Source organism: Mus musculus, chromosome 14 (assembly GCF_000001635.26).
Source record: "Mus musculus strain C57BL/6J chromosome 14, GRCm38.p6 C57BL/6J".
Taxonomy (NCBI): domain Eukaryota; kingdom Metazoa; phylum Chordata; class Mammalia; order Rodentia; family Muridae; genus Mus; species Mus musculus.
In genome coordinates, this window is record NC_000080.6 from 79,328,795 (window position 1) to 79,472,973 (window position 144,179).

General features: G+C 40.7%; 5 protein-coding genes across 12 annotated transcripts in view; 3 read left to right on the forward strand and 2 right to left on the reverse strand.

Moving 5' to 3' along the window:
* Positions 1-5,712: 5,712 nt before the first annotated feature.
* Naa16 (N(alpha)-acetyltransferase 16, NatA auxiliary subunit) lies at positions 5,713-61,994 on the reverse strand. 6 transcript variants are annotated; one of them, XR_001781144.2, is made up of 21 exons: positions 61,768-61,994; positions 58,228-58,312; positions 55,860-55,964; positions 54,442-54,599; positions 52,701-52,835; positions 48,574-48,727; positions 45,942-46,061; positions 41,208-41,303; positions 40,284-40,390; positions 30,662-30,734; positions 27,573-27,742; positions 26,927-27,079; positions 22,579-22,707; positions 21,895-22,036; positions 16,101-16,314; positions 14,332-14,525; positions 12,193-12,301; positions 11,244-11,342; positions 10,740-10,883; positions 7,594-7,691; positions 5,713-7,137 (listed from the first exon to the last, which is right to left on the reverse strand). XR_001781144.2 is itself a non-coding variant. In NM_025832.2 (20 exons), exons 1-20 carry the CDS (start codon positions 61,819-61,821, stop codon positions 6,940-6,942), a joined length of 2,595 nt encoding a protein of 864 aa, NP_080108.1. In that variant the 5' UTR covers positions 61,822-61,874; the 3' UTR covers positions 5,713-6,939. The 6 variants fall into 6 exon arrangements, 3 of the variants coding, with proteins under 3 accessions (NP_080108.1, XP_030103818.1, XP_006519462.1); NM_025832.2 differs by lacking the exon at positions 21,895-22,036 and having other exon boundaries at positions 61,768-61,874; XR_001781145.2 differs by lacking the exon at positions 30,662-30,734 and having other exon boundaries at positions 6,835-7,137.
* A 6,976-nt stretch (positions 61,995-68,970) lies between these two features.
* Positions 68,971-94,856, forward strand: Mtrf1 (mitochondrial translational release factor 1). 3 transcript variants are annotated; one of them, XR_003950832.1, is made up of 11 exons: positions 68,971-69,242; positions 70,898-71,005; positions 72,628-73,053; positions 74,031-74,122; positions 77,783-77,864; positions 78,052-78,159; positions 82,848-83,020; positions 84,197-84,310; positions 87,084-87,220; positions 90,394-90,492; positions 94,603-94,752. XR_003950832.1 is itself a non-coding variant. In XM_017315939.2 (11 exons), the coding sequence occupies exons 2-11, from the start codon at positions 70,981-70,983 to the stop codon at positions 94,714-94,716; spliced, it is 1,389 nt and encodes a 462-aa protein (XP_017171428.1). In that variant the 5' UTR covers positions 68,971-69,242; positions 70,898-70,980; the 3' UTR covers positions 94,717-94,797. The 3 variants fall into 3 exon arrangements, 2 of the variants coding, with proteins under 2 accessions (XP_017171428.1, NP_666072.3); XM_017315939.2 differs by having other exon boundaries at positions 82,848-83,039; positions 94,603-94,797; NM_145960.4 differs by having other exon boundaries at positions 68,978-69,242; positions 84,193-84,310; positions 94,603-94,856.
* Positions 94,857-97,716: 2,860 nt separating this feature from the next.
* Kbtbd7 (kelch repeat and BTB (POZ) domain containing 7) lies at positions 97,717-102,245 on the forward strand. The gene has a single exon (NM_001024135.2). The coding sequence runs from the start codon at positions 97,936-97,938 to the stop codon at positions 100,006-100,008; it is 2,073 nt and encodes a 690-aa protein (NP_001019306.2). The 5' UTR covers positions 97,717-97,935; the 3' UTR covers positions 100,009-102,245.
* A 20,795-nt stretch (positions 102,246-123,040) lies between these two features.
* Positions 123,041-126,022, forward strand: Kbtbd6 (kelch repeat and BTB (POZ) domain containing 6). Its single transcript, NM_001034882.3, has one exon. The coding sequence runs from the start codon at positions 123,262-123,264 to the stop codon at positions 124,720-124,722; it is 1,461 nt and encodes a 486-aa protein (NP_001030054.3). The 5' UTR covers positions 123,041-123,261; the 3' UTR covers positions 124,723-126,022.
* A 5,120-nt stretch (positions 126,023-131,142) lies between these two features.
* Positions 131,143-144,179, reverse strand: part of Wbp4 (WW domain binding protein 4) — a 21,332-nt gene continuing 8,295 nt past the window's right edge. Inside the window, exons 5-10 of the mRNA NM_018765.3 lie at positions 143,558-143,731; positions 141,893-141,939; positions 141,311-141,386; positions 138,479-138,669; positions 137,389-137,555; positions 131,143-133,335 (exon numbers count right to left, since the gene is read on the reverse strand). Coding sequence (NP_061235.2) covers positions 133,128-133,335; positions 137,389-137,555; positions 138,479-138,669; positions 141,311-141,386; positions 141,893-141,939; positions 143,558-143,731 — 863 coding nt within the window. The 3' untranslated portion in view covers positions 131,143-133,127. The remainder of the gene's footprint in view (positions 133,336-137,388; positions 137,556-138,478; positions 138,670-141,310; positions 141,387-141,892; positions 141,940-143,557; positions 143,732-144,179) is intronic.

Consider the following 144,179-nt stretch of genomic DNA (forward strand, 5'->3'; position numbering starts at 1 on the left):
AGTGAGCTGGGTGTGGTGGCGCACGCCTTTAATCCAGCACTCGGGAGGCAGAGGCAGGTGGATTTCTGAGTTCGAGGGCAGCCTGGTCTACAAAGTGAGTTCCAGGACAGCCAGGACTACACAGAGAAACCCTGTCTCGAAAAACCAAAACAACAAAAAAAGAATGCCTAACAGCTGTAGTAAGATAGACCTACTAAGGAGCAAGGCAGACTTGTTTGGTTAAACCTTGACCTCTCCACATCTGAAGGATACTTTTGCTGGACACAAAATTTTAGACTGTTTTCCCTCTCAGATCCTTTAGAATTCTATCTCACCCACTCTCTTTTCTGTTTGGTTCCTGGAAAGAACGTAGGTGCTGATTGCTATCTTTCTATAAGAAATGTGGGTTTTGTTTATGTAGGATTTTCTCTGTCTTTGACTTCCTATGGTGGGGATAACTTGATACACTTTGCAACAGGGAGCACATGAAAGTTAACTGGGGCGCATCATCTTGTCTTTTTAAACTAGTCACGTTTGGCATACCTTTTGGTGTGGATCTCTTTTTTCTGGTTCATCTTTAGCATGCTTCATCTATTTCTTTTACTTTTAACTTTAGCTTCCATTGTGCTTCTTATAAGCAATTAATATAATAAGAATCTCGAGTCTTCTGGTTGGTTAAACCATGAGTCTTAACCAGTAAACTACTAACAATTGTAATTAGTGTCACATCAGAATCTCTTTAGTCTTTAACTGAGTTGACTTCGGAACTTTTCTTCTTGGGTTGCCACAGGTTGTACAATCAAATTTGTCCTTCTCTATTTATTTTGTATTTTTTTCAATCTTTATAATTACTAATTTTCTTTAAAGAAAAAACCCTACACTCTGCATAAAGAATTACATGCAACTAAAGAATGCTGAAAGTCGGAGAAACAGTTTTCCTCCGGGAGGGGCACAGCAATTGGTTATCTGATACCAAATGGTACACACATAAGTAACATTCTACAGACCAAGAACATTGTATTTAAGATATAATATAGGTATGAGACAATGTGGTGACCTTCGCTGAGCCACCTAACAGTGGGGTTATGGAACCTGAAGACGTCACCTCCTATAGCCAAACAGCACCCCTCAGTAGAAGGATAAGGACACCGGCTCACCCACAAAACTTTTGACCCAAAATTTGTCCTGTCTAAAAGAAATAAAGGGGCAAACATGGAGCCAAGGCTGGAGGAATGGCCAACCAATAACCAGACCCATCTCATGGGCAAGCACTAATCCCTGACACTATTAATAATACTCTGTTACGCTTGCAGACAGGAGCTTAGCATAACTGTCCTCTGAGAGGCTCTACCCAGCAGCGGACTGAAACAAATGCAGATACCCACAGCCAAACATTGGACAGAGGTCAGGGACTCTTATGGAAGAGCTGAGGAAAGGACTGAAGGCCCTGAAGGGGGTAGGAACTCCCCAGCATCAACTAACCTGTTGGTCTTCCCTGTCAGTCATCTTAACCTGTTGGTAAATACTGAGAGCTCTCAGAGACTGACCCACCAACCAAAGAGCTATATGGGGTGGTCTGAGGCTCCCCACATTAATGTACCAATTAAATGCTGCTCAGTTTCCATGTGGGTTCCCCCAAAACTGGAGCTGGGCTGTCCGTAAAGCTGTTGTCTAACTGTGGAATCTGTTCCCCAACAGGGCTGCCCTGGCTAGCCTCAGTGGCTAAGCCTAATTTTGCAGAGCCTTGATGTGCCAGGGTTGGAGGGATACCCACGGGGCTCCACTCTCTCAGAGGAAAAGGGGATGGGATATAGGGAGAGACTTTGTGAGGGAAGACTGGAAGGGGACAGCATTTGGGATATAAATAAATAAATAATGTTTTAAAAAAGAATATAGGTATGTACATATACACATATACATATAACAACAGTTAATACCTTTGGCTATGGATTTGAAAGACAGCAAGAAGAGTTATATGGGAGGGTTTGGAAGAAAGAAATGGAAGAGGGAAATGATGTAATAATTTCAAAAAATAAGAATAACTAGATAAAACCTACAAAATAGAAGAAAAGCAATGGCACAATAAAAAAGAAAATATCTGCCAGTGGGTGATGCAGATACTATTAATAACTTTTATTTAGCTTTGTTTCTTTTACTTGAAACAAAATTCTTTATATCTATTTTCCTAACTATCAAAAATAATTTCAACCCACTTCAGTTAGGATGGAAGAAGAGGAAGAAATACAGCATTTACTCATTCAACAAGCATTTTCACACTACATATAGGGACGTACCAGGAGTGTAAAAATGAATGCTAGAGTTCACAGCCACAAAGATCTCACTGTGCTACACTGACTTACTTTATCGATGACATGCAATTAACATACAGCCCGATCCTCGACTGCTGTGACATAGGACTGTTGTGAAAATGTGCACAAAGGACTGGCCGCTGTACTAGCTGCACAAAAGATACCTGATGAATGCTGGGTATTATTTTTGTGACGGGTGGTAAAACAGTAAATAGATATAAAAACTGCATGTTACTAGAATACAACAGGCAATGTTTCTGGGAGGAGGAAATGCCTGCGGATGCACCGCAGACAGGAAGCGCGCGCGGGGGTAGGGGTGGGGCGGGGCGGGGGGTGGGGCGGGGAGCACAGCAGAAGGAAAGCATGCCCTGCGTAGAGATAAAGAGATTCTGACTGACAGTCTCCATCAGGAGAGTGGAGCTGGTACTTAGAACTGGCAAGGTGGCTCAGCAGGTACAAGCACTTGGTACACAAACCTGACAACATGACCTTGATCCCTGGAACCCACGGTGGGAGGAGAGAAACAGTACCCAAAAGTCCTCTGACTTCCACACAAGCACTGTGGCACGAGTGTGCCTGCTTTCTCCTCCCTCCCTCCCTGGCCCCCGAGTCTCTCTGCTTCTTTGTCTCGGTCCTTGTTTGTCTCTCACACACATAAATAAAAATCGTAAGGTATTAGTATTTATTCATCAGTTATGTGTTAGTCACTACATTCATGTACACACTCATGTACACACACACACACACACACACAGATCTGAGGTAGAAATTATAACTCCCATTTGACAGGATAACTAAGTCTTAGCAAGGCTAAGCAAATTATTCAGCACTGGGTGCTGCATGGGACAACTATGAGACCAGGAAAGGAAAGTGACGGGACAGGCCAACGATCTGAAAAACCCAAGCTATTGAAGTCTCAAACACTTGGCACTGAGTTGTTCTGTCAGAAGTGGCCCTGCGGGGCACAGGCAGGGAGACCCGGAACCTGCAGCATCAGTAAGCAGCTAACCCTCCTGCAATTGCTCTGGCTACCCATGCGGGTCTGGGCCAGAGCGGTAGCACCAGGAAGGAAGCATGCAGGCAGGAATGCCACACACCCTGGTTTCTGGTCTGGCTTTGCCATTAGCAGGCTTGGGTGAAATCCCAATTTCATGAATAGAACTGATTAGCTACTCTCTTATCAGAGTGACACAAATATATCCCAAAAACATGAGGGAGGAGAGGTTTGCTGTGGATCATGGTTTCACGGCCCTCAGTCCATCAAAGCAGAGAATATGGGTGGAGGAGCTCATGATGACAGACAGGCAGCAGAGGGGGTATTGTCTTCAAAGGGCCTACTGACTTAACTTCTGCCAACTCCTAAAGGCTCCTCGGCTTTTAAAATAGCACAAGCTGGGACCAGAACGCATACACATAAGCCTGTGGGGGACACTTCTGATTCAAACCATAGCACGCAATCCACAGCTCTCATTTCATACTGCAAATTCCATAATTTAGGATATATTCAGGGGCTGGAGATGGCTCAGCGGTTAAGAACACTGACTGCTCTTCCAGAGGTCCTCAGTTCAAATCCCAGCAACCACATGAAGGCTCACAACCACCTGTACAGCTACAGTGTACTCATATACATAAAATAAATAAATCTTTCTTTTAAAAAGATATATTCAGTCCAACTTCAAGTCCCTATGGTCTTAATAAGGTCTCAGTATTGCTCAAAAGTCTAAAATACCTTCTGACATTCAAAACCATTCTCTTAGTTGGAAATTTTGTAAAATCGAAAACCAAGTTATGCATACTCCCTATTAATTCATTCCTGGTCAACATTCCTAGTCCGAGAGGAAAGAATGAGACACAGCAAGGGAACAGTGAGTCAAAGCAAGATGAACACTCGCAGAGAAAACATGAAACCCTGAAGCTCCATGTGCCATCAGGGTCACATAGTGTCATGATCTGAGTTTTGAAGAGCTATGTGCCCAGACCTACCATTCACAGCACAAGCTACCTTGGGGGTAGCTTCACAGAGCCCACAGCTTTTTTCCAGCACCAAACATCTTTCTGGCATCTCCAGCATCCTAGAATCACCTGCTCAGGGATTCCCTGCAGGGAACTTAGCCCTGGCTCTTCTGCTTTCTCGAACTTTGGTGAAACCTCTGTGACCCTGTAACTCTTTAAGATGCTGGCAAAACACTCCTCCTTCAAACCAAAGGTCTCTGAGCCACCCGGCAGGGTTAAACCATAGCATGCCCACTTCTCTGGCACCAGCTTTCTATGTAACTTTATTGCTGAGAAACAGCTTAAGGACCTGACCTGACCTTTGATGATGTCTGTATAGATGAGTTACCTAGTTATCTATGACCAAAGCACAAGAAGTAAATCAGGAGGGAGATCTGCGATTTAAAACTACCAGAACTTGAGAATAGATGTGTTCAGGGAGACTGGAAGAGTTAGAAGAGGCAAGCCAGAAAACAAGTGCACATATACAGAAATCTTCCAATACTGGCTTTTTCTTTTAAATTGGATTACGTTTCTGTCATAGACCTGGTTAACCATGATCTTGGCAAGGCAGTTCTGGGGATATCAATGCCAAGCAACTCCCCTCCCCATTCTACCCACACATCAGCTCTGGCTGAGGTAAGGGAAGTTTAGGAAGTACCACGGGCCTACATCTGACCACTCACATCTCAACTGCACATACACTGAATTCTCAGAAACACTAAATTATCCAAGAAAATAGTTAAAAATAATAAACTTTTAAAATAATTTTATTATCCACGTGTATAGTTTTGTGCATGAGTACAAGTGCTTACAGGGGCCAGAAGAGGATGTGAGATCCTCAGGCTGTGAGCCACTGACTGTTATAAACCACCCAGAGTGGGTGCAAGGAGCGAACTTGGGCCAGTGTGTACTCCTGAGCCATCTCTTCTGCACCACCCTCCACACCAATGCCTTTGAAAGGCTGCTGTTGAAAGCAGTTTCCAGTGTATTCAACCAGCATCCTGTTGGCATTAAGAGGAATGACTTACTTGCCAGGACAGATAGTCCATGACCAATATCCTTTTCTTACTTGCCAGGACAGTTCATGACAAATAGCCATTAGTTTTTCTTTTTTTTTTTTTTAAATCAGTGTCTCAACACGTATCCCTGGCTGGACTGGAATTCCATCTATAGAGCAGACTGGCCTCCTATTCAGAGATCTTCTGAAGTGCTGGGATAAAAGAAGTGTACCACCATGCCTGGCCCCATTTTATACTTTTAAAACACCAAAGAATCCTATTTACTGTGGCACCAAAGCATATCTGGAAGTTGGTTATTGACAGTCACATTTTCTATAAACTTGAAAAGATTGAGATGATTAAGTTTCTACTTTCCCAAAAAATATTTTTCTAGTATGGATACAAAATAATAAAAGATATAAACAAGCAACTCTGCATGAAATAATTTATTGTAGCATTGTCTAGGTTGGCATTATTTTACAGTGATCTTTTTTCCTCTTCAATAGCTATGAATCTAAGAAATAAAGGAAAACCACTTTAATTAGAACTGTCTAAATAAAATCATCTCTCTGGGTTTATATCAGGTAGATTTACAGACATATTGACACTGAGAAATGGAGTGATTCCATGATGTAGATATGGCAAAAAGGGCTCCCCTCAAATACTGTCCAACAGCACTATGAGTTAATAGTTTAATTGTAGTTTAAGGTCTCATCTGAGAGATCTAAAACTTCACTGAAGGGCTGTGAGGGAGGTAGTGCTGTGTTCTAGTGTGTACTCTGCCAAGTCCTCCTCCCTTGAAGAAAACCTCTCAGAGTAGCTGCTTGCTAAGTCTCCAAGCAGCTCAACCACGAAAACACAATTCCTACCCAATCGCCTGTAAGACTAGACTACATACACAACAAATTTAACTGTTAAATTTACATGACTAAGAGGCAAACCAGTCTTCACATTCGGAATCATCAACATAACACTGGTGTATCCTTATTCAACCATAAAGTATCACTTTTATGGCTATGACAAAGGAAATAATCATACAAGTTAAGGTAAAAAGGGGACAAATCACATTATCGACCAAAATGAGAAATATGGCTATTTCTTAACATTCAGTTAACCCTTCAAAATAATCAAATAAACCAGAGGTCAAAACAGATTCTGAAACTAGGACCTAAAGAAAATAGTGTCAGAAAGCTGTCTATACCTTAATCAGCAACTGAAGCATATAATACAGAAGCAACAACACTCATAATTCAGAAGTATAAGACTGTACAAGTATAAACAAGTACCTGTAACAGATGTCCATGTAAATTGAAGGCCAGACACAGCATAAAATAAGTTTACACAATATTCCATTTAAAACTTCTATCCAGAGCCGGGCGTGGTAGCTCACACCTTTAATCCCAGCACTCGGGAGGCAGAGGCAGGTGGATTTCTGTAGGCCAGCCTGGTCTATAGTGAGTTCCAGGACAGCTAGAGCTACACAGAGAGACCCTGTCTCGAAAAAACCAAACCAAACCAAACAAAACAAAACAAAAAACAAACAAACAAAAAACCCCTTCTATCCAAATATTTTATTTTACGCCAGTTTAAAATGTACAGTGAAAAAGAAACCTGATGTGAATTCAGCTTTGAGTCTTAGGAGCAACTTCCCACAAGATTCAAATTTCATTCATTAAGAGCTTGTGGTCAGCTGTGTGGTTCAGCTCAGCACTGAGACCGAGGGCTTCCCTCGCAGCAGGCAGGAAAGCAGGTGTGAGTGGGAGCAGGCTATGGCAGGTCTTCCTATACTCTTCATATTGGGAGCTACAGTTCCCAAAGCTGCCATCCAGGAGGGCCTCAGACACCTTTATTAGAGTCTATTGACACAAGGAGAAAAGACCAATTGTAAAAAAATAAAGTAGCTCAGCTAATAATTTTAATCAACAGAGACAACTTATCCCACAGAGAGACTGCAGTTGCTTCTTCCTATCTACAGTAAGTAATTATTTCAAATAAAGAAGGCTAAACTCTAGCTCTGAGCTGGTTATGGAGGCCCAGCGCTCAGGAGGGTGACGCAGGATTCCAATTTCAAGTGCTGTGTAAAAGGGCACTCAAGTGTCTCTCCGGATGAGCTAGGAAGAGGTGTTTACTTCGTGCTTTGCTATTTCAGTTAACTATACAACAGGTATCACTTCCACACCCATAACTGGCCTCAAGTCACACGCAATAATGGATAGAGGCTGAGCGCTTTGACCCACTTAAAACTATGTTGTAGAGATATATGTTTTGTTAGATCTTGCAAGACCTATAAATCAAGCTCTGAAGAATCTTACCTTCACATTTTTATTTTTTATAGTTTCATCCAACCTAGTGGCTGTAGCAATTGCTTTTTCTTGCCTTGACTTGTCCAGAAAATACATCATTTTAGCACCTGAAATTCCAAGACATTATAAGGATGAGTAACTCCTAAGGCTTACATTTCATCTGACTTATCCTGACCACTCGCATGTGGCTACAGTGTTTAGTCACTCAGTGGTGGGCTAGAGCTGGCAGCCCCCAGCTTTAGGCAGCCAACTGTGACATTTCTTCCTATTCAGAAACATCTCATTGAACCTTTCAGCTACACTGAGACGAATTACCATGGCAAATATCAGAAGAGAAGGTAAGAGCCTTTGCTGTTCTTACAGAGGATTCAGGTTCCGTTCCCAGCACCTATGTAGCAGCTCGGAATCTGTAACTCCAGTTCCAGGGAATCTGACCCCCTCTTCTGGTCTCCACAGACATTGCACGCGTGTGCATCAACATACATACATGTAAACACTCATTTCACATAACATTTTAAAAATACATTTTAAAACAAAACACGTTATCAAAGTTTTTCCTTCACAGTTATTAAACACTTACTGAAAAAGCCTAATTTGACAATTTCTGTGCTTAGAAACAGTATAATTCAAAACATAAACTCACAGGGCTAGCCTCTATCGTCAATCATTTCAGGTAGAAACACTTAAACAGCATAGCACCTTAAGTAAGGCATCTACAGAACAAATTATTGTCATGAAGGTATACATGCTCACAGAAAGACCTCGCCACACGCATAGAGAAGGGGATTTAAAATAAAACTAAGCCCGGTTCCAGCATGTCTTACAGATATGGCCTAGATTCACAGTCCCACTGTAGTCTTATTAATGTACATTAATTGGCAGTAATTTGTTGAGAATGCTATATAATATTAACTTACAGTTACAAAATGGTCTTTTGACTTTGTTTTATTCTTATATGGTAGACATTTTCCTTTTCCTTAGAATTACATTTAATATTTCAAAATCAATTTCTCACAATTATTAAAATGCTTTTTATTATCCTGGTTTTCTAAAAATTACTACTTTCACCTATTACTTTAATTTTTTTTATTATTTTTAAGATATGTGTGTGTGTCTCTGTGTGGGGGTTTATGCATGTGAGTAGAAGTAGCCAGAGGCCGGCCGGAGGTGTTCAATTCTCCCTGGAGCTGGAGTGAACAGGTGGCTGTGAGCTGCTGAGGAGATGCTGAGAATCTAACTCAGATCATCTGGAAGAGCAGCGCATATATGCTCTTAACAGCCGTGCCATCTCTCCAGCCGGTCCTCTGTTCTTAAAGAGAAATTCTTCTCTGCTCTTTCTGCCTAGAAATGTAATTTTTATTAATGTAAGTATTTCTTCCAAACATGTCAGAATGGAGACTTCTCCTCTAACAACAAAATTCAGATTAAAATCCCGCCCCCCCCCCCGCCCCCCGCCCCAGTGGTACACCCTTCGTTTGTCTTCAACTCCTCTTCCATCAGCTTTCAACAATGTTGCCTTTGATACTTTAGGCCCTCGTGTAAGCTGCCTAAAATCCTTTCCATAACAAGACAGGATACAAAGAACTTTTCAAGACAAAAAGTACATAAAGCAAGGCTAGGAATGCAGCCCAGCTCATAGGATGCTTGCCTAACTTAGCGCAGTCTCCAGCACTGCACACAACTGGATGTAGTGGCACCGGCTACAATCTCAGTACTCAGGATGTACAAGCAGTGAGACGTTCTAAGAAGTTCTAGGTTATCTGTGGCTTAAGATATTTAAGACACTGAAATGATATTAAACAATCCATAAAAATACAAAACAAAACAAACCCTAAGAGCAATAAAAATTTGAGGAAAAAAATTTACTCATAATCCAAAGTCAATGTAAAGTTTTGGTATAAACTTCCTTTCAGACTTTTTCCCAGGCATATTTTTACACAGTTGAGATTTATTGTTTGCTAATTTCTACATATGTAGTCTAAGAGTTATTTGTAACCAGGTAGGAGTAATCCACCACTTAGGTCAAAGCAGGAAGACTAAGTGCAAACTCAGCTGCTTACTAGGTTCAAAGCCAGGCTGGGCTACACGAGACCTTATCTCAAAACAAAAGAAACAAACAAAAAAAACGAAAGCAATTTCTAGGGCTGGAGAGATGGCTCAGTGGGTAAGAGCACCCGACTGCTCTTCCGAAGGTCCTGAGTTCAAATCCCAGCAACCACATGGTGGCTCACAACCATCTGTAACAAGATCTGACTCCCTCTTCTGGAGTGTCTGAAGACAGCTACGGTGTACTTACATATAATAAATAAATAAATCTTTAAAAAAAAAAAGATATAATTAAAAAAAAAAAAAAACGAAAGCAAAAAAGGCTGTTACTCACTGGTATTATAAATTGTTTGAATAAATACTGCTTTAAATGACCACTTGGCATTCCATTCTACCATTGACTACTGGTTCCCATATCTCTGAACATATTTTAGTTCATTCTCTTTCCCCCAAATTTACATACATTTCAGTAGATATCTTTGCACTGAAAGCTTTCTTTGCTTGGAATAATTTGGTTTGAGCCAGGGTCTGTGTATATAACTGACAAAGGCTGGCCTCAAACTTATCATCCTCCTGCATCAGCATGTGGAGTCCCAGAGATTACAGGTGAAAATTACTACCCCTCAGTAGTAGTTGGATTAAGTTACTTACAAAAGTACAACTAAAGAATCAAAAGACATGGGTAATGTGCAACTTTTAAAAAAATATATTTTTATTTGTATTTGTGTGTGTGTGTGTGTGTGTGTGTGAGAGAGAGAGAGAGAGCACAGAGAGAGAGAGAGAGAGAGAGAGAGCACTGGAATCCCTGGTGGAATTGGAGTTAAGGATGGTTGTAAGCTACCATGTGGGGCTCTGAAAACTAAATTGGGGTCCTCTGCAAGAGCAGCAGTACTCTTAACTGCTGAGCCATCTCTCCTGCCCCTAATGTGTACCTTTTAATAAAATAGACCAATTGCTTTCCTAAGTGACTGTGCGAACCATATCCAAGAGTGCTCTGTTCTCCATTTTAACAAGGACTCTCTGGTTGATTAAAACCTACGACTGGAACTGTGCTATTTTCCTTTTTCTTTTGGAAGTTAATTAGACTGAGTACTTTTCCAAATACAAACCTGCAAGTAGATGCTGAAGAGAGGTAGCATTGTGTCTGAGGAAATCCTCATTAAAGCTGTGCAAATCTTTGTTGACAAATATCTTCTTCATTTCTTGAGCTAGAACTTTGCTCACAATGTCTGGAAGATTACTGTGATTAGAGACTACAAAAACAAAAACATTGGGATTTGTTTTTAATCTGAACCTGGAGGAGGTACCAACTGAAAGATTTTTATACTTAGGATGTTAAGCTTAATGTATGTGTAATATTAATATATATTTATATAATGTTGATATATACATATATATTAAAATTATTACTCCTTTGGAACATTAATAGTCTAGTAAAAAATGCACTAATTATGTACCTCATTGTTTAATTACAGGTATAGCACCATTTAAGTATCAGGCAAACGTTTGGTTTGGCTAGATCTCTGCAGTTTCCTCCCTGTCCAGCTAAATGGAAGATGGCTTATATTTGCTTCTCATAGTTGCATGCACATAAATATCTTTCTTATACTTACCAGATTTAGAAAACTTAATCAAGCATTCATGTAACCAAGGATTATTACTTTCAATGGCAAAGGCTCGTTTAACAGACTGCAACATTAGCAAAAACTTCCCTGTGCCAGAAAAACAAAATGCAGTGTGAGTATTTGTGTTATCTTCACTTAAATTCAATTTAAGAACTTAATTTTAAAAAAACACATGAGAAGAATTTTAAACTAATTTGCATTATCTAAGACAATTTTCTGCTTTCTGAAGAAAAATTTTAAAAATTGTTTCACATAAATGTCTTAATTGGGTTTCTTTCTATTGCTGTGATAGAACTCACGACTAAATGCAACGTGGGGAGGAAAGGGTTTATTTCATCTCATAGCTGGAAATTCATCATCCTGGGAAGCCGGGGTAAGATCTCAAAGTCAGGAATCCTGAGGCTGAAATTGAGGCAGAAGCCATGGAGGACCTTTACTTACTGGGTTGCTCCTCATGGTTTGCTCAGCCTGCTTTCTTATACCTCAAGGAACCACCAGTCTTTGCCCACAGTGAGCTGGACTCTTCCAGATCAATCAAGAAAATGCCAAAAGGCCAATCTGGTGGGAGCATTTCTCATGTGGGACTCCCTCCTCCCAATGACGTCAGTCTATGCTGACACACAATTGTTCACAATATTCTCACACTAAATTTTATTGTAATATTTTAATATGTACCCCTGCAAATTTTTGAGCAGGAATATGAAAGGGAATTGAACCTTTGTGGAAGGCTGAAATAAAGCTCTAAAAACCAAAAATGGATCTAAATCACAAAACTGGTATCTAATAGTCAACATTATAACTCACGCCTAGGCCTGTGCAGCTCAGTGACAAAGGAGCACGGGCCCAGCCATGTGAGGCCAGGCTTCAGTCCCTCTACTGTGAAAAACAAAACAAGTAACAGTCATATAACAAACCTCAATTCAAAGCAATGTGTTACCTTTTCTAAAATATATTTCAAAGGCCAGCAGGTGGGTATCAATGCTCTCAGCAGCAAGGGTTTTCAGAGGAGTGAGGAACTTGATGGCTTCTTCTAATGGATTGTCAACCTATTTAGAAGCAGAAAGGAAAACTTCTGTTTTTGAAAAGCAAGTAACACAAGCCAAATCAAATCTACATATACAGATATATAACTATGTGTACACTTTCTTATATAGCCAAACAAGCATGAAACATTTTAAAATTATCACCTATAAACCAATTCAAAGTACATGGCCAGGGGATGGAGAGATAGCTCAGCTGTTATGAGGACCCAGCTCCCAGCACCATGGTAGGCAGCTCACAACCACCTGTAACTCCAGCTCCAGGAGATCCAAATGCCCTTTACCAGCCTCTATAAGCCACCTCATTCCATACATACATAAATACATAAATAATAAAATGCATCTTTTTCTTAAAGGTACATGACTAATAGTTTTCAAAATAGAAATAGCTACATTATTTTTATAACTATAAAGTCAGGGTAGTTTTATACAAATCAAAAACTATTTGAAATTATTCCACAGAATTTATGAAATTATACACCAAAAACTGGTAATGCCTTATATATTACAAATGTCAAAAATCATAACTGGAAAAAATGTAATGAAAAATCTTAAATATTTATTAATTTATGAGTGAATCAAAGTTAAAAATTCCTCTAAATCTGGTCCTAAAATAACTACTAACATCTCGACAAGATCTTGGGGATGAGGTACTGTTTTTAGACTAGATCATCGTCTTAGTTTGGGTTTTACTGCTGGAAAGAGACCAAGGCAACTCTTACACATAAAACTTTTAACTGGGGCTGGCTTATAGCTTCAGAAGTTCAGTCCATTATCATCATGGTGGTAAGCATGGCAGTGTCCAGGCAGACACGGTGCTGGAGGAGCCAAGATTTCTGCATCTTTATCAAAAGGCAGCCAGGAGAAGAATCTCATTCCACATTGGGTGGAGCCTAAGCATTAGAGCCACAAGGCCCACCCTCTCAGTGACACAATTCCTTCAACAAGGCCTCCTAATAGCGCCATTCCCTGGGCCAAGCATATTCAAACCATCACAACCATTTATAGAGTAAGACAGATTAAACCCATGATTATAGACTTCATAGACTATTATACTGCTGCTACAAATTCCAAAAACTGGGTGTCTTTTTAAAAACTCCTTTCAGTTTTATAGATTATAAGACCACACTGGTCAAAGTGTCAGGAAGACTGCATTCCCATTCATGGGTTCTAGGAAAGAATCCAAATCCACGCTTTTTTTTCTACTTCTACAGGTGGCCCATGCTCCTTGGCCATGGCCCTCTCTTTCTACTTTAAAAGCCAGCAACAACACATTAAGTCATTCTCACAGCACATCACCCTATCCCTGTATGATTTTCTCCACTTATGACAGGTCGTGTCTGACCAGGCTGCGATATATGGACATTTCAGACCAATCTCAACTGTCCCCTCTCCTTTTTATTGAAAAGACTCAGCCCACCTCACATAATATATCCTGATTACAGATACCCCCACCCTCTCTCCTCCCAGTTCCTCTTCATCTCCACTCTATCTAGATCCACTCCCTTTCTGTCTCTCATTAGAAAATAAACAGGCTTCTAAGAGATAATAATAAAATAGAATATAGTAAGATTAAACAGAAATAACACACTGGAATTGGACAAAACAAACAGAAGGAAAAGAGCACAAAAAACAAACCCATTCATTCACTCAGTCAGGAAGCCATAATACATACAAGCAAAAAGCCTGCTTCAATGGCTGGAGTCTTAAGCTAATCTCTTCATTGTAAAATCAGCTTATTACAACTTTAAATTTCACTTGATGTCCTAATTTCCCTTTGCCATGTACACACATTCTAGGAATTAGAACATACCTTTAAATGAGCCCCTACTCTGGCCTATAATATTTCGATATATAATTAGCATTTGTCAAATTTTTGCATATTTTGGACATTGCATATTACCACAGTGGCTCTTATATGACTTGAAATATTGCAAGTAGCTTCTCTTTTATTTAAGCATTTAAATATATTATGGCCAGAACAGAATCAAATAGCATAAATTTTACCATAAAAAATAGTTATAGACTCAACTTACCCTTTCTAGTTTTTCAGGAATAAGTTCTTCCTTATGACCACTGGTAACTTCTTCTTCTTCTTCTCTTTTTTTCTTTTGGTTTTTCTGTTGGCGTTCCCTTTCTGTGTGCTTTCTCTCTTCTTCTACCTTAGCCTTTTTCTGAGCTCTTCTTTGCTTGCTAAGCATTTTCTTCATTTCTTTGGCTGACAGGTTTTCTATAAACATTCAAATGTGCAAAACGTGTGACTGTCAGTTTTCATTTTTTGTCTTTCTTATACAATACACTATATAGCTTTCTTTCGGGAAGAAATGGGAAATCTAAAACCTATGTAAAAGGTTTTAGTATGTTTGTGACTAGCCAAAACATGGCACACAAAAGGCAGTCAATAAAAGTTGGTTGCATTAATAACTAAAAGTAATTTCAACTAAGCTCTGCCTCTGTGATAATTCTGTGTCAGCTTGAAACAATCGGCAATCACAAGACTGTCTAGCTTCGGTTGGCTTGTGGGAATATCTGTGGGTGACTGTCTTTCCTGGGTTTGTATCCCACACTGCTTACAGAGGACAGAGAACCAAGTACCATGTGTACCAGTGTATGCACTCGCTCTGTTCTTGACTGTGGCTATGACCAGCTGTTTTAAGTTCCTGCTGTCTTTGTCTTCCCTGCTATTATCCTAAGCTGGAATTGTGAGTTAAAATAAGCCCTTTATCCATTAGCTGCCTTTGCCAGCATAGTTTATGACAACAATAGGAAACAAATACAGTCTCCCACACAATAGATGACAGGAAAATCACTTTGTCCCCCTCAGTTTCAAGTTGCAAAACATGTACCGACTATGCTTTGGGATGGTCCAAGGGTGAGAGAGGATGTATGTAATGAAACTGGAACTTCCTATCTACTATCTACTGGGCCTCTGTGTGGACAGTGGTACTGACTGACTGATAAGCAACAAAGGCAATCTTACTTTCAGTAAAACAGATACCAGAATCTGTAAGAACGTGTATTTTTTTCTGAGGTACTCAAAGCTTTAAAAATTATATAATTATCTAATTATATAAAGATTTAATTACATGTAATTTATTAGTGTGCTTGTAGGAGTAGTGGTAGAGAGGAGGTTGAGAATGGGGGTGCATGCCCTCCTGCGTGTGTGAAGGTCGGAGGAATGGAATTGGTTCTTTCCTTTACAGGGGTTTCAGGAATCAAACTCAAATCATGAGGCTTGTATGGTAAGAGTTGATCTGCTGAGTCATCTCACCAGCCCTCAAAAGCCTTTTTCTCACTTACCATTTAATGAAAATAAATAGCACACATTTATACTCTTTCTTAACTGATGTTATTAAAAACAAAACCACAAAGACAGGGCTTGATGCTGTGACTTATACCTCTACGGAGGCTGAGGCAGAAACATCAAGACTCTGAGGGCAGCTGGGCGTTAAGACTGGGGTGGGAGGGCGCAGTAAGTCCTCCCATGCAGCTGACGGAGATGTAACAGCTAAAGAACATCAGCCTCCTCAGATAAAGAGGAGCTTTACTTCAAGTTTCTCTGGCTTTTTCCTAATGTATCAATGCTGTCTTCACATGCACCTGACAACATGTCTTTTATTGATATTTCAGTTATTCAAACATTTGGAGTGAGGCAAGACAATTTGATCTAGTAGACAGTATATGACTGATCAGGGTAGATAACATTTTTATTTCCTTAAACATGTGTTGATATACTTTTCTATTTAATACGTTAATATCTGATAATATTCTCAAGTTTAGTATTCTTTTTAAATCTTTTCATTACCTGAATCTATGTCTTGTTGTTTGCTGTCATTGGTTAAAGGGTTATCATGTAATTTCAAATATATTTCAATTGCTGATCTAGCAGCCTTGAAATAAAAAGTATGTCTTCTGAGAGCATCTTCTAATCTCAAGAGGCCAACATAAGCACGGAGGGTCATCTTTCTCATGCAGTATGTATGGAAGTCAAACTGATCATCGGTTATCTCAAGAAAATGCTTAAAAACAAAACCACAAGATTATCCCTTACATTTATGTCAATACCTTTTACCTTTTAAAAGAAAACTATATAAAAAAGAAAAACTATAAAAGCTTCCAGAACAATACAGTCAATTTCACTTGGTTGCGTTCAACTTATAGTATCATTTTTTTTACAGCCACAAAACTCTGGACATCTCAACTTAACAGACTTTTTTTTATAATTCATCCTACTTCCTGATAATACAAGAGAAGTATCAGGTTATCTTTAAACCCTGGAAATTGGTTATGTTGATGTAGTTTACCTCTCTACTCAAATAAAAAACAGCAAGTCAGACCTAAACAACCCTGAAACTCACTGCATGCAGGTTCACACTACATGTTTACACATCAGATTCATCTCATCCTCCCTGAGCTCCTGTGAGGGCAACACTCACCCTCCTTCCCACGGAGTGTAACACAGCACAGTACCTACCAACTGGAAGAAAAGAGCTTCTCAGGCGCAAGCCTTTGATTTCTTTGTGCCTTAATTATTTAATCTAAGGTAGGAATAAATCTGTAGAGCAGTTTCTTAAGGTGACTGACAAAGCAACACATTTTAAAGTTTATTCTCATTAGTAAAGTGCTATTACAAAGACAGCATTATAACTTTTTCTTAGTGAAGAAGCTCTCATTAACATACACACATACAATAAATTCTTTTATCTTAAGTCTTTGTTATAACAAAAATAGTAACTCCTTCCTAAGAAGTAAGTTCAACACTTTCGTCTAATTTCCAAAGGACTCACCACCCCAACCCCAAAGCTTAAGTAGTAATTGCTTTCATGAAAAGAAAATTCACCTCCAAAATGCACACAAAACAATTTTATGATTTAGTTTTTTTTCTCCCCTACATGTATTTGTACCTCTGCTGCCCCACTCCACTTTGGTTTCTCCAAACTCATACAGAAAAATGACGTGCTCCATAGTCCCTCGGGGGAGGAGGGGTACTGAGGTGACGGTCTAGTAACTATGCAGAGGACACATTATATCAATTATTCCTAGCCACTTGATATTTTTAGCTATCTTGGTAATTAGAAACATGCTATATATACAGAATCACACTAAATACCTAAGAGTTTAAGAAAAGAATTCTATAAAGAACAAAAGTATAACACGGAGGACAAGCAACAGGAAAAAAATTCATATTAGTTACTTTTTAGAAAATCATGTTTTAATGACATACTTGAATATTAAATTTTCAGAGATAAATTAGTAAGTAATGACATCAATTTATTTTTTTAAAAATCAAAGGCTAACATATTTCATAATGGTGTTAGTGCTTTTTCTTAATGTAAACCAGGCTTCCATAAGAGTAACACACTGAAATCCAGCACAGCTGGCTAAGGGAAAGAGCAATGCTCCATCATGACACACGGTAAGATGAAAACATCTAAGGCACTGCACGACATTCTTTAGGCTGAGACACACATGAGGGAGGGATGACAAGCTTCACAAGGTATTTCTGGAAACAGCAGTAGACATGGATTTTAATTCACACTTCAGAAGGAATCTGGAACCACAAACGCTTAATCCACCTCTTCATCACTAACAGCCCACAGGCTGCCTCTCTCCAGTTGATGTCTTCCATAAACTGGGTGACCAACTTAGCCCAGTTTACCAGAAGTCTTCCCAGTTTTTCCAGTTAATACACTGTGTCTAGGAACCACTCAACCACAGGCAAACCTGGGTGTTTATTTACTCCATATAGCTTCTGGTTGTTTAAAAAAATTTAAAAGCTAGATAAAATCAGAAAAAGTAGACTACTACAGCTATAGCGTTTGATATTTTGCTTTGGAATAAACGGGGGTACTACAGAATACTACATACGCAATAAATAAACAATCTTATCCCCTTTCTCCCACTGCCTGGCAGCCACTGTTGGCAGATGGTCAAATTAGGCTTGACTGTGAACTTTGAAGCTAGCACTGACTACATAGCAAGACCCTCTCTCAATAAAAAAAAAAAAAAAAAAAGAGAGAGAGAGAGAGAGAAACATGGGCTTGATTTAAGACTAGTTGTCAAGAAATTAGGAAAAGCTCCATCAAAACTTTAGAATATGACTTTATTCAGGAACTGTGTGATGCCCTCTTCTAGCCACTCCCCTGTCTAGAATGTCTCTGAATCCTTGGCTGAGACAGTTAAGAACTTAAAACAGTGAAAACAACAAAATGTTTGTTCCTAAAAATTGTGAAATGGGGAGGGGACACAACTGGGAGGAGTGGAGGCAGGGAAACAGTTGGGATGAAATGAACTGCATGGAAGGGAGGGTGGATGGGTGGGTAGATGGATAGATAGATGGATAGGATAAGATAGATAGGAAGGAAAAACCCTTTTCCTCTAAAGAATTTGTGCTTATAAAGCCTGTGAAAACTTAAAAAAGATGCAACATGTCTTATTCTGCCAGAAACCCTCAAGTGAATAAACAGTAAGAAATAATATATTATATGCAATATATACTGCCCTGACCTGAATATAAGCCAGTACACTAAAAAGAGATCCCAGTCAGTATTTAGAAAAAGAAAAATAATTTAGAATGTTGCTGTGAACACAAGTTTATAGTCAGTATTTTGAAGACAGCTGTTTTGTTTAAAAAAAACAACAACAACAACAACAAAAAACCTTAAACATCGGATTGGACTGGGCCACATGACCTTTACAGATAATCTTAAAATCCACTGAGAGGGCCGAAATGAAGACAGAAAAGGTATTATGGACCATTCCAGAATGCTAAAATTTCAACTCCAATTTCTAAGAAGCCACAAAAGCATGTGAAAACTGAAACTGCTTTTAATCAGAGTTCTTGATTGAAATTATCTATTTAAAACTTCTATTTAAAAGATAAAATGCAAAATTTTGTGTTCAGTATTTATTTCCTTATTAAAATATAAGAAAGCCGGGTGTGGCGGCACACGCCTTTTAATCCCAGCACTTGGGAGGCAGAGGCAGGCGGATTTCTGAGTTCGAGGCCAGCCTGGTCTACAAAGTGAGTTCCAGGACAGCCAGGACTATACAGAGAAACCCTGTCTCCAAAAAAAAAAAAAAGAAGCCAGGTATAAATTAACTTATGAAGTAGTTATAAATCATGTCTGAAAGATGGGTGTGGTGGTGCATGCCTTTAACCTCAGCACTCCAGAGGCAGAGGCAGTGGGATTTCTCAGTTTAAGGCCAACATGGTCTACACATGGTCTACATGAAAGTCAGGAATACATGCATAGTGAGACCCTATCTCCAGGAAAAAAAAATCATCTTTGAATTTTATACTTTTGTATGTGCACATGTGGGCATACAGGCATTCTTGAAGATGCAGGAGGTCAGAGAACAACCTTAGATGTCTGTTGTCAGGTGCCTTTGATTCACACAGGGTTTCTCACTGGCCAGAAATGTGATCATGTTGGTCAGGCTAGCAGATCCCGTAGCTTTTGTGGATCCACCTGTCTCTACAATCCATTCTGTCACTGCTGGGATTATAGAAGTACATCATTCTACCATACTTTTTCCATGGATTAAGAGGATCCAAACTCATGACCTTACACTAGCAAGACAAGTGCTGTGGTGTGTGTGTGTGTGTATACACTTTTTTCTCTGTGGGTTCATGTAGAGATATGGAAGACAGGATCTTCCTCAACTGTCCCCCTCCTTTAGGTCATCGGGACAAGGTGACCCTGACCCTGGAGCTCACTATTTCAGCTAGGAAGCCCCAGGGGTCCGTCTGTCTCATCCCCTCAGATGTGTGCCTCTATGCCTGGTGTTTGCTGTTTGTTTGTTTCTGTATTAGTGCTGGATATTTCAACTCAGACCTCATGCATGTACAACAGGTATCTTAACCACTGAGCCATCTCCTTAGCACCCAAGCCTGGAAATCTTTCCAATGACATTCATAATTTTCTTTCAATGTATTAACTTTATTAGAAATCAGTCAGTAAGTATTTAATGTACTTATTTAAACTAAATACATTTCTACATATATGCAAAATATACGTATTGTTCATGAGTAAAGCCTTTTTATTTTTAGTATTAATATAATCATTACAAGTACCATGAGAAGTGGCACTTTTCTCATGTTTCAGATTCTTCATAGAGTGAAATGCCAATAGCAAACTCTGAATAAAGATAGTTATATTTTTAAATAAAAATAATAATGCCACATGACCAGAGGGTGTTGATTTCTATATTTTAATCTCTGGTAATTAATGTAACTCTCTCCTTCAAATATACTTCCTTCCAATTAAATTATTTTTCAAACTAAAAGTCATTTAAGAATTTCATTCATGTTACTCAGCCAAAGTCACTATAAACTTAATGATACACAGTTACAGAAGATATATTTAACATAATCTGGCAATTTATGAAATACTGAAAATTCATAAAGTGACACAGGAATTAATATTAAGAAAAGTGGGACTTAAGTCACAAAGGTTCCAACTGTAACGATCCTACTAACATTTAAATTAAACCTCTACAGAAAAATAAGTAGGTCCCACTGACAATGGGGCACATGAAATAAATGTCTTTAAGAGGCAGTTTAACTGGAAGACATTAGGGAGCACTGACACAACCTACTAATATTCAGTATTTTTCCCTGCTAGCTTTTGTTCTTTTTTTGTGTTATGATTTGTGTTCACATTTGTATATGATGGCATGTATGTGGAAATCAGAGGGTAAGCTGGGTTCTCACATTCCACTTCGTTTTGTTTTGTTGGTTCTTTCCCATTTATGCATTTTATGTGTATGTGTGTTCTGCCTGCTTGTATGCCTGTGCCGCATGTGCATGTATGGTGTTCATGAGGTGTGGTCAGAAGATGGCACCAGATGCCCTGGAATTAGAGTTAGGAATAGTTTCAAACCACCATGTGGGTGCTGGGAACCAAACACCAGTCCTCTGCTGAGCCAGAAATCTCTCTTTATTTAAGGGTCTCTTTTGCTGTCTGTGTACTCCAGGCTAGCCTGGTCCCACAAGTTCCACAGGATTTTCCTGTCTCCACCTCATCTCCACTTCCCAACTCACCGCAGTTATCCTGGGCTTACAGACACACCACCATGTTCTGGTGCTAGGGACCCCAGGGATCTGTGTTCCAGTCTCCAGGCTTGTACAACAAGCACATTTATACGCCAACCATCTCCTGTCCCTTTTTTGCTGTGACATGGTCTTACTATGTCACTCAGGTTGACCTTGAATACCACTTGCAACTCAGGCTAGCTTCAAACTTATGATCCTCCTGATTTTGGCCTGCACCACCAGCCCTAACTCTGTCCTACAATTTCACCATACAAACAGGTACCCGATTTAAACTATAATGTTTGGATATTTAACATATAATCCAAGAGGCTTATCGTTCTCAAATAGGAAATGACAAATCTTTCTCCTATAAATACAAATTTAAAGGACAAGAAAAAAAAAACAAAGCAAACTTTGGTGATTTTTATAAAGGTTCTGTATAATTCTAAGTCCAGTTCCCATGGAAAGCCACCCCCTAGGACAGAGCCTTCTTCTGGGTAACCTCAGGAGTTTCACATGGGAAGAAGGCCAAAGTGACTGCCACGGCAGACATCAGGCTCACCTGACTACGACGCCTGTGGGTTTATACTGCGTCAGCAGGGGAAGAGTGGTGCCGAGTGCCCCACAACTGAGGGCTGCTGAGGACTGCCTCAGGGGTGCATTTGCGGCTCCTTTCCTCCTGTGGTCCATGTAGAAGGAGAGTGCTTCAGAGATGACAAAGAACAGGAAAACAAAAATTCACACAAAGGAAAAGAAAAGTGCCCTCACTAAGGCATATCACACACACAATTCTAAAAGCAAGTAATGAAATAAGCCTGTGAACTGGCCATTTGATGTACAGGGTACCAAACTGAAAAACAACACCCTGGGAAGACGAACTGGAGAGAGGCTGACTGTGGACCAGATCCTGGAGCTTAAGGGGAAAGAGGCTGCCTGCCACCAGCTCTGCGTCCTCTTAGGCTGCTGATGAAAAATTAAGTAATGGCCGGATCGGGGAAGAGAAACTGTGAATATATGTCAATGATAGCACAAACTGCTTTTACTAAATTAATTGTTTTCTTTTTCTCTTCAGAAAACACCTCAAAAGTATCAAGAAAGTAACCATTTACTCCATGTTGTACACAGTACTAAATATCAAACGAAGCTGTCAGAGTCAGTCAGGAGAGGCAGACGATCCAGTGTGGCCTTGTTCCCGCTTTCCTTGTCACTCACAGAAGAAAGCAGAACCCACACCCTAACAACTCACCCTCTCTACTTCATGGCACTTTTTCAAGGCATCCCCATATCTCCCCAGGCGCTGATAGGCAGAAATGCACTCCGTCTCAAACCACATACACTGCATTTCATTCAGATTCTCCATGGCAGATGTTCCTTCCTAAAATGGAAATGTGCATTTAATAAATATAAAGCAGCAAGCAATAAAACTACTCCCCAAGTTACATTTATAAAAAAAACAAACAAACAAACAAAAAAAAAAAATTTAAATTTAAAGCCTTGGGTTCAAATCCTGACAAGAAAAAGTCACTTTTTCTTTTCCAACTCTGACCACAAGTATTATCCCAATAAATAGCAATGGGCATAAGTGACATTAAAGCTTGTGATATTTTAAAAAATGTATTAATTTATTTTGTATGTTTGTATATGTGTATACATACAAGGCACAACACTTTTGGAGGTCAGAGGACAATTTGAAGGAGTCAATGCTTTTCTTTCACCTTTGAGTCTTAAAGATCTACTTGCAGGTCCTGGCAGCAAGCACCTTCCTCACTGAGCCCTCTCTGCAGCCCTTCACAGTGGTCTCACTTACTCGGCTCCACGAGTGTTCATGACTCTTACAGAACGGACTCCAGATTACTAAGACTATTTTTAAGCATCAAAGCTCTTATTTTAACTACTTTCACCCTCGTTTTCTTTCTGCTACTTCACATTTTCTTGCTGACTCGAGGTCACTACTGCAAAGGCCTACTACTGTTGCCATGCTTCTCAGTCCACTTTTAGGTTCCCGCCCTGCCGCTGTGGGCTAAGCTGTTCCTCTGCTCATGCCCCTGCAGTTTCATAACAAGTCTCTTACTTCTCTACCGCCCCTCTGCCGCATACTATTAAAAGCAAGCAACACTGGACATGGTGCATGCCTATCAGTCCAGCACCTAGGAGACTAAGGCAGGAGGATTTTGAGTTTAAAACCAGCCTGAGGCATAGTAAGACAGAAAGACAGAGACAGAGAGACATACACAGAGCGAGGTATCCCTGGATTTGTTACAAATATTTGTTAGTTCAGGTAAGTGTAAGAACTTTATAAAAAATATATATAACTTCCTAGCTTCAATGTAGGGCATTATATTTTTGTCATTGGTTGGAATATTTACTTTAAACATTTGTTTGATTATTTATGAAAACATTTTCAGTCTTTGGTCCCGTTTTAGCCCACTTTCTATTATCAGTTCAATTCTTGGAATTCATTGAAAGTCTAAAACTTCCCTATGCTTAGGAGGTGAAGGCAAGAACATGTCAGTGTAAGGCTACCATGAGCTTATACAGCAAGAGCCTGTCTCTTAAAATGTATTATCTTCAGATTTAAAAGACCTTAGCTCTCCTTTATAGAACTATATATATTTCCCATTTTCTGATGACTCTACCTTCACAAAAAATTTTTTTCATGGTAAAGGTTTACCATAAAGAACTACTAAATAAGGCTTTGTAATTCTCTATAATTCTAAGCTGTACATAAACTGTAAATGTGAGCATTTCACTCACTCACTTACAGGCTGATCTGTTTCTCATTCTCCTATGCCCCTGAAGATACATACTAGTTGTCTGTTTAAATTGCTGGACTGAAATTTAACTTACATTTTATAAATTAATTTTTCATTGGTTATTTTATTTATTAATTTCAAATGTTATCCTCCTTCCTAGTTTCTCCTCCACAAACCCCTTCTCCCCTCTCCCCCCTCCCTCTATGAGGGTGCTCCTTCACCCGCCCACCCATTCTTGCCTCAGTGCCCTAGCACTTCCCTACCCTGGGTCATTGGGCCTCCACAGGACCAAGGGGCTCCCCTCCCATTGATGCCCTACAAGGCCATCCTCTGCTACATATGCAGCTAGAGTCATGGGTCCCTCCATGGGGACCTTGGTTGGTGGTTCAGTCCCCGGGAGCTTGGAGGGGTGTGGCTGGTTGATTCTGTTGCTCTTCCTATGGGTTTACAGACTATTTCAGCTCCTTCAGTCCTTGTCTCTTTCATTGGGGTCCCAGTGCTTAGTCCAATGTCTGGCTTTGTGCATCTGCATCTGTAAACTTCTAATCCCTGGGGCCTTCACCTTCCAGATAGGGTTTTCTCTAAAAGCCTAATGATGTTTATGCCTGTTTGCTTTAGTCTCTTCTAACCTCGACATCTGCGATGATGTAGGAGAAAGGACACTGAACCACAGCGCTGCTCAGTATGACCAGGGATGGTCTGCGTGTCCTCGCCAGCTTCAATGTCTGCTCTGTACAACAGCGGACACCTGAATATGTGCTATGTGAACAGAAGCAATGTTACTATTCTTTATTTATTTTCCTCCTAATATCCATTAATAACCTTCTCCCAATACTGCTTGTACCATTTAGTTATGCTATTGAGTCTATGACATCTCAGCTTCAGAAACACTACTTACTATAGTTTCGGCTATGATTATATAATTTAGCACAAAAAAATCCCATGGGCTTAGAATCAAAGATTTCCAATGCAGAGTACTGGCTCCAAATGACAACTAGCAAGGTAGTTTGTCCAAGGAAATTTTTGACTTCTACACATTTTAATTGTATCATTTAATTGACAATACACAAAAAGTATTGATTAAATGAAATAATGTATATAAAGTTCTTAGCTTAGTACTCAGCATTAAAGTTATTTTTCTATTTCCCTTTATAAATAAGTAAATTATTAGCACTGCTGCAAATACTGTATATCAGGGCAATTCATCTAAAAAAAGAAAAGGTTATTTTTATAGCAAACAAGTTTTCTTTAATCAAGTTGAGAGTGAAAAAGTGAAACAGAACAGTGTGTGTGTGTATGCATGTTTGTGTGTGTGTGTGTGTGTGTGTGTGTGTATAAAAATCATCAAATCGTCTGCCAATAATTAGTCATGTTAGACTTTAAAATTCAGTCTATTTTTATGAGCACAAAATGCCTAGTGCTTTAATCGTACTTTGCTGGTTACTAGAGAAGACAAGTGTTAGCTATTCACGACCAGCCTGGGCTACGGGAGTCTGTCTCATAGAGTTAAATAACTAAAAAAGATGATAAAGTATAAAGCGGAGAAAGTTAGGAAAACAGTATATTAACAACATAGAAATATAAATAGATAGATAGAAAACATTGGTGGTTGAATAAAAATGGCCCGATAAGCTCATAGTAAGTGGTACTATTAGGAGGTGTGGCCTAGTTGGAAAAAGTATGTCACTGTGGGTGAGCTTTTGAGGTCTCCTATGCTCAAGCCAGCCTAGCATCACTCTCTCTTCCTGCTATCTGCTGATCTGGATACAAAAGGCCAACATCATGTCTGCCTGTGTCCTGCCATGCTCCCCACCATGATGACAATGTACTACACCTCTGAACTGTAAGCCAGCTCCAATTAAATGCTTTCCTTTAATAACAGCTGCCGTCATCATGGTGCTTCTTCACAGCAATATAAATCCTAAGACAAAAACCTAAAATGAATGAAAAAACCTTTTCCCCTCATCTATGCTGTCTTGCTCCTTTGGAAAATAAAGAATGCTTCCCCTTCAAGCATGAAGACTACTCTGTAGCCTGAACAGACTTCTGCTGTATCTTTCCAAATATCTAAGAGTTTGCTTTCTATACTTAGCTCTCTGGTCCATCTGAAGCTGGTGTGTGTACAGTCTAAGCTATGGATGCCATTTAATATGTTTCAACACAAATGACTATCTCTGCAATTTCATCTTTATTTTTAAAAGTATAATAGAAGGGATAATAAAGGAGGAAAATATAGGACAAATATTTAGCTAAACAGTTAGACAACTTAAATTGAAAACTGTCACAGAAAACACACAGGAAGAAATCTGAGCAATTCTGAAGATGACTTAATAGAAAATGAAAGAGATATCATACATTATAGAGGAGACAGATTTGAGATACGATCTTTTTTGTTTTGTTTTTTTCCGAGACAGGGTTTCTCTGGGTAGCCTTTGCTGGCCTCGAACTCAGAAATCCACATGGCTCTGCTCCCAAGTGCTAGGATTAAAGGCGTGTGCTACCCCTGGCTTATGAACTAAATTTTTAAAGTTTATTTTAAGGCATGGTGTCATTATCCAACCCTAGATCTCACTATGAAAACCAGCGTGGCCTTGAATTCACAAAGATCAGCCTGCTTCTGCCTCCTGCGTGCTGGGATTAAAGGTATGCACTACCATACCCAACACAAACTGAATTTTGCAGCCAGGAGCACAAAAACATCATGGCAAGAAGCCATAGTTAGAACACAGATTAATGGGATTTTAAAAATAGGTTATTCTTATGAATTTAACGACAAACTTATATCAGAGAACTTCGATTTTCCTAACTCAGGCAATCACATACTTATAAGTTATTTCCTACCCTTGTGAACCTGGAGCACATTTCCTCTGCTTCTTTTATCATATTTGCTCGAAGCATGTATTTGGCACATTTGGAATTGATGAACCTGTCAGCCGTGTCCAAAGACTGTGCCTCATCCATCCACTGTGCGGCTTCTTTGAGATTACCCATATGCTGCAGGAGGAGGAAAACCACTTATGAGCAAGTAAAAAGGAGTGTCACAGAAATGGAAAACAATGTATAAAAATGGGTTCCAGTTTGACATGATTGTATCAGTTTACCTAAAAACTAGTTAATTATGATTTTACTAAGAACTGAACCAAATGGCTAACACTGATTACACAATAAAGAATTCTTTAGGATTATTAGAATATAGAAAAAACTGCATGAGAATTCTAGGAGTTACTGCTACTTCAAGTCTTTTTTAAAATGACCCAGTTCCTGCTACCCAAAAATCAAGGGGGGCTGGAGAAATGGCTCAGTGTAAGAGCTCCGACTGCTCTTCCAGAGGTCCTGAGTTCAAATCCCAACAACCACATGGTGGCTCACAACCATCTGTAATTAAATCAGACGCCCTCTTCTGGGGCATCTGAAGACAGCTACAGTGTACTTACATATAATAAATAAATAGATTTTTTTTTTTTAAAAATCAAGATTAAAAACTTACCTTGTAAATTTTTGCTTTCATGTAGAATAGTTCTATTAGAGTTGGAGTACTAGCAATTACAGCATTAATATATTCCAAAGCCAGAAAATACTGCCCAAGTTTATCATAATGCTGTGCCAGGAAATACTGGACCCAGATTAGAGTTGTTGGGGGTTCCTTCTCCCCGTTCTCTGCAATCAAACAAATATTAAACTGTTATAGGAAGAATGCTAAGTAAGTGTTCTCTCCCCAGTTCAAAATGAAATCAATTGCTATTATTAAGAGCAAAAGCTTAGCAAAAATGATCAGTCTCAACAGGAAGAGGTATGACTGTGACATCAAGTTCAAAGGTAAATAAAGTCGTAGTTTAAGAGACTTCTAACCCCTAACTACTTCCAAATAAACAGTGCTAGAGAGAAACTATCTATCTAATTCTGGCCGAAAAAAAATGCAGCGAACCAGAAAAATAATAAAGAAAAAGTAACTTGGAGAAGAAACTACCTATCACTGCATGACTTCAGCAGAAGCAAGAACTGCCATATCACACACTGCCCACATGTACAAAACATGCTTCTCGCAAGTAGACAACAGAAGCAGATGAAGGTGTTCCAAGTTTACAAGGGTTACCTTGTCTAGTTGTCTCAATTAGCATAGTGTGATGGTTTGTATATGCTTGGCTCAGGGAGTGGCACTATTAGGAAGTGTGACCTTGTTAGAGTAGGTGTGTCACCATGGGCGGGGGCTTTAAGATCTTCATCCTAGCTGCCTGGAAGCTGGTCTTCTAGCAACCTTTGGATGAAGATGTAAGACACTCAGCTCCTCCTGCACCATGCCTGCCTGGATGCTGCCATGCTCCTTCCTGTCTTGATGATAATGGACTAAACCTCTGAACTTGGAAGCCAGGCCCAATTAAATGTCCTTTTAAGAGTTGTCTTGGTCGTGGTGCCTGTTCACAGCAGTTAAACCCTAAGACACATATATAAGCTTTAACACAGCCAGAGCATCCTGGCTCTGGTGAAGAATATGGTGAAGTGAAGAAGAATATACACCATGAGATTAAAAAAATAAATAAATAAAAACCCCTGATATGCCAGAAATCCAAAATTAGGGCACAAAGCCCAAAGTCAGCTAACAAAAGCAGCCACATAGCATACATTATTTGAGCTCTATTCTGCTCCCCATCCTGTACTAAAGAAGCCATCAAAATGGCCTGCACAGAATGGCAGATATGTCTACAGTGAGGCAGAGTGAATTTACCTGTGTTATCTCAACAGAAGTATATGTAGCCAACTAATCAAATGACAAGATAATAATGCCAACACATTAAAACATAAATCAGAAAGCTGTGGTGGTTTGAATGAGAATGGGTCCCAATACACTCATATATTTGAATGCTTGATCTTCAGTTGCTAAAACTATTTGAAAGAATTAGGAGGTATGACCTTGTTAGAGGACCTGGCTTAAAGGTTTCAAAGCCCATGCCATTCCCAGTTAGCTCTCTCTGCCTAGTGCTCTTAGCTACTACTCCAGCTCCATGTCTTTCTGCCTGTCTGCCATGCCTGTTTACCATGTTTCTTGTCTTAATGGTCATGGATTATAACCTTCTGGAACCTTAAACCCATCCATAAACCCATATTAAATGTTTGTTGTCTTTGTATTGTTTTAGAAGTTGCCTTGGTCATGGTGTTTTGTCATGGCAATAGAAAAGTAAGTAGGAAAATGCAAATAAGAACAAAAAAAAAATCAAATATTTATCTTCCACATAATTCAGGAGACCAAAATATATAAAGGAAGGTTTCTTAAAATAAACTCAGAACTGGGGTTGTAAGTCAGTGGCATAGATAAGGCCCTTGGTTCAACCATAACCTGCCCTGCCCAGCTGATAGGTGGGGAATAAGGTCAGAGGAACTTTATAACGGGCACATAGCCTGATAAGAAACCCAGCTTTAGAGATAATCAGAACGCCTCAAGCCTTCTGATATGATGTAACCTCAAACACAAAGCACCATCTATGAAGTATTCAAACAACTGAAGTCTATTAATCTCATTGCCAGTGTTACATGAAGTAGAAACAGAAAAACACAGTGATACCAAGAGAAAGAAATCAGCCAAATCCCTAAGAAAGAAAACAAGGAGAGTCTACAAAACAAATGAACTTTCAACAAAAAGCATTTTATCTTAAAGGAAGGAGAGATCATAAAATATATTAAAAGTACTCAAAACCCATCAAATGTAAACCATGGGCCTTAACTAGATCTAGATTAAAATAACCCAACTAAGCATCAATTTTGGACAGCAGGAGAAAAATATAAGTGTGGGCAGGTATTGGATATGAGATTAATTTTGTGTGTTTTAAAGAAAGATGCACACTAAGGTCTTTACAGGTAAAATAACATCTGGACTTTGCCTTAAAATACCTGAAGGTGTTAGATTGGAGTTAGGAGAAATAGCTCAGCAGTTTAGAGTACTGGCTGCTCTTCCAAAGGACCCAGGTCCAAGTCCCAGCATCCACATGGCAGCTCACAACTGTCTGAAACTCCAGTTTCAAAGGATTTCATGTTCCTTTCTGGCCTCCATGGAGCACCTCGCATGCAGGCAAAACATTCATATTTTTTTAAATTCAGAAATCAATAAACAAGAAACTCCAAACTCCAAGTGGAATGTGAAAAAGACACATGAAGAACCTAAAGAAATTGCCCCATACCTTAAGCATTCTACAGGATTTTCTAAATTGTCTTTGTTTACATATGTCTCCACAGAAAATCAAAGGGCCAAATCAGGCATGACTAAAATTAATAAAAGAACAGAAGAACTTAAGGATTCAGTGAAAAAGATTCTAATTCAATTTAATACTCAATCTTGGACAAGCCATTCAACCTCTTAAGTTGACCAAGTTAACTAACTAAGGCTAATTAACTCCCAGCCAAAAAAAAAAAAGACTATGGAAATTTTAAATGAAATAACACTAAAAATACTTTCATTCACTAATTCAAAACTAGTAAGTAGTCATTTGTGTAGCACACACATAATAAATGTAAAATAGTATTTCTGTGATTAAAATTAGATTGAAATGAGCAATAAAATTCCAATTTAGTCTAGGTTAAACTTACCATAAGGGCTAAAATAGCCATTCATTTTAAGAGAGGCTTCATAATTAGTAACAAGTTCCTGGATTATTGAAACCTGTTAAAGAAACATATTTTTTAAATTTTAAAAACGCTTCACTGAAGGCATTTTTATTTGTGGACTAATCTGACTGGAACAACAATTTACATTTTACTTTTATTGATATGTGTGTGTCTATTTGTGTATATGAGATCTGTGTGCGGATGCTTGGAAAGACTGAAAGAGGCACCCAACCCCCTGAAACTGGAGTTAAGACAGATTCACAGGAACATGTACAAACACTACATATACAAACAATACATACTTTTCAATGACTATATTTTGTTTACTATTGTTAACCCCAGTAAAGAACAGAAAGTAGAAACTGTGCCTCTTTTGAACATGTATGCTGGGAACCAAACTCAGGTCCTTAGACCAAACAAGTGTTCTTAATCACTAAACCATTTCTACAGCCCCAAAACAATACATTTCAAAACCACGAGTTAACTAAACTAGAGGTATCAAAATACTATTTTCTCTAATCTCCCAATCAGAACATTTAGAAAACTGAGAAAAAAAATGCATTGCTGTCTTTACTTATGTTTTTAGAGAGAAAAAAAAAGCAAAAACAACTCCATAAATTCTCATCTCAAGAAAAAGCCTGAGGTTTTTCTAGTTTGTTTGGTTGGTTTTGGTGTCATTCCCTTGCCCCAGCACCAGAACTGAGAATCAAACCTACCTTGGGCCTTCAAAGTGAACCTAGGGTCTTCAAAGCATCTACATGTGAACTAGGTCCCAATTCCAGAATCCTGACATTCTTTAAGGACAAATTACCACAGTTAGGGGAGTGGGGGTGGGTGGGTATGGGGGACTTTTGGTATAGCATTGGAAATGTAAATGAGCTAAATACCTAATAAAAAATGGAAAAAAAAATTACCACAGTTACATGATAATTAAATTGTCTTTGTTTCCCTGTTTTGGCCTGTAAACTTAGAAACCACTATAAAAATGATTAGATTTGCCGGGCATGGTGGCGCACGCCTTTTAATCCCAGCACTTGGGAGGCAGAGGCAGGTGGATTTCTGAGGTCGAGGCCAGCCTGGTCTACAAAGTGAGTTCCAGGACAGCCAGGGCTATACAGAGAAACCCTGTCTCAAAAAACCAAACCAAACTAAAACAAAACAAACCAAAACAAAAGTTTAAATTTTATAAAATGTCACTACTTATAAAAAAGTGAAATGATCCAAAGTTTACAAGTTTACACATTAAAAATGACAGCTTGGTCAGTAGAATGCTTGTCACATTTAAGCATGAAGAGCTGAGTTCAAACCCCAGCACTCACAGAGAAGCTGGCAAGAGCATCACAGCTGGCATCTGTAACCACCAAGTTGCTGAGGTGGAGACAGGAGGATTCATGGAACTCACTGGCAAGCAGTCTAGCCAAATCAATGAGCTTCAGGTTCAACTAGAGTCCCTGTCTCAAAAATAAAATGATAGCTGGGCGGTGGTGGCACACGCCTTTAATCCCAGTACTTGGGGGCAGAGGCAGGAGGATTTCTGAGTTCGAAGCCAGTCTGATCTACAGAGAGTTCCAGGACAGTCAGGGCTACACAGAGAAACCCTGTCTTGAAAAACAAAACAAAACAAAACAAAACAAAACAAAACAAAACAAAAAATAAAATGGAGAGCAAGTGAGGAAAAGACATGTACACACACTCATGCTCCTGTATGCACAAACACACAGGAGCATGTACACACAGGAGCATGTACACACAGGAGCATGTACACACATGTTCACAGGAACATGTACAAACTTCATATACAAACAACAAACAAAACATAGTTTTAAATGACGGTACTCTTTTGTTTACTACGGTTACCTCTGGCAAGAACAGAAAGTAGAATCTGTGCTTACTACAATTAGAGGGCTTTTCTTCTCATTTCCTTATCTAAATGCTGCTAAACCAAGGTCTAAGACAGTTTACTATTTTATGAAAATTGGAACTTTAAAATATTTGGATTTTCAAAACAATTAAATTTGTTTTCTTTCCCCATGCCTCTCTTATTAACTAATAAAAATGTACTATTTACACATTTCCTGCCAGTGAAGAATAGACCATGCATCATAAAATCCTGAGTAGGTTTTGGTAGATATGGCTGTGAGGAACCTTCTACATGCATGCCACTAAGATAGAATAATTTAATTGTCTTCATTTTGAATCCAATTAATCTGCATCATACAAAGTCACAGAATAGCATCCATGAAGCCATGAATCATATCACTGGTTAAAAATTCCACTGTCCAACCCTTTACCAAAAATGGGTGAGAGGGAAGCCAAAATAAAACACTTCTCATGTTACTATACACCTGTCCATGACTCTAGTTCCAGGAGATCTGGTTTCCTTTTGCAGGCCTCTAAGAGCACTACGTATGCATAGTACACATACATGCATGCAAGCAAAACATCCAGCGCACATAATAATAAAATAAAATGAAACAAAAGCAAACAAAACACACAGTCAAGCATACCTAGTGAAAATGTGGTATTAGTACAAACTAGCTAAAATGATTCTTTAAAGACAAAGAGTGTTTAGTTTAAATAACTTTGTTTTGGTTTGTTTTTAATAGAGTCTAGGTATATAGGACTAACAGGTCTGGAACTCACTACATAGCCCTGGCCTCAAAAATCAAGGCAATCTTTCCTTCTCATCCTTCTAACTGCTGGGATTACAAGCAAGTGGCAATAGTCCCACTGAACCACTATTTGAAAGAGCCTTTGAAGCTGGGGAGTGTGTGTGCATGTAAGCCTAATCTAGGTCCTCAGGAGGGTGGCAAGCTTGAGACCCACATAGACTACACAGTAAATGCATGCCTTGAAAGAGGTGTCTCTCTGATGTGAAATCCAAAAAGTTGACTTCGTGGGAGTAGAATTATTTTCACGAGAGGTCCAGAGGAGTAAGGAAGGGTAGGTTGCTATAACAGGTACTGGATACAGACAGGAAGATGTGGCAGTTACTGGAACAGAGGAGAAGAGTAAGTCTACTGCTCTAACACTTACTAAACTGTGTATTGTAGCCTCTGGGGTCACGAATGTGGAAGACTCAAAGTGTTTGGTAATATTTAAAGGTTGTTGAATGTGCAATGATAAGAAAGAAAGAAAGAAAGAAAGAAAGAAAGAAAGAAAGAAAGAAAGAGAGAGAGAGAGAGAGAGGGAGGGAGGGAGGGAGGGAGGGAGGGAGGGAGGGAGGAAGGAAGGGGAAAGGGAAAGGGAAAGGGAAAGGGAAAGGGAAAGGGAAAGGGAAAGGGAAAGGGAAAGGGAAAGGGAAAGGGAAAGGGAAAGGGAAAGGGAAAGGGAAAGGGAAAGGGAAAGGGAAAGGGAAAGGGAAAGGGAAAGGGAAAGGGAAAGGGAAAGGGAAAGGGAAAGGGAAGACAGACATACGGTGAATACTAGGTAATTGTTACCATACAACAAGAACACTTTGCACTGCTAACTTCATCACACTACACAACGGCAACAAATGCTATCTAAAACACCTTGGCTCAAATTCAAGACAACTATACTATAAATTACAGTATTTTTTATACATAAAAAATTTCTGTTCTTATAGCAACATTATGACTTAAATGCAAAAAGTCATTCAATATTTCGCCTACCATCATCCTTCGGCCTCTAGGGATGGAATGTTAGTATGTCTTTGGAGTCTATTATAAGAATAAATTTTAAATTGCTATGTAAGCTACTGGCATGATTTTCCCTAAAATAATAATAATAATAATAATCCTCCTCCTCCTCCTCTGGCTGCTTTTCCAAAAGTCTGAGTTCAGTCCAAGCATTGGTTCAGGCAGCTCGCAACCCTCTAAGCCAGTTTCAGGGATCTGATGTTCTCTTCTGGCTTCTCTGAGAACTATGTATGCACGTGTTTCACAGATAGACATTCAGGCAAAGCACCCACATATATAAAAATAAACACATCTTAAAAAATAATTCAATGAATTTTGGCTTGAGATTAGGACAAAATTTCCAAATATTTCTGAAAAGCCATAAATATGCTTCTGCCATTTTGCCTTTTACATTTATGTAGAACAGTATTCACAACATTGACAAATATAAAGCCAAACTACCAATCAACTGTGAAACATGGCAGAAGGTAAGCTAAGGAGATGGCTCAGTAGGCAACCCCCTTCGCCACTCAATCCTTAGGACTCACACACAAGCCAGGCCGGGGAGCCTGTGCCTGTGATCTAAACGCCCCATGATGAGATGGGCGGCAGAAGCATCACAGTGTCTCATTGGCCAGCCAGCATGGTATACACAGCTAGCATGGTATACACAGCTAGCATGGTATACACAGCTAGCATGGTATACACAGCTAGCAATGACAACGATAAGACACTTCTCAAACAAGGGAAAGGGCAGAGACTAACACAAAAGCTACGCTCCAACCTCCATACGCATGCCATGGGATGTACACACTCACACACATCACAAACTAACAATAAGTTTAAAAGAATTGTGTTCTATGTCCTCCAGTATGAAATATGTACTGAAGATTTAATCCTTTAGGTAAAAACAGAGAAACACACCCATCATTAGCATGCAAATTTGCTCTCATTTTAAATAAACAATATAACTATATATGGACAAAGAGGTGTTGTTTTAAAATAAATGTCAACATGGCTTATTATCAGTAAATGTTTGATCTACATACTTATTTTATATACTTATAAACACAAAGGTCAGTAAAAACTTCTCAGGCAAAAGGGGGTCACAAGTGAAAAAATTCACGGATCCCTGCTTTACAGGTCCTAACAATTTACTATATTCCTTCTAAAACTACAAGACAGGAGTTCCACATTCCCTAACACACATGGTTCACTTAGGGAGCCAGAGATATTAATTACCCTATCCAGTCACTAGATATTGTATGTATATACAGAACTGCACACTGTACTTCATATATATGATAGAAAATATCCGTATTTTCTATCAGTAAAATAAATAAAAGCTAACTCTCAATTTTATCACTATTTATTTTTCAGAAAAATGTTGAAAATCAAATAAGCTCACGATGCTGGGTATAGTGGCATATGCTTTTAATTTCAGCACTGAACAAATAGGAGCAGGTAGATTTCTGTGTCTTTCAGGGCTACTTAGTGAGATCCTATCTTGGATGGATGGATGGATGGATGGATGGATGGATGGATGGATGGGCAAACAAGTAAACAAATTCATGATCTGAAAATTAATAGAATTATTTTGTTTTCAAAGGAACAGTTCGGAAGGTGGAATCCAGGGATCATTATCATCAAGACTGGCCCTAGGGATGTACATTTTTAAAAAATATTTATTTGTTTAATGTATATGAATGTATATCTGCATGTACTTCTGCATGTTAGAAGAAGGTATCAGAACTCATTATAGAAGGTCATAAGCCACCATGTGGCTGGGAATTGAACTCATGACCTGGAAGAGCAGACAGTGCTCTTAACTGCTAAGCCATCTCTCCAGTCCAAGATGTACATTTTAAAAAATATTTATTTTGGGGGCTGGTGAGATGGCTCAGTGGGTAAGAGCACCCGACTGCTCTTCTGAAGGTCAGGAGTTCAAATCCTAGCAACCACATGGTGGCTCACAACCATCCGAAACAAGATCTGACTCCCTCTTCTGGAGTGTCTAAGGACAGCTACAGTGTACTTACATATAATAAATCTTTAAAAAAAATATTTATTTTATGTAAAAGTATTTTGTCTGAGCCAGGCATTGTGGCCTATGCTTTAATCCCAGCACCCAGGAAGCAGAGGCAGGTGGATCTCAGAGTTTGAGGCCAACCTGAGCTATAGAGCTAATTCCAGGACAGCCAGGGCTTTGTCCTGACAAAGAAACCCTGCCTCAAAACCAAAACAACAACAACAAAAAAAAGGGGGGAAGGGTTGGCTGTATGTATGTATGTATGTATGTATGTATGTATGTATGTATGTATGTATGTATGTATTACAGGGACCAGAAGTAGGTATTGGTTCCCTTGAAACTGGAGTTACAGATAGTTTTATGCTACTACATAGGTACTGAAACCAAACCCAGGTCTTCTACAAGAACAGTCAATACTCTTAGGCACTGAGCCATCTCTCCAACCCCCAGATGTACATTTTTAGACAATCCATACAGAATCAAAAAACAGAGAAATTCGGTTCTCTCTGTTTAACAAGTCTTCTAGTTAAAACATACACAAGAGTTTGAGAACCACTGATACAACAAATTTAAAGGTAGCAGACATCTTTTAAGTAGCATAACCATCCCACCCATCTTTCTTAGAATACTTGCAACTTAAAATATCTTTCAGGCTTAGAAATTTAGTGTTCAAATTGTTTTAAGTATGTGGAAATTATTTTTGTTTTCAATTAACTTACACTGTCATCTAGTGACTGGTTAAACACAGTAGCTAGCATAGATTTTTTAAAAAACAATTTTTCATATTTATTTTGTGTGTGTGTGTGTGTGTGTGCACACTAGTATTCCTTTCCCCAGTCAAGAATAACATAGCACACGTGGAGGCTATCTGAAAAGCCTCCAAGCGTCTCCTCTTATTCCATCACATGTGTCCCAGGAATCTAACTCTGGTTATTAGGGTTGTTGGCAAAAACCATTAACCTGCTGAACCATCTTGCCAGCCCCCAAACACGGATTTCAAATAGAATTTACCATACGGTTCTGGACTAAAGCACACTTTCTGAACCAATTTTAAATAACTTAAGTACAACTAACTAAGGGATGTGGTGAACAGGCCTTTAATCCCAGCACTCAGGAGGCAGAGGCAGGTCTCTGTGAGTTCAAAGTCAATATGGTCTACACAGTCAGTTCCAGGACAGCCAGAACTACATAGTAAAGAATGCATCAGAAAATTTTTTTATCAAAAAGACAATTTGGGACTAGCAAGACAGCTCAGTGGGTCTGGACTTGCCTCACAAGTTCAATGTCCCAAGTCAACCCCTTGAACCTATGATAAAAAGATAATCAACTTCCAAAAGTTGTCCTTTGACTTTCACAAGGGTGTCTTGGCATGTGCACACCTGTACTCATACTTTATACACACAAAAATAATTTAAAATTTAAATTTTTCTCATAGGAGCCCACTTCATTTCACTATTTCGATATCAAGTAGGTAATATGTAAAAATCAGCCCATTCATTTGTCATAGACTGAAAGCTGCCTTTGTGTGTGAGGTGTGTGCTGTGTGGCATATGCACCTGTGTGAAGGTGCACATGAACAGAGCCAGAACAAGGCATCTGGTGTCTTCCTTTGTCACTCTGCCGTATTACCTTTAGACAGGGTCTTTCCCAGTAAACCAGCTCACCTACTGTGCTAGACTGTGGGACACTGAGAATTTGAGAACTGTGGGAAAGCACAGCCATACTTAGGTTTTTAATTAGGTGCTGGAATTCAAACTCAGGTCCTTCACTTTAATTCCTAACTGATGTCACTCCTGGAAGACAACAGCAATTTTAGGAAGGAGCTATGTGGGAGGAAAGGTCTCTGGCAATGTATGTCTTTCATAGTCTACTGAGATTCCAGCCCTTTCCTTCCCCTTTTCCGTTCCTGCTGGCCTACAACTCTGCTTCCTTACACACTCCCTTCACCAAGATGTTCAGTTTTGCCAGAGCCAAGAAACCACAGACCAAACCTTAAAACTGAACCCAAATAAGCCTTTCCTTATCTGAAGCTATTTATCACTGGTATTTTCTCAGTGATGGAAACCAACACAATGTTTCAAACTTTTCACAAACTTTAAACCTTCTAATTCTAACCATCCTCTCCTGTTAAGTATTTTCTCCAAGCAGTTATATTTGATTAGGACTAAAGAAGCTCTATTAAATTTATTATTATTAAATTAAAAGAAACTCTACTAAAGCTTCATTAAAATCCAGCCTGGGAAAGTATGTGTGCCTGTTGCAGAGATAACTTCCTAAAGCATGGCCTTTGACCTATGGTCTTTATGACTTAAGCTCAAACAGATGAGTGACAGAGTCAGAATTCCCAACAAGCTATAATTCCACTAAACCAGAACCTGCCTACAAATGGAACTTGAGACGACTGTTGTTCAGTGGGGACCTCAAGGCTTCATGAGCCAATCAGATGTTCTAATCACTGATCTTATTTGCAACATTTTATTACTCACAAGTATTACTTTTAAAAATACGGGTGAAACCTAAATAACCTGATAGAGGTTTGATGAAAACCTCAATGTCCAACAGTGCCTTTTAAAATGTTTGACTATAAAAAAGACCAGCCACAAGATTTCAGACCTTAGTAAGTAAGAAACAATGCTTAGGAATAAAGTCTAACTTTCTTCCTATTAGTCCTTTCCCCTTTTCAGTGGGGAGGGTCTATGTTCCATGAGTTAAGTCTCAGATCCTGAGCTAAAGTGATCCTCCTGCTTTGTCTCCCAAGCAACAGGAACTGCAAGTGTGTGCTTGCACCCGGCTTTCCTATCAGAGTCTAAGTATCCATTTATCTTTCAAATTGACAGCTCAGACTTAGGTGCAGAGGCAGTTTCTTTACCATACTTACTGTATGCAGAGGTACACAAGGGGAGGGGAGAGAGAATGAATGAGTGTGTGTGTGAGTGTGATGTCTGTGCATGTACCCTGTTGTTTGAAACCTGGGACTAGTTACTTATGCGAGGCCACTTGGCACACGAGCCCCAGGAATCCCCACCTCCCCAGTACTAGACTGTGCGACCACGTCCACCTTTGCACGTACGCTACATAGCAAGCTCTACAGTGCTGAATGAGCGAGCCTCCCAACGCCTAACACTACTGCACCTATTAGGACTCAACCTATTAACTAAAACTAGCTGTTCCCATTCCACTGACCTAATGGTATTTCACTGTGAAATTCAGCGATCCATGCCAACTTTGATATGATTACAAACTGGGGAAAATTAAAAAAAAAAAAAAACCAAAACAACCCTATACTGTGAAATATATGACTTATGAATAGCTAAATATAAAGTTCTAATAATATGTTTGTTTTGTTTTGTTTTTTTTTTGGGGGGGGGGGGAGCAGGTCTCACTATGTAGCCCAGACAGACCTGGAATTAACTGTGAAAGTCGAGCTAGCTTCATAGTCTTGCCAGTTCTTCTGCCTCAGCCTTTCAAGGACTAGGATTACAAACGTGGTCCATCACATCCAGCTGTGTATCACTTTTCTTTTTTTTGGTTTTTCGGGACAGGATTTCTTTCTGCAGTAGTACTGGCTGACCCAAAGCTTGCTCTATAGACCAGGATGGCCCTGAACTCAAGAAATCTGCCTACCTCTGCCTCCCTAGTGCTGGGGTTAAAGGTGTGCTCAGCCTATCTCAGTCTTTTGAAAATACTTTACTTTTCTCTACACTTTACAGCACCATGCGCAATTCCTTTGTTATCACTTATACCATATGCATATACTTTCGGTATACTTATACCATATGCATATACTTTCGGTATACAGAACTGATATGTCAGGTACAACTATTTAGTATAGAAGATAAAAAGGGAAATGGCACAATAGAGAAAATAATTAAATCATAACATAGTTTATAAAAATCTTGCTATAATAATAGCAAATCTGCATAAAAACCAAACTTACCTTTTCTGTATCACAATACAAGGATTTCAAAGTAGTGAACAGAGGTGGACACCCTTTGCTAAAGTTTGGTCTCAGGAACTTATCCATGAGTTCTCGAAACTTCTTACCTAGAGATAAAAGCAAACTGTGGTTGATTGAGTCAACTCTTCAAGATCTGAACAGAAAGCCCCTCAGAGCAATGACTCTGCAAGCAGACGTAACCCAAGTCAGCGCCACCTTGTCACATAGAAAGCAATGTTCCAGGTGACATGTCCCCTAATGTCCATAAGGAATTCTTCAGAAACAGGGAAATGAAATGAGTCTTAAGTCTAATTTACTGACTACTTGACTATAACCACAACTAGTCTTCCTAGTCTCCCCGAGTATAAACTTGGTCCGAATTCCTAAAGACAACTGATATGGTGTTTGCACATACTCTATGTCAGTACTACAGTCAAGAAATAACCGAATTATCTTCTGAAACACTAAAGTGGTATCACCAATTTCACTGTCTGTTCACTTCCCAGGCATGTATCAGGCCTCCTACTACACCCTTAGCATTATTCAGGTACTGGTAATACAGCAATCATTATTACAAAAATCTAAAAATATTTACCACAGAGAACATCTTCTAGAGACTAAGAATGACACTGAAAGAATGTTACAGATTATACTGAAATGAGGCACTTAGCTATGAAATAATAAGCACCCTATTTACAACATCAAAGAAGTACATTCCCTATTATTGCTACCTGTAACAAAAATGTCTAGAATCTTTGGTTGTTTTATGAGACAGAAGCGTGCTGTATCTCAATCAGGAGAATAGAAGTTACTTTTACAGACAGACAGACATAAAACTCTAGAAGAAAAAGAAAACTTAAAACACTAATGGTATCTATTAATTTCAAAAGTACTATTAGCATTACAAAGATATCCTAGTATTACCTGGGGCGAAACTCAGCGGCAGCCTCCTGGGTGAAACTGCTCTGGGGTGCTGCTTGCTGACTTCCTCATAAAGCTGAAGCCTCTCGTCTAGAGAACCTAGTATCGGTAAAAAGGTGAGGTCATAGCGTCGTAACTTTTATGTAAAATAGCAATGAACTTTAAGACAAAAATTGCATTGTCAGTATCAAAGCTGCTCACAATTTTGTACAAAATTACATTTAAAACTGTGGTGGTAAAAATACTGTAATCAGGAAATCATCACCCTGGATATGTATATGTGTGTAGGGTGGGTGTTGTTTCCTGGTTTGTTTGGTTTTTGTTTTTTTTTTTAGACAGGGTCTTACTACATAACCCTGATTGACTAAAAGCTCCCTACTGAACTGCTCCCAAATACAAATAATAGGATTAAATGCACGTGCCACTTCTTAAAATGATCCTTTGAAATCAAATCTCCAGGAAACCCATCTCTTCTCGACTGCAGACTACACACCACTCAACTAAACCACTTACATCAAGTCAGAGAGAGGCTGCATTTCTCTTCTCCTTAACTTCCAAACCGTAAAAAAGAAAATCACTTTATAACATACTGTCTGTAATATACCTTATATAAATCCTCTAAACTAATCCTCTAAACTAACGGGGCCTCCCCTAAAAGTCTACAATACCTATTAAGCTTAAGTAACAGTTTTAAGAAATATAGTTTAAAAATGAACTATATTTCTCAATTTCTTTGACACTTAAAATCTTTAATGAAATTCTATATGAAACAAAACAAAACAAAAACCTTATTAAAAGAGATTCTTTATAGAGGTAACAGAGATGGCTCAGTCACTAACAGTTCTTGTTTCTCTTGCAAAGTACCTGGGTTTAATTCCCAGTACCCACATGGTATCTGTAATTCCAACCCAGAGGACCTAGCACCCTCTTCTGGCATCTTTGAGCACCAGGTACACACATATATGCTGACATTCATGCACATAAAATATAAATCAGTTTAAAACAACAACAAAAAAAGAATAGATTCTTTAAAGTGGAAACTATTTCTCCCAAATAACACAACAGATGTGATAAGTTCCATCCAAGAATCATTTAATTTTTAGTGCCATAAAGAAAATCCATACAAGAATAACATACTATATCCAGAATAGTAACTGTGTGAAATTCCTGCGTAATTTATAGAGATACTATCATGTATCAATCAGACTACCTATAGTAATGTTTTAAGGAAAAAATAAACAAATCTATTGAAGCTATAAGGTTTTAAGTATATTATAATTCAGATAAAAAAATGTATTTTTAAGAATAACCCATAGTCCCAGGCATGGTGGCACATTCCTTTAATCCCAGTACTAGGAAGGCAGGAGCAGGTGGGTATCTCTGATTTCAAGGCTAGCCTTGGTCTACACAGGAGTTCCAATACAGCTAAGGTTGTACTGGAGATACTGTTTCTGAACAAACAAACAAATAATCTTTGGTAAATTGCAAACAAGTTATCTTCACAGTAAATGAGCTATTTGTATCAAAATTATAAAAGATTGTATTTGGCTGAGCGTGGTGATGCATGCCTTTAATCCCAGCACTTGGGAGGCAGAGGCAGGTGAATTTCTGAGTTTGAGGCCAGCCTGGTCTACAGAGTGAGTTCCAGGACAGCGAGGGCTATACAGAGAAACCCTGTCTCGGGGAAAAAAAAAAAAAAAAAAAAAAAAAAGATTGTATTTGAAGAGGCAATCTGGTAAGCTTTGAATAATTTGAAGAGGTAATTTGTGTAGACTCATGACTTCTCCCTATACTATGTTTTAGAGTGCCAATATGGTTAGACTATTTTTTTTAAGATTTATTTATTATATGTAAGTACACTGTAGCTATCTTCAGACACTCCAGAAGAGGGCTTCAGATTTCGTTATGGATGGTTGTGAGCCACCATGTGGTTGCTGGGATTTGAACTCGGGACCTTCGGAAGAGCAGTCGGCGCTCTTAACCACTGAGCCATCTCGCCAGCCCCCTGGTTAGACTTTTTAAAATGGGGATCTCTGCCAAATTTTTTTTGCATATTCTGTTAACAATTTAGAGACTTCATAGAACATTAAGGACCTTTTTCTAAAATATATAATGAAGGTTACTAAGTATATTAAGAAAAAAAAAAGATATCTCTGTATTGCATTCCAGGTAAAACAAGTCTTACATATGTAGCTAAATTAGTATTAAGATATTACTACTCTAGCGCCCTACTTGAAGTAACAAGTTGGAACTACAGAAGTTACCATGGGAGTGGGGGAACATCTGAAAGAATCTAAAAACATAGGTAGTATAAGTAGCTTTAAAAGCAATAGTTTGGGGCCGGGCGTGGTGGTGCACGCCTTTAGTCCCAGCACTCGGGAGGCAGAGGCAGATGGATTTCTGAGTTCTAGGCCAGCCTGGTCTACAGAGTGAGTTCCAGGACAGCCAGGGCTACACAGAGAAACCCTGTCTCAGAAAAACCAAAAAAAAAAAAAAAAAAAAAAAAAAAAAAAGCAATAGTTAATACTATCAAATATCTTAAGATGTGAACTATGGCACACTCATTTTACTAAAACATTTAAGGACTTCATTATCAATTGCTATGTCAGTATGGTAGTTAACCTTCACTGTCAACTTGAATGGGTTTGGAACCAAATAAAACAAACCTCTGGGAGGTTAAACAGACAAGGGAAAATCCAGAGAATATGAATAGCACCACCCCGTGGGTTGGAAACCAAGGGTAAAAAGAGAGAGAGAAGGGGAAAGCTAGCTGAGTACTTATAAATCACCTGTTTCCTGTCACTAGCCACCTTACTGTCCCACCCCCATGCCTACAATGGGCCAAAATAAGCCTTTCTTGTTTTTATCTAGTGACTAAGCATTTGTTAATAACTAGGCGTTTAAAGACAAAAGCCATAGCTATTTTAGATTTCCAACCTGAATACATGTAATTTTTTTATAAATCTTTTTTTTTAATTTATTTATTATTATACAGAAGTACTTATGTAGCTGTCTTCAGATGCACTGGACGTCAGATCTTGTTACGGGTGGCTGTGAGCCACCATGTGGTTGCTAGGATTTGAACTCAGGGCTTTTGGAAGAGCAGTCAGTGCTCTTACCCACTGAGCCATCTCACGAGCCCATACATGTAATTTTTGCCTTGTTTTTTTTTCAAACAATATTCAATTAATATTTTAATTTTAATAATTTTCCTAAAAAGATCTATTTAAAGAAAAAATTTAAAATGTTGTAGCTATTTCAGACATACTTTCTGTACATAAATAGCATTTTAAATTGGGCCTGGTGGTATGTGCCTATAATCCTAGAACCTGGAATAGAAGAATAGAGCCCAAGGTCAATCCAGTTATATATCAAGTTCAAAGACAACCTAAGCTACAACACCTTGTCTCAATGAAATAAAATGAAATAAAATAAAATTATATCTATGATTTTAGGAATAGTAACTGCTACTATCAACATTTAACTCTACAAATGTTAAATAAAATTAGAAATAACAATCTCAGGAGTTCTTAAAATTGTCACAGCTATCTAATTTCAAGATACATATTTTTCATTCTCTACAAACTGACTTGGCTTGAAAGAGAATGATTTTTATATTGCCTTTCTATACTATAGAACCTCAGTGAGTATTCTTTCACTCAATCATATTTAAAGTCTAAGATAACAAATCTTTAGTGATATAATAATATTAATTATAATAATATTAATTATGCCATTTTCCAGAAAGGAAATGCTCATTTTCCTCATTTCTCTAGTTAGCTTTTCTCTCTCTCTGTGTGTGTGTGTGTGTGTGTGTGTGTGTGTGTGTGTGTGCGTGCGTTTCTGCATGTTTATATGTGTAAGTGCAGGCATGTACATGGCATGGTATCTATAAGAGGCGAGGGGACAATCTCTGTGTCAGTCCTCACCTTCTACCTTGTTTGAGACAGGGTCTACTGTTTACTGCTGCATACACCAGACTATCTGGCCCACAAGCTTCCAGAGAGAACAAAGGTTACCAAGTCCAGATTTACATGCGTTCTGGATATCTGACCTCAGGCCCTCACACTTTCTCAGCAAACACTTTATACACAGAGACCTCTTTTGAGGCCTGTATTTGTTTCTGAAACAGGGTCTTAATGCGTAGCTCAGGCTGCCCTTGCGCTAGTAAGTCTCCCACCTTAGCTTCCTAGGAGTACAGACATGTATCACCATGCTTGATTCTTGTTTGTTAAAATATTAAATGACCCTTACTCTCACTGGCAAGTTCAGAGTTTATTTCTTCAGGATTCCAATGTATACTGAAGAAGATCAGCTGAGACATCCAGCCTCATGGAATGAACTATTATTGAATTCCTGGACTTTCTATCAGGAGAACATTGAACAACCATTGTTCAATAGTTGGACCACAGCCTGGAAGGCGCTCTAATAAATCCAATTTTACATAAATACATATTCATTCTATCAGCCTGGTTCCTCTAGAGACCCTGAGTAATATAAACCCTAATATGAATTAAAAACAAAAATTTAAAATGAGTAAAGGAATCTAAAAGCATCTATTAGTATTGTTATTTAAGTATGAACATTTTAGTTAATTTTCATGCCCCCATGTTATCTGTAACCTTACTACATGGAAAAACAACTGTTAATGCTAAAATCATCTATTCTTAAAGATTAGTGTAACTTTCACTATGCTTCAGAAGCTGGCTAAGGAAGTGGAGGAGAATCATTACATACGAAGTTGCAATGCCTTTTCCAAGCCTTCATAATAACACCAATTTTCAGCATTCCAATCAATCAAGTTTCTGAATACTTCACTGGCTTCTTTTAGTCTTCCCAATTTCAACAGCATTTCCCCTAAAATTAAGTTTAAAATTAAAATTAAGTTTACTTAAACATGACTTTTCTGACCCAAGAGAATTCTCTCAGCATTATAGTAAACAGGTATTTTAGGCAAACCTCAATTCTGTGTGCTTCCCTTAGGGCATGTTATATATTAATTAGTGTATAGTTTGTCTTCAGAAATGAACCACTTTCATTTCTGACTCCTTCCCATCCCCTAAATATACATACAGATACTAACTTCTTAGTTAAAAAATAAAAAGTATCTTTTCATTATACATATTCTTCTGTCCTCCTGGCGATAGCTAAAGCAAACAGTAAAATCCAACTGGCAAATCATCCAAATGAAACAGGCCAGCCTTAGTACTGTAAAATCTAAATGTGTCTCCCTTGATCAGTTCCTGTATTAAGTAACTGTCCATTGTCTTGGTTTCTTTTCTAGATCATTAAAATTGCTTAAGTTAACTTAGCACAATTATCTAACTAAACATTATTTCACAACAAGAAACCACATAAGCCATGCTGACAAGTGCGTTGTCTTTTAGGTTCAAACCTTTTTACTAATTTACAAAACTCACAAGTAGATCTGGAAAATAAGGCTCTAAAAGCCTCAGACACAATGGGAAGTACATTTAAACTAAGGTAAAGAGGCTTTTCTTAAATAAATGTACCACACATTCCTATTCCCCAAGGAACCGATTTCAAAGGAAAAAAAAAGGCTTTGGAATATCTGTGATATTATTTAACATTCATCATACTGTGGTCGATGGCATATAATTTATTCATATTATTTTCCATGTTACATAATCAATTTCCAAAATAAAATTAAACTAGGTATAATTACATCACACATAGCAACTTTGTGAACTTGGGCAAGTAGTTAGGCCTGATACAAAATGGGCAGACGTGGGCTGGTGAGATGGCTCAGTGGGTAAGAGCACCCGACTGCTCTTCCGAAGGTCAGGAGTTCAAATCCCAGCAACCACATGGTGTCTCACAACCATCCGTAACGAGATCTGACTCCCTCTTCTGGAGTGTCTGAGGACAGCTACAGTGTACTTACATATAATAAATAAATAAATAAATAAACAAAATGGGCAGACGTAACTGTTGGGTGAGAGAAACAGTAAACGTGCCCTAACTCCCGCACAACTGTCCTGCTTACCCCATATATAACTGGCAGCAGCACATTTTCACTCCCATAAACATCTGTTATTTGCTACCACCATGAAGCAAATAGTGTAAGTGTATACTGAACAAAAAAGTGCCCATATACACCAATTGAGTGAAAATCTACTAACACTTACAATTTTTGAAAGCTTCTTAGTAAGTTAATGATTACAAATGACATAAATATTGGAATATTAAATGGGCCTACAAAGTCCACTGAAAAAAAAAATCACATAGCCCACTACCTCTAAGCCATATTGAGAACTGGCTATTTTATTCAAGATTAGAGCTCCCCAAAACTTTGTTACTATCCTATGAGTGAATGTGGTAATGAAGCTATTTACATGATTTTTTTAAATGACACAAATGTCACTGTATCATACTTATTTTGTAATAACTACATTCTTTCTTAATGCTATGAGACAAAGAAAGCCACGGAGAAACAGCTGCCTGAGAATATTAAGATTTAATCATAAAATAGCAATAACACACCAAGAAGGAAAAATAATTGCCTTTTTCTTTGTTTCCATCAATTACAGGCAGTAGGATAAGAAAACAAAATAATTATATTTTACTGATAATTTGAAAAAGTATTGTCACTAATACTGATACTAATATTAATTAGGTATATTAAATCCTAATAATTATATTAATACCTAATATTAAGTTAGGTATTAGAAAGCTGGCTAGGTGCTTAAGAGCATGGATTGCTCTCATGTACTGGAGAGAATTTGGGTTTAGTACCAGCACTCAAACTGAGCCGCTTACAACCACCTATAACTGCAGCTTCAGGGGAGCCAACGCCTCGCGCATCCCTGACAGCTGCACTCACCTATTATACCCACAGAGACAGACAGACAGACACACACACACACACACACACCCCTACACAGTAAAAAATAATAAAAAACAAACCTTAAACAAGCGAAGAAAAAAACAACTAGAGGCTAGAGAGATGGGCTCACTGGTTAAGAACATAGGTCCTCTTGGAGAGGACCTGGGACACAGCAACTTACAACCTGATTCCAGAGGATCAAACACATTCTTCTAGTCTCTGAAGGCACCAGGCATGTACATGGTACACAAATATACATGCAAGGCAAAGCATTCATACACATAAAATAACTGAAAACCAAAGTGAGAAAATGTTACATACCAGCAAGAGGACAGCAGCTCCTCAGTTAACCTATGTCCTCACCTCAAAAGAATGTCATGGTGATTAAATTAATAATGGTTTAGTAACCAAACACTTAGCCAGCCACCAAATACACAGGGTTACTTAAGTGTTAGAACAAAAATTAAAGGGCCATTAAATAAAACAAAAAACAAAACAATAACAACAACTAAATCAACTTACCCTTAATTTCTTCCACCAAAAGTTTATCACATATCAACTTCTCATATGTTTCTATATGTTCCAAAGATTCCTGAAATAAATTTGCCTCTCTCATCACTTGATTCTGATATAGTAACAGTTCACTATATTCATAAGCTATTTTGTTGGGAGGAACCTAGAAGAAAACAACCAAATCATCTTATATAAATGATGCAACTACATAAGTTAGTTACAGATCTTTAATTTTTTTACTCAGGATTCATTTGCAGATTTAATGCAGAAGCAGTTAAAAATAGGTCAGCAAATGATTAATTCCATCTTTAAAATAAAACAGGTTTATAAGGCAAAGTGAAGAGGAACAGATTTCAGATTTTTTTTGGGGGGGGGGGTGCGTCGAGACAGGGTTTCTCTGTATAGCCCTGGCTATCCTGGAACTCACTCTGTAGACCAGGCTGGCCCTGAACTCTGAAATCTGCATGCCTGTCTCCCAAGTGCTGGGATTAAAGGCATGGGCCACCATTCCCAATAAGGAACAGATCTTAAATCCAGATATAAAAGTAGATGACAGACATCGTAAGGAATCTACCACAAATTATTAAAGAAAAAATAGGACCAATAATGGAATTTAGCAAAATTTTATACAAAGTTTCTTCAAGAAAATACTGTGAGGGCCTGGAGAGATGGCTCTCAGGGTTAAGAGCACTGACTGCTCTTCCAGAGGTTCAAATCCCAGCAACCACATGATGGCTTACAACCATCTGTAATGAGAGCTTCTGGGGTGCCTAAAGATAGCTACAGTGTACTTATAATTAATAAATAAATAAATAAACAAGCAAGCAAGCCGGAGCCAGTGGGGCCAACAGAAAGAAAGAAAGAAAGAAAGAAAGAAAGAAAGAAAGAAAGAAAGAGAGAGAGAGAAGGACAGGCAGACACAGAGACAGAGAGGACAGGACAGACAGACAAGACTGTGAAGCAGGGCAGAGTGGAGTAATGTCAGCACACACAACTGTAACGCAATGCTCAAAAGAAGCAGATGCAAGGGAGTCCAGAGTTTACGGCAGCCTCCGAGGCAGGAAGGAGGGAGGGAAAGCCTCCTTGGACACCTATTTCTAAATTACATGGTAAGGTCTAAGGAGAGCCAAGGAGGTTACTCTCTTCCTGGCCTTTCTACTACACATGGGGACAGGAAGAACTGAGGCGGTAGTATAAAACCGTAGGCATGCTCCAACACATCCATACAGAAAAAGGAAAAAATTGTAAGCTGGTTTTGGATCAGATCAACAAAATCACTAACTTAACCTGGAATGACTAAAGGGAAAAACAGATAGTATTAAAATCAGAAATTAAAGAAACATCACCACAGGCCTGAGATGATGATGATGAAGAAACAAAAAAAAAGAGAAAAAGAAAAACAAAGCAAAGAAGATTAAGAGAATAACAGAGAAAATTACATGAGAAGAAAACTAATATAAAATGAACTAAATAAAAGCTTTTATAAAAACTGACTGAAGGGGCTGGAGAGATGGCTCAGTGGTTAAGAGCACTGACTGCTCTTCCCAAAGTCTTGAGTTCAATTCCCAGCAACCACATGGTGGCTCACAACCATCTGTAATGAGATCTGATGTCCTCTTCTGGTGTGTCTAAAGACAGCTACAGTGTGCTCATATACATAAAATAAATCTTAAAAAAAAAACTGACTGAAGATATAAAAAAATCTGAATAGCAATAGAACATAATAAACATCCCACAAAGACCAGGACTAGATGGCAGCACAAGCGCAGTCTACCAAATGTTTACAGAATTGGTGCCAATCCTTCAGTGTTTCAAAACAGAACAGGAGGAAACACTTCAAAACTCATACGGAAGCCAGTATTACCATGATACCATAAAGTAGGCATACACATCAAAAACAAACCAAACCAACAAAGCCTCTATAGACCAATATCCCTTTGCCCAGGGTTGGTGTGTGCATGTGGGTGTCTTCTGTTGGTGGTCATTTTGTTTTGTTTTGAGACAGGGTCTCACTATGTAGGCCAAGCTAGTCTGGAACTCACAGAGATCTGCTTGCTTCTGCCTTGCTGGAATTAAAAGCATATGCCTCCATACCCTGAGATGGTCGGTCAACTTGACACATTCTAGGATCATCTGGGAAGAGAGTCTCAATGAAGGACTGTCTATCGCATTACCCTGCGGGCCTTTCTGTGGGAGCTCATCTCAACTGAGGTGAGAGAGATGACTCCTTTCCCTGGGCTTGGGGACCTGCACTGTCTGAGAGAAGAAAACAAGCCAACGACATCAATGCCTGCATTCATTCTCTTGGCTCTTGACTATGGATGCCACTGGATATTCAAGATCTTGCTGCCTTGACTTCCCTGATATGACTGCAACCTGGAATTATGAGCTTAAAATAAAACCCTTTCTCCCCTAAGTTACTTTGTTTAGGATGTTTTATCAGAGCAACAGGAAAGGAAAAAAAGACAGCTAGTATCCCTATGCTACATTAATAATCAGTAAGACACAACTGGGCCAGGGAGATGGCTAAGCAGGCAGGGAGTGCTTTACAACCTAAACTCAGTTCCCGGGAACTCTATGGTAGACGGGGAGAACCAACTTCTCCAAGTTACCTTCTAACCTAACTCCATATGCTGCACAAATACAAAAAAAAATGTTTTAAAAGAAAAGAAAATCAAGAGAGGTTAGTAAAGCCTTTTATTCGCAAATATACAAATCAATAAATAACTGGCACAAGGTGTCAGCATAATACAGAGAAACGAAATTCATCTAACAGTGCTGGTGAATGTTCATAGCTACTTCACAGTGGGGACACCAGATCTAGCCCATACTTAATCACAGAACTGTCACACTTTTGTAATTCCAGTTTTAGATTTACACTGAAGACAAACACAAATGTAGTCAAATCAGCAGCAAACAAGGTTATTTATAATAGCACTGTTTTCAATAGAGACAAAGTAGACAAACTCTTCATTTATACAACAGAACAAGACACAGTATTTAAAAAATGGATCAGCTGGGCATGGTGGCGCACGCCTTTAATCCCAGCACTCGGGAGGCAGAGGCAGGCAGATTTCTGAGTTCGAGGCCAGCCTGGTCTATCACTGGAACCCACGTTAAAAGCCTAAAGTGGTAGAATTGCATCAGCTGCAATCCCAACACAATTACAAGGAGATATGTGGCACAATCAGAACTGTTCAGCAAGCCACCTAGAATGCAAAACACCGCACACACACACACACAAAAAGGCCAAGGTGGAAGGCAAGAACTGACCTCTGGGGGTTTTCTTCTGACTACACACACATAGAGCCACCCCCTCACAACACACATTTATACACACGAATAAAATAGAAACTATCAGGCTAGAAACAGTGATACATGCCTATAACCCCAATACCAAGAAAGGTAAGCTTGGAGGATCTTGAGTTCAGGGCCAGCCAGGACTACACTATGAAACCCTGACTTAAAAACAAAAACTACCATGTAAATTCTAAAAACATAGACACAAGTCGGTATCTTTGGTAGATTTATGCACGGCATACATATGAAAAGTTATCTCTGTACTAATTTCAGATTAGTGCTTACATCTGGAAAGGTGCAGAAAAAACTTAAGCTACTTCTACATATTTTATTTTTTAAGTAAAACCTTTAACAATTATAGAAAATGTTAACATATGTAAATGAGTTAACATGCTTTGTATTTTTATAAAACAGGTTAAGTATTCTAGATATTCCAAATACATTAACATAAAACAAAAACACACATACCATTTCCATATCCACAACTAAAGTAATATATATCACAGAAATAATCCTCTAGCTTCCAAATTCTTTATATTTTACTATTTTTTTCTAGTTAGAGCTATGTGCCCATAACACAACCTACGAGACAAGCCCTCTTCCCAAGCTCCACTACAGTCATCATATTTATTTCTGTATCTATCAGAGTATTGAGATTACTGCTCATAAAACTTAAGAATTAGTTTATTTTATACTGGGAATTCTACACTTTAAACTTTCCTATTTTGAAATATTTTTCAATTTTTTTCAGTTTCCTAAGAAAATTTTAAAGGTAAAACTCAAAAGGTAAAACTATTTTAGTCTGCAATATTAGGAAAAAATGTTAAAGTTCTTACTTGCTGCGTTTGTCTAAATTCTTCTAATAGCTTTAGCGCTGTATCATAATCTTTCAGCAAATGATAAGCGATGGCATATCCAATCCAGGAAGCACGCTGTGTTGGGCGCAACTGAAGAAGTTGGTATCTCGTCTCCTAAAAAAGAATTTTTTTTTCTCTTTTTAAGTTCTTTATTTATCTAATATGTTTATACTTCATCTGAATTTTAATACTCTTTAATAACACATCAATAAGTATCAGTTCTAAAATACGATAAAAATGTGTTTCACATTTCTAATCTAAATTAAGTCTCTGTGCCTTATAGTCCTTGCTGTAAGGCTGTTATAAAATTAGGATAGCTTTTGATTATATCAGATTTTCAAAAAATATTATATGAAATTTGCTCGTTTACATTGTTGTAAGTGGCCTCGTATACAGGATGGAAACGGAGGAAACAGTATGAGGCTCTACCAGTGGAAATGCCCACTGCCAATAGGAAGCAGCTGAATTTCTATAATATTATAGACAAAATATCAGAAATTCTCCCATGGATACCCTAGAAAAACCAAGGCGAGCAGAAAACGCAACTTCTCCACAGAGACCCTACCTCCCAAGAGTAAGTCAGCTCTTTCTCAGTGTTTGCAGCAGACTGAGTCTAGAAAATGTCTATATCTCACTTCGCTGACTGGTCCATGGTAGTAAGTGGTGCCAAAGGAGGCCATCCTTTTCAGGTACTCTTGGCCATCCATGTCTGGCTCCTTTTCACAGAACATCAAGTTAACAGCACTTTATCTTACTTTCACGCCTGCTTCTCGGTCACCCCCTCCTTCATTAAATTTTCTCTGGCAAATACAAGACTAAAGTAGGCACAAGTTCAGTTTCCAGGATCCACACTGGGAAACTCACAACTGCCTACAATGTTAGTTCCATGGAATCCAATGCCCTCTTGTAGCCTCCATAGGTACCTAAACACCTATGGACAGACAGACGCAATACCATGCACATAACTAAAGAGAAAAATGGATCTTCATGGCAATCCTTTCCGTATTATTTTACGCTTACTAACTTAATATAAAAAAGCTAAGCAGTCTTCAGATTTCAGTAACAGCTGAATGTCAAATCCATTTTCAGTTTAGCAAAAATGTTAAAACAAATGATATTAGAATAATATTTTTACACCAAAGACAATCATTTTTTTAAAAATTGTGTGTGTGTGCATGCATGAGTGAATGTATATGTGCCACAGTACACACGCGGAAGCCTGAAGACAACTTTCAGAAATCTGTTTTCTCCTTCCACAGTTTAAGTCCCAGGGATGCCAGGCAAGCATCTTCACTCATTGAGCCATCTCAATTTACCCTTATTTAATGCTCAAGTATGAAACTTTGCAACTATTATCATAGGACAGTCCAAGTGGGTATAACATCTTGCTTTAGGCTTACTTCATTCTGAATTCATGTGCTATTAAAAATTTAATCTTTACACCAAGTGTTGTGGCACACACCTTCAATCCCATTACTTAAATAAATACCCTGTATTTATTTATTTATTTATTTTTAAAGATTTATTTATTTTATGTATAGGAGTACTCTGTAGGTGTATTCAGACACACCAGATCACATTGCAGATGGTCGTGAGCCACCATGTGGATTTTGGGAATTGAACTCAGGACCTTTGGAAGAGCAGTCAGTGCTCTTAACCGCTGAGCCATCTCTCCAGCCCCAATACCGTGTATTTAAAAAGTACATTTAAGACTACTTACTCGATAACCTTCAAGGTCTCTCATCTGAATCTGCAATAGAGAGAGATCCCTCAAGATTTGCAAATTATCTTTATCTAATTTGAGGGCATTTCGGTAGCATTTAATAGCTTCATCATACTTCTTATCAGAACGTTGCAGGAGGCCGTATACATGCCAACCTATCAAGTTAAGGAAATAAAGACATCCACAGACACTACGATATACTATGCAATAGCCTCAAAAGTATTTATTTCATCTGGAGTTTGTTTCACAATGATCTGGGATCAGAGGGAAAGGGCAATTAGAAATAGGCAAGTATAAAAACAGCCAACCCTTGACTAGTCAGCTGGGTGATGGGATCGAAATGATTCAAATTTCAATTTCTCCCATTTTGTACATGCTTGGAAATTTCCATAATATTTGTAGAAACTTTTAGAAAATTCTTGACAAATTTTGTAACATTTTTCTACATTCAATTCCCTTGCTTTTGTAACCAAACAATCTCAAAATTCACTTATATAAAGATTGTCATTATTTTCTAAAATAAGTTTAGTTATCCAATTCGTTTAATTCACTAGTGATATTAAAAGACATAAAATTAAGATTTATTCTCTTAGCTTATCTTATGCCAAACCCCCAAAACTACCATACTTACATGGCCTTTCTCTACACTATAGGGTAAAGTCTGAGATAAGAAAATAATCATTTAGTATTCTGAGAGACCCCTAAGTTAAATATGTGAAAATATGGAGACTACACATGGCAAACACTAACCATCTGCTAAACGAATTAAATGCCAAATATACAAGGGTACATGTTATAAGACCAAACACAAACATGGGAAATGAAAAAATTTCAACAATCCTTCTTTAAAGGTTTTTAAAATTGGTTTACATGTTGAAATACTAGCAAAAGAAAAGAACTGTAAAGATTCAGTAAAGTAAGTGTTATGTCTCTGTTAATAGAATTCAAGCTAAAGAAGCAGTTTTTCCTGACACAAAATAAAACCTGGTTTCCATTTGCTAGTTCTGCAGTGCCAGGGGTTATACCCAGGACGCCCTGCACACACTGGGCTACTGAGCTACAGATCCAGCTAAACTTGTTTTTAAAAGGTTTCTTCTAAATTGAAAATTTCCTGTAAAACTTCTAAAAGAAAATTCAAGAAACACAAATATTTATATAGATTAAGAAACTAAAATTCATTTTCTGAAGTAGGAAAATATCAGTTCATGGATGTTTAAGGAAAGAGCTGATCTCTGTTTCTCTATGAATATTTTCTTTAAAGTACTCCAAAAAGGATTAAGGAACAAAATATTGCTAATTACTGATACTGAGATACATAGACTTCATTAAAATTCCTAAGATTTCACTGTTTCACAGATAAGTTGTAAAATTTGAATTAGAAAAGACAAAACCACGAAACTATGGCAAAAGGATACAGACATGACTCCTGACGTCACTGCGAAGTCCTTTACGAACAAATTCATATGCTTCTTCTCTTTTTCCTAAACAGTTCAGTATTAATCCTTTCATAGCCAAAGTCTCTGAAATCAAAGATTCGAGTTACTCTCCTAGGACTTTGTTTGTGCCTGAGATCCTAAGTACTAACTATTCTTACCCCAGGGCTTTTATCTTTTATCTTCATCACAAAGGTACAAATATTGTCTTGAAGTGTCTCCCACCCCACTGAAACCAATTTTAACCAATCATAACCTAATTTATACCCCACAAAAAGATTGACTACCTAAATATATACATTGCAATCATTATCATCATATTCAATAATAAACACATTTTCTTTAACCTAAGTCCTATTCTAAAATGCCTTAGACTGGAATAGAGTTCTACCCTTTCGAAGACTCTATATGGAGGGATTTATATTATCCTCTGAAAAATTTAACAAAGCAGGCATCCCAGTCCTTTTGAATTAAATTTACAGTAATTCTATACTTTCTCAAGGCCAGTTCCTTTCTTTGTGTGTCTGTATATATTTATGTGTGTGAGTGCAGGTGAATACATCAGGCACATATGTGGAAATCAGAGGACAACCTCAGACGTTATTCCTCAATTGCTCAGAAGCACACTGCCCACCAAGAATTGCCCCACCCCACTGAGACCAATTCTAACCAATCATAATCTAATTTTTGTTTATTTGTTTATTTAAGACAGAGTTTCTTTGTGTAGCCCTGGCTATCTTTGAACTCACTCTGCAGATGAGGCTCACCTTGATTAAAGAAATACACCACCATGCATCATGGCTCATAATCTAATTTGTACCTCACAGAAAGAGTGACTCTAGCTACTTAATTAAAAAATATATGTTGTAATCATTATCACCATTTTCAAAATTGAACAGATTCTCTGTTGTCAACAAACGTATTTTAATAATTCTATGTAAGCTAATTAACACTAGTTTGCATTTGGAGAGCATAACATTGTACTACTGATGAGCAACCCAAGAAAATGTTAGGAAGTTAATGAAAGATGAAGATGATTTATAATAAAGTATTTCTCTGAAAAATCCACAAGGACTTAGATAGCAGTAGTGATTTTCAAACTGATCTCTGGAAACTGTATAGTTTTCAGAACACTGTCCCATTTTACAAAGAAATCCTGTCTTTAAAAAAATAAAATAAAATAAAATAAAATAATAAAAACTTTAGATAGTGATTGGTTAGAATTTGTCTCAGTGGGGTGGGGCAATACTTAGTAGGCTGAGCAATTGCAAAGACTTGAATTCACATATCCAGAACCCATGTAAAGTTCCATTTTCTAAAACTTCATAAAATGAAAACTTGCATTTCCTTCAAAAGATTATCTCATAGTTTTATAAAGGTGAACAGTATCAGCCTATTTTCCTAATTAAATGGTCTTAAAAGTTGTCCAAGTCTAGTGTTCTAAGAGAACTTAGTTAGCTATGTTATGTTATGGACCATAATTTTCCAAGACCAATCTGATCTTCTCAACGAACAATCCCAACTAGTAAATATGATGAAAAAAAATAAATGTAGACTTTATTAGGAACAATTTTAAAAAATCTTAACAACCTAGTTATGAATGGATGGTAACGTATTTATATACAGACGAGGCAAATAGAAGGAGCCAGCTATGTGGCTTAGTGAGTAATCACTTGACACCAAGCCTGAAAACCGGAGTTCAACCCATGGGACCCACATGGTAGAAGAAAACCAATTGTTCTTGGACCTCCTCACATGTACTGTGGAATGCATGCAACCAGTACATATACTCACACATGATAAACAAACATAGAAATAATAAAAACAACAAAGAATAAAATGTGTGTTTTTATCTTCGCACTATTCTATACTGCAAACAAGATCCTACTTTTATATACAAGAAACTGAAGTAGGAAATTAGAGTCTAGTCAGAGGGACAGATGAAAGAAATCTAACCTATAAACTGAGCATCCCCGTGCAGAAGTCCCAAATTCTAAAGGATCTAAGAGTTGAAACTAGAGTTTCAAGATTTTTTGAATTGGTGTGTATAACTGGTAATCTAAACAATTATTCCAAAGTCTGAGCTCATCGGGTATCTGAAGCACTTCTGAGAGGGATGTTAACATGCACACTACCTCATCCAATTGTCTCTCACCGACTTCCTCATTAAAAGTCAAGGCACTGCACATACTAGAGCATGAAACTAGCTCAACCTAAGATTCACTCGAAACATAACCAAGAAATGCTAAACATTCATGCCGAGAATGTGAGTCCTCCTGCACTTTCAGAAGTCCTGCCTGGCTTTAGAATTGTGTTCCCCCAAAGCACAGTGCAACAGATGGGACAGTACCTCCATGTTCAGCAAACTTCGGGTTAGAAAGAATCATCTTGCAAAACTTGAGGCCATTTTTGTACTGCTTCTGTTCATAACATTTCTAAAAGGAAACAGCAGGTTATTTTATAAAATAATGAACCAAGTTTTATTATATCTTATCAATTCAAGATCCAAAGTTTAAAATGTGATGACATGCTCTTCTGTCTATATTAATTTCAGCATTAAGTGCGGTTATATATGCCTTGACATGTAGCATCTCCACTATTGTAAGAGATAGAGACATAAATGAAGAATAAACTCAATAAATGCATAATCATCAACCAACACTGACACAGAATAAAGACTTTTAAAGCCATATGACTGTGACTTAGTTACCACTGACCGGCTTTCCCCAGTGCCTTCCTCCACTCACTCTCATCCACCTCTGGTAACTTCTGTTCAACTTTTCTTTGTTACACATGAGCCCTCGAATCTCTGAAGTCTCTGTCTATGCCTGGCTTATTTCACTTAACATGATGTCTAATTTCTTCCAAGTTGCTGAAAACATATTTTCATTCTTTCTAGCTGATTACCATTCCATTGTATGTGCTGCACTGTTTTATCCATTGATCAGCTGACAGGTATTCGGATCGTTCCCATTTATTGGCTTTCATGCATGATGTTGAACAATGCTATAATGAACACTACAGATGGCTCTTCAACATACGGATCTCAACTCCTTTGGATATCCCCAGCAGTGGGATAGCAGGATCATATGGTAATTCTATAGGTATTCTCATTTTAGTTTGACTTTGTTTGTTTTTAGAAACTCCCCCCATACAGTTTTTTAAGTGTGTGTGTATGTGTGTGTACAGATCAGAAAACAATTTACAGAGTTGGTCCTCTTTTTCTACCTTTCCACGGGCTTCAGGGAATGAACTCTGGTGCAAGCACTTTACCTGCTAAGCCATCTCACTGGCCTACCACTGTTTTCTATATTGGTGGTACTGACTTCCATTACCAAAAACCATGTGCAAGGGTTCCATTTTCTCGACAATCTTGCCAACAACACTTCTCTTTTGTCTTTTTAATAATGTTTAGTTCTTATAAAAATTCCTTTAAAGTGGTGCTATCATCTCGCTTTACTAATGTGGAAAGTAAAGCGAGACACTAGCACACAGATACAAGCCTCCTACCCTCTGCCTATCCAATCCTATCTACTACTCACTTTCATCTGCTACCCACTGCTATCACTCTGTTGTCTCTGACATTCTAGTTATTTACTATCTATCTTCAGAACCATCCTGTGAATTCTAGGAGAATGAATGCTTTTTTAAAGATTTATTTTATTTTTATGAGTTCACTGTAGCTGTTTTCAGACACACACCAGAAGAGGGCATTGGGTTCTATTACACATGGTTGTGAGCCACCATGTGCTTGATGGGAATTGAACTCAGGACCTCTGGAAGAGTAGTCAATGCTCTTAACCACTGGGCCATCTCTCCAGCCCGAGAATGAATTCTTGTTTAGGCTTCTTTACACTAGACAAGTAATCAAGAGCTGTCCAATAAAATCATCCTCCTAGATTCACAGCAACACGGCGCCAAGGGCACAGCTAATTCTTGCAGGAGATTTTGGATGTGGAGGTGATAATTTCAAAGCATTCATTAAAATATATTTAAAATGAATTTTCTTGATTGGCTCTGGGAAGATTACCAAATGGTTAGAAGATAAAAGTAACAGAAAAAATATTGAACCATATGAATAAATTAAATAGCTATGTGGCCAAACCTGGTGGCTCGTTCCCTATAATCAATCAATCAACGCCAGTCCTTAGGAAGTTAGATGAGGCAAAAGGCTGCCATGAGTTCTAGGCTAGCCTAGATTATACAACCTACTGTGGGCTGGAGTGAAACTCTGAAACTCCTCAAAGTAAGCAAAATAAAATAGGAAATAGGGCCAAGGAAATGGGTCAGTTAGGAAAGATGCTTGCACCAAGCCTGATTACCTGAGTTTGACTATGGGAGGAGACAACTGACTCCTGGAAGGTGTCCTCTAATCTCTGCACAAACGCCATGGTGTGCACACATGCACATAAATAAATGTAGTAAAAAAATTTTTTAAAGGTCCAGCTTTGACTATTGAGGTTCACTTGATAATTAACAAAGACAGTGGGCTATAAGCAGAAGAAACTACTGAGGAAGAGTACAAGTGTTCTTTAACTAATCCTGATCTTTGTCAGCTACCAAAGGAGTGAACACTTCTGACATTTATTTGCCACACACGCTTCTCTACTAACTGTACCAAACTGAGATTTGAAACATTATCATCCCAAGGCTAGATGTGGTATCCAGAACTGTAATCCCATCACCCTCCAGGCAAAAGCAGATGAGTTCAAGGTTATTTTTGGCCAACCTGAAATATATGGCCATCTCAAAAAAAAAAAAAAAAAAAGAAAGAAAGAAAAAGAAAAAAAAAGAAAAAAAAAAAAGAAAAAAAGTAGTCCCCTAGTCCACTTGTATCATTGTTAACATTCTCAATGCTACATGTCAAGCTTCTGTTGGCTTGAGCCAGTACTAAGTGTAACATTTTGTCAGGTGATGGCAACAAAGTATTAAGATCAGTGTTTCCTTACTCAACAGCTAACGCTATTCAGCCACGTGCTCTCAATACAAATTCACCCTGAAATCTAAAAGCTTGCCCAGCAAGTAGCACATTCTCAAATTAAAAGGGCAGCTTAGAACATACCGCTATTAACTCATTTTCTTTTCTAAATCTTTAAGAGCCCCGCAACATACAGAGAAGAAGCGTGTCACCTCTCTCCTCCCTGAAAGGATATAACCTGGTCAAGGTGCCAAGGTGGCAGATATGCTGGCACACTCCCCAGAGAAAACTTCTTGTCTGGGCACAGTGGCAAATGCCTTGAATCCCAGCACTCGAGAGGCAAAAAAAAAAAAAGCAGCTCTAAAATCTAGGCTAGCTTTGTCTGCATAGAGAGATCCAGGCCAGCCAGGGCTACAGAGTGAGCATGTCTTAAGTAAACTTTAAAAACGTAAAACCGAACCTCGTTTAGCTGGGCATGGGTCTAACATGACCAAGGCAACTTGTTATTAATCATCATTATTACTATTCTTATTCAGGCTTCAAAGCCACGTAAAGGGTCTCAAGCACAAAGCCCTTCTCCGCAGCTTTCATCACGAGGACGAGTTAGAAGCAAGTTTCTGGCAAATCACTTCCAAAACCGGGCCCGCACAAACATGCAAACTCTCCCGCACAGAGGCATGGGCTCCCGAGGATCGCGGGCTCCATGTTCCCGTACCCCGCAAGCAGCGGTGCTTGGCCCAGCCTGGACCCGAAGCAGCTCGGACTACTCCGAGGGGAGGACTGCAGGGACCCGCTGAGCCCGGCGCCGGGGTTCCGGCGACTCGGCCGGGGAACTTTCTGGAAAGCTCCCGCAGTGGGGAGCTCCAGAGTCAGGGAGGGAGCGCCGCGGGGGAACGGAAGGAGAAGCGGCCGGAGGAGAGCCCGGCTCGGTGGGAAAGAAAGCGCGCAGGGGTCGGGCGGGCCACCGCTCACCAGCACGCGCTTGAAGAGGGCGCTCTCCTTGGCGGGCAGCTGCACGCAGGGCATCGTGGCGGCGATGGGGAGGCCTGCTCGAGCGACCAGCCAGGACCCGGGCCGCGGGTTACCTCGGCGGGATGCCACGGGAAGCGGAACACAGCGCACTCCAGTGGGCGGCCCGGGAGGGAAGCCCGCGCGCGCCAAGATGGCGACCAGGGCTCGCCCCGCCCCCCCGCGGGGTGCGCATGCGCAGTCTCGCGGCCAAGAGAAAGACTAGACTCTTCTCACCCGGGAGGTCTCCGGGTCGGTGCAGGGCTGTGGCTCCTGTCACGTCTTAAGCGCCTAGTCATTTACTCGCCCTAATCTCTGGACTGTTCGTCTCACGCTGGTTATTAGGCTTCTGTCCTAGATGATGTAAAACTGTTTTCCGAGTTAACTTTTATTCTTTTGTGCAGTGGAAACCCTGCTTAATACCACGAACACTCTTGGTTTAGAATCCATTTGTCCTTCCTTTTCTTGCTGTTTTTAAAAGGACTCTTAAAAAGAAGCCTTAAACCGGGCGGTGGTGGCGCACGCCTTTAATCGCCTTTAATCCCAGCACTAGTTCTGAGTTCGAGGCCAGCCTGGTCTACAGAGTGAGTTCCAGGACAGTCAGGGCTATACAGAGAAACCCTGTTTCGAAAAACAAAAAACAACAACAAAAAAAGAAGCCTTATCTTTTCATTGCATATGAAAGTAGTGATCAGACCTTGAAATGATGGAACTGGCGAGACAGCCCCTTTAGGCAAAGGATAGGAAGGAGAAAAAAAAAAAAAAGTCTCAGCCGCGAGGGAACCCAACATTTTCAGTAATAATTGCAGAATTTTTACAGATCTACTGATCCTCGAGTCTACTGCCTCTTTCACCACATAGACTACCCAATAATGGGAAAAACAGGATACAATCCTAGAATGTTTCAGGGATGACTTCTCCAAAAAAATGAAACATACTAACAACACGCAAGAACATACAGATAGACATCTGTGACAAGAAGGATCACATACCAGATGTTGGTGTAGTATTAAAAGGTGTGTGTAAACATATGTATATAAACATATAAATTCTGAATCCTAATTTCTGCACGTGCCTGTAGTAATAGTACTGGAAAATCAAGGGCAAGAGGATTACAAGTTCAAAGCCAGGCTAGGCTATGTAGTGAGAGCCTTTTTTTTTTTTTTTTTTTTAAGGGGACGGAAGAAGCTACAGGAATCGGGAAATGGCACATCCTATAAAGTTCATTCTCCAGAACCCTTTTGCTTGTTTTGTTTTTCAGAGACAGGGTTTCTCTGTGTACCCTTCGCTGTCCTGGAACTCACTCTGTAGACCAGGCTAACCTCAAACTCAGAAATCTGCCTACCTCTGCCTCCCTAAAGCTGGGATCAAAGGCGTGCGCCACCACTGTCTAACATGGAAGGTGACTCAAGATAGGGTTGCCCGTGTCAATCACTTGCCAGAGATAACTATAGGTAATAATTCTACATAAGACACCACATTGACAGATGCAATGTTTGCTTTCAGGTGAACTTCATCCTATGCCCCCCACTCCGTCCCCTATGTTTGAGAGGGTTTGATCTTCTTTTGTTTTGTTTTGTTTTGTTTTGTCTTGAGAGAGGGTTTCTCTGTCTAGCCTTGGCTGTCCTGAAAATTGCTCTGTAGACCAGGCTGGACCCAAACTTTTAGAGATCTGCCTGCCTCTGCCTCCCAAGTGCTGGGATTAAAGGCATGTGCCACGGATGCTTGGCCTGAAACAACATTTTTGTTTCTTGAGTTTTTTTTTTGTTCATTTGTTTGGGTTGTTTGTTTGTTTGTTTGTTTGTTTGTTTTTAAAGAAGAAAAAGAAGCCAGCAGTGCTGAAGAGTAGACTCAGTCAAATATTCTAGCTCTTCCAGAGTTCCCAGCACTTGACAACCCCCTCTATACCCAGAGGACCTAATGATTACTCCTAGCCTCTGTGCATTCTCTCTCTCTCTCCTCTCTCCTCTCTCTCTCTCTCTCTCTCTCTCTCTCTCTCTCTCCCCACACACACTACAATTAAAAATAAAATAAATCTTTTTTAAAAAGAAAAAAAAAATACATGGTGGCACACACTTGTAGTTTCAGTCTGGAAAGTTGAGAACAAATCCTCCAGGCTATCTGGTGAGCTCTGTCCTAGTAAAAGACCCTGTCTCAAAAACCAAGGTGGACAGCTCCTGACTTATTTACACTTAAGGTTGCTCTCTGACCTCCACACACATGTACACACAGGTACACCCACTTGTACACATGTACATATATACGCATACCTTAGTTGTCTAGGCTATGGTGGGGTAAAACAGGAGAGCAAGAATTCAAAACAAAACAAAATAAAAAACCTCCACAGGGCTGGAGAGATGGCTCAGTGGTTAAAAGCACTGGCTCCTCTTCCAGGGGACCTGAGTTCAAATTCCAGCAACCACATGGTGGCTCATAAATGTCTGTAATGAGCCGGGCGTGGTGACACATGCCTTTAATCCCAGCACTTGGGAGGCAGAGGCAGGCGAATTTCTGAGTTCGAGGCCAGCCTGGTCTACAAAGTGAGTTCCAGGACAGCCAGAGCTATACAGAGAAACCCTGTCTCAAAAAAAAACAAACAAACAAAAAAATGTCTGTATTGGGGTCTGGTGCCCTCTTTCTGGTGTGTCTGAAAAGAGCAATGGTGGTGTACTCACATGCATAAAATAAATAAATAAATCTTAAAACAAAACAAAACCTCCACTATCTGTGCTGTGGCAATTCCAAGCCCAAACCTTAGACTGTATAACAGATATAATGTCTGCACAAACAGAAAGCCTAAATGAGCCAGCAGCTGTCATTTTATTACTGCCTTCCTGTTTTGTCTGGAACAAAAGTTATTTCTACCTTTCAACAGGAAATGGAGTTATAACATCGTTGTGATCTGCTGTACAGCAGGGTTATATGAATGTAATGCTTAGTCATTTCAAAGCCAAAGCTAAAAGAGAAGTGCTATGCAAATCAAAATGCAGTGTTTCTCAGAAAGAAAGCCAAATTCTGATTGGAAGCACCTGGGATTTCTAGCTAAACATCCCTTCCTGGCACTTTAGACAGGCTGTGCCTCCTTTAGAATCATGCATTAAGTAAAATAACAGTACAACCACATACCTCTTTTATATAACTAGCTGACACAGTAAAATCTAGGAGTTTGCTGTTATTCCCACAACCCATATAACCATGCGATTGAAGGCTGTGGTGGTTTGAATGAAACTACTTCTGTGAACTCACGTATTGGAATGCTTGGTCCCAGCTGATGGAACTGTTGGGGAAGGATTAGGAGATGTGGTCTTGTTGGAGGAGGTGTGTTACTGTCGCTGGGGGTAAGGGGAAGAGGCTTTGAGGTTTCAAAATACCACATCATTCCCAGTTAGCTCCCACTCCATCTCTAATTATTGTCTCAACATGTAAGTAAACTCTCAGCTACTGCTCCATCCCTGTGCCTGCCTATCTGCATCCATCCTCCCCAACATAGACTCACCCTCAGAGGGGTATATTCTAGAAGGAGAGATACTAGAATGCTGGCACCTCCCCTCACCACTTTGTTTCCCAGTTCTTATAAGGTAAACAGACTTAACACCGTGTTCTGCCTTGCCAAAGGTCCCAACGCAAGATGTCCAGGAACTGAAACTTTGACAACTATGAAGAAATTATTTCCTTTTTTGTTTTGTTTGAAGTTTTGGGTTATTTGTTTGTTTGAGGGTTTTGTTGTGGTTATTGGTGGTAGTGGTTTGGTATTTTTGTTTTTGTTTTTGTTTGTTTGTTTGTTTTTAGAGACAGGGTTTCTCCATATAGCCCTAGCTGTCCTGGAACTCACTCTGTAGACTAGGCTGCCCTCAAACTCACTGAGATCCACCTGCCTCTGCCTCCCAGGTGCTGGGATAAAAGGCATGTACCACCACACCTTGTAACACATTTAAAAAAAAAAAAGATTTATTTTATTTATATGAGTACATTGCAGCTGTCTTCAGACATACCAGAAGAGGGTATCAGATCCTATTACAGATGGTTGTGAGCCACCATGTGATTGCCAGAAATTGAACTCAGGACCTTTGGAAGTGCTCTTAACCTCTGAGTCATCTCTAACCTAACACATTTTTTAAAAAGTATGTGCAGTGCCCATGGAAGACAGAAGAGGGCACCAGATTCCCTGGAACTGGGGTTATAGATGATGTGAGGCATCATATAGGTGCTAGGGCTGCAGTCCATTTTCTGTAAGAGCATCAAGTGCTCAAAAGTACTGATCCATCCCTCCAGCCCCAACATAGTTGATAGAGAATGGTTTGCTAAGCTTTAAACATCCTCTTTCAAGCTGAGTTGGGATGCTTGTTTGTAAACCCAGATCTTTGGTGGATAAATGCAGGAGGAACAGAAGTTCAAGGCCATTCTTGACTATACTAGCAAGTTTAGGGACAGCATGGGCTACGTGAGACTCTATCTCAAATATCAACTAAATAAATATGCCTTTTCAATTACATTGTGTTAAGATCTCTTTCTGGGGCTGGCGAGATGGCTTAGTGGGTAAGAGCACTGACTGCTCTTCCAAAGGTCCTGAGTTCAAATCCCAGCAACCACATGATGGCTCACAACCACCCATAATAAGATCTGACACCCTCTTCTGGTGTGTCTGAAGACAGCTACAGTGTACTTATTTATAACAATAAAGAAATCTTTTTTAAAAAGTCTCTTTCTGCATTAATTATCATGCACATGCTACATTGTTTTCTTTGTTTAAAATGTTGGCAAATAAAGCACCGTACTTAAAACTAAATATAACTTAGCTTCAGAATTCTTTTTATATTGAGAGATAGCACAAAGTACATAAAGATTAATTTATATTTTAAAAATGTTCTACATAGGGCTGGAGAGATGGCTCAGTGGTTAAGAGCACTGACTGCTCTTCCAGAGGTCCTGAGTTCAAATCCCAGCAACCACATGGTGGCTCACAAACATCTGTAATGGGATCTGATGCCCTCTTTTGGAGTGTCTGAAGACAGTGACAATGTAGGTACATCTAATAAATAAATCTTAAAAAAAAAGTTGTTCTACATATTCATCAGTCTAGTCAAGCTTTCATAACAAAATACCATAGGCTGGTGGTTCAAATTCCTCGTGGTTTGGAGACCAGGAAGTCCTCATCTTAAACAACAAGGTGAGTTTTGCCTGTTAGCTTATAGGTGGCTACTTTCTGCTTACATGTCTGTTTTGTATGGCAATTTTTCTAACTGACTCTCACAGGTTTTTCTCTGACTTCCATTTGAGTGTGCAAACACACTAAAATTAATATTTTTATTATTTTTGAATTGTGTGTGTGTGTCTGTGTGGATGTGTGCATGTGTGTATGGATGCTTATGGAGGCACAAGACATTGGATCCTCTGGAGCTGGGCTTAGATGCCGTTGTAAACGACCTACTGCGGGTCCTGGGAACTGAACTCAGGTCCCCTGGAAGACCAGTAAGTGCTCTCAACATGTGAGCCATGTCTCCAGCCCCTAATTTTGTTTTTTTGAGAGACACATTTTGTAGTGGCCTTAAGCTAACTATATAGACTTCTGAGTCTCCTGCCTCTACTTCTCAAATGTGACCTGCCTCACAATTCCTGGCAGGAATTCTTAAGTTTTTTATGTATTCAAGTGGGCTTGAGTCTTTAGAGACAGGAACTCACCATTGCCCAGGTAGGTCTGGTACTCTGTAGCCCAAGATGGCCACTAGCCTCCTATCTCAGCTCCTGTGTGGTCGGATTTCAGGTGTGAGCCATCATGCTTGCCTCCTTAGATGCATTATGCTTTAGTTTTCTCTTCTGCAAATGGGTTTTTAAGATCATTATAGAGCCGGGCGTGGTGGTACATGCCTTTAATCCCAGCACTTGGGAGGCAGGGACAGGCAGATTTCTGCGTTTGAGGTCAGCCTGGTCTACAAAGTGAGTTCCAGGACAGCCAGGGCTACACAGAGAAACCCTGTCTCGAAAAAAGAAAAAGAGTATTATGGAACTATATGAACTAATAGGTTTAAAGCATTCAAACTAGTGACTAGTATATAGTAGGCAGAAGTAACTACCTTGAAGTGCATACTAGTAAATGTTAAATATTATTTTGTTGTATGTTGGTTTCTATCTTTTTCTCTCTTTCCACCATTTTTACTCACCCCTCCCTATTTGTGTTTGTTTTTGAGATAGGGTCTTGTGTCTCTAAACACACACGTAAACAACACTATCTTTAAAAATTCTAATTCATAGATATAGTTATCTATTTTGGGGTCCTGTTATGATTTTTTTTTAAATACAAATTTATAGCTCTCTTTGTCATTGTTCTTTTTTTTTTTCTTTTTAAAGTTTTATTTATTTATTATATGTAAGTACACTGTAGCCGTCTTCAGACACTCCAGAAGAGGGCATCAGATTTCCTTACGGATGGTTGTGAACCACCATGTGGTTGCTGGGACTTGAACTCCGGACCTTCGGAAGAGCAGTCGGCGCTCTTAACCACTGAGCCATTTCGCGAGCCCCTATAGTTTTTTTCAGTCAATGTTTTAAACAATACTGGCTAAAAGTGTAACAATTAACAATTCAGAATCTCCTAAAATTGTTTTTGTTTGTTTGGGTTTTTGTTTTGTTTTGTTTTGTTTGTTTTTGTTTGTTTTTTTTTGGGACAGGGTTTCTCTGTATAGCCCTGGCTGTCCTGGAACTCACTTTGTAGACCAGGCTGGCCTCGAACTCTGAAATTCGCCTGCCTCTGCCTCCCAAGTGCTGGGATTAAAGGTGTGTGCCCCCACGCCCCGCTAAAATTGTTAATGATTGGGGGGAGGGAGGTTCCATTTAAAAAACAAACCCCCAAGTCTGTGGATATAGCTCAATGATAGAGCTCTTGTCTTAGCGTGCATGAGTCTCTAGCCTTAACCTCCTGCACTCTGAAACAAAACAAATCAGTAACTTAGAAACTACTGCTTCAAGGGTTGGTAACACGTAAAGAAATTCTTGAGATTTCGCCTATCACATACTGTAGAATTTGATGTGTAAATTAGGGAAAAGGTTCGCTTCTAGGTTTATAAGTATCTGAAAACCCTAAATTTAGGGAGAAAGATGGAGTAAAGGGTCTTAGGGTGGGAAACAAGAAAGCCTGGGGAAGGGTAAACTACAACTCCCAGGATTCCTTGGTTAGGGCACTAGGAGAGGGCGATCCACTTTGGACGTCGCAGCTTCCAGGAGTCAGCTCCAAATCCGTTCCACGCGTGGTCCTTCCAGAGCAGTATCCTACCCGCTTCGTCATTTCATTCTTGTTTACCGTTACGGACACCTAAGGACCATTTCTCTGCAAAGTGGAGGAGGAGCCAGGAACAAACCGTAACCCGGAAGCAGTAGCCTGGGACTGATCATGCTTGCAGTACCTTGAGCTGAAATGTTGCGGTGCACAGGAGGCTCAGTTATCAGTAAGAAACGAGAACGTCAATTTTCTTCTTTTACTTAGATATTCACAATTCTTTCTTGGCCGTAAGAGGGCTTTAAAAAAAATTCCTACTGCCCACTGGTGTTACTTCCGTATAGAATCCATAATACTGACTTACACAACATGATTTTCACATTCTACGCCTGGTGCCCGTTTACTGTCACTTTTAACACACCAGAAACCGAGAATTGCTTTTAAAATGTCGAGTAATACCGGGTTGTGGGGGTGATGTTGAAGCCTTGCTCTTTCTAGGTTTAGGTAGTTACTCATTCCACAGCTACTCCTAAACTGGAAATTTTAGCCAGAGCATTACTAAAATCTTCCATCCTTTTCTTCTTTCCACCGTCAAACGAATACTCCTGATGTACTCAAGGTTAGATATAAAGATGCACTTCTGGAGTATTAAATCTGTGGCTGCTGGGCATTCGTGAATTCTTTCACAGTCCAAATTTCAGCTGTTGATTTTTGTGAAATTTATTAATAGAACCCAGTATATGCTGAATCTCCTGAATATTTAGTTTTTAAAATGGTAATGCTAAGTTGGATTTAGCAAGACCAAAGGAGCTTATATATGAATGTGTTGCCAGGCACAGCAACAAACAGCAGTTATAATAAAGGCTGCTTCTGGTAATTTGTTGTGCTAAGGATCAAACCACAGATAGGCCTTGAGCATGTTGGGCCACTGAACTACATCCCCAAGCCATTCTGCTAAATTTTGACCCTTATTTCCAGTTTTAATATCAGGAGGAAAAACATTTTCCCTATCTTGCCCTTATCTGAAGGAAGAACAGATAATTATTGTGCATACCCAATTTCACCTAATCTGTCATTTTTTAAAAAAATATTTTTGTATGTGTGTGGGTAACTAACTGCATGTATGTATGTATGTATGTGTGTGTGTATGTATATCATATGTATGCTTGATGCCCAGGAAGCAAGGAGAGGGTGTGTCAGATCAGTCTCCTGGAACTGGAGTTAGGGACAATTTGTGACCCACTGTGCAGGTGTTGGCCTTGGTCCTCTGCAAGAGCAGCAAGTGCCATTTGGATGGATTTCTTTTGTCTTCTTTTAAAATATGTGTGATGGTTTGAATGAGACCATAGGCTCGTATATTTGAGTGTTTAGTTCCCAGTTAGTGGAACTGTTTGGGGAGGATTAGGAGATGTGGCCTTGTTGGAGGACATGTACCACAAGAGTGGCTTTGAGGTTTCAAGAGCACATGCCAGGCCAGGTCTCTGCCTGCAACTTAGAGATCAGAGGTGAGCTCTCAGCTACTGTTCCCAGCACCAAGCCTGTCTGCCTGTTACCACACTCACCACCATGATGTCCACGGACAAACCTAAAACTGAGAGCAAGCCCTCAGTTAACTGCTTCTTTTTGTAAGTTGCCTTGGTCATGGTGTCTCCTCATAGCAATAGAATAGTAACTAAGACAGCATATTTATCTGCTTTTTCCCATACAGCATAGTTTTTAAACAACAACAACAACAACAACAACAGAGATTATACTGTTTTGTAATCTGTTTGGTTTTTTTTTTTCCAGTTTTAAAATATCATCATTGACCTTTTTATTTTCTCACTACCAGATCCTCCTGGTGTGTTAAGTTGGTCTTTTAATATCTGAGATCTCTTCCTTTAGATTCGGCTAAAAGAGAAGCATCCTCAAGAAGTGATCCCAAGGTGGAGAATGAGAAGTGCTGATCTTGGAACAGACAAGCTGTTATGATACAAACTCTGCCTGCAGCCAGTGAGTGAATACTTATGATGAAGTTACCTAACTGTTTGTGGCTTCTGAATGCCCTGAAATAAACAAAACAAAGTGCTTGCTTAGCATATGTAAGGCCAGGTGACAATCCCTAATCAATCTCTCTCTCTCTCTCTCCTCTCTCTCTCTCTCTCTCTCTCTCTTCTCTCTTCTCTCTCTCTCTTCTCTCTTTCTCTCTCTCTCACTCTCTCTCTCATGCACACACAGAGACACACAATATACACCGTGTTTCTCACACTCTCTATAATAATAGTAATAATAATAATAATTTAAAAAATAAGTTAATAAATACAATAAAATTGCTGATTTAAATTTATCCAGACATGTTGATGTACATTTGTGATTCAGCATTTGGAAGGCTGAAGCAGGAGGCCTCCAGTTTGAAGTCAGCCTGAGCTACATAGGAAGACACTTTTGTCAATTAAACTAGATAGCAGATGAAATGTTAATATTTTCCTTGGACTTCATAAATATATGACTATGAACCACCTAAAGATACATTATTATTTTATTGCTGTTTGCTTGCTTGTTTGTTTGTTTTCCGAGACAGGTTTCGCTGTCTAAGCTCTGGCTGCCCTGAACTTGCTTTGTAGACCAGGGTGGCCTTCAACTCACAGATATCTGCCTGCCTCTACCTCCCAAGTGCTGGGATTAGAGTTTTTAAGCTTTTAAGTGTATATTTGTATACTCAAAGTTAGAACTGCCTTAACCCATTCTACTGTTGTATTTGTTAGTTATACTCCTACACACTTGTCTTAGTTGTATATATAAAGTGCTTTTTTACGACAAAATTATTTTGTGTGCATGTGGGGGTGTGCAGGTAGACAGCTTTCAAGGATCAGTTTTCTTTATATCAATTGTATTAGCCAGGCGGTGGTGCTCACCTTTAATCCCAGCACGTGTAAGGAGAGACAGGAGGATCTCTTTGAGTTTGAGGCTAGCCTGATCTACAGAGTGAGTTCCAGGATACCCAGGGCTACACAGTGAAATCCTGTCTCAAAAATAAAGGAAGGAAGGAAGGAAGAGAAAGGGAGAAAGAAGCAAACAAACAAACAGGATGATGACAGCAACAAATCCCAGGGATTGAGCTTCATGATGTCAGAATTACCTGTAGGTAATTTGATTCTCTGGGCTATTTTGCCAGTCCCTTACTTGTTTTAATATACTATTATTTAGAGGTTTTGAGGATTTTCTGGTGGCACTACCCCTTAATTCCACCATTTGGGAAGCAGAAGCAGATCTGTGTGTTCATGGCCATCTTGGTCTACAGAGTGAGTTCTAGGGTAGCCAGAGATAAATAATGGGACTCTGTCTCTAAGTCAATAAATTATATATAGATATATATATAAATATGTGTGTGTATGTATGTATGTATGTATATATGTATATGTATATATACATACACACACATATATATACACACATATATATGCACATATATGTATATCTCTCACTCTGTGTGTGTGTGTGTGTGTGTGTGTGTGTGTGTATCTCTGAGTTATTGACCATCATTGGAGCTAAATGAGGCTGTGAACTAAAGGTTTCTCTGAAACTCCATATATCTTTAGAATTGCTTTTCTCAACTGTTTTATCTTACATTACAGCTACTGAGATGAGTCATCACCTGTGTATTTGGCTTTTTCGGAATCCATTTCTCCGTGCGTGCCCCCAGAGACATGTCTTCCTTTCTTGTCAGCAGTTCCGACAGATAAGCCTTGATACAAGGCCGTGGAATTTTAGACAAAAGAAGACTCATGTTCTCTATCAGCTCTTAAACAAGAGTTGGTCCAGGGGCTGCTGTCATCAAGGCACAAGGAAGCTTTGGAAACACAAAGCCCTACAGAAGTATATGGAAGACCTGAATAAAGAGTACCAAACCCTTGACCAGTGTCTGCAGGGTATCTCTGAGAATGAAGGAGACCGAAGGGCCTTACACAGAAGGCATGCTCAGTTGGCACCACTTGCGGCTGTTTACCAAGAAATTCAGGAGGCCGAACAAGCCATTGAAGAATTAGAGTCATTGTGTAAAAGTAGGTAAAGGGTGTGTGTGTGTATATAAGTGTGGAATTGATTAAACTTTGAACTCTGTCTTTTTGTTTGTTTGTTTTGTTTTTTTCGAGACAAGGTTTTTCTGTATAGCCCTGGCTGAACTCACTTTGTAGACCAGGTTGGCCTCGAACTCAAAAATTCGCTTGCCTCTGCCTCCCAAGTGCTGGGATTAAAGGCGTGCACCACCACCACCCGGTGAACTCTTGTCTTTTTAAAAAGCCTACAGATAATAAGCTGGTAAGAAGAGGACTATACATTCACTCGAGTTTCAGTTACTAAGGGTCTGCTAAGAGTCCAGGCTCTTCATGGTCCTTACCTAGAGGTTTAGAGTCTAGGAGACTTGATATTATCCTAGGTTTTAATTTACTGAGTGCTGTTGTTCTGCATACAGGAAAACAGAAATGATGGTTCCTCTTCCATCCAAGGGAGAGAGTATATGTGTCACCTGCACTTTACAGCCTGGTGACCTCCATGCTATCTCAGTCAGAGACCACACCAGATCCTAGACCCTTAAGCAATAGAACCCATCTTCCTGGTAGAGACCACATCAATGTAGTCACACCTGAAGCTTTATTGTGTACATAGGATGGGGATAACTGTAGCCAGGAAACTTTTTTCCAGAGTGGTACTGTACTTAATTATGTCTAAAATACACTGGCCTGGTGGTGGACTCCAGGAGTTGGAGCCATCCTGGCTAAATTGGAGAAGGAAGCCTGAACAGGGCTTCCTTCTCACCTCTCACCACTTGTTTCTCCACCAACTACAGCATTCTCAGGTCCCCCCACTGACAGGGCCTTAGGAGATGGAGACCGGAAGGCAAGGAGGTCAAGGCTAGCCTGGACTGCACAGTGAGACTGTCTTAAACTAAAAACTTTGTAGACATCAATGAGGTAGTTACTTAATACTTTGTCTGTAAGAATTTTAAAGAATTAACTATTATCCCTGTTGCTGATTTTAGGTCTAAATAAACAAGATGAAAAGCAGTTGCAAGAACTTGTGTCAGAAGAAAGGCAAATCATTGATCAGAAGATCCACAGACTGTATAGTGAGGTATGTTCCAGGCAGGAGACTGATCTCAATAGTGCTAACATGAAGGACTAGGATTCTTCCTAGAATATGCTTTGATGTTCAAGATAACTGCCCCGACAGTTCTTTTATCACAACAAGTAATTAAGCTATCCTTAGTACACTTTGTTGAAGGATAATTGGAAGAGAAATTGAGATGTCAACGAGTGGGACTCCAGAGGAAGGAAAAACCATAGCTGAATCTATTGACTTGGTAGACAAGCAGACATGACCCTGTAGTAAGGAAAGTTAGGGGACCAGGGAGATGGCTCCCTGATAGAGGTGATGCTATACACGCCTGTCCTACAACCTGAGTTCTGATGCATCACTCGAGGCGACAGGAGAGAACTAGTTCCTTTCAGTTGTCCTCTGACCTCCCCATGGTGTGTGTGTGTGTGTGTGTGTGTGTGTGTGTGTGTATGCAGTGAGGACCACCACACACAAATAAAAATAAATGAGTAAAAGTTTAGCGGGGCACTGGTGGCGCACGCCTTTAATCCCAGTACTTGCAGTACTTGGAGGGCAGAGGCAGGCAGATTTCTGAGTTCGAGGCCAGCCTGGTCTACAGAGTGAGTTCCAGGACAACCAGGGCTACACAGAGAAACCCTGTCTCAAAAAAAGAGTAAAACTTTAAAAGAAAATATAGTCACCATGAGGACAAGTCAGATGATTTTAAGAGTGAGAAGGGACTGGTAGTTCATGGTGATTGTATTAGATTGAAAGCGTGCGTGCTGAATATGATGGGATGAATCCCGAGGGTTGAGGCAGCTGGTCCCTGCAGGTCTTTAATTAGAACTAAAGAGTCTTCGGCATGCTGGGGACTCTCGGGCTTCATGGTAGGATGTCAGCTTTAGCTGGCAATCTGGGTATGGAAGGGCAATTCCACACTAACCATCTCTTTTAGTTCAGTAGGTGGCTTCTTTTTAAAGACGCTGAAGACCATAGCACTCACTGTGTACCATGTTTCTTTCTGTTGTGACCATCACTGTCTCTTCAGCTTTCTTACTGTGGGATTTAAGGAGGAGCTTTTGAGGACTTAGAAGGATGAATAGAGATGTCACCTAGCGCACCAAAGGCAAAACCTACACGACACTTACTCCAGCTTTCTCTCCCGCCTCCTGCCAACTGCAGTGTTTCAGAGAAGTGGCAGGAGAGAGGAGGGTCGGCGGAACATGTCTGTATTTAGTTTGATTTGGAAGACCTTTTAGTGATCGGGAGGTTGTTTCCTATTCTTCCTAAGAGGAAAACTTTATTAGGAACCTAGAAACCACCCACCCTTTTTTTTTCTGCACATGAGAGAAGCTATTTGAATCTTACTTTGAGTCCCCTTGACATAGTCTTTAGACAGAATGACCCCACCAAGAATGCAACGTATGGTATAAGTGCTAACCATCATTTTTTTTTCATGGTCTTTTTTTTTTAATTTTTTTTTTTTGGGTATTTTCCTCATTTACATTTCCAATGCTATCCCAAAAGTCCCCCATACCCTCCCCCCCCCACTCCCCTACCCACCCACTCCCACTTCTTGGCCCTGGTGTTCCCCTGTACTGAGGCATATAAAGTTTGCACGACCAATGGGCCTCTCTTTCCACTGATGGCCGACTAGGCCATCTTCTGATACATATGCAGCTAGAGACACAAGCTCTGGGGTACTGGTTAGTTAATATTGTTGTTCCACCTATAGGGTTGCAGATCCCTTTAGCTCCTTGGATACTTTCTCTAGATCCTCCATGGGCGCCCTGTGATCCATCCAATAGCTGACTATGAGCATCCACTTCTGTGTTTGCCAGGCCCCGGCATAGTCTCACAAGAGACAACTATATCTGGGTCCTTTCAGCAAAATCTTGCTAGTGTATACAATGGTGTCTGCGTTTGGCGGCTGATTATGGGATGGATCCCCGGATATGGTAGTCCCTAGATGGTCCATCCTTTTGTCTCAGCTCCAAACTTTGTCTCTGTAACTCCTTCCATGGGTGTTTTGTTCCCAATTCTAAGAAGGGGCAAAGTATCCACACTTTGGTCTTCATCCTTCTTGAGTTTCATGTGCTTTGTATCTTGTATCTTGGGTATTCTAAGTTTCTGGGCTACTATCCACTTATCAGTGAGTACATATCATGTGAGTTCTTTTGTGATTGGGTTACCTCACTCAGGATGATGCCCTCCAGGTCAATCCATTTGCCTAGGAATTTCATAAATTCATTCTTTTTAATAGCTGAGTAGTACTCCATTGTGTAAATGTACCACATTTTTTTGTATCAATTCCTCTGTTGAGGGACATCTGGGTTCTTTCCAGCTTCTGGCTATTATAAATAAGGCTGCTATGAACATAGTGGAGCATGTGCCTTTCTTACCAGTTGGAACATCTTCTGGATATATGCCCAGGAGAGGTATTGCGGGATCCTCCGGTAGTACTATGTCCAATTTTCTGAGGAACCGCCAGACTGATTTCCAGAGTGGTTGTACAAGCTTGCAATCCCACCAGCAATGGGGGAGTGTTCCTCTTTCTTCACATCCTCACCAGCATCTGCTGTCACCTGAATTTTTGATCTTAGCCATTCTGACTGGTGTGAGGAGGAATCTCAGGGTTGTTTTGATTTGCATTTCCCTGAAGATTAAGGATGCTGAACATTTTTTCAGGTGCTTCTCAGCCATTTGGTATTCCTCAGGTGAGAATTCTTTGTTTAGCTCTGAGCCCCATTTTTTAATGGGGTTATCTGATTTTCTGGAGTCCACCTTCTTCAGTTCTTTATATATATTAGATACTAGTCCCCTATCTGATTTAGGATAGGTAAAGATCCTTTCCTAGTCTGTTGGTGGCCTTTTTGTCTTATTGATGGTGTCCTTTGCCTTACAGAAGCTTTGCAGTTTCATGAGGTCCCATTTGTCAATTCTCGATCTTACAGCACAAGCCATTGCTGTTCTATTCAGGAATTTTTTCCCTGTGCCCATATCTTCGAGGCTTTTCCCCACTTTCTCCTCTATAAGTTTCACTGTCTCTGGTTTTATGTGGAGTTCCTTGATCCACTTAGATTTGACCTTAGTACAAGGAGATAGGAATTGATCAATTCGCATTCTTCTACATGATAACAACCGGTTTTGCCAGCACCATTTGTTGAAAATGCTGTCTTTCTTCCACTAGATGGTTTTAGCTCCCTTGTCAAAGATCAAGTGACCATAGGTGTGTGGGTTCATTTCTGGGGCTGACCATCATTTATAGCAATGAAGGGTCTATAATTATATGTCAAAAGTCATTTGGAGCAAATGAAGAATTTCAAAGACTTGCTTCATTCATCAGATGAAAGATGCCACTGTGTAGAGCTGATCTTATTTAAGAGGCAAAATCTGAACAAAGTTGAATGGAAGTCAGGACTTTGATCATAATTAACTTCATTTTAGAAAATTAAGATAATGTGATAATATTGCAGAAAATGCTCAGATAAATAACTTCCTTGTCATGTGAACTGACCATCTAATTAGATTTCTTAGGACATGGTTTTAAGGCTTACCTCTTTGGGGGATATTACATGGTTTTCTTAATTACTGACTTTAAAAAAAAAACTGTTTTAAGGGTTTTGGTTTAATTTCAAGTAATAATATACCAAGGAAAATAAACACACCAGCAACTGTATTTTCCTTCTCTTCCAGCTTTTGGAGCGTTTAGTGCCTAAGGAGAAGTATGATTGGAGTGACGTTATTCTAGAAGTGACATCTGGAAGAACTACTGGAGGTCAGAGAGCCATGTACTGTAAAAGAGTTTTGGAAACTGAGTTTTACCCTGAGTTGACGTCGCTGTCCCTTGAGAAGCCCGCTGCGTGTGTTTATTTTAGGACATGCCCATTTCCTGGGTGCTCACGCCTAAGGATGGTGCTCATTAACATTTGTGCTTACTGAATAGTTTGTGTATTCTCTTATAGGTGATATCTGCCAACAGTTTACCCGGGAAATATTTGATATGTACCAGAATTATTCATACTATAAGCACTGGAAATTTGAGCTGCTGAATTATACACCAGCCGATTATGGTAAGCATATGGAGGCAGAGGCAGACAAAGCTCTGAGTTTGAGGCTAGTCTGGTCTCTGTAGATTCAATTCTAGCTTAGGCAGAGCTACAAAGTGAGATCCTGTCTCAATAAATAGAGGATAAATAATAAAAAAAATTAAAACCTGAAAAGTGTACAAAAACCAAAACAAAAACCCAATCTTATAGCAGGGGCTGGCGAGATGGGTCACTGGTTAAGGGCAATAGTCACTCTTCTGGAGGATCAGGCTCAACTGTCAGCACCTAATGGAGAGTCACACCTCAAAGCCATCTGTAACTCCAGTCCCAGGCCTCTTCTGGCCTCTGAGGGCACCAGGCATGCATGCAGTGTACAGACAGACATACAAGCAAAACACCCATACATGTAAGCTTTTTAAATTTTAAAAGTAATAGTACTAGTAAAATACAATCAGAAGATGACCTATAAGTTCTGTCTGCTGGGTAACACAGTCCTACACTGTGATAGACAGAGGGGCAATTAATGATAAACTAGAAAATCAAAGTGGGGTAAAAGGATTAGTTAGGTAGACCGCAGAGGGAACCCAGCATGTGGCATTAGTAAACTGTGGTTGGTACCGACTGGCCAGGACAGCGGTAGACCTTTACTACCTTTCCCTAGGGGATATCAGCTCTTCAGCCATCTTTTGAAATGTAGGTAGCAGGGATCTTTGTTAGCCTTTCCTTCCAGTTGCTGGCACATTGGTCCAGGTGGCCAGTGGATGATCTCAGTTTCTCAGCTCAGTGTCAACATTGTATTTATTGCTCTAAGTATGCTTCTGTTTCCCCCTGCAAAAGTCTCTTGATAAGTGGACAAACTGAAAAACGTGCCATACTTCTTTATATGCACTGGTCAGATAATCAGAATGAAAAGCTCCTCTTTTATCTGTGTAGTGCCATAGACAAAGATGGTGGTGGTAGGGATAGTGGTGGTTTACAAATAAAGGAACCAAAGCATGGGCGAGTTATGTAAGCTAGCTAACTGCTTATTATAGCTAGGAAGAAAGGGATTTGATTGAAACTCAGTCAGCCTGATACTGCCTCTATTAATTTATACAGGAAAGTTGTAGGATTCTCCAGTTTATATAAATTCAAATGTTTGAATTTTCTTTCTTTCTCTCTTTCTTTCTTTCTTTCTTTCTTTCTTTCTTTCTTTCTTTCTTTCTTTCTTTCCTTCTTTCTTTCTTCCTTCCTTCCTTCCTTCCTTCCTTCCTTCCTTCCTTCCTTCCTTCCTTCCTACCTACCTTCCTTCCTTCCTTCCTTCCCCCCCTCTTTCTTTCTTTCTTTCTTTCTTTCTTTCTTTCTTTCTTTCTTTCTTTCTTTCCTTCCTTCCTTCCTTCCTTCCGTCCATCCTTCCTTCCTTCTTTCTTTTATTTTTATTTTTTAAGTTCTCACTATATAGCCCTGCCTATCCTAGAACTCACTATGTAGACCAGGCTGGCCTCAAATTCACAAAGATTGAATTGTCTGTGCCTCTGGAGTGCTGGGATTAAACGTGTGTGCTACCACTCCTGGCAAGGGGAATAATTTTAAAAAGTGTAAAGTTGAGATAGGAAATTTAAATGTCGTGGCTTCACTCTGTTTTAGTTCCTGGGTATTTTTTATAGTATGACGTTAATGCATGAAATGCAAACATTTCATTTTTTAGATCTGTCTACTAATGCAAAACAGCTTCTTCATCTGGTTAAGTCCATGGCTGCACAGGCCTGGAGGCCTGAGGTAGTTAGAGAGAACCTACTGCAGGAAGGGGTCCTCTGACCTCTACATCAGTCTCTTTGCATGATCACTCTCTATACATACATTATTGATTGTTTAAAAATAATTGATTACTTTCAGATGGTTAAAGGGACCTAATTCATTGTAATTTTTTATAAGATTTATTCATTTTATATATATGAATGCTAGAGCACCTGCACACCAGAAGAGGGCATCAGATCCCATTACAGATGGTTGTGAGCCACCATGTGGTTGCTGGGAATTGAACTCAGGACCTCTGGGAGAACAGGCAGTGCTCTTAACCACTGAACCATCTCTCCAGCCCTCATTGTAATTTTTTAAAGTACTCTTATCTTGGCAAGACTAGTAAAGGAGCCAATCAAGCACTTAGCCTTTCCTGTGTGACTGTGCCAGTGACTAATCAAGGTGTAGACAGGGAAAGATAGATGTATCTTTTGTTTATGTTTTTGTTATTGTTGTTATTCTTTATTTTTTAAAATAAGGTCATACTATGTAGCTTTGGCTGGCCTGGAACTCCCTATATAGACTAGGTTGACCTTTGACTCAGAAATCCACCTGCCTCTGCCTCCCAAGTGTTGGGGTTAAAGGCATGTGCCACCAGACCTGTCAGATGTATCTTTATAAATAATCTATTTTAATTGATGAGTTTAAAAAAAGGAATCAATAAGACTGTTTTATAACCCTTACTAATGCATTGAACTTAATAAGAAGCTGTCAGGACCTTGTGTTTGCAGAGGGGGTGGATGTGTGCTGTACTGAGCATGTGCGGGCCAGAGGACAACGTGCAAGTCAGTTCTCTCCTTATACCATGTGGGTCCCAGGGACTCAACTCAGATCTTCGGGCTTGACAGCAAGTGCATATACCAACTGGGTCAGACCAGTGACCCCGTCTTACTATTAAGAGAGAGATATCAGACATCACATGTTTCCTGTAATCTTGCCAAGGGCTCAGGCTGATGTTTGATCTAGTCTCTGGAACCCACTGCCAAATCTCAGCACCAAACAGGTTGGCTTGCAGCAAGAGTATGCAGTCGGGCTGGAAAGATAGCGTAGCAGTTAAGGGCACTGGCTGTTCTTCCAGAAGACCTGGGTTCAATTCCTAACACCCACATAGCAGCTCACAACTGTCTGTAACTGGATCCAGTTCCAGGGGATCTGACACACAAAAATACATGCAGACAAAATACCACTGTACATACAATTCAAAAAATAAAAATAATACACACACACACACACACACACACACACGAGTATGCAGTCAGCAAAACCCGACTACTACTGGGACTTCTGTAGGTCAACTTCCCAGTAGTTCCTCAATAATGTATAGGAATTGGAGAATTGAGTGAAGAACCTGCGGATTAAGAGACTCAAAGGACATATCCCCTGGGGCTGGGAGGGATGGACGGTGAACTGAAGACCTTTTGCGTGGCAAAGCTTTGCAACTGAGCTGTTAACTGCTTTTAAACAGAAACATCTACTCTGTGGCGTGTAAGGAGGACTTTCAGGCAAATACAGCTATGACAAAGAAGGTAGTAAAGGTGACTGCGACCATGTGCCGACTCACTGTATTGCTGAGTGTGTCAACCTGATGCATCCTAGGATCATCTAGTAAGAAAGTCTCAATGAGGGACTGTCTAGACTAGACCGGCCTATAGGCTTGTGTGTAGGTGATTATCTTGAGTGCCTTAGCTGATGTTGGAAGACCCAGCTTGAAGGTGGGTAGCACCCTCCCCTAGTTCTTAGGCCTTGGACTGTAGAACGACGGAGAAATCCAGCTGAACGGTGGGCATGTATGTGTTCAATTCTCTCTCTGCTTGACTGTAGATATAATCAGCTACTTCAAGTTCCTACCTAAACTTCTCTGCGATGATGGACTGTGATGTGGAGTTACGAGCTAACATGAACCCTTTTTCCCTAAGCTGTTTTTCTTTCAGAGTGTCTTATCACAGCAACAGAACTTAGACTAGGACCCTCATGGGAAAGGGGAAGGATTGTGACTGAAAGGGACCTGGGGGGAGGAACGTGGTAGGGTAGGGGGGTCAGGCAGTTACTGAATTACACATTTGAATCTCTGCATATCCATGGAGTGGTTTACCTCCCTTGAGTTTACTTAGTCATTTACTGGGAGGAGGGGCGCATTAGGGGGCCCATGTAGCAGTCAGAGGACAACTTTCAGAGCTTAGAATTTAGGTCATCAGGCTTGGTGGGAAGGGCCTTTTTCTGCTGAGCCATCTCATTGGCTACTGTATAACTTCTCATATCACAAGAATGTTTGTAAAAGACTATTAGATAAAAAGCTAAAGCCTAACCACTAAGATTTTGTGTGTGTGTGTGTATTTAACAATCTTTCCACACCACAGATAAGAATTAACTTTTAGTTCTTGAAACTCAGAAAGGCTAAACGATATTCAAAAGTATGAAATTGTGTTATTGAGCCTTTTCTGATGCACGGCATGTATTTGCCTAAAAATTTACAGATAATTCAATGCAGAAAATGTCCCAGTATTCCTTTTTTCTTAAATGGTATTTTTCTTATCATTATAAAGTAAAATTTCTTTGTAGAAAAGTTAGAATCCAAAAAGAACAAGCCAGATGTTACCTACAGCTGTATCTCAAATCCCAGCATTCAAGAGGTTGAAACAGAATTGTGAGTTCAAGGCCAGCCTGGACTACATAGCAGGACCTTATCTCTAAATAAATAAATAGTACAAGAAGTAAAACATAAAATGCACTATTACACACCTCCCCAGAGATGACCATAAGTACTATTCTTGACTTGTTTTATTTTACATATTATTATATTCAATATTGGGATAATATCGTTTATATGTTTTTGGTTTTCATGTCATGTCCTATAACTGACAGACAGGCCTTAGATTAAGGCTAGTTATTTTTCAAAGTAGATTGCACTAGTATTTCTGAGTCTTTTTCCCTAGGTGGACTACATCATGCAGCTGCCCGGATTTCCGGTGACAGTGTTTATAAGCATTTGAAGTATGAAGGCGGAATCCATCGAGTTCAGCGCATCCCGGAGGTGGGCCTGTCATCACGGATGCAGCGCATTCACACGGGAACAATGTCAGTGATTGTCCTTCCACAGCCAGATGAGGTAACTTCCCCAGGACAGGGTTAGTTTATTTATTTGTTTGTTCTGTCTGCATGTACATCTGCATTCCAGAAAAGGGCATTGGGAAGAGCAGCCAGTGCCCTTAACTTCTGAGCTATCTCTCCAGCCCCAGATTCCCTTTTCAAATAAAACTCAAGGAGTTAAAATATGACCTACCAATAAATGCACACACAGTGGGGAGGGGGAGGGAGAGGGGGAGAGGGCGAGAGACCACTTAGCCTTAGGAGCAGTGGTTAAGGATTTACTCAGTAGCTCAGAATTCACCCATTCATATGCATATACATGGCTCATGTAGATTATCGTCTTAAATCTCAAAAACAACCCACCTGCTAGATTTTTTTCTTTGCCTTATAAGAGAAAAAACAAGCCTCAGAAGAAGTGATTAGCCTTAGGCTGCTGTACTGTATAGCTAACCCCAAGTCAAAGCTCCTTCGTCCTACACTGCCGTGCCCCTCCCACCCTGTCCATCCTGTGCTTGTCTGGGTGAGAGCTGAAACAAGAAGGTAGAAAGTCACCCTGTCTCACTGTGGTCAAGAATAGGAGAATGTGGAGCAGCTCACGTGTCTCACGTGTCTTAGTGAGTTTCTAACAGGGGATCTGGTGACAATGGGAATCAATAATGTGCATTATAGACATCTTCCTGGTCTAGATAATCAATGAGATAATCAATGGTGAAACTCTTCAAAGATTTCGTAATTCATTGATCTCATACCACTCTAAGTCCATGCTCACAAACTGCATCCTGTAAGTGGGGTGAAATTCAAAAGTAGCATGCATACTGCCCTAAGTTCAAGCCTCATTGCTCCCCCAAAATAAAATAGTATCTTATTGAAATTGGCTGTTTATTTAGCTGGGTGGTGGAAGCACAGGCCTTTAATCCCAGCACTCTGGAGGCAGAGGCAGGTGGATCTTTGGGTTCTTTGAGTTTGAGACCAGCCTGACTTATAGAGTGAGGTCCTGGACAGCCAGAATCATACAAAGAAACCCTGACTCAGCTGAGGGTGGGGTGTGCGTAGAAGTAGATTCTTTGGTATTTTATTTTTAATTTTTTTTTAATTCATGGTTTACTTAAATAGTTTAGTTTATTTGAAAAATCTCAGACTAAAGTGTCTGTGGCCTTGTGAATTACTCACGCTCTATTTTCTTTGCCCTAGGTAGATGTGAAAGTGGATCCCAAGGATCTGCGAGTAGACACATTTCGAGCCAGAGGAGCAGGGGGGCAGCATGTTAACACCACCGACAGTGCCGTGAGGCTTGTCCACATTCCCACGGGTGAGCAAGGCTTCGGCTTATAAAAGGAAACGTTTGATCTGGGGCTCACGGTTCCAGAGGGTTCGAGTCCATGACCACTGTGGCAGGGATGGTGCTGCGAGCAGTGGCTGACAGCTTGCTTCTTGATCTACAAGCACAAGGCAGAGAGAGCTAACTGAATGGTGTGGGCTTTGAAATGCTCAAGCCCACCCCCAGTCACAAGCCTCCCGGATCAGGCCACACCTCCTAATCCTTTCCAAACAGTCCCGCCCACTGAGGACCCAGCATTCAAATATCTGAGTTGGTGGGGGCCATTCTCATTCAAACATCCACAGCTTTCTAACTAGCTAACACTCAGAGGGTATGGTCCTGTGGTAGTTTGCAGTTCTTTGCACAAAGCTTTTACAGATGGCAATGGCACTGTGGATCTGATGTGCCAGTGGTGTCTGGGTTCTCCTTCTGTTTGGAAACAGTTCCCCTTTTGAAGGATGCGGGTGGTAAGCCTATCTGTGCAGGAAAGATGCTTGGATGTACTGGACAGACCACTGTGGTTCCAGGAGTGGTCTTCCAGTCCAGCTCCAAGGGGAGTATAATCATAAATGTTTGGCTTATTAATAACATTCTTCAGTATCATCCACAAAAACCATCGAGAGCTCATACGTAGGTGTGGAAAGGGATGCCCAGTGGTCAGCTCTGACTCAAGCCATTTTAGGCCTCACAGTTCATACTGACTGTTGTGGGTTTGGTCTAATGTTGCTTGTATTATGTTAATCTGGGTCTCCAAAATTGCACAAGAATCTGCACGTCTACACGTAAGACACTGAGGGAACCCTGCCCCCGGTTGGTTTTGATTGGTAAATAAAGTTGCTGGCGGCCAGTGGCTGGGCACGGAGACAGAGGCAGGACTTTTAGGATTCCTGGACAAGGGACTGAGGAAAGACGAGAATGATCCTCCATGCTGGGACAGGAGAGGAGAAACACTACACCTGAGAGGTGCGGACAGAGAGCATTGCAGCCATGCAGGAGCCAGGGGAGCACGCTCCAAGAAGGCAGCAAAGATGGAATATAGTTATTACTTATAATAGCTCAGGAATATTGGAGGGGAATGGATTGGCCATGTGGAGGTTAGGAAGTGGTCCAGCCATTGAGCTGTTTCAGGCACATAATATAAAGGCTGTGTGTATGCATCTTTCATTCAGGAACCCAGAACATTGGGGTGGGTAGCAAGGAGCTCTGCCACCGCTAGGATCAACTGAGTAGCATTAACTGATACACTTGACCTTTGATTTGATGGTTTCTATGTAAAGCTCTGTGAGGTTTCTTAAGATTAGCAAACCTTATACAGAACAAATAGAACAAAATAGGGTGTTTGGTCAGCATGTCCTTGAGCCAAGTCACTCCTATGTGGCAGTGACTGGCAGGCATGTTACAGCAATAATGTGAAATAGCTGGCAGGCACAGAACAAAATGGCTACAGCTGAGGATGGATGCCCAGGCTTCGCTCCTGCTAGCTTGGCAGGTGCTCTGTTACTGAGCTACATCCCCAGACTTACAAAAAGGCGTACTGTCAACATCAGCTCTCCTTTTGTGTATTTGTGACTGAAAGAGGAAAGGTCACATGCTCCCTGTGTAGGACCAAGGTTGGGTCAGCACTCCATAGAGGATGGTAGCAGATTGTTCTTGAGAAAATACCTGGATGAGCAAAAATCAGAGAGGAGATGCTCAGAGATTTTTTTTAAAGTTTTATTTGTTTATTTATTTATTTATTTATATGAGTACACTGTAGCTGTCTTCAGACACACCAGAAGAGGGCATCAGATCCCATTACAGATGGTTGTGAGCCACCATGTGGTTCCTGGGAATTGAACTCAGGACCTCTGGAAGAGCAATCAGTGCTCTTAACCACTGAGCCATCTCTCCAGCCCCATGGACACACATTTTTAACCCCTCACTTAGTTGGGAGGCAGAGGCAGGCAGCTCTCTGTGGGTTATAGGCCAGCCTAGTATACATAGTGAGCCTGGGTCAGATAAGACTATGTAGTGAGTACCCTGAGAAAAGAAAAGAAAATGGTGAACTATCTCATTCAGACGCCAGAATCTAAGTAGGCACCTAGAGCTATTTCCAACTGTCTTAGTCAGGGTTTCTATTCCTGCACAAACATCATGACCAAGAGGCAAGTTGGGGAGGAAAGGGCTTATTTGGCTTACACTTCCATACTGCTGTTCATCACCAAAGGAAGTCAGGACTGGAACTCAAGCAGGTCAGGGAGCAGGAGCTGATGCAGAGGCCATAGAGGGATGTTCTTTACTGGCTTGCCTCCCCTGGCTTGCTCAGCCTGCTTTCTTATAGAACCAAGGCTACCAGCCCAGAGATGGTCCCACCCACAAGGGGCCTTTCCCCCTTGATCACTAATTGAGAAAATGCCTTACAGTTGGATCTCATGGAGGCATTTCCTCAACTGAAGCTCCTTTCTCTGTGATAACTCCAGCTGTGTCAAGTTGACACAAAACTAGCCAGTACACCAACCAACAACTTCTAAATTGTGCTAAATCTAAACGGTTGCTTGTCTTTTGTCAAATTCCCTGATTAATCTTTCACCTTATGATAGTCTTCAGCTAGGTATGGTGCCCCTTGCCTTTAATTCCAGAACTCCCGAGGCAGAGGCAGACTGTGAGTTCAAGGCCAGCCAGGGCTCCTCACACACAAACAAACACTAAGTAAAATGCCACTCTTTTCTTCTTTACTGGGCCCGTGGAAATGATAGGTGACAGTTGGCTTCTGCTTGTCTTTCAGGACTGGTAGTAGAGTGCCAACAAGAACGATCACAGCTGAAAAATAAAGAAATAGCTTTGCGTGTGTTGAGAGCCAGACTCTACCAACAGATAATCGAGAAAGACAGGTGTCAGCAGCAGAATGCTAGAAAACTGCAGGTAAGACAAGTGGAGCAGTTGCAATGCTGTAGGAAAGTCCTGTTATGCACAAACACAGTGCTTGTCCTCACATGAATAGAAGTGTCTTAGAACAGGGGGCACGTGCTGTTTTGGTAAGCAAGGAATATTTAAGTGCATGTAGCCTAAGGAGCTATTGATTGCATTCAGTCATGCCAGTTTCCAAAGGAGTAAATGAATAAACAGAAGTATCCCCTACTTATTTCCCTGCAGTGTTTATGTTTTAACTGCCTTAAACTAAAATTGGTTGGTTTGGTTTGGTTTGGTTTTGATTTTTTTTTTCCCTGACAGATTTTTCTCTGCGTAGCCCTGGCTGGTCTGGAACTAGACTCGGCTGGCCTCGAACTCTGCTTCCCAAGATCTGGGATTAAAGGTGTGAGCCACTGTGCCCGGCAGGAGATTTGGTTTTAAGACAAAATATTTCTCTTGAAATTTGAAGATTTTAGATACTTAAAGGTTTATATTACAACTCAGTATGAATCACACTTAAATGGCCTTCCTGAAGGAAGGGAGCGAGATTGCTGCTGGAGACTGCGGATGAGGAGTAAGAGGGAGATTGCCTTTGCATTTCCTGCCCTTCGGTACTTCTTGAATTTTGCTCGATATATATTTATAGTTGTTGGGGTCCAGGAGTCACCCCACAAATCACACGAACACTGATCTCAATCAGACAGGGATAGTTTATTGAACACACACCCCAAGACCGATGGACCATAGTTCAGACTTTGGGAGCTGAAGTTACAACCCGAACATTTTTCAGGACCAGCTTATAAAGGCAAAACCCAGAAAAGCACAAAGAGCTCAAATGCAGGTATGGGGTGGGCTGCAGGGTGGTCTGTCTTTTTTCCATGTTTCTTTAGTAATTTAGACACAGTGGTTCAACCTGACCCCTATCTTGCTTGGCCTTGAGTGAAGGCTGCAGCTGGGGAATTTTCTAAGGAGAGCAGCTCTCAAAATATAACAAGCCTCTAGCAGAGCAGATATGTGGTCAGGTTGACCTTGCTCAGAACCAATTTTCTTTGTCTGCTTTGTTTTTGTATCAACAATATGGGATGGTTGGCAGGCCTGAAGCAAAATGACTATAGTTATTTCTAAGAAGTAATGCCAGAGAACCAGGTCAGGGCTAGAGACTTCAACAATAGAATTAAATATAGTAAGCAAAGCTGGATGCGGTAGCTTAGATCTTTAATCCCAGCACTCAGGAGGCCAAGGAAGTTGGGCCAAGGCTTGTCTACCTAGTGAGACCCTATTTCAAAAACCTATGTTATATATATAAAATATATTAGACTGTGATGACACATGCCTTTAATCCCAGCACTCTGGAGGCAGAGGCAGGCAGATTTCTGAGTTCGAGGACAGCCTGGTCTACAGAGTGAGTTCCAGGACAGCCAACACTATTACCCAGAGAAGACCTGTCTTGAAAAACAACAACAACAACAATCTTTTAAATATTAATCCTTGTATTCATCATGATAGGAACCCTTTCCCTGTTTGTCTTTCTAGATTTCGTTGCCCTCATTACGATAGAAGTGAAGGGATAGATTGTGTATTAGGTCTCATTTGAGTGGTCAGAAAGACCTCTGACTACCTTGTTTGCCTGTGAGCTGTTTAGTAGCAGTTTCTACTGTTTGGAAACTTTTTCATCAGTCAGTCACACAGCGGTCTTTATCTAGTGCCCAGTATTCAGCCCTGGCTCCCTAGTCACCCAGAAAGTTTTGCAGACTGGATTCTGATCCAGCTGGTCTAGACGCGCGTTCTAATATGATGCTTTCCAAACCCAGCTTGGCAGAAGGGACAGCCGCCGAGAGAGTTTCAGCACGCACAGTCCCTTGTTCATTATGTCCATGACTGAGCTTAGAAATCTGTAACTTTTCAAATTCTCCTGATCAGATGTTTGGCTACGTCAAATTTGTTTCCCTCAGGCTTTAAGAAAATGAGTCAATATTGGGGAAGCTGAGGCAAGAGGATGGCCAGTTGCAGATCAACCTGGGCTATGTGATGAGGATATGGAGAAAGAACAAGAGAGTTTGGGGCTGTGGAAGGTGGAGAGGGAAGGAAAGATCCAAAAATGTGTTTCTTTAATCTTAAAAATGAAGCAATTGAGAGAGTGCTGGGGGTGGGGACTATTGTTAGGGGCAGGAGTGGACTAAGCATGCCAGTAACCATCGCATGTGGTAAGATTCCAAGTTGTAAGTTTGAAGGAGTCAGAGCACATATTTCAGTGACTGGGCTAGGGCAGCAAAGACATGGTAGGGAAGGGCATCCCTTCAGATGAGCTAGGTAACACAGAAACTGGCGTGATCTAACACGAGGCCTTGTAAGTGTCCACGTGGTTCTCAGAAGCAATGCTGGGAAGGCTAAGGGGGACCTGGAATGCTGAGTTTAAGCACGTGCTCTTAGCAGACAAGAAGGACCCACAGCAGTAAGCTCAGAAAAATGCCTTAGGAAGATGAAGCAAGGCCATTCACGGACGTGGAAACATACAACTGTAGTTTTGTAGAAGTGTATGTGAAGGTGACAGTAGAAATGCAAAGTCAGACCATCCCGACGACCGACTGGACGGAGAGCGCTATCTCCCACAGTGGTCTGCATCAAGCCTAGCACCGGAAGCTCCCTGAAGTGTTTGTGAAATTGCCGAATGTCAGGGTTTCCTACCTGGAGGAAAAAGGAACATGCCAGGCATGGGCCTCACATCTGTGGTGCCTGTAGTTGGGAGGCTGAGACTGGAGAGTTGCTGTGAATGAGGCTATACGATGACACAGTATATTTTTAAAAATGAAAACCTCTAAAAAAGAAGGACAGGAAGAATTTTAAATGTTAGAAACAAAAGGAACTTGAAACATCAAAGAGGCGTTTATTCTTATTTCACAGATCTACTCTCAAGGGGTGTTTGGTTGTTTGTGTGGTGGGCTGGGGATGGAGCCTTTGCTGGGTTAGCATGCACTCTCCGCAAAGTTCCTTTCCCAACCCAAACCTGCCTTAAAATATTCTTCTACCTGTTCTTGTCTTGGTCTGTGGATATAAGGTTTTTAAAAAATAGATATTTAATCCCCTCAAGCAGGAAAATCAAGTATAACAATTTATTAAGATTTTATAAATGTTATAATTTTTAATTTTAAAATTAAAAATACAAATTTCTTTTTGTTATGGGACAGGTGGGAACAAGAGCCCAGTCGGAGAGAATTCGGACATATAATTTCACCCAGGATAGAGTCACTGACCACAGGATAGCGTATGAAGTTCGTGACATTAAGGTAATGGCACTGACTCTGCTTTCTGTACCTTTGCTTCATTAGGAATATAGCCAGGGGGCTGGAGAGATGGCTCACTGACTAGGAGCACATTCTTAATATGGAAGGCGAGAAACCAATGCAAGTTGTCTTGTGATCACACACGCGCCGTGACACACACACACACAAGACACATAAGTCAGGTAGAAGCTGCTCTTAGCCCTAAATGTTGCTGCAGGTTGCTTCACGAATGGCTCCCTCCACACACCTCCCCACCTTTGATCCTTTCTTACTGGAATGGCTAGGCCTTTTTAAGGGTTCATCTGCTGTTCTTGTGTGTGTTTGTTTTAGATAGGGGCTTACTCTTGTAGCCCAGGCTGCCCCAGAACTTAGAGTAAAGCTCTTGCCTTAGGTTCTGATTCCTTGGGTTACAAGGGAGAGCCACCAACCTGGTGCAGGGAGCAAATGTCTAACTTCTCTTTCCTTAGATAAAACACAATAGTAAGCAAACATATTTAGCAATATTGTTTCAAGAGCATCATATTTTTTTTCAGTTGTGTTTTTAGCACTTCCGAGGCTGAGGGAAGAGAATCACCATGAATTTGAGGGCGGCCTGATAACAAGGCCTGTCCCAAACCAAAAAGTAAAAAACACACCGTGGCCAGGTCAGAAGAAAAGATAGCAGAGACTGACAGGAGGGAGTAACTTAGAAATGTTACAGAAGAGACTGGAGAAGGAGTAAGGACCTCGGCAGGAGAGTGGCAGCCAGCCGACAGAGGGGTAGACTGGAGGAAAGTGAACGTGTAGGGGCTCTTCTGCCCGGCTCTCCACCCCTTTCAGAAACTTTGGCTTCCTCTGACTCCATCCACATAATTCCTGATGGAGCAGCCGCACCCGGGCATGATCGTGACCCTGACAACAATTGATTTGCTTGGCTCAGGCAGCTGAGCGAGCCGTAGCCCCCAAGGAGTGCCTCTCAAGATTTCTAAATTAGAGAGAGAGCTGTGCCCACGTCTGTGAACTGCTGAGAAGAGGTCAGAAGGCACATTTCCCAGCTTGGAAAGTCAAAGGAGAGGTCAGGGGCACAAGGAGAAGAGTGCACGGTCACCGTGTGAATGTCCACACTCATTTATTCCCGAGGCGCAGTCTCGGTCCCAGGGAGCAGCAACAGCCCCAGTGCCCCAGCGCTTCGGCTCCTGGAGACCACCCAGGGGTCTTAGAGATCCCCTGAAGCTGGCGCTGTTGCCCTTCTTTGAGACAGTATCTCACTCTGTAACCCAGGCTGACGATTGGAACGTGGCCCCGGCCGCAGCTCTCACTTGTACTTCATCTTTCCGTCTCTCCTCACATTCAGTCATGTGAAATGCCCTCTGCTCAAGGAATACCCATTTCTTTTAAAGGCTCAGTTGAAATGCCTCCTTCCCAACTCAGTCTTTTCCAGCTGCCACCATCCTATTAGCAGGCCCTTCTGGCCTTTGCCTTCTCCTTAGTTTTTTTTTTAACTGTCTGCATTTGTCTATGCTGTCCGCTTTGTCTATGCTGTCCGCTTACTCGTCTCACTCTGACACTAGCTTGTTAGCTTCTGAGAGTTCAATCCTGGAATCTTTATATGAACTCTTTAATCTTTATATAACCACAACCCCCCGGGTGATCCAAACGAACTTGAAAGGTATTATGGTTACAGTTAAGAGTGGAATCCCTTTTACGTCAGTTCCTAAAATGAAATCCAAGCGGCGGTACCATACTAATTGCAGCTCCAAGTATGTTGACTTTTATAAGCAGGCGCATAGCATGATTAGTTGTGTGAAACGTTTTAAATTTTGTTTATGTATGAGTCCTCTGTCTGCTTGTATGTCTGCATGACAGAAGAGGGCATCAGATCCCATTAAAGATGGTTGTGAGCCACCATGTGGTTGCTGGGAATTGAACTCAGGAACTCTCCTTAGGAGAGCAGCCAGTGCTCTTAACTTCTGAGCCACATCTCTCTCCAGCCAAATATGAATTCTAAGATCGAATCATTGTGCTTTTCCTTCCTATTTTTGGAACAAAATAGGAAGGAAATCCAAGATTTCTACATCTTTCAGAGGTTTTTTTTATTTTATTTTTTGCTTATTGTATGCGCACATGTGCGTGGACATATTTGTGTGGCTGTTTACATGTATGTTCACATGGATAGAAACCAGAGGTCAGAGTTAGGTGTCTACCTCAGGTCCACCTTTTGAGACAAGGTCTTTTCTAGGTCCCAGGAGCTCACCAATTGATTAGACACCTTGGAAATCTACCTATGTCTAACCACACATCCTGCTCTGTGGTTATGTGTGTGCTCTGTGGTTGTGTGTGTGTGTTTGTGTGTGTGAGTGTGTGTGTGTGTGTGAGTGTGTGTGTGTGTGTGTGTGTGTATGTGAGTGTGAGTGATTGTGATTTCTTTTACCTAAGGATTTACACTCAGGTCTTCATGCATGCATGGCCTAGTGTGTGTATGTGTGTGTGTGTGTGTGTGTGTGTGTGTGTGTATGTGTGTGAGTGTGAGTGAGTGTGGTTTCTTTTACCTAAGGATTTACACTCAGGTCTTCATGCATGCGTGGCCATATCACAGCCCTTGGCTTTCCAATTAGAATTTTTAGATTTATTTTATGTGTATGGATGTTTTACCTGTATGTATGTATGTATGTATGTATGTATGTATGCATACTGTGTGCATGCTTGGTACCCAGAAAGGTGGAGGGCATTGGAACTGGAGTTGCAGATGAGTCACCTTGTGGGTGTTGAGAATCAAGCCCAGGTTTTCCTGTGTAGTGAGTGCAACTTGCTTTGTAGACCAGACTAGCCTTGAACTCAGAGATCCACCTGCCTCGGCCTCTCGTGTACTAGTTACACTATTTGTTTTTTTAAGCAGGCAGACACACTCTTTTTTTGACTGATAGAAGTCACAGGCAACATTTCCTTTCAAAGATAGTGTGCTAACAGAGACTAGTGTCAAAAACACTCAGCAAAGGTTCTCGAAGACAAGCAGTTGGTGGGTTTCAAAAGCTCATTCAGATATCTATGTCTTATCTCCAGAGTCATTGGAAAGATCAATGTCACAGATTTCATTGTATTGATTTCAAATACAATTTTTATTTCAATCAATTTCATTTCAAAGTAGAATGATAACTTAAGCAATTAAAGTAGAAATCTGTTTTCTCTTTTAGATTCATGTTTTATTTAAGAAAAAAGGAGTACTAAAACCTGGGGCTCTCCATATAGTAGCAGATGTGTTAATAATATTCCAGAATATTAGTAAACCTTTGTTGTTAGTGATAACGATGAAGAAACAGACAATTGTTTGCTCTCTGTTTGATTATGGGGGTGTTAGTCTGTTCTCCATTAGCATAACAGATACTTGAGAAAAGCAACCTGGAAAGAGAAGAGATTTCTTTATCTCACAGTCGTAAGGTTTCAGACTGTGCGGCTGCTCACTGTTCCAATCCTGTGAGGACACCATGACCAAGGCAACTTATAAAAGAAAAGCATCTGCCTGGGGACTTCCTTACAGTTTCTGAGGATAAATCCAGGACCATAATAGTGGAAAGCATGGTAGCAGGCAGGCATGGTGATGGAACAATGGCTCATGGCTCAGAGCTTACATCTTATGTGCAAGATGAGGTGCAGAGAAAGAGAGAGAGAGAGAGAGCGTGCACATGCACACACAAAACTAGGTCTGGCTTAGGCTTTTGAACCGTCAAAGGCCATCCCTAGAGATATACTTCCTCCACCAAGGCCACACCTCCTAATCTTAAAAAATCTACCAACTGGGAACCAAACATTCAAATTTATGAGCCTGTGGGGCCTATTCTCATTCAAAGCACCACACCGTGACTACCTGCCCCCCTGTTTTGGGCCTATGACCGCACAGTTCATCTAGGTGGGAGCATGTGTTAGAGGAAGCCAATTACCCGCTATCCTGGAGGTAAAATGGAAAGGAGTCCGTTAGCATCCTTCAGTTCCATTGGGAGACACACCTTCCATCAGGCCTGCCTCATTTAGGTTTCTACCACTTTCCAAAAGGCCTAATGTTTACCACATGGGTTTTTGGGAAACACCTGAGATCCAAACTGTAGAGTCAAGTTTCATAATAACTCCCTTTTTAATCAGGAATTTTTACGTGGTGAGAAGTGCCTGGATCAGCTAATTGAGAGATTGCTTCAATCAGCAGATGAAGAGGCCATTTCCGAATTTTTGGATGAAAGCCTTCAATCAGTGAAATAAATTATTTGTTATATAAATGAAGTGGACTTTGATCAAGAAAAAAAAAGGTGTGGAAATCTTAATAAATATTCATAAAGTATAGATGTGCCTACAGAGTTTTTATAGAACTCATTTTAATAAAAGAAACTCACATTTCTTGCATAGAGTTTATTTTAGGTTTCAGTAAATAATCCAGCTCTCCAAGTAGCAAATAAGCTTGAAACATCAAAAAGAAAAATAAACTATTGAGAACTGATTGTCTAAGATGAATTAACCTTTTCTCTTAGACCTTTTAAAAACCATGAACATTTTCTTCCAAAGGCGTATAGGTGTGAGTCACCATGCCTAGCTTATATAAGATAACATTTGAAAAAAGTTACACGACAGGTTCAGGACAAATTTGTAGCTACTAAATATTTGAAGCAGAAGGGATGCTCGCAGGGAGCTCACTCACCAGGCCTGCTTCAGGTGAGGAAGAACGGACTCGATGAAACGCTCATGGCAGTTAATGACCAAAAGACATTAAGCATTATTTTATCCTCTTAATTTTAGGTACTCTACTGAATATGTGGTGAACTCTTGGGAATTTAATTTGCATTCACTAATAATGACTTGGGTATCTTTACATGGTTTTATTTGCCAGTATACATAGAACCCAATATTTCCCCAGACAAGTACTTAACATTTTTACTTTATTTTCACCACAGTGTGGAAGAGCATAAGCTTGGGACTTGGCTAATTGTCACTTTGTGTTTTTATTGTTTTATTAAAATACTGTGTGTGTCTCCCAAGAACTCTAGCCCTAATTAGAAGCTTTGTAGTCTTTATTTCCTTCCAGACAGGGTTTCTCTGTGTATAGTCCTGTCTGGCCTGGAAATCGCTGTGTAGACCAGGCTGGCTGTGAAGTCATGGAGATCCAACCTGTCTCTCTCATTCTAGGACTAAAGGCACGTCCCACCATACCTGGCAGCTCTGCAGTTTTTAGTCTTCCCTTTAGGACTAAGTTTTATCTTGATTTATTTTTTTCTTGGAGTTTAAGGAAGGGAGTCAATTAACACTGTTGACTTTGATTTAGTTGTTTCAGAATCATTTCCCGAGAAGATTCTCCTTTGCATTACATTGCTATCGGCTCCTGGTTTCTCACATTCAACCTGCAGGATGGGTGAAATGTCTTAGCTAGGAAAAGCACTTGTTTGTTCCCAAGCCTCAAGGCCTGAGTTTGATCATCAGAACCCACATGGTGGAAGGAAAACAGACTGCATCAAGTTATGCTCTAACCTTCACACGTGTGCCACACACTCTCACACAGCAGAAGCACAAATGTAATGAAGACTCAACTTAATTAAACTTTTAGAAAAGACCCATTAGTTGCACAGTAGTGAACCCCTAGGATCTAGTCACTTCTCAAAGGCCCATTAGCTGACAACCAAACTCACCAATACCTAAGTATTTATAGAACATTTCCTGTTAAAACTGTAACAATGAGGAAACAAAACCACGTCTTTGTTTATACCTAGTCTAGACATTTGAATGGCTTCCATAAATGTTCTTAGGTCCTCAAATTAGTCGTCCAATACTTCCTAATGAATCTACGTAATTTGGTTTTTTTTTTGTTTTTCTGAGCATGGGTTGTTTGTTTTGAGACAGGGATTCTCTTTGTGTAGCCCTGGCTCTTCTTGTAGACCAGGCTGGTCTCGATCAAATGCTCCCTGCTTCTTCTTCCTCAGTGCTGGGGTTAAAGGCATGTGCCACCACCTTTATTTAATCCCAGCAATGCCTTTAATCCTGGCACTTAGTAGGCAGAGGCAGGTGGATCCAGGACAGCCAGAGCTAAACAGAGAAGCCCTGTCTCACAACAACAACAACAAAAGAAAGTAAAGAAAAAAGAAAACCTCTGTGTGTGTGCATTTAAGCTGCAAGTGAAAAAGAAGTTATTTGCAGAAATTTACAGTCTTTTAATGGCTCATGGCTTCAAATTAGTAGATGTGTTTCTATAAGAGTAAGTAAGAAACAGTAATGCTTGATTTTGCATTTTAAAAATAGTCTGTAACTTTAATATTTCTAATAAAATAAAGAATGTTGCAGTAAAACTCCAACCCAAATATGCCCTGGCAATGAAAACACAGCTCAGCTAATATAAATACGTGCTGTATGTCTACACTACGGTCTTCCACGTCTTATGTGACCCCTTAGAACTTTCAGTTTCTCCAGGCCATGTGCTTCTGCTCCACTTTTCTTCTTCTTCCTTTTACTCTTCATCTTCTCTCTCTCCACCTTCCCTTTATCTGCCCAATCATCAGCTCTCCTTTATTTTTCAAATTAAGGTGGAATCAGGTTTACAGGAAATCACCTGGGTGCCAACTCATCCCTTGTTCACAACCACTCACAGGAGAATGGAATTAACATCAAATATAATTAGCCCCAGGGCTATCCACAACAAAAGAACTCTGTAAATTGCACATACCATTCAGTCTTCACAAAACTAAAATACTGCTATCCTCAGTTTTCAAATTCAATAAAGTTTTCAGGAGGAAGTCATGCAAACAAATAATAGAGTGGATACTTTTACTCTGGACTTGAAAGCCATTATATTTTATTTTATTTTAGTGAGATGGGTTCTCTCTACATAGCTCAAGCTGTCCTGGAACTCTCTATGCAGACCAAGTTGTTCTCAAACTCAAGAGATCCCCCTGCCTCAGCCTCCCTGGTGCTGGGATAAATATGTATGCCACTATGCAAGACTGAAACCTAAAGTATCAAATTCCGGATACTATCCACTTTCTACCTCAGTGAAGGACCCAGTAACAGAAAAAAAAAAATAAAGAGGTTATGTAAACTACAATTCCCAAGATGCAAAGCGGCTTCGGCCTCTTCATATAGTCCGTGAGCCGGAGGATCCCGTCATGCATCGAGGCGCGCGAAAGGCAACCTGGGAAGAGTAGTTCGTCCGGGCATCTACCCGTCTCGCCCGCTCGGCAGAAGCTGCTCCTGCGGCTAGACCCCAGGGTCGTGTGAGGGTGAGCTAAGGGCTGAGAAAGGGCGTGAAGGGAAACAGTGAGTCAGCCGGGGACTACGCGATAAAGGCAGACGGCTCCGCCCCGAAGGCCCAGCTGAGTAATTGCGGCCGCGAGCCGAGTTTGTTCTGGGACGCCGCTGAGTCGGCGTCGGCGAGGGAGGCGTGAGGAGGAGCCGGGCGTCTGCAGCCGTTCTCGCCCTCGGCGCCCCGCCGCCATCTCCACCATGCAGTCCCGGGAAGACGCCCCGCGCTCTCGCCGCCTCGCCAGCCCCCGCGGCGGGAGGCGGCCCAAGAGGATTTCCAAGCCCTCGGTGTCGGCCTTTTTCACGGGCCCGGAGGAATTAAAGGACGCGGCCCATTCCGCAGCCCTCCTGGCACAGCTCAAGTCTTTCTACGACGCGCGGCTGCTGTGCGATGTGACCATCGAGGTGGTGACGCCTGGCAGCGGGCCGGGCACGGGGCGCCTCTTCTCGTGCAACCGCAACGTGCTGGCGGCCGCTTGCCCCTACTTCAAGAGCATGTTCACGGGGGGCATGTACGAGAGCCAGCAGGCCAGCGTGACGATCCACGACGTGGATGCCGAGTCCTTCGAGGTCTTGGTGGACTACTGCTACACTGGTCGCGTGTCGCTCAGCGAGGCCAACGTGCAGCGCCTGTACGCGGCCTCGGATATGCTGCAGCTGGAGTACGTGCGCGAAGCCTGTGCCTCCTTCCTGGCTCGCCGCCTTGACCTGACCAATTGCACTGCCATCCTCAAGTTTGCCGATGCCTTTGACCACCACAAGCTGCGATCTCAGGCCCAGTCCTTCATAGCTCACAACTTCAAGCAGCTCAGCAGGATGGGGTCCATTCGGGAGGAGACGCTGGCAGATCTGACCCTGGCCCAGCTGCTGGCCGTCCTGCGTCTGGACAGCTTGGATGTAGAGAGTGAGAAGACTGTGTGTCATGTGGCGGTGCAGTGGCTGGAGGCTGCTCCGAAAGAGCGGGGTCCCAGTGCTGCGGAAGTCTTTAAGTGTATTCGTTGGGCGCACTTCCCTGCAGAAGAGCAGGACTACCTGGGAGGGCTACTGAGCAAGCCTATTGTGAAGAAATACTGCCTGGACATTATTGAAGGGGCTCTCCGGCAGCTGCGATTTGGTGATAGGTTGTACAAGTCAGTGGTTGCCAAGCCAAATAGCAGCCACAGCAGTGATAGCAATAATAGCAGCAATAGCAGCAGCAGCAGTAGCTCAGTTGTATCGGTAGCAGAAAATCCACCCCAAAGGTTGGGTATGTGTGCCAAAGAGATGGTAATATTTTTTGGGCACCCCCGAGATCCATTTCTCTGTTACGACCCTTATTCCGGAGATATTTACACAATGCCGTCTCCTTTGACTAGCTTGGCACACACTAAGACCATTACATCTTCAGCTGTTTGTGTCTCTCCAGACCATGACATCTATCTTGCTGCCCAGCCCAGGAAAGACCTATGGGTGTATAAACCAGCCCAAAATAGTTGGCATCAGCTGGCAGACCGCTTGCTGTGTCGAGAGGGTATGGATGTAGCCTATCTGAATGGCTACATTTACATCTTGGGTGGGAGAGACCCGATTACTGGAGTTAAATTGAAGGAAGTGGAATGCTACAGTGTCCAGAGGAACCAATGGGCATTGGTGGCTCCTGTACCACATTCCTTTTATTCATTTGAACTAATAGTGGTTCAGAATTATCTTTACGCTGTCAACAGTAAGCGCATGCTCTGCTATGATCCTAGCCATAATATGTGGCTGAATTGTGCATCTCTCAAACGAAGTGACTTTCAAGAAGCCTGTGTCTTCAAAGAGGAAATCTATTGTATCTGTGACATCCCAGTCATGAAGGTCTACAACCCTGCTAGAGGAGAGTGGAGGCGGATTAGTAATATCCCACTGGACTCAGAAACCCACAACTACCAGATTGTCAATCATGACCAAAAGTTGCTGCTCATCACCTCTACCACCCCACAGTGGAAAAAGAACCGAGTCACAGTATATGAGTATGATACTAGGGAAGACCAATGGATTAATATAGGCACCATGTTAGGCCTTTTGCAGTTTGACTCTGGCTTTATTTGCCTGTGTGATCGAGTTTATCCTTCCTGTCTTGAACCTGGTCAGAGTTTCATCACTGAGGAAGATGATGCAAGGAGTGAGTCTAGCACTGAATGGGACTTAGATGGATTCAGTGAACTGGACTCTGAGTCAGGAAGTTCAAGTTCTTTTTCTGATGATGAAGTCTGGGTACAAGTTGCGCCTCAGCGAAATGCACCAGATCAGTAGGGTTCTTTGTAAATATTTTGAGACAATAAGATGTTGTTTCTACTGTATGGAATATATCTTAAAATGATACCCCTTTTCCTGAAAAGACAAAGTTGATTAGGACTGGAGATTTGGTTTAGAAAGGGTAGCAATTTGAAATAGTAATGCAATATGCAAAATTCATACAGTCCCTGAAATCCGATTATTTCAATAATTTGCTGTGCTAAAAGTCCATGATTAATATATGCATAGTGAACTACATAAATTAATTAAGGTGTTTAGTGGATTTTGTTTTGCAGTTAATTAGTATGTTTATATTTTGATTTCTCTAGTTTTTGTTAAATTTTGCCTAGAGCTATGAGGTCTTGTTTATTACTAGAAAAACTGGACTGAGAATTGTTGTATTTTGAAGGTAATAACATTTTCCTTCAGAATAATGAAAGATGACATTTTTTAAAGTAAATTTTTAGTTATCAGTTATAGTTTGTTAAAACTCTAGTATGCTCTCCTTCCTTTCTGCAAAGAAAGAAACATTAAGGTTACTAAGTAGTGACTCCATACTGATAATGTGTTCAGTGGACTTACAAGGTCACAGGAAACTTAAAAAATCAGGATTCCACTGTTTCCAAAGAATTTAAATTTTTACTTTAAAATTTAAAAATATATATTGGTAAATATGACCTGTTTCTCACCCACCACTTTCTTGAAAAGAAACCACTCTAGTAATGTCATCAATTATTTAAGCACCTTTCTAACCCCCCCCCCAAAATGTGAGAGGTAATTTGCTTTATAAATTCACAGTTTTGATCGGTATATGTTAAATGCTTTGTTGACTCAGAAGAACAACCCTTCACTGGACATGATTTAAATAATGTACATTTTTCTTCATTGGTCATGCACTGTCTTAAAAAGTTTGCTTCCCTAAAATATTTTGGCTATATAGTTTTAGTATTCATCTTAGAGGCTTTATCAGCAGAAAGTGATTTATTCTTCAATGTTTTGTGACGTAATATTGGTTTTGAAAATATGTATAAGCTAAAGGCAGTATTTTATTGAGATCAGTAGCTATAGTGTTTATCAACTCAAGTTAAGTGCCAGCAAAGACCTTTAAAACTTCAAGCTGTGTATAGAACTGTCCTGTGTAGTATTGAAATATTGTCAGTTTTTTAAGTTACTAGAAATGTTCTTGATTTGCAGCTTGAACATATTTTTGTATTAAAAGTTGACTCTTAAGGAACTTAAGTGGATGGTGGGTGGTGGCATTTGGGGCCAGTAGTTAAAGTATGTTTCTTCAGTTCTTTCCTTAATCAGTGGTATACATGGCCATTTTATTATGGTGTCTGTATCCAGTTTATATTTCTCTGTAAGTTATACTCTAGTTTCTGTCTCAGTCACCATATGTAAAGGAAAGTCCAGAAGTAGTAAACTACACAAAACAGGCATTATAACGTTATAGGTGCTTACCTTTTGAAGGTTTATTAATACATATGGTTGTCATATATACATGACAAATGGTGTACATATACAGATGTTTTATGCTATATAAAGTTTTCTATACTCTTTCAGAATTATCTTCCGCAGTCTTTATTCAATACCATGCAAATTCCTCTTTATTCTCTAGTGGCAAATGCTTAAGTTTTTACACTCTGGTAGAGGATAGAGTCTGGTCCAAGATGGGGAAGTGACTTTTTGAATGAAAAGTGAAAGATAAAATGACAAAAGCAAAACAAAATACCACGAATAATGTGTTATTCATTATTTTGATTGGCTAGGTGAAGACTGTAAGATAGTCAGCTCAGCAATATTTCTGTTAAGAGTCTGCTGATTTCTGAAATGTAGTCAGGCTTTCAAGTCTAAATTCTATTCCATTTGTACTAGGGAATGTTATAAGAACTATTTATTTAGAAAGTTATTTTTCCCTGTTTGGGGGCCAACTTTTTCTTCCCCACTAACTTCTGTTGATAGCCTTTTTGTTCTGTAAGGTGGAAACTTGGCAATGCTTGTCACAACCCGATTATTCATCTGCACAATTAAGGTCTGCAACTGATGTATAAAAGTCATATTCTCAAATTCATCATTCTCAACTCTTGAGTTAAAGCTTAGGCTAAATATTAGTAATAGCTTCGCTTACTGTCACATTTTCTTGGGAAGGATTTTGATTTTGTGAAACATTTGTGAATTAGAGACTAGATGTTATTATTTTATAGATAAATGATTTGTATGTTGCTTGTTCCAAATAAAACTGGGTTTAAACTAAAGGCTTCCTGGCTTTATGTTTTATTTTGTTGTTAAGTGTATAAAACCATTGATTGTTCAGTGATGATACAGGTAGCAATGTTGAAATTTTTCGCAACAAGAATTCTCCCCTGTTGACTTTGCCAATTAATCAGCAAGTGCTGTCATTTCCATTTATAAGATTTAGAAATACATCTACTTTTCTGTTTATGTACCTATAGTTTGAAATTCTCAGGACCTAAATTACTTGAAATGCTAGTTAAGTGGAAGCTAGGCATGGTAGTAGAGCACTTCTTTTTAAAGATATATTTATTTATTTTTACGTATATGAGTACACTGCAGCTGTACAGATGGTTGTTGGGAATTGTACTTAGGACCTCTGCTAGCTCAAGGCAACTCTGCTTCCTCAGTCCCTGCTCGCTCCAGCCCAAAGACTGATTTATTATTGTATGTGAGTACACTGTAGCTGTCTTCAGACACACCTGAAGAGGACATCAGATCTCATTACAGGTGGTTGTGATCCACCATGTGATTGCTGGGATTTGAACTCAGGACCTTTGGAAGAGCAGTCAGTGTTCTTACCGACTGAGCCATCTCGCCAGCTCAGTAGAGCCCTTACCCCAGCACTGCAGAGGCTAAGGCAGGAGGGTTGCCAGTTTCTCAGGCTAGCCTGAGCTACAAGTGAGACCCTGCCTCAACCAAAAATAGGGCAAAATAAAGTATCATTGTTGTTTTCAAAATGATAGGAGACTTAGCAAATAACTTTTTTTTTGTTTTGTTTTTTCGAGACAGGGTTTCTCTGTATAGCCCTGGCTGTCCTGGAACTTACTCTGTAGACCAGGCTGGCCTCGAACTCAGAAATCTGCCTGCCTCTGCCTCCCGAGTGCTGGGATTAAAGGCGTTCGCCACCACCACCACCACCACCCCCCCCCCCCCCCCGGCAGCAAATAACTTTTAAAAGTTATTAAAACTTTTAGGATTTAGGGGGCTAGAGAGATGGTTAATAGTGCTCGTTGCTTTTCCAGTGATCTTGAGTTCAACTCCCAGCAACCATATGGTGGTCCTCAACTATCTGTAATGGAATCCGATTCCCTCCTCTGGAATGTGTGACAACAGATCACTCATATACATAAGATAAGTTGTTTTTTAAAAAGTTGGTTTAGGATTAAATAAGTTGTAAGTTACCTCCTATCTCTTCTAATTGAAAAGCTTTTTTCTGTTTTGGTCCTAAATTGTACTTGAGAATATAATAATAACTGAGCCATTCCCTATGGAATTGCATATGTTTATCTTTTCAAGAGTATAATGATACCTACTTCTGGGTAAGAACAATTGTGACAGAATGACAGCACCACCTCTACAAAGGATTAGCATTTACCACAGGCGCAAATATTTGAGTTAAAATGCATCATGATGTCATTCCTAAAACAGATAAAGGAAAAATGACCTTTATTTCTGAAAGAAATAAGAAAACAATAGCGATCTCAGAACAAAGGTAAACTTGACATGTGAAATTTGGACTTAGTTTTTAAATGCAAATGATTTTATCTCAAATGAGCTTATACTATATGAAGGCTTTTGACTGGGTCCAAGGGTCAGTCAATGGGGTCTGCAAGAGAGAGTGGGGACTGAGGGGCAAGAGACTCGAAGAATAGAAACAAGACATTCTGTCTGATCAAGGATCAAGTCTCAAGTCTCCTTTATTGGAAGGCAACTATGGGTAGATATAAACACAAGCTGATGAGTGTAGCTAGAGACACTTAACCACAAGTCTAGGATGTGTAGGAGAAAAACAAGATGTTATCAGAGTGTGTTCAGCTATAGTGGGCTTCTTGCAAAAACTTCATGCTAGGAAAACAAGTCTCTTGTCAGGGTGGAAAAGTACCTACCTGTAAGTAAATAGCTTGAGATGGCTGCAAATATGATAGCCGCTTTCTGCTAAGAGTCGGCTCCCAAAAGGCTTTGACACATAAGCAATGTATAAGTGTAAGAAATAGAATTATTGTCCAAGAAGCCCATGTGTGTATTAGATCTTAAAGCAAATATATGATACAGGTGTTTCATGTTGCTGATGTTGTAACTGCATTTGTCAATATTATAAGCATAAAGTAAAAAATTCCATAATTAGGAAGACAGGTCATGAGAAGAACACACTTGTGATGGTTTGTATATGCTCAGCCCAGGGAGTATGGCCCTGTTGGAGTAGGTGTGTCACTGTGGGCATGGACTTTGTCCTACTTTCCTGGAAGCCAGTATTCTGCTAGCAGCCTTCAGATGAAGATGTAGAACTCTCAGCTCCTGCACCATCCCTGCCTGGATGCAGCCACATTCCTGCCTTGATGATAATGGACTGAACCTCTGAACCCCAAATTAAATGTTGTCCTTAGAAGAGTTGCCTTGGTCATGGTGTCTGTTCACAGCAGTAAAACCCTAAGACAGAATTGTTACCAACATAGAGTATTCTTGTGACAACCTGACCATGTTTTGGGGAGGACTGTGGAAGGACTTTGGAACTTTGGGCTAAAAGAGCCATTGGGTGTTAAGATCTCGGTGGGGTGTTCTGTAGGAGCTTGGAAGATAATGTTGAGAACAGTGCAAACGATGGAGGCCTGGTTTGTGATATTTCAGAGGGAAGATTAAAGACTCTTATCAGGGCCATTGCTGGTTTGATTATGAAGATTCTGTGGTTTTGGTTAGCTGGGGCTGAAGAATCAGCTGTGATTAACAAGATACCAGAACTACTAAAGTGAAACTTTTACATTACTGGGACTATTGATGCTGGTTAACTGGAAATAAGAAATTAGTGATGATTTAGAAGAGACCAGCATCACTGAGGTGAAATCTTCTAGGAAGTGCTTTCTGAGAGCATAAAGAAGCTGTGTTCCCGAGATAGCCAAGGTTGTACCTTGTGCTGCAGCAGGACTTGGTAATGTGTAAGAGTCACCTGAGTGGTACTAGTTTTGAAAGCATGAAGGGGTCATGAAGAGCAGCTGAGGCTCTGCACTGTGAGAGGCCATGGAAGGCCACTGGTGATGGTGCAGCTTCCTCTAGAAATAAGTATCCTGGCTGCTTAGTACTTTTAATAGCTAATTATGGTCACTAGAGACGAATGAAGATAGGAAATGTTAAGGGAGATGGATAGATGAAGAGATGACCTCAATGAAAGTCATCACTCCTGTCCTAGCAGGTGGGAAGAAGCAGTAGAGTTCCAGAGGTGGGTTTTGCTACACACAAGTGCTGTGTAGCAACTTCCTCCTAATTGAAACATGATCAGAGATACTTGCAAGAGGAAACACCCATACACATAAATAACTCTTTAAGACTTGGGAAGTTCTAAAGGGAGGCTCCTTAAGACTTGGGAAATTAACACACAAGTCTCAAGACACAAAAACTTAACCAGATTCACAAGGTCCCTCACTTCCCAAGAAGTAGTAAATACTTAGCCAAAGCCTACTCCATCTTGGGACCAGCCTCCATCGTAAGAGAAATGACCTATATGCAGCTGAATCCAGGCTTCACCCAAGTACCAGGAAGGACCCCATGACTTGTCCTTGGCCCATACCTCAGATATATTTCCTAGCTACTTCCTAGCAACAGTCAAAGATTAGTCTGATTGTTTCAGATGTGCTCTCAGACTGTGATTGTTCATGGTTTTGCTTCAGAGCACCCACCTGTCGGTTTACAATAATCATGCGACTAGATGCTTGCCAGGCTGAAACCCCCTTGCTTGCTGGCCATTTCATTTTTTTTTTCTTTTTCTTTTTCTTTTTTAGCTGTACAGATGATTGTGAGCCTTCATGTGGTTGTTGGGAATTGAATTTTTAAGGACCTCTGCTTGCTCTGGTCAACTCTGCTCGCTCTGGCCGAAAGATTGATTTATGATTATACCTAAGTACACTGCAGCTGTCTTCAGACACACCAGAAGAGGGCGTCAGATCTCATTGTGGATGGTTGTGAGCCACCATGTGGTTGCTGGGATTTGAACTCAGGACCTTTGGAAGAGCAGTCAGTGCTCTTACCCGCTGAGCCATCTTGCAAGCTCCTTGCTGGCCATTTCCTATAAAGCCTCGTCCTGCTGGGAACTCAGGGTTACCCTCCCATTTTACTGTGTCAGAGATGTTGGTGTAGCCCAAACTCAAGCTTGTAAATAAAGATCCTAGTGCAATTGCACCAGAGTCAGCTCCTTGGTGGTCTTTTGGGGTTCACGAACGCTTCCTGGCACAACAATACCACTGAGAGAAGACTCTGTCATATCAGAATGCCTACAAATCCTGCAAAGAATGCCAGACTCCAGGATTCCAGCTTTTGTGAGTTGTCAACTATACAGAGGTTGCCTTGAGTTATCCATGATTCTTTAAGTATCCCCCAATAAACTCCTTAAGTTGATTAAGTTAGAGGTTAGTGGTATCATTACTTCGGTCATCAATTTCCTTTCTGGGTTGAGCAGATGTTTGTACAGGTCTCCCTAGAAAGTGTCATACAAGGAGACAGCATATATTTTGCTCTAACTTGATCCTGGAAAGGGAGGATTATCTTGGGATATCTTCCAATTTGGAACCAAACAAGAAAAATTGGTTGGTATTAAATTTTTTTTTTTTTTTTTTTTGAGACAGAGTTTCTCTGTGTAGCCCTGGCTGTCCTGGAACTCACTTTGTAGACCAGGCTGGGGTATTAAATTTTAAAAGCTTTTATCTCATGGAGGAATTTGAATTTTTTTTCCCATACAGTATGAACTCATTGACGGTTTTTTGAAAGTTTTTGTTTGTCTATTTATTTGCATTTTTTGAGACTGAGTCTTGTCCTATGGCCCAGGCTGGCTTTGAACTCTGATCTTCCTGCCTTTTGTGTCTCAAGTGCTAGGATTACAGGCATGTGTTACCATACATGATTCTTATTAAGATGGGAGGGGGCAATGGTTCTTGAACCCAGGGGCTTGCAAATGCCAATCATGTTCTACCTTTGAGCTATATTCCCCTACTCATTAAATTTTTAAACTGGATAGTGGTGGTACACACCTTTAATCCCAGCACTTGGAAGGCAGATTTCTTTCAAGGCCAGCCTGGTCTACAAAGTGAGTTCTGGGACAGCCAGGGCTACACAGAGAAACCCTGTCTTGAAAAACAAAACAAAACAAACAAAATTAAGAATTTAAACTTATTTTGATGAGGGGTGATAGCCACACTTATCTGTGGGTATAAAGCTAAGATTTAGAATGAGGTTAGGAATTATGCTGATCTAGGAAAGTGGTGATTATAGATTCTCTTCTAAGATGCACCACCTCACAAGCTCTGGGTAGTTGACTAGGTTTCCTTCCTATTGAGTGGGCTTTCAGTCCAATTAGACAGCTGCTGGTGACTGCCAACATGTGAGTGCCACTTCACCTTTATGGATAGCTTGCCTTGCTGATTTTTGTGTTTCATAGGTGTCACAACTGGCTAGTACTGTTAATTCCTTTCCTCACTCTTACACGCGTTCGCGACCGGCCAGGAAGAACGCAACAAACCGGAATCTTCTGCGGCAAAACTTTATTGCTTACATCTTCAGGAGCAAGAGTGCAAGAGAGCAAGAGCTCTATTGCTTACATCTTTAGGAGCCAGAGCGCAAGAGCAAAAGCAAGAGCCAGAGCAAGAGTGCAAAAGCAAAAGAGCAAGAGCAAGAGAGAGCAAGAAAGCAAGTAAAAGAACAAGAAAGCAAGAGTGCAAGAGCAAGAGAGAGAACAAGAACAAGAAAGCAAGAAAAAGAACAAGAACAAGAAAGCAAGAGCAAGAAAAAGAACAAGAACAAGAAAGCAAGAGTGCAAGAGAGCAAGAGCAAGAAGAAGAACAAGAGCAAGAAAGAGAAAAAGAACAAGAACAAGAAAGCAAGAGAGAGAAAAAGAATGGCAAAACCCCGTGCCTTTTAAGGAGAATTATCCTCCGCCTAGGACGTATTACTCCCTGATTGGCTGCAGCCCATCGGCCCAGTTGTCATCACGGGAAAGGCAGAACACATGGGGTGGAGAACTACCCTTGGCACATGCGCAGATTATTTGTTTACCACTTAGAACACAGGATGTCAGCGCCATCTTGCAACGGCGAATGTGAGGGCGGCTTCCTACACCTCACTTGGCAGCTTACATAAGATGTTCTGGTACCATGGAAGCTAGACCCAAGAATGAGGCTTTCAGTTAGATCTAGCTTCAGCAACCCTATCCCTGTATCCTAAGTGTGTGGTGTCTTCAGCAATAGGGCTTACCTTCAAAGTCCAAGTGGCAACCAAGGACAACAGCCATACTGCTTTGTATTGGGGTTTTTGTTAGTCTGTAGTTTGGAGGGAGCATTGTCAGCCTTAATGACATATGTATAATATATGTATACACATATGTATTGTGTATGATTTTTAGGTAAGTAGAAAATAAATGGTGAGACTGTCACAGGAAATCACAACTGGACCCTGTAGAGATTAATGGATCATGAGGAGTCCAGCCACAATGGATACCTCTACATCACAGCTCCTACATCTATGGCTCAGGGCATATCACAGAGGAGAGGACAGAAAGATTTAAGAGCCAGAATCCCGAGAAGTTCAGCTGTGAAACTCTGCCTCCTAGAAATGGCTGCACAAACAAGATCTGAACAATGGCAATATCAGTAGGCACACTAATGTAGAAGGGGGATATTTCATGGGATCACATTCTTAGAAAAGGGACGACAGACAACTGATAACTGCTGAGAGAGGAAGAGTTAGCCTTTCCCAGGAATTAGCCCTATTGGTTATCCAATATAAAGTGGTCAACCCTGAAGCCATATTCAGCAGGACATATACATATACATATACATATACATATACATATACATATACATATACATATACATATACATATACATATACATGTACATGTACACGTACACGTACACATACTATACATATACATATAAATATACATCATATACATATACATATACATTTAATATACAAACACACACACACATATATATGTATACATATATATATGTGTGTGTGTGTGTGTATATATATATATATATAGTGTGTGTGTAATATATAGTGTGTGTGTGTGTGTGTGTGTGTGTAAAACAATAATAATGGGGAAGAAGATGCTTTGAGAGTTTGGAAAATGGGAGGAATTGGAGTTGGAGGGAGGAAAGGGAAGAGAAGAAGCGATGCAATGAAAATTTAAATGTATAAAACTTGTATTTTGCATATGAATATTTTGCCTGCATGCATATATGTGTACCATGTTTTTGTTTAGTGTCTTTGGAGGCTAGAAGAGGGTGTTATGTACCCTGGAACTGGAGCCACAGGCGTTGTGAGCTGCCATGTGGGAGCTGGGAAACAAACCCAGGTGCTCTGCAAGAGCAGCAAGTGCTCTTAATCACCAAGCCATCTCTCCAGCCCCTCCTTGAAAAATTTTAAAGTACAGACTTGACACCATTTCATTTTATTACTGACCTTCTTCTGAATGTATTGTATAGATGAAAGGGATGTTGATCGCAGTGCTTTGAATGATACATATCTCCCCAAACCACAGGCATTTGAATACTTGGTCCCCACTTTAGTGATGCTGTTTGGGTAGGTTTAGAAAGTGTGGCCCTGCTGGAAGAAGTATGTCACGGGGGGCGGGGGGTGGGGGAGTGTGCTTTGAGAGTTTATAACCTCATCTCTCACAGTTTGGTCTCTCTGCTTCACACCTGCCATTGAAGATGTGAGCACTCAACCTGATGCTCTAGCCACCAGGCTTACTTGCTGCCATGCTTCTTAGCCCTTGTCCCTCTGGAACCATAAGCCCAAATAAAACTCTTTCTTCCCCGAGCTACTTCTGGTCATTGCATTTTATCACAATAGAAAAGTAACTAAAACTCTACTAATGACCAGTGACATGATGTCATTCATCCTCAGTGGATTAAGTAGTTGTGGATTTAATGAGACAGGAGTAGATCTGAGAGCTGAAAGTGACCTGGGCCTAACTATATTTTGAAATGAGGTACTATGAGAAAAGAAGGACCAAGTTTCTTTCCTGAATGTTGTTATTAAGACAGAGGCAAACATTCTGTACCAAAGGACCCCTAAAATATGAGGGAACCACTTTTCTCTGCATTCAGTCCAGGACGAGCAGTTGGGGGTTTGCAGAGTGGTTCTTTCCCAAGAGATTGCTTGTGGGTGCAGGTTTTTGCATCGTCATTGACAAATCATGTTTGCTGGAAGGATCTCACTTTCAGCTTAAAAAAAGAGAGGAAAGGACATGCAATTCCCCCCTCCCCTTTAAAAGGACTGAAGATATAACCCATTTGCATTGCTTCATGAAACCTTGGGTTTGATTCGTACTACCACATAAACGAGGCATAGTGGTGCATGCCTGTAATCTGAGCACTTGGGAGTTAGAGGTAAGAGAGTCAGAAGTTTGAGGTTATTCTAAGCTATACTATGAGTTCAAGACCAGCATCCTAAGGGAGAACTTAATGATATCACTGTATTTATTAACAGGGCATGTTGTATGCTTTATTCCCTCCACATCTGAGTATAAATGTAAATGCCACTTTTATTTCCTCAGATAAAGTGATGAGATGAGAGCTGTACCCAAGCTTTACGAATACATGACTTGGGCTGAACCTAGAGCATTTCTAATTATCCCCAGGTCTAGTCCTGGAAACATCTAGCTTCCATACAATCTAATCTTTTGCAAGCACAGACCTTGAAAGCTTCAGCTTCCAGCCTCAGTCTGCTAAGGTAGTCCTAGAATGTTTCAGCCTCTGAGACTTACTAATGCTGAATAAACTCACCCTTCCTAGCTTTTTCTGAACTCTGACTCTTTGGTTCAATTCAGCTCTTCTGGCTCAAACTCTCTCTGATGACTGATTCAAACTGGCTTCTCTTGGCTTCTGACTGAATTGTTCTGCTTAGAGAGACTGTCTCTGAGCTCGGTGAGCTGAACTGCTCTAAACTGAACTGCTCTGCTCCAAACTGAACTGAGCGCAACTGCATTCAACTGAACTGAACTGCCCGGCCCTGCACTGAACTGAACTATCTTTCCCTCATTACTCTTTAAGTAGACTCTCTGTCTTGTATGTTCTCCTGCGAGTTGAGCATATCCTATCTCTGACTCGTTGTCAAATCTCTCTCTGATTTGTCATTTTATCTGCTCCTCAATTAGACATTTGGGATTAAAGAGTCTGTATTCCGGCCAGAGGGATTAAAGGTGTGTGGTGTGTCTGCATTCCAGCCCGATCATATCTTTGGTTGCGATCCTTTGCCAGAGCAGCCATGTAGCTGGATTAAAATTCCTCTGTATCTGAGACATGTTTTCCTGACTCCAGAGGTCTAGTTCTTTGGAACCTCCATACCTTAATCAGGAATATTCCTTTGGAGTCAAGCTATTAACTGGGGAATTTTGTCACTAGATGAGTAACTGTGTGCCTAAGGGACTCTAGTTCTAAATAGATGATAAATACATTTTAATATGAACAGTTTCTTGTATACTGATACAGGTAATTCACACCACCATGTGTTAGGGTCTGAAAATGGATGAAGGAAGACCCCAGACTCAGATAGTATGCAAAGGCAAAGAGCATTTATTTTGAAGAAACAACCAACCTGAGGTGGTCAACCGCTCATCAAAATGGCAACACAGAAAAGAGCTCACAGGCCCCTTTTGTGCAGGGCTGGGGGACATTTTCTGAAAGGGTTAGGTAATCCGGAACATGATTGGCTAGGAGTGCAGCAGTGGTATCAGTATAATTTTAATTGTCTTCTATGTTGTAGCATTGTTGGTGAGGCCTTGAAGCATCCCAGGGACTGTTCCAACTTGGAACTGGTTATCTCTCTCAGCCAGATGTCCCTGGAACTGACTCAACTCTGGCCTCCTCCTTCCTCTAAGCCAAATGTCAGGGTCAGTATTGACTGACAACCCATTGACTGTGGCTTTTCTGAGGAGCCTTGCCTGCTTCTTTGGGAAACTGAAACTTAGGGCCTAACGTGGTTGCCTGTTCTAAAATGGAGTGGGTTGGATCCCCTCACCTGTAAGCATTTTGTATGTGTATGTGTGATAACCTTTTCAAATTTTCCTGTGTTCCTTCACAATCAACTCAAAGCCTCAAATTCAATTCCATACCACACCAATAATAATGTTTTAACAAACGAATGCACCCCTGCACCTTTATCACAGAGAGGCACGTATGTATTTGTGCTCATGAACACTTCTCACTATTAAGTCTTTTATTAATATTCTTCATTACATCAAGTATTTCATAAATAGCAGAAATGAAGCCACAGGAGATTCAGAGTCCCCTAAATTCCTACACAATTTCCCAATCCCTCACTTTCACCTCCAGAAAGCTATCAGTTTATATACCTCACACATATGCCATGTCCCCAAGGTTTGCTACTGCCAGAAGGATAGACAGGGGCCTTAGCGATGTCCTCTGTCCCAGCTGACTAAGTGGATAGTGGAGTGAGTCTGCCAATACAGGGGTCTGACTAGATTTGGGGACATCACTAGATGCACCTGGTGTCCCACCTCACATTCCTTTGGCCTGCCTCTGATTTACTGCAGTTGTGGCAGGTCTGTCCCCACCACCCTCAGAGGTCACTTTCTAAAAGCGTCTTTAGAGGAAGGAGACTTCCTTTAAGCAACGGTCCTGCAAAGGGGAAGTTAGGGGAAGTTACTGCTTCCGGAGCAGTCCTTAAGCAATGGAGGATGGGAATTGCAAATACACCTTCCGACTTAAGAAGGGGGACAATTATGAAAAATTCTGAGATTCCCCCAAAGAACACGACTTCCTGCCTCACTCTCAAGGTGTATCTCACCAAGTCACATGGCATGGATTTGTTGGGTAAAGAAGTTTTAATCTGGACAAGTGCTTGGTGAGAGGGAATTGGAACAAGTGAGAGGATGCCTTCCTCATGGCATGAAGACGCAGTAGAAATGAGGCGCCATGAGAGCCAGAGTCCCCCACCCCCGCCCCCCAGTCCTTACACAATTTCCCAATCCCTCACTTTCACCTTCAGAAAGCTATCAGTTTACCCCTCACACATATGCCACAACCCCAAGGTTTGCTACTGCCAGAAGGAAGGGGCCGATAGCTGGGTTACCCCAACTCCTAACACACAGTGTCTCACAGCTCTTCTTAGATCTGCATACCAAAAAAGGACTCATGTTCTTGGGTTACATTTTCAAAATCTTTAATAGTTGTACATTACAAATAATTATTTCTACAGACACTTACAACATAGCTACTAGTCCAAGTCTCTATTTTCTTGTAAAATTAGTAGACAGAAAGGTGACTAAAAGGACAAAAAAGCACCATGACACGGCCTTTAATCCTAGCACTTGGGAGGCAGAGGCAGAGGCAGAGGCAGAGGCAGAGGCAGAGGCAGAGGCAGAGGCAGAGGCAGAGGCAGAGGCAGAGGCAGAGGCAGAGGCAGAGGCAGAGGCAGAGGCAGAGGCAGAGGCAGAGGCAGAGGCAGAGGCAGAGGCAGAGGCAGAGGCAGAGGCAGAGGCAGAGGCAGGCAGATATCTGAGTTTAGGCCAGCCTGGTCTACAGAGTGAGTTCCAGGACATCCACGGCTATACAGAGAAACCCTGTTTCAGAAAACCAAAAATAAATACATAAATAAATAAATAAATAAATATAATAAAAAGCACCATGACGGCCAGCAAATGGCTCAGCAGCTAAAAACACCTGCGTGTAACTGTGTAAGCATCCTGGGAATCCATGAGAGAAGGAAAGAGCAGACTCTTGAAAACTGTCCTCTGACCACCAAGTTACTGTGCCCACAGTGTCTCACACAATAGTAATAAAATAAAACATAGCAGCAGCAACAGTAACAATACCACAATGAAGCCAGCTTCAGGGTCTATTGACAGCCACAATGTCAAAAGTCCTTTGTTACCATGTGTTGTGATACGAGGACTTGAATGAGAGCATTTTTAACTTGTATATCGTTTGCTAAATGATGAAAACTGGGTATTTCCTGCAGCTGTGCTCAATTCGGAGGATCCTAGTTTCGCTGGCAACATTTAACACATCAGGAGGTAATCAAACACGTGCCTTCTCTTGTTTGAGCCTGGTCATGACCTTACCTTTGGTTACATCAGTCTCAGTTTGACACAGCCCATTTGATCTGCTGCTTATGAGCCTTGACAGCCTCAATAAACACAGTCTGTTGTCTTCTGTAATCCCTGTGCTGGCTCCGTGGTCATGGTCAACTTGACAGCATAGGGTCAAACTTGTTTCTTGTGGGGACACTCCAGCATGTTGTCTGGGGGACATGAGTATCGTGTGTGTGTGTGTGTGTGTGTGTGTGTGTGTGTGTGTGTGTGTGTGAGAGAGAGAGAGAGAGAGAGAGAGAGAGAGAGAGAGAGAGAGAGACTGTGGACACCTTTCAGTCCAACTATCTTGGCTTTTGAAGCCTTCAGACTAGCTTAGACTCTAGGAAGGACTGGGGGCCCCTTTGCTTTTGGCACTACCTTGGTTGAAAGGCTTAGGTTGTATTTATTGCTTATTATTTTAAGTTCAGTTTTTTCTTCTTTTGAGTTTTTTCTTCTTCACTATGTAGCCTTGGCTGACCTAGAAATCTATGTCTATCAACCTGGCTTTGAACTCACAGTGATCACCTGCCTCTGCCTCCTAAGTGCTGGAATTAAAGATGTGCTCTGTCATGCCCAGCTGATTTAAAAAAAAAAAAAAAAGGTGTGTGAGCACATGCATGGTTTTATGAGTATTTGTGCATGTGGGAGCCCTCAGATGTCCAAAGACGGTGTCAGATCTCCTGGAACAGAAGTTCCAGGCAATCGTGAGTCACCATGTGGGTGCTGAGAATGGAACCCAGGTTGTCTGCCAGAGCAGTGTGAGACCACCAACACTCAAAGTACTGCTGACCCATCTACTCAGCCACCCACTAGCATATAAGAGAGGCTCCTCCTCCTCCTCCTTCTCTTCCTCCTCCTCTGCCTCCTCCTCCTCCTTCTCTTCCTCCTCCGCTGCCTCCTCCTCCTCCTCTTCCTCCTCCTCCACCTTCTAGTTTTATGGAAAAGTTGCTACATCAAACTCATGGCCTTGTGCATGCTAGGCAGGTATTTTACCACTGACCTATATGTCCAGCACTAGATATAAGGCTTTCTGTTAAAAGTAATTTAGAACCAGGCCTAGAGATGCACACCTGTAATCCCAGCACTTGGGAGATAGACACAACAGGGTTGGGAGTTCAAGGCCAATTTCAGGTGCCTAGAAAACCACTCTGAGGCTAGGGAGATGGCTCTGTTTGTGAAGAGATTCCTACACAAGCCTGAAGGCCAGAGTCCAGATCCCCACCATCCATGTCAAAAGCTGAACACAGCAGGGTATGCATCTGTCATCCTACGGGGGCTGGCTGGCCAGCCAGTGTCACTGATCCGAGAGCTCCAGGTTCACTGAGATGTGCTGGGTTAATACCTGACGTCAACTCTTGCCCTCCACCTGTACGCACATGCATGTGCATGATGAACCCCATGTGCATGATGAACCCCATGTGCATGATGAACCCCGTGTAGATCATAACAGAGTCATTCATCCCTAGGTTTCTCAAAGCATTCGTGATTCTGCAAGTCTACTTTAGATTAACATTAAAAGATGCTTTAATCCTTCCCATCATTAAAGCTTATGCACCTTCGAGGGCAGGCTGCGTGACACACATGTGACAGTGTACATGCGTCTCCGTCACGTGCTGAAATTGTTTATCCTTTCCTTTATTGTTTATTATCTGTCTCCTCTGCTACAACATGCTTCCTTGGGGAAGAGACCACATCCGTCTTTTCCATCAGTCTCGAGATCAGTGGGTCTCAACCTGTGGGTATCCACTCCTTTGGATGCTAATGACCCTTTTTTCACGGGGTGGAGGGGTAGAGGGGTGGTGGGGTTTTCCTAATACTTTTAGAAAACACTGATGTCTACATTATGATTCATAACAGTAGCAAAATCACAGTTATGAAGTATCGGGAAAAAAAATGTATGGCTGGGGATCACCACAACCTGAGGAACTGTATTAAAGGGTTGCAGCAGCAGGAACATTGAGAAGCGCTGGCCTAGACGGTGCTAAGCTCATGAAAGAAGACACACATGACTGTGTGATATTTGTTTTGATTTACAGGACAAACACCGGCATTCAAAGCGCATGTCATTCACTGAGTTCTCCAGAGCTGAAGAAAAACAATTATACCAATCCCCATCCCACCTCCCCTTTTTGGTTTGGGTTGCCATAGCAACCCAACCAGCCTCTAGCCTACAATTTAATTCCCGCTGTACTCATTCTCCCAGAAGAGCCAACAGCGTTTTAAATTTTGAACTAATCATGCCTTTATAAATCACATTTCTCACACCGTGGAGGGACGCGGAGAGGTTTCATCTTTTCAAATGGCAGAGAATTGAGCTCAAATCTCTTCAAACCAGTAAGTGCAAAGGAAGACAAAACAGAGCAGTGAGCTGCACGGCCACACTCCTACCGTGCTCCATTCTCTTCTTGTTTCCCAATCTGCCCACGGGCAGCTGCAGTTTCTCTGGCGTTGCCATCCAAGTCATCAGGGAAGTCCTGAAAGACAGTGACTATGAAGAGGCGTCGGGAGAGCTTTCGTCCAGCGTCTAATTTTCTCCTCTTCTCTTCTTACCCATTACTTAACATTCGTGGTTAGCTTACAAATCATTACATCTTAACAAAAATTGAGTAATTTTCTGAAAAGGGCCAACATAGCCTATGCCCCCATGCCTGCCTACCTCCCACACCCTCACATTGCACGGATTAGAACTGAGTTTCATTAGACTGGATTAGTCATTGTGGAAATCAGATTATTAAATCAGCAAAACAAGGTTTATTTGGGTCACTCAAGCAGCCATGAATTTAGTTTTTAAATATTTGTCTAATTTTCATGTGTGTGTGTGTGTGTGTGTGTGTGTGTGTGTGATGGTGCACACTTGCCATGGCACACATGTGGAGATCAACCATGGATCTTGTCCTCCTTGGTTTGAGGCAGGGTCTCTTCGTTGTGCCCACTGTACACTGCTTGCTTCAGGCTCTGAGCTCCTGGAGGCTTCCTGCTCTCTGCACCTTCCTTCTCACCGCCACAAGAATGTGAGATTACAAAAACACTCCACTGTGTCTGCCTTTCTATGTGGGTTCTGGGGATCTGAGTCCAGGTCGTCAGTCTTGGGTGACAAATGCTTTTATCCACTGAGCCATTTCCTTGGACCAAATGTGTGTGTGTGTGCTCAATTTGTTCATTATTTATTTTTGAGACAAGATCTCTCCAAAACCTCTTAATACCTTGACACATTCAAAAATTAGGATTTCATTATGTAGAAAACATAGAAATATTCAGGTCATACTGAGTGACTGTAGTTTATTTCATGTGTATATGGCTGCTTTGACCGACCTGCTTCCTGCTGGGGTAAGAACTAGATCAATGCCTAAGACCACTGGAGCTCTAGGAAGGGCAAGGTTATTTGGGAAGATTCTCTGAGGAACAGGGGTCTTGAAAAGCTGTGGCTTGGAGTGTGTGAGATTCAGTACACATGCCCAGGGCCAGGGGTTCGTACCTGAGAGTACATACAGGAGGAGATAAGACTCAGATAAGAATCAAGGAGATAAGAGTCCGTTTTGACAAGGAGATGGAAATGTCACTGTTGAGCTTTTGGAGGAAAACCTTAAATCAATGAAACAAAGCCATGGGAACGGGCGGGCCTACAGCAGGAAGACTCAGGCATGGGATGACCTTGAGAAATTTACAGTAAAAGTATAGAGAATTAGGGCAGGCTGTGGTGGCCCGTGCTATTAATACCAGTTGGCAAGAGGCAGAGCAGGCTCATCTCTAAGTCCAGCCTGGTCTATGTAGAAAGTTGCAGGTAACTTGGTGGGGGAGGGTGTCTCAAAAATAACCAAAAATAACAAAAAAAAAAAAAACCAAAAAACAAAAAACCCCAAACCATTTATAGTTGGGTATGGAAGTACATACCCATAATCTCTGTACTTGGGAGATGAAGAAAGAATTAGGTGTTCGCAGTCATTCTCAGGTACACACACAGCAAGTTTAAGGCCACTCTGAGCTACTTGCAATGTTTCATAAACAAACAGATTAATAGGTGGAATGGTGACTGGCCTATACCAAAGCTTCTAGGAGACTGAAACAGGTGGGTCACAACAAGGCTAGGGTAGCCTGGATCCATAGTGAATTCTAGGCCAGCCTGGGCTACAAAATGAGACCGTAGTAAGACATAAAGTGGTCTTGAACATCCTCTGTTCCTTACTTTTCACATGGCAAAGACCTGGCAAAAGCAGCTTAGAGAAGGACAGAAGTCTGAACTTGAAGGATCCCACTGTGGTGGGGAAAGCGTGGCATCAGAAATGCGTGGCCATGGGTCACATCGTGTCCGCAGTCAGGACGCACAGAGCAATGAAGGCTAGGGCTTGGCTTCTTTTCAGTCCTCTTGATTCAGTTCAGGGGTCCATGAGACGGTGCCGTCCACATTCAAGGTGGGTTTTCTCCGAATTATTCAACTTATCTGGAAATGCCCCAGAAGACACACTAGAAAATGTGTGTTTTTTATGGTGATTCTAGAGCCAATCAAGTTCACAATAAAAGTAAACCATCATGGGTCTGAAAAGATGGGTCAGTAGTTAAGAGCAGCACATACTGCTCTTCCAAAGGTCCTAAGTTCGGTTCCCATCACCCAAATTAGGTGGCTTGAAACCACCTGTAACTTCAGCCTTAGGGAATCTGATGCCATTTTCTGGCCTCCAAGGGCACCTGCACTCATGTGCCCATTCTCACTTACTGTATACATATATATTTAACTAAAATTAAAAGTAAAATCTTGCTGGAGAGATGGCTCAGCAGTTAAGAGCACTGACTGCTTTTCCAAACGTCTTGAGTTCAAGTCCCAGCAACCACGTGATGGCTCACAATCATCTATAATAGGATCCGATCCCCTCTTCTGGTGTGTCTGAAGACAGCTACAATACACTCATATAAATGAAAAAAAAAAAACCAAATAAAAACTAAAGTCTTAAAAAATAATCTGTCACTCATACCTTGTTTAAGAATAAAGTTTTGGAGCCGGGTGTGGTGGCACACGCCTTTAATCCCAGCACTCGGGAGGCAGAGGCAGGCGGATTTCTGAGTTCTAGGCCAGCCTGGTCTACAAAATGAGTTCCAGGACAGCCAGGGCTACACAGAGAAACCCTGTCTCAAAAAAATCAATCCCCCCCCCCCCAAAAAAAAAGAATAAAGTTTTGGGGCTAGTGTAGAGATAATCTTTTTTTGCACTTTGTAAAAGCATTCACCAGTCCAAAAAAAAAAAAAAAAAACCCAGAAAACAAAAAAAACCTGTGGCTAGTGAGCTGAGGCAGGCAATAGGAGATGGGACATCCAGCAGAGAGAGAGAGAGAGAGAGAGGAATTATGGGAAAGAGTCAGGCTGAAGGGATTTTTCTCAGACTCTGGAGGAGGTCATCACATAAACCTGAAGACAGGTAACTAACCATGCGGAAGCCATAAAGGAACCATGCGGAAGCCATAAAGTAATTTAAATGAGTTATATAAGTAACAAGCTAGGCGGGAAACAAAGCCAAGGCTATTGGTGTAAGCATTTATTAATAAATAATTAATCGTAGAGTAATTATTTCTGAAAACAAAGGGGCCAGGAGACAAAGGTCAAAGTTACAGGCCAGTGAAATGACTGGTGGATAGAAACACTTGCCACTAATCCCAGAAACCTGAGTTTGACCCAGGAACCCACGTGATGGAAAGAGAAAAATCCAATGTTTACTCCTTCTGATCTCAACAGTGTACCTACAGAAATATACACACACTACCTATATATGTGTGTGTGTATGTACGTATGTGTGTGTGTGTATATATATAGAACAAATTAGACGGTGAGGTGGGAGCAAAAGGAAAACCGGGAACTGTTAGATCTGGTGGCAGAGTCTACCAGCGGAAGATTTCCAACATAGAATAGTTGAAGAGTTTAGGATAGATTCTGCACCCAGGGGTTGTGCTATCTGTTGATTCTAAACTAAAACAAAACAAAACCGACAAAAAGCAAACAAACAAAAGAACAAAATATTTTAAAAACAGGTTCTCGTGGGTCCTAGGCTGGTTTTGAACTCACTATGTAGCTAAAGATGACCTTGAACTCTGATCCTTCTGCTTCCACCTCCCAAGTGCTAGGATTACAGCCTGTACTGTCAAGCCTGATTGATGCAGTACTGGGGATCAAACCCAGGGCCTCACCTGTGAGAGGCAGGCACTTGACCAATTGAGCTATAGCCCTTTCCCATTTACTTAGGTATTTGTGAGTATCTGTGCATGGTTTGTTGCCAGTGACTTTCCAGCATCACAGGGTTTCCCAGGAAAGGCAGCCATGAGACCATTCATTGGTGGTGGTTGTGGTGACAAAAGTTGTGGTTGCTGGGGCAAAAGTAGGTTACTTCTGGTAATATTTACCTTTCTTAAACTCTTTGCTATCCTAAGGCCAAAGGCTTCTATTTCTGGTAATTAACTCCTGCTGTGTAGAACCAGAGAATTAAGTAAGAATTGTTAGAGTTCCTTTCTCTCTTGCCTGGGAGCCTCTTGATAGCTGGGTGAGAGGCTCAGAGCTCATTAACTCTTTACAAACCAGAGAGAAAAGAGAAAGTTAGAAATTCATTTACATAGAGAATGACTACAGACACATACATTCTGTTTGGGCCAACTACCTGTCTTATCATCTCCACAAGTATTCATGCATGCTCATATACATACCATACACATATACCTACACATACATATAGACAAGTGGACATTCACATATATACATTTGGTGAATTGCCCCACACACCACACATACAGTTGGATCTGTGGCACAGCCCCATATGCTACCACTTTATCCCTTCTCTCTAGTCTCTTTATATCTTCATAGACAGAGGTTCTTTAGAAAATTACCTCATAGATTAAATGTCACACAAAGGAGAGTTACAGAAGTATGCTGATATTAAGTTCAAAGCAGTGTTTCATTCTGTAAGCTCATTATCCATTCAAAGCAACAGTTTCACATGTCCTTGCTCTATCATAGAGCACACCTGTGGCTTCATCCTTAGATCTGACCTAGAATGAATGTTTTTCCTTGATCACTAATTTGTCCCAAGCCCCCTTTTTAGTGTAATTATGAAAGCTCATTGTATCCCTTATTATGCAGCCTTTATTTACTATTCTATGAGGTGTATGGACATTCTATTCTTGATTCTAAATGTATTATATCTTCCTGGCAAGACAACTATAACCATCTCTTAAAACTTTCTTCCTAAATTTTAATCAAATCAGGAATTCTATAAAATCATTAATTCATATAAACAGTATTAATTAATGAAAGTTTACCTTTATGTTGATCTGCAGGGCATTTATTTGCTCAATAGGCTGGACTAATGCCCAGGAATCCCTAGTCTCTATAAGAGTGGCAGGCAAGGAATATCAGCTGCAAGAAGCAATCCTGAGACAAAGCCACTTGGAACCTTGCCTCTCAAAGCTCACCCATCCTAGGTCATACAAAAAGGTGGGCCACCTCCAAGAAAGTCCTCTGCTAGCGTTAGCCTCTTTTTGATGGCTCACGGCAGTTTGTCTTTTATCAAATAGCAGTGAAGGTAACAAACTATTTGATGCCGACAATGTCATCAGGTTATCCTTAGAGGTTTAAGCAGGAAGATTGCACAATTTCACAGCCAGCCTGTGATACAGAGTAAGACTCTGTCTCAAATACAACACTAGAGTTAAAGGTCTTTCTTTGTAGCTTAGGCTGTCTTGGAACTTTCAGTATAGCTAGACTGTAGGCTGTTTTCTAATGCAAGGTACTTCTGGGAACTGAGCTTGCATGCAAGGGCCATTAACAAAAGTTGAAGCATGACAAAATTGAAATTGTGAGTCTGTAGGAAAACAAAAATGCTGGAGTCTATAGAATTCCCTTTTGGTTTGGCAGTTTCTATTTTTAAAAATACGTAGTTTTCTGTGCAGGCACCTAGCTCATGTGTGGGGGTCAGAGGACAACTTTTGGGAGCTTCAGGTGCTTAAAACCTGCAGATTTTTTTCAACACAAAGAGTAAACTCCTCTATAAACATTATTAATATTAATGCACCAGTAATCATTTATCATTTGTAACAAATCTCACAGTAACGCAGGGCATTAAGAGGGGTATTAATAGGTGAAACTGTGAGACATGGATGCTGGGACTTTCCTGCACTTCCTGTTCAATTTTCCTACGAGCCTAAAACTGTGCTAAAAATAAAATCTTTTCAAATGAACCAACCAAACGAGAAACATCTCTGAAGAAACTTTAAGATGTTTTTCTGTAGACTCATATTAAATCAATGTTTCTTCATTTTCAATAAAATACTGGAAAAAAAGAAAACCCTAAAACTCTCTAGCTTTTTATATTCCAGGAATTGCACGTCTAATTATTGTTTTTGTAAAACAAAACTATGAAATGTTTCCAAAGCAATGCAGCTCTTTTAATCATCAATATTCTCAAATACTACTATTGATGTTTTACAAGAGAAAAAACAAACACATTAGAACAGAAGGATTAAAGAGGATTTCAAACCATAAATTCTAAACCCGACAATAAATCCCAAGAGAACCGGCGGTTTCTAGTAGATCCTGAAAACAATGAAAAACCAAAAAGGCTCGCGACTTTGGATGAACTACAACTCCCAAAATGCAAAGCAGCTGCAGTCTTTCAGTTTCCGCCCTAGAACCTGAAAACTCCCATCATGCCTGGAGGCGGGAAAAGCAGTTTGTAACGTACCCTGCTGGCTTACTCCTTGCGCTTTTGCGGTGTCGTCCGCGCTGGTGTGAAGATGCTGGCCGTCGGCTACGCGATAAAGGGAGGCGGCTCCGCCCCGAAGGCCCAACTGAGTAATTGCGGCCGCGAGCGGAGTCTGTTCTGGGTCGCCGCTGTGCCGCCCCTGTGTTGGCGAGGGAGGCGTGAGGAGGAGCCAGGCGTCTGCAGCCGTTCTCGCCCTCGGCGCCCCGCCGCCATCTCCACCATGCAGTCCCGGGAAGACGCCCCGCGCTCTCGCCGCCTCGCCAGCCCCCGCGGCGGGAGGCGGCCCAAGAGGATTTCCAAGCCCTCGGTGTCGGCCTTTTTCACGGGCCCGGAGGAATTAAAGGACGCGGCCCATTCCGCAGCCCTCCTGGCACAGCTCAAGTCTTTCTACGACGCGCGGCTGCTGTGCGATGTGACCATCGAGGTGGTGACGCCTGGCAGCGGGCCGGGCACGGGGCGCCTCTTCTCGTGCAACCGCAACGTGCTGGCGGCCGCTTGCCCCTACTTCAAGAGCATGTTCACGGGGGGCATGTACGAGAGCCAGCAGGCCAGCGTGACGATCCACGACGTGGATGCCGAGTCCTTCGAGGTCTTGGTGGACTACTGCTACACTGGTCGCGTGTCGCTCAGCGAGGCCAACGTGCAGCGCCTGTACGCGGCCTCGGATATGCTGCAGCTGGAGTACGTGCGCGAAGCCTGTGCCTCCTTTCTGGCTCGCCGCCTTGACCTGACCAATTGCACTGCCATCCTCAAGTTTGCCGATGCCTTTGACCACCACAAGCTGCGATCTCAGGCCCAGTCCTTCATAGCTCACAACTTCAAGCAGCTCAGCAGGATGGGGTCCATTCGGGAGGAGACGCTGGCAGATCTGACCCTGGCCCAGCTGCTGGCCGTCCTGCGTCTGGACAGCTTGGATGTAGAGAGTGAGAAGACTGTGTGTCATGTGGCGGTGCAGTGGCTGGAGGCTGCTCCCAAAGAGCGGGGTCCCAGTGCTGGGGAAGTCTTTAAGTGTATTCGTTGGGCGCACTTCCCTGCAGAAGAGCAGGACTACCTAGAGGAGCTACTGAGCAAGCCTATTGTGAAGAAATACTGCCTGGACATTATTGAAGGGGCTCTCCGGCAGTTTCGTTTTGATGATGGTCTGCCTAAGGCTTTGGCACAGATTCCAAGCAACAGCAACAATAGCAATAGTAATAATAATGACACCAGCAACACTGTTGTCCCAGCAGAAGAAAATCCACCCCATAGGTTAGGGATGTGTGTGAAGAGAATGATGGTTTTCTGTGGACACCCCAAACATCACTTTTTCTGCTTTGACCCATACTCTGAGGAAATTTACAAAGTGTCCTTGCCTGTGACTTGCCTTGCACACACTAGAACTCTCACCACCTTAGCTGTCTATATTTCTCCAGACCATGACATCTGTCCCACTGTTCAGTCCAGGAGAGGTGTATGGGTATATAAGCCAGCCCAAAATAATTTGTATCAACTGACTGACCACTTGCTGTGTCCGGAGGGTATGGATATGACATATCTGAATGGTTACATTTACATTTTGGGTGGACGAGACCCTGTTACTGGAGCTGAATTAACAGATGTGGGACGCTACAGTGTCCAGAAGAACAGGAGGCCATTAGTGGCTCAATTACCACATTCCTTTACATCCTTTGACTTTTGGTGATTCTGTGTCCTCTGCAGCACACATTTGCTATGGAATGAATGGTCCAAGCCATATCAAGTAGCTGAAGTTTGTTTCTCTGAAGCTCAGTGACTTGTGAAGCCTATGTCTTCATTGATGACATCTCTTGTATCATTGACATCCCAGTAATGAAAGTATACAATCCAGTTACTGTAGAATGGAGACAAATAAATATTCCTTTCATGATAGGGACTAGTGGTTATTAGATTATCACACGTGACCAAAAACTGTTACTTATCACCTCATGTACCCCTGTACCCTTGACAAAGAGTAGGATGACTCTGTATGACAGTGGAGAAAACTAGTAGTTTAATATAGGTTCCACATTAGGCCTCTTGAAGTTTGATATTTTTTTCTTTTCCTTGTATCTCAGCCCATGTGTTTCTGCTTTGAACCTGACCAGTTTCCTGGCTGAAGAACAGATAACTAGTGTAGTTTCACTAAATACAGAAATTCAGAAAGTTCAAATTCTTTTTATGATGTAGATTTTGGTGTAGATAGTGTATTATTGAAATTTACCAGACCAACAGTCTTTGTTGCAATTCTGTAGAAAATGCTTGAGAAAGGCATCTTTACTTATTCATAGTATAAGGGAGTTAATTGAAAGTTTTGTTTAGAAGAATTAATTCTTGAAATATATAATTCAATGTGAAAATGTTAGCACTCTAGTTACTTAACAACTTACTGAGCCACAAATCCAGAAGTTTGCTATTATATTTATATTTCATTATATTAATTTATATTTTTAGTTTTATTTTGTATTTAGTGCTACAGATGGTATAAGTTTTTAATTTAAAATTTTTATGGTAGAAAAGTGTTTGTATAGTAATTACTAGCTAGTGTTTTGGAAGATAATATTCTTATGAACAATGTAGTAGGTTTTCACAGTGTTAAACTGTCTGTCTGTTTGTCCATCTACCTACCTACCTATCTCTAGAAGAAGTGACTTGTCTCAGAGCAAGGATATACTGACTGCAATACCCTGTTTTTTTCTGTATGTTCTGAATGTTCTGTATGAGGTTTGCTAATCTTAAGAAATTCCACAAAGCTTTATGTAGGATCCATTAAATCAAAGGTCAATATGAACTGTTATGTCTAAAATGGCTTGCGTCAGAACTGACCACCTGACAGCACTTCCTTCACCTGCATATGAACTTGTGATTTTTATCTTTATAAGCTGACAGAAAAAGATATCCATTGTCACAGTTCAGATAATTCTGAATTATGTTTCCAGTCTGGCCAGTAGTAGGGTGGGCATTCAATAAACTATCCTTGCTTAACTAAGATCAGAGTTCGTATGGTTTGTGTGGTGAGTCCTGAACCCTAACACACTCTATGTTCTGCTTTCTCTGTAGATCTCCAAACTGCTCTCTACTTGAGACAGCTTTTTGGCAATTCTTAAAAAAACTCTCATGATGGCTCAACTCTTGTAGCTCAAAAGCCCAATCTTTTACTTACATATGAATTCAGTCTTTACCCCAGGTTCTGTTTTGATTCTTCCATGAATCAGCATCCCTTGACCCTAGCCCCTTGATTCTTAGAGATGGCAAGCACAGACAGTAAGATAGCCTGCCCTGAAATCACCATTCCTACCATGCATGGGACAGGGCTGGAACTCCCTCTCTCCCAGGCTGACCTTTAAACTCAGGAATCTGCCTGCTTTTGTAAGCATAAACAAAATAACTTAGCTGGGTGGGACTTTGTCCTGTAGTCACCACTCCCCAAATCTCTATCTCCTTCCTTAGCAGCTTTCTGACAAGCTGTACATCTTCTCTGCTGTACATCTTTAGAAGCCTCTGCTTCTTTAGATTTGTGAAGCTCCTTATACAAGTCATATTGTATCCCTATATTTTGCATAGTTGAGAAATTATTTTTTAAAAAGTTTATTTCATGTATATGAGTATTTTGTCACTGTCTTCAGACACACCAGAAGAGGGCATTGGATAATTACAGATGGCTATGAGCCACCGTGTGGTTGCTGGGCATTGAATTCAGGACCTCTGGAGGAGCAGTCAGTGCTCTTAAACGCTGAGCTATCTCTCCAGCCCAAGAAATCGTATTTTCGAACTCAAATTTTCAGGGTTCTTTTCCACAGTCTTAAGGACTGTTCTGACGGTCTCAGCATTTATCATTTTACCAAGACATTAATCACACCCACATATCCCAAACTCCTGCTATCTCATTATCATAGAGTTGTTGACCTTAATTAGGACATTCCTTGAAGGAAGAATGTGAAAATATATGCCCACAGCTCTGTTCCAGGGGTGGGAACCATGTTATTCCAACCCTTACATGGCCATGCCAGACTTGGGGGAAAAATATTTGCATATTGTATATATATTTGTAGTATAGATATGTGTATATATAAATAGCAACAGCAAAAGAAAACCTGTTTGTAAATTAATTTTGAAATACAAAATGTGTATTTGCAAAACGATCAATTTTCATCTAAAAGGATATTCAAATATTGTTTCCAATTACCTGTAATATTTTTCCTTATTTATTTATTTATTCACTGTATAGCCTGGTCACAGCCTTCCTCAGTCACTCATCCCTCCATTCCCTTTTCTTCAGATATGGGGAGCCTCCCCTATGGGCACCAACCCATCTTCGTACATTAAGCCTCAGCAGTACTAAGGGCATCCTCTCCCACTGAGACCATACGAAGCAGCCCAGCTATGGGAAAGAGATCCAAAGGCAAGCAGCAGAGTTAGAGATAGACTCCACACTAATTGTTAGGGGCCCAAATGAAGAACAAACTGCACATCAGCTACATCTGTGTAGGGGGCCTAGGGGCAGCCTCTGCATGCTATTTGGTTGGTGGACCAATCTCTGTGTTCCTCCATTGGTCCAAGTTAGTTTACTCTGTAGGTCTTCTTGTGATGGCTTTGATCCTCTGGCGCTCTCAATCCTTCCCCCTACTCTTCGCAGGACTCCCTAAGCTCTGCCTTGTTTAGCTGTGGGCCTCTGCAGTTGTTTTTATTAGCGGCTGGATAAAATCTCTCAGAAGACAGTTATGCTAGGCTTCTGTCTGTAAGCATAGGAGAGTATTATTAATAGTGTCAGGAGTTGGCTCCCTCCCATGGGATGGGTCTCAAGTTGGGCCAGTCATTGGTTGGCCATTCTTTTGATCTTTATCCCTGTCTTAACCAGATTATATTTCTGAAAAATTAGGGTCTACAAACTGTTGTATAAAAGAATTTCACTTTGTCACTCATAAACTTCTGATTTGAACCCTAGGTTAAACATTAGTAATATCTTGGTTTATAATGAAGGTTTTTGGGGAAGAATTTTGGGTTTTGTGATATGTTGTGTCCGACCAGCGGCTCATATGTCTGGGTTCTAGTCCGGAAAGGCATCTTGGAAACCTGGAAGAGAAGAGGGTCTAGGCGGCGCGAGAGGAAGATGTAGCTAAGACAGTCATCCTGATCAAAGCTCAATTTTACTATTCCGACACTCAGTTTTGAAGCAGGGGGAGGGGCCCGATTCCCGCCAAATAATCCTGGGGTCCAGTAGCCTCAAAGCGGCAGGTTCCAGCTGTGGGCGTGGCAGAACGATTGAGCGGCAAGCTCCACCCCTGAGCAAACAGGTTTCAGGCTGAGGGGGTGGGGGAGGTTACAGTGATACATTTGTGAATTAATGAATATATGTTGTTTTATAAATGAGTGACTTTACCTGGCTAGTTACCAATTAACCTATGTTAATACATGTAACTGGTTCATTATCATAAAATATACTAAAACTGGGGCTTCCTGGCCTTTTAATTCAGTAGTTCTTCTTACTTTATACAACCTTCGGTTGTGTAGTGTGACACAGCTACCAGCATTGAAATCTGTTTGTGACAAGAAAGCTCCCTTGTCTTCATTTTTTAATTAATAAGCACATCTTTCAGCAGATGTTCGATGCAGGGTTATATTGCATTTGCAATATATTTGCAGGATATTATTTGTAGGATTAACACTTGTAAAATGTAGAATGACCTGAGGACTGGAAAGATGGCTCAGTGATGAAGAACTCTTTCAGAAGACCTGGGATCAGTTCCAACACCCATAAATGGTATAATTGCCTCTATCTCCCGCTCCAGGGGATATGATGTTCTCTCTGGTCTCCAAGGGCACTGTACACATATGATGCACATATATACATATAGGTAAAATTTACACAAAAAAATGACCCTAATTATCTTGTATTTGTATGCATGTAGTTAAAAGAGCTCAGCTCAAATTGCCATTAATCTCCTCTCCTCTATCAAGCACTGGGGCTGGAGAGATAAGAGTACTGGCTGATCTTTACTTGGGTTTGGGTCCCAGTGTTGCGGTAAATCTCCAACCCAAATTTGTCCTGACAATGAAAACAACTCAATATGAACACATGCTGTGCGCCTACATTGGGCAGATCTGCCACTACACTACCATCTTCCCCATATAAGAGACCCCTTAGAACTTGTGGTTTCTCCAGGCCAGGTGCTTCTGCTCCATTTCTTCCTCTGCCCAATCACCAGCCCCAGCCTTTATTTATAAATTAAGGTGGGAAGCAGGTTTACAGGAAATCACCTGAGTGCTGACTCATTCCTTGCTCCCAGCCCTTCACAGGAGAACAGAATTAACATAAAATATAATTAGCCCCAGAGCTATCCCCAACATCCTAGCACTCAAATGGCATCTTACAACCATCTTTAACCCCAGTCCCAGGAACTGTATGGCATGCATGCAGTGTGCCATCAATACATGAAGGCAAAACACCTGTACATACTAAAAAACTTCTTTCTTTCTTGTCAAATAAGGAGTAGGACTAGGAATTCAAAGGAATAAATAGGAACTAGCTGTATTAATTATCTCACTGTGGCAAGATAATGGATTTCAAAAGCATTTTAAAGCGAAGAGGGCTTTATTTTGGCTCTTGGTTCAGAGACTACAGTTCATCATTAGAAGGTAGGGCGTGACCAGGTTATCAACTTCTGTGACAGTAGGAACGTTTCCCAATGAATCAGGAAATGGCTCAGGCCAATAGGAGATGTGGCCTGTAACCTCTGGGACTCCGCCAGGCCTCCTGTTGAAAAGGTTCCTGGACCTAATAGAACAGCATCACCTCCTGGGGGCCACATATTCAAGCAGGAGTGTATGGGGGCCATTTCACACTCAAAACCATACATTTAGCCAATAAGAAGACATTGAGGCCTGGCAAGATGACTGAGTGGGTAAGAGCACTGACTGCTCTTCCCAAAGTCCTGAGTTCAAATCCCAGCAACCGCATCGTGGCTCACAATCACCCAAAATGAGATCTGACGCCCTCTTCTGGTGTGTCTGAAGACAGCAACAAGTGTACTTATTTATAATAATAAATAAATCTTTGGGCTAGAGCGAGCGGGGTTGATTGGAGTGGGCAGAGGTCCTAAACTCAATTCCCAACAACCACATGAAGGCTTACAACCATTTGTACAGCTACAGTGTACTTATATACATGAAATGAGCAAACAAATCCTAAAAAAGAAGACATTGGTAAGTTTTAATTTGTCTTATGCACTTAATTTAGGACAGTTTTGTTTGTTTGTTTAGAGACACTCTCATTTTCTTATCCTGGCTGTACTGGAATCTACTTTGTAAACCAGGACTCAGATATCACTGCCTGCCTTTGCTGGGATTAATGGCATGTGCCACCGTGCCTAGTATATGTGTCTATATCTTGTTGGGAATCTGAGAAAATCTATTGATGCATTCTAAAAAAAGAAAATAAGTTCATGTTTACAATTATTTTAGGAGTCTCTTGACATTTTGACAGTTCATCAGACCTGATGTTAAATTACTTAAAGCAGGAGCTTTCTTTTCAACAATTCATTATTCTAATAAACTTTAACATTTATTTTAGTCAATATTCTAAACACACTGAGAAATTACAAAAAAAGGCTTTCAGTTGGGTAACAAGAACATTTTAAGAACCAACAAGAGAAATACGCACAAATAGCAACAGGGGTCTGGCAGGCATAGTGGTGCACACCTTTGATCCCAGCACTCAAGAGGCAAAGGAAGGTGGATCTCTGTGAGGCCAGCCAGGTCTATATAACGAGTTCCAGGAAATCTAAGGCTACATAGAGAGATGGTGTGTCAAAAAGCCAGGAGGCAGGGCTGACGAAAGCTGGCTCAGTGGTTAAGTGCTCTTACTGCTCTTGCAGAAGACCTGAGTTCAGTTCCCAGCACCATTATGGAGGCTCACAACCTGAAATTTGTTTCATGGGATCTGACATTCTCTCCTTAGACTCCTGAACACATGTGGTAAACACACATACACACACACTCTCTCTCAAAAAACAAAACAAACCAAAACGCAGCAGTATATCATCGCCATCATTACAGGTCCCCCAGGAATACAGTGAGGTCCTGTCTCAGAAGAACAAACACAGATTTAGCATATGTCTTCAATATTTTATTTTATAGGAGCTAAATGTGGATAAAATATAAAAGCACTGGTTCCACTTTTAGTATTTTCCAACTTGAAAAGAATCAAGGACTGATATATATTCCTCAGAGACATAACAAATGGCCTATTAAAAACTGAAAAACAGATCATGGCTCCATTGGTGCTTGCTCAGTCTAGCACCCCAGAAACTGGGAGGGTAGCACACACCTGTAGCTCTGGGGAAGTGGAAAACAGGAGAGTCACAAGTTTAAGGTCATCTTCAGCCAAGCTACTTTAGGAGGGAGTTGTTCCAGACTAGCCTGGCAGACAAGAGGGTCTCAAACAAAACAAAACCAACAATACTCGCCCCCCCCCATCAAACCAAGCCAACTAACTAAATAAAAGCAGAACCCAATCAACTACAAAAACCCCCAATAAACCAGTGGGGTGTGTTGGCTCACGCCAACAATCCCAGAACTAAGGTTTTAGGCAGGAGGGTAACTGCAAGTTTGAAGGCAGCCAGATATGCATGGTGAGGCCTTGGCCACCCTAGTCAAAGACTACTCAACTATCAGTCAGGTATCATGGTATACCCATTAATATTCTTTTTCTTTTAAAGATTTATTATTATACATAAGCACACTGCAGCTGACTTCAGACACACCAGAAGAGGGTGTCAGCTCTCATTATGGGTGATTGTGAGCCACCATGTGGTTGCTGGGATTTAAACTCAGGACCTTTAGTAGAGCAGTCAGTGCTCTTACACACTTGAGCCGGCTCACCAGTCCTTAATTCCAGTGTTCTTGAGTACTCTTAGGCCAGAGGATCTGGACTTGAGGTTAGTCTTCAAGGGCAACACAGCAAAACTCTTAACAAAACAAAAATTAAAATACCGCAAAATACAGAGTTTCAGCCTGAGTGATTGTCAAGACTAATACTTCAAATACTGTTTTGTCAATGTTAAGGTAACTTTGATGCATATTAGAAGAAAAAGAGACCCCGATATTTACTTTATGGTTTTTAATAAGCTATTCTTACATGTACACTAACAATTGTAAAAAGACATTTGCTACCAAAAGGTACTGTACAACTTAAGAAAAATGATTAAAAATATTCAAAAGTAATAAAGGGAAGTACTTCAAATAGAATATGAAACTTCTATTTGAAGAAATGGAACCAGAAAATGGGGAACATCTAAGTGGACAACACAACCTATTTCAGTTCAAGCCTTTTGCAGTTAACTTAGGTAAACCTTCCAACGGATCCAGGGCTATGAAAAGGATGCCGGACTGGGAAAGGGCTGTGCCAGAACGTAACCAATGGTAGGGCAGAGGCTGCCCCTCTATCTCAAGCCCCCCAAGGCTTGGCCCCATGTTAAAATGGTTGTAAGATACTACAGCTATCAGCTGATCTGAGGCAAGCACAGGTTTCAACCCTTGGTCCAGCTGTCACTCTGCACGTCAGTGCTCAGGTGCGTCCTTCTCCTGGTCTTCCGTCCTAAATGGAGTAAGACAAGCCGATCTGCAGTTTTCTACATCCAGGCTTCAGAAAGGACTGTCAAAACCACATTGTCTTGGGGCTGTGTCTGATTTCTTACTTCTCAGGTAACAAGTTAATTTCAGCATATGGAAATAATGCATTTTCAATGCAGAATAAATATGTTTATAAGTAAGAACAGAGCAAAGGTCTTCCCCATGTTTTAAATAACAGATACATAGCATCTTAAATTATTATATAATTAGCAATTTTAGACATTGAACATAATACACTGTATTACAATGCAATGTGGTAGGCTACCACTTAAGGAACAAAAATAAATTTCACATGAAAAAAGATTTATTTTGATTCACATAAAATATATTTAGCATAAATGTAAAATGCAGCACTACAGTATTCAAAGCACAGGAGCTTGGAAAGGACACACCTCCTCTCCACAGCTTCACAGAGCACAGAGCAGCTTGGAAAGGACACCCCTTCCATCCATAGCTTCACAGTCACTCGTCGTCACCTCGCTGTCTTAAGTTTCGAGATTTTCCATTTTCAAGTCTTCTCTTTTTGAAGACTGGGGCCACTCCATCTGCTGCAACTCCCAGAGAAGAAACTGTTTTCTCTTTAAATACCACTTTGATTTCCCCAACGCCAGCTTCTGAAGTTGATAGACATTCCCCTTCAGTGCTTGGAAGTTCCAAATCAACTTCTTCTCTGGAGCAGAGAGAAAGCTGTTAGCTGACAGAGTACGGTAATTACTTGCATATGAACCACAAGCCCCTTCTAAGTGGTAACCGAGGGTACATCAGAAGCTGGTCACCTGGGAACACTAAGCTACTTCTGTTTTGGGTTTTAAAGACAGCGTTTCATGTAGTCCTAGCTAACCGTATACTCTCTGATGTTAGTGTAGATGACTTCAAGCTCCCAAGCCTCTGAATCCATCCCTCCAATCCTGAGTTAGGTGTGTACTGCCTGGCTCTACATTTATAATGCTGACGTTAGTCTCAAAACACTCAACTCTGCCTCAGATGAACATGTGCTAGGATGAGTCTCATTTGTTCTATTTCTGCTGCACAAAGAACACAGCACCTTATTACACACTGTTCGTATATGTCATGCAGTATAAATAGGTAATAGGGAAGTTGTGGAAACTGGTTTTGCCATGGACTGACAGAGATTTTCAAAGTTTACATAATATAAGCTGGAAAGAATAGAATTTTAATGTCCTACTATAGAAGACCAAATGGACTATTTGCCTAACATCTTTTTTACTCTGAGAACTAGCCCTTCAACTATCTATAAACAATCTGGTTGGGCCAGAAATCAGTTACCTGCTTAACATGAGCCTCTCAGTACCTTATTCTCTAGAGCAGTAGTTCTCAACCTACCTAATGCTATGACTCTTTAAAACAGTTCCACTCGTTGTGGTGACCAACAACCAAAAAATGACTTTTGTTGCTACTTCATAACTGTTATTTTACTACTGTTATGAATCTCAATGTAAATATCTGTGTTTTCCGATGGTTTAAAGCAATCCCTGTGAAAAGGTTGTTCTGCCCTCTAAAGGGGTCATGATCCATGTGCTGAGAAACAGTGCCTTAAATACAGCCAACTGGTCTATGAAAGAGTTAGCTAATCAATTCCACCCATGAGATTTCTGGATAGCGAGAAAGATCATCATATTCAGTGGTTGAGACTAAAATAAACTACTAGACACCAAATACCATCCTTCTTGGAAAGAAGAATTCAGAAGACAGAGAATAAAGCTAGCAAACAGGGAGAGATGAAGAATCTAGTTCGTTTTGAAAATATGCCTCTGAGACCCCACTTTAGATTTTTGTAATAGATGTTTTGCCTGCATGTATATCTGTGTACCACATGAGTAAAATGTCCACAGAGGCCTTGGGTGTCAGATCATCTGAAACGAGAGTTACACTTGGTTGTTAGCCACAATGTCAGTATTGGGAACCAAACCCAGGTCCTCTCTTCAAGAGCAGTAAGTACTCTTAATAACTTAATAACTCTCTAAATAAACAAGTCTTTACTGCTATTTTATAGTAGCTATACTCAGTGTCTTCTGTACACCAGACACATGAGACCCTGGAGGAGAAATACTCTCATTGGTCTGTAACCATTCTCTTCTTTCAAGATCAGCATAAGTATTTGTTTTATTATCAGCTTTTCCTTCCAGAAACCACTGACTATTCATGTCTATTCAGAATTACTACTGATGAGTTTGGGAGTGGAATTGATTGGTTCATGATAAAGTTAACTGCTGTAGCTATTTTTTTTTTTTCTCAATCTTCAAGAAGTCTCCACTGGTCAAATCTAATTTTTATTCATTTTGAAGGAATCCTTAGCTTTTCTTTTCCTGATGAACTAAGAGCATATTCTCTTCTCCCATGCAACACACTCCCTGCCTTCCATTCTGAGGTTATCATATATTTATGCTGATCTAATTCAGCAGTGCTTTTCAGCAGCTGGGCTATAAAGCACTATTTAATCTACCTTTGGGACGATCCATAGCCCACTTCTGTTCTGTGAGCATTTCCTTTGAAGGCCTGTTAGATCTCTCCATAACTGTCTGACCTGTAGGATTGTAAGATAGATCTGTAACACTTTTATGCCATATGTCTAAAAAGTTGTTGTATTCTTTTTTGTTTATCAGTAAATATACTTAAAAAAATTTAAAATAGCAAAAACTCTTTGAAGTTAAACATTAAGAAAATGCTAATTTCAAGCACAGTGAGAAAAATTATATTTCCATGATGTTTGTAGAACATGATTTTCAACTGTTGACATTCAACAAACAGAATAGTTATTTTTAAGATATACTTCGTTGTTATGTCTCCCTTTTCATTTCTGACTATTAATTTGGATACTGTCTCTGTGCCTTCTGGTTAGTCTGGTTAAGGGTTTATCTATCTTGTTCATTTTGTCAAAAAACCAGCTCCTGGTTTAGTTGATTCTTTGTATAGTTCTTTTTGTTTCTATTTGGTCTGATTATTTCCTGTTGCCTAACCCTCTTGGGTGTATTTGCTTCTTTTTGCTCTAGAGCTTTCAGGTGTGCTGTCAAGCTGCTAGTGTAAGTTCCCTTCAGTTTCTTGCTGTTTTTAAATTAAATTGTGTCTGAGTGTCTGTGCCTGTGGAGGCCAGAAGAGGGTGTCTTACAGAGCTGCCCAGGACTTGCATTACTGTACAAAAAAGTACAACTTGTCCATTAAAGAGCAGCCTTTGGTTTTGACAACTTTTTGAGATACGCATTTCATAGTGTATGCTTCTGAGGGAAATCCTGCCTCTGTCTCCTAAGTGCTTGTGTTATGGGCGCCATCCTTGGCCAAGAACTTTAATAATAAACAATTCATAATGGAAGTACATTAAAAGTATACATCTGGGCTGGAGAGATGGCTTAGCAGTTAAGAGCACTGACTGCTCTTCCAGAGGGCCTGAGTTCAATTCCCAGCAACCACATGGTAGCTCACAACCATCTGTAATGGGATCTGATGCCCTCTTCTGGTGTGTCTGAAGACAGCTACAGTGTATTCATATAAATAAAATAGATCTTTAAAAAGTATCCGTCCTACACTACCATTTCAAAGCATGGTTTTAAATAGTATCTACTTTATCCATATACCTTCCCTTCACCTTGAAGGTTCTCTTAAAGGTTAAAAAAAAAAAATCAAAACAATAAAGATACCCCAAAACACTAAAATGATTGCCTGATAGTGACATGTATTTACCTGGTAAAATAAATTCCTCTAAAAAGAAAACTTATTTGAGGAGTTAAGTCAGTAACATAAATCAGGTTGTGCTTAACTATTGATAACCTCTTCTGCTACTTTGAATATGAGCTTAAGAGCTTTGAAGTTTAGAGCCAGGTACAGTGGTACACCTGTTAATACTACCACCCTTGAGGTGGAACCAGATCAGGCTACACAAGACTCAAGAAAACCAAACCAAACCAAATCAACAAAAACAAAATTCACACCCACAATACACTCTGGGCAATAATATACACAGAACACTTTGAAGTATAGTCAGACACTTCAAGAGAATAAGGGTAAACACTTTTTCTTTTCCTTCAAATGCATTCTGTAGTTAAAGTGTCTTGCAGAATATTTGCTCCAAGCATTTGTTTTTCTGATAAAACTGCTGCTGAGTGTGTGACTGTGGTCACTAGAAATGTCATGCTTTGGACACAGAACAATCACTAAGTTGGCTTAAAGCAACCATTGTTTCATCTTTTAAAAGTAAAAATATTCTAGGAATGAAAAAAGCAAAATTAAAAATATTTTAAGAATGGGCGCTGGACAGATGGCTTAGTGGTTATGAAGACTATCTGCTCTTCCAGAGGTTTTAAGTTCAATTCCCAGGAACCACATGGTGGCTCACAACTATATATAATGGATCTGATGCCCTCTTCTGGTATACACCATATATGCACATAGAACATTCATACATAAATAAATAAAATTAAAAAAAATATATTCAGGGATAGAGAGATGGCTAAGATGTTAAGAGCACTGACTGCTCTTCCCCAGGTCCTGAGTTCAATTCCTAGCAACTACATGGTGGCTGACAACCATCTGTAATGGGATCCAATGCCTTCTTTTGGTGTATCTGAAGAGAGTGACAGTGTACTCATATAAATAAATCTTTAAAAAAATATCCTAAGAATGTAATAAAGACCAGAGCACACCTGAGACTTCTGACAGCAGTGTGCTGAAGTTCGTGGACACAGCAATGGGTGACACCTCATGTACTTACTGAGACTCAGCCTCCTGTTTAATTTCTTGCCATTCCCCATAAGGGTTTGTCGATTTCTTAAGAGTTTTGGGTTTTTCTTCATTTGTATTTGATGGATTCTGTTTTGGAGTACTTTTTTCTTTTTGTATTTCTGGGCCAATTCTTTTCTCAGTACTTTTATTTTTCTCCTGTAATGCAAAGGCCAATAAATAATACACTTCAAGCAAAGCTACAGTCAACCTCTAAAAATGTCTTAACTTCTTTAAAAAGTCTCATTAATAACACTGATAATCATTCACTTAATGTTAAGTTTTCACACTACACAATACATGTACATGGAAGAACTATGTCTGAAACTTTAATGCATTGTGCTTAATGACGCTTTTTAAAAAATGTGCCATCATGATACATAAAGACGATGGTGGCACATGCCTTTAAGCAAGTCCAGGACAGCCAGGATTACACAGAAAAACTGACGATGACTCCCTTTCGGGCCAGAAGCAGTCCCTACAGATGTCCTGGGGGAGATTCTCTCTTCACCGGGCTAAGAAAGCCTTTTCACCTACTTTTCCACCTTAGTGTGAACACCATACATGTACTGGGGTTTCAGCCTCTTTGCAAATTACACAGCCACCAGTAGCCTGACTGGAATTCCTTTTGTATTCTACAATGATTCCTAACTCATCCCTTATGCAGCCCAGGTCGGGCTGAACTTCGAATTTTCCCATCTTTGCTTATCCCGTGCCACATGCTCTGCAACATGCTTGTCTTGTTCCCTTTCCCTAGACAGGGTCTCACTGTGATGCCCTAGCTGGCCTCATTTCAAGATCTCCACTGGGTAGATGCCTAAATCCACTATGTCAAACCACACACATCCAATAATGGTAAGTTTAGTTTATAAGTCAGGTACAGTAAGAGATTAACTGCAGGAGTAAATGGCAAACTTCAACAATACACTGTAATGTAAGATTTCATCGTGTCATACACGTTAAAATCTATGAATCCTTTTTCTGGATTTTCTATTTCGTATTTTCAGATTGGAGCTGACCAGGAGTAACAGCAGCATGGAGTCAGCCTGCAAAGGTCTGTGGAAAGTCAAGTGAGACCCCACCTTAAACTTTATGATTAGCTTCTTGGTCTCTGTGGAGGCCTCTCCAGCTTTCTTCTGTTCCCCTTCGGAATCACTGTGAGAATCGGAGGACTTGGCGTCTTCTAGGGTGTCGGGCAACTTTCCACTGTCCTTACTAGAAAGCACATCCCCGCCATGTGGGATGAAATCTTCAGGCTTTTCCCATTTGGATTCTGCTCAACACATTTTAATAACTGCATTACTTATTTAGCAATACTTCTCAGCAATGTAACACTTTATCATCTACTACCACCAAATAATACAGCATTTTCATATCTATACTTTATTTTTTATTGTTCAGAAAATTTAGGAGAGTCTGCACTTACTAACTTACTAGTTATAAACTAACTCTAAATGGGAAAGAACTTGGAAAGGGGGTAAGAGTTTTAAAAATCCCCAGTTTATCTGAAAACAATTTCAAGAACCATAATGATAATGACTTTACAAATATTTCCAGAAACTTCTCACAGAGACTTCCTGGAGTTTTCCATCTGAATTTGCTACTTCACTAGAAATGGGATCTCAGCTGGCTGAGCTCCTCCGCCATCTAGTGGTCGCTGTGCTTGCAAAGGAACTACAATGTTTCTTCTCATCTCTATTTTTAGTTTAATAAAAGGGAGAAAAAAGATACAATTTGTTCCCAGTTAAGACAATTTTAAGAGTGAAGGAGACTAGGAGACCGAGGAGGGGGAATTTCTAAGTTCAAGGTCTGCCTGGTTTTCATGATTTAGAATCAGCCAGCTACAAAGTAAGACCCTGACTTAACAATCAAGAATAAAAATGGCTACTAATTACACTGATCAGGATTAAACTCCTCCCAACCCCAGAGAACATAGCTCTTAGGCTCTTTCTAAAAACCCAATACTTTACTTATATGGTACAGAAACACTGCTTTCACTGGGCAAATGGCTATTTCTTACTAAAAGACCGAATACAGGGTTTGGGCAGTAAGAATTTAAAAACACAGATTAAGGAAGATACCGAGCTGACAGCAGAAAGGAAAGCATGAAGACTGACAAGGGCAGATACCCAGTGGTACGTGGCAGAGAAACTTGAGGCCATTTTACTGAAGGAACTTAACTACCCAAATGGCAACCTTACTTCATTGTACACTGTCATAAATATCAAGAAGAACATGGTTAAGTTTTAATATCTTCTGTGCTCCCCAACCCTAGTACTGTCTTTTTTCCAGTCCTGTTGGATATGAACCTGAACATAAGATATATGGTAGGAGAAAAAAGACATTATTTAAAATAGTTGAAGTCTAGGTACAGGAAACATTGAAGACTAGCTGGGTATGGTGGCACAGCCCTGGAACTGCAGCCCTTGAGAGGCAGGCGCATCAAGACTTCAAGGTCCTACTCAGGAACTATTGAGTTGGAGGTCAGGTTGAGATGGTCTCAAAAGCCAGAAAAGGAACAGCAAAGACTTAACTGAGGAATTCTGTGATTTTTGTAAGAATTTATTTACTTTTATCTTTGTATGACAGGAGTTCCCTGACTCCAACTTCCTAGTGATAGGATTATAGGCATGTTTGATTACACCTGTTTTTGTTTTTGAGTATATGGTATATTCTTATAGGTGTATGTATATGTGTGGGTGTGTTTGCCTATGCATTTGTATGTAGAGGCCAGAGGACTACTTCTGGTACCTTCCCCTATCATTCTCCTCCCCTCCCCTCCTATCTATGTATGCTTCTTTCTCTTTCTTTTCTTTCCTTTCCCTACTCCCTTTCCGCTCTTTCTAGATAGGGTCTCTCACTGAACCTAAACTGGCTAGCCAACAAGCCCTAGGATATGGCCATCTCTGCTCACCCAGTGTTGGGGTTACAAGTGCTTGCTTCCACACCTTACCATGTGGAGGCTGGGAATTTGAACTCAGGTTCTCATGCTTGGACAGCACACACTGTACCCATCAAGTTAACCTCTGAGCCCCATACCATTTATGTAATGCTACATTTATGTTATGCTACATTTATGTTATGCTACATTTACCATTTATGTAATGCTACAGATTGAGCCCAAGACTGTGCGTGCTAGGCAAATGGTCTATCAGGTAAATGACATCTCTAACGCCAGCTTCGTTTTCTTTTTTTCTTTTTTTCTTTTTCCAGACAGGGTTTCTCTGTATAGCTCTGGCTGTCCTGGAACTCACTTTGTAGACCAGGCTGGCCTCGAACTCAGAAATAAGCCTGCCTCTGACTCCCGAGTGCTGGGATTAAAGGTGTGCACCATGGTGAGGGCCTCGGTGTAGTTCAATGAGAGCATACATGCTCGCCTGCATTAGGTCTCAAGTCTGATCCTCACCATGACAAAAGTTGAAGTAGGTGGTAACTATAGACACTCAGAGGGAAATTATTAAATCATAGATCCAGTAATTTTAGAATTGAAGACTCTCTTTAAAACTTGAATAACATTAAGTGACAGAGAGAGCTGGCTCAGCAGTTAATTTTTGCTGCTCTCAGAGAAGACCTGGGTTCAATTCTAGCACCCACATGGTGACTCATACCAACCATAACTTTAGTTCCAGGAAATCTAATCATTTCCTCTGGCTTCCTTAAGCACCAGGCTCACATGTGGTGACCAGAAATTCATGCAGGCAAAATAGCCAAACACATTAAAAAAAAAAATAAAAGGAACAACATAGATGCATAGTACAACATATTATATATAGAAAGGTTTTAAGTATCCCTTATAAAAGATAATATATACTTCCTATAGAAATACTTATTAAAGTTTTCAAGTTTAGATGTGTGTTAGTTCATATACAGTTTGGGTATATTTTTAAGTTAAAACAATCCGAGGTCACACTCACCTCCTGTTTCTGTATTATAATAATAGGTGTAGCCGTCTTCACTTAAGCCTTCTACCCAAACGGCCTTTGCTGCTGTCTAATGGGAAGGAAAAAACAATACACTGAAAATAATGACAATGGCTTCCTACTGAATAACTAAGGCAAATTTGGCTATGTTTCCTTCTCTACCTGGCCCTAGGAGTCCAGAGAGGAGATAAAGCTCATGGCAACAGTCTGGCTTCTGTTAGTCACTACCAACTTTCAAGCAGACTGTCTCGCCTCTCAAAGCCAGGAACTCTGTCCAGTGGGAAGACATGTGAACAACAAATGACTGCAAATCAGCTCATAATATTTACCCTCAATAGGGTTTGGTGCGTGCGTGTGTGTGCATGTGTGCAGAATTTGGAAATAAATTTGCTTAACAAAATTCTACAAAAAGCCACAGCAGCCAGACTGGGAGTTTGTTTAGCTTAGGGTAGAGTGCTGGCCATTCTCAAAAGCCCTCAGATCCAGCGCCACAAACCCCAGCCACCTAACCCCAAACTCCCCCACCCCTAGAAGCCAGTCACTTGGAAGAATAAAACAACATTATGCTACAGTTACCTTTTTCAAATTCCCTTGAAATCCTTCTGGCTTCTCCCATTGAGATGCTTAAAACAAAATACATTCATTATAAAATAATTATGCTCTTAAATAAAACAAGTCACCAAAATTTAATTAGGTAAAAGCCATAAGGGAGTCATTATATACAAAACACTACAACATAGTTTATAATTGAAAAATGAAAGAAACAACATCTATCCTTAGTGGTACTGCACCATGCCTGCCTACTGCTATGCATGCTCTCTGCCATGATGGTTACGGGCTTTTCATCTCTGGGGCCATGAGCCCCATTTAAATGCTTTCTTTGATGAGTTGCCTTGGTCATGTGTTTTGTCACAGCAATAGAAAAGTAACTAAGACATGTACTCACGTAAAAATATACTGCAAGTAAGCACAGTGACACAAGCTAAGTCAAATGTACTGCTATGAACTCGAAGCCAGTCAACCCCTGTCCAAGTCCTTAAAGCCATGCAGTTCCCCTCCCCCACCGAGGTGCTGCACTGGGAGGGAGAAGCAGGCAGAGCTCTCTGAGTTTCAGGCCAGCCTGTTCTACACAGCGAGACCCTAGCTTTTGAGGGCCGTTTATTTCTGTTTCACCTTTACATCTTCGAGTATTGTACCAGTATTAAGAACCGGTTGGTTCTTTATGTCTCGTTTCCCCGTGTGCAAATGGGTCAGCTTAGCATGTTTTAAAGGAAAGGGATGGCATTCTGCTGTCTTGAGTAAAGAGAGAGCGAGAGATGAAGAATGAAGAAATGAAAAAGAAGTTATCAAGGACAAGAACACACAAACTAGGACGGTGAAGAAAAGGAAGCACAAGACGACAGATAAGAAAAATAGCTCCAGACTGAAGCTGAAAAACAATGCAACAAAAACAAACTGTGCAGCCCAAGTGTCTGTTTCTGGTTGATTTAATGTTCAACCACAATATGCATTTCACTTAAGACTTAGTGCAGCCCCAGAAGTAATAATGTCTAACGGTGAGAAAACCTTTCCTATAGGTATTTCATTTCAAGACCCTTACAGATGTGAATAGTTTACTTTCAGGTAAAGTACTCTATTTTTGTATAGTTTCAATTTTTTTTTTTTTAATTGAGAAAACAGAAAGTTTATCTGTAAGCAACTTCTAAGATTAATCACGACACTGATTTGCAATAAGCAGGATATTCTTCAGGTTTTTTTTTCTTTTTGAGGCAGTCTTACCCTGCACTACAGGCTGGCCTAGATCTCACTATGCATTCTAGGCTAGTTTCTTACCTTGTCTCAGTCCTCCTGCCTCAGCTTTCTGAATGCTGGAATATAGGGTGTGCATCACCACAAAACACACACAATATTCTAAGCTTTGTGGTAAAAATGAAGTTACGGTTTCTCACTGCTTAACATATTCTTATATTAAATAGAAACCTCAACATAGCCGGGCGTGGTAGCGCACGCCTTTAATCCCAGCACTTGGGAGACAGAGACAGGCAGATTTCTGAGTTCAAGGCCAGCCTGGTCTACAAAGTGAGTTCCAGGACAGCCAGGGCTATACAGAGAAACCCTGTCTCGAACAAAAAACAAAAAACAAAAAACAAAAAAAAATCAAAACAAAAAAACCCAACAAACCTCAACATAAAAAATACTGTGTTTCTGGACTTTCTTGCAGTCTGTGCTTCAATAGCATACCTCCTGTGATGAGATCATAATAGTAGCAGTGGCCGTCGGCTGTCACGCCTTCCACCCATCCACCCTTTGAAGCTTCTTTCTTCTTCTTCTTCTTTTTCTTCTCTTTCTGTTGATTTGACGTAGGGGTGGGTTGGACAGTGCTGATGACTGGTGATACAGTTGGCTCTGAAATGTCTAGAAAAAAAAGATAAAGAGGGGCACCTGTGTCTTTTTAAATGTTCTATCAGTCAGAGACCTGGCAAAGCAGCCACCCTGTAATCCCAGCTCCTCGGAGGCTGAGGCAGGACAACTATGTGTTTGAGACCAGCCTAGACAACATTTTTAAAAAGCAAAACAAACGGGCTGGAAAGATGGCTCAAAGATTAAGGCCACTGGATGCTTTTCCAGAGGTCCTGATCTCAATTCCTAGCAACCACATGGTGGCTCAGAACCATCTGTAATGGGATACGATGCTCTCTTCTGGTGTGTCTGAAGACAGTGACAGGTACTCACATAAATGATAAAGCTTTAAAAAACAAAACAAAAATGTGACAAGATTCTCTTTGGGAACAAAACACATTATAATGACGTTATCTGAGATACAATCATGCAAGAATATATAAGGGAAGTTTAATAAGGGTTA

Excerpts from the sequence above, each read along its gene's own strand:
- Kbtbd7 (NM_001024135.2), top strand. The coding sequence starts at position 97,936 with ATGCAGTCCCGGGAAGACGCCCCGCGCTCTCGCCGCCTCGCCAGCCCC.
- Mtrf1 (XM_017315939.2), top strand. The coding sequence starts at position 70,981 with ATGATACAAACTCTGCCTGCAGCCA. Across the intron at positions 83,040-84,196 it reads GGTAACTTCCCCAGGACAGG|ATGTGAAAGTGGATCCCAAG; the intron begins GTTAGTTTATTT and ends TGCCCTAGGTAG. Across the intron at positions 84,311-87,083 it reads GCTTGTCCACATTCCCACGG|GACTGGTAGTAGAGTGCCAA; the intron begins GTGAGCAAGGCT and ends CTTGTCTTTCAG.
- Naa16 (NM_025832.2), bottom strand. The coding sequence starts at position 61,821 with ATGCCCTGCGTGCAGCTGCCCGCCAAGGAGAGCGCCCTCTTCAAGCGC. Across the intron at positions 41,304-45,941 it reads GGAAAAGGCATTGCAACTTC|GTTCTCTAGACGAGAGGCTT; the intron begins GTATGTAATGAT and ends TACCGATACTAG. Across the intron at positions 30,735-40,283 it reads TGTATTGTGATACAGAAAAG|GTTTCAATAATCCAGGAACT; the intron begins GTAAGTTTGGTT and ends TTTCTTTAACAG.
- Kbtbd6 (NM_001034882.3), top strand. The coding sequence starts at position 123,262 with ATGCAGTCCCGGGAAGACGCCCCGCGCTCTCGCCGCCTCGCCAGCCCC.